This window comes from Capra hircus (genome assembly GCF_001704415.2).
Source record: "Capra hircus breed San Clemente chromosome X unlocalized genomic scaffold, ASM170441v1, whole genome shotgun sequence".
In the NCBI taxonomy this organism is placed as follows: domain Eukaryota; kingdom Metazoa; phylum Chordata; class Mammalia; order Artiodactyla; family Bovidae; genus Capra; species Capra hircus.
This window is the reverse complement of record NW_017189517.1, coordinates 19,209,081-19,353,259: the sequence shown is the minus strand read 5'-3', so window position 1 is coordinate 19,353,259 and position 144,179 is coordinate 19,209,081.

Below are 144,179 nucleotides of genomic sequence, written 5' to 3'. Positions count from 1 at the left end.
TAACTTTCCTTCCAAGGAGTAAGTGTCTTTTAATTTCATGGCTGCACTCACCATCTGCAGTGATTTTGGAGCTCCCCAAAATAAAGCCTGTCACTGTTTCCACTGTTTCCCCAACTATTTGCCATGAAGTGATGGGGCCAGATGCAATGATCTTAGTTTTCTGAATGCTGAGTTTTACGCTGTCTTAGTTTAAGAGAACTGCCCAGGGCTGAAAAAAATTAAATAGGGATATATGGATTGTTCATATCAGGAAGCTGAGGCTTCGTGGATAAGTGGCCAATCCCATCAAAAATGAGAAATTAGACCTTAGGCTGTGCAAGGTGAGACAATGCTGAACTAGGAATCTCAGCAAAAGTCCAGATGTTTGAAGAGGACACAGCCTTAGTAAAATTGTTTGTGCTGTGTGACTTTTGTTTTATTTCCTTAAACAAGAGGATAAGATAATTATTGAACAGCAAGGTAAAATAGAAGGGTAATACTTATTTCAAACTGGAGGAAGTAAAATACTAACTCTTGATGTCAAATACGTGAGACTTGAAAGAATCTACCACTTGACAAAAATTCCAGAGAAGTAGCATCTTCTGGAGATAGTCAAGTTTATATCAAAGCAAGCAGAGAAAATGTGCAAGACACAAGTACTGACTGATAGAGTGAGAGACAAGTGGATTTCATCTCAACAGTCTCATTCATGGAGAAATATCTATGATTTAAAACTAACTAATATTAAATATAAATTGAACAATAAAATGCTACTGTGGAAACAATTTTTTGCCTTTATATACATATTTTACAAATATTCTAATGAAAGTTAAATGGCATAGTATTATAGAGTAATGGTTAATTCCAAATAAATTATATTTGACTTTAGGATGTTGTTTGAATATCTTATTTAGACATTATTTCCAGAGTTTTCTTCCCTAGTGTTAGTGATTCAAGAGAAGAATGAGAGATATAGAGAAGAAATATAGGGAAAGTAAGGCTATACATGGATTACCCACACAGAAATAATTAAAAGTCGATTGTTTGCCTTAATTTTAGTTACCTTGTATTGAATAACTTATTTATTTATTTACTTTCTAAGAGAAGAAAATACATTTGGAAAACCTATTTATTATTCTCTGTAGAATTGTGAGTTTTAATACAGAAGTTACAGTTATGTTAAAAATATGAATAATTCTAACGTCTTTTTCTATGCTGTTGACATGAGGTATTTATTTTTTTTAATATTTCTTGTCATAATCACTCTATGATTTTGCTCAGCTAGCAATCTTAGTAATTCTTTTATCCAGTGATGGAATTCTTTTTGAGGGAATGAGGAAGATTGGATTTTTTTATTCAAAAGAAAAACTACTGTGAGGATTTCTTTGATATATTTAATAAGAACAATAGCTAAAATGTCACTCAACTGCTAACACATACAATCAAGAAACTTTCAGAAGTTTTAAATAAAACATAGTTTTAAAGATTGATCTTGACATATATACATAATGAGGGTCTGAATAGTGAGCAAGGTCACTGCTGAAGTAGACTAAAGGGATCTTTATTCTCCAAGCCATTTTCCACTAAAGGCACTTAGTCCTTGAAAATCTTTGACCATGTTATTTGGCACTATATTACTTCAGTACACATGTAATAATAAAAATAAAAGCAGTAATTGGGATCTATTGCAATTAATCTTCTTCTTAAAGTCACTCAGTTGTGTCCAAATTTCTCCAGACCAGAATACTTGTGGGTAGCTGTTCCCTTCTCCAGGGGATCTTCCTAACCCAGGGATCGAATCTAGGTCTCCCACATTGCAGGCAGATTCTTTACCAGCTGAGCCACAAGGGAAGCCCAAGAATACTGGAGTGGGTAGCTTATCCCTTCTGCAAGGGATCTTCCTGACCCAGGAATCAAACTGGGGTCTCCTGCATTGCAGGTGGATTCTTTACCAGTTGAGCTACCAAGGAACCCAAATTATGCTAATTGTAATTAATATAAAAGTCTCATTTGGAATTCCCTAGGAGTCCAGTGGTTAGGACTCTGTGCTTCCACTACAGGGGGTCTAGGTTCAATCCCTGGCTGGGCAACTAACATGCTGCAAAACACCACATGGCACAGCCAAAAAGAAAGAAATCTTATGAAATGTAAATATGGAATGAAAACCAGCATTTTAATTTGCCCTATTCCAATCTCCACCTCCAGATTTTCAATAGTTTTGAGAAACAAAAGCCCACATTTACCATGAAATCACCATCACAACTCAGGCCTTGCGATCACCAGAAGGAGCTGAATGGAGTTGAAATTCCTTCAAAATGTCATTTTCAAAAAATTCACATTATTTGACCTGTCTGGTATTTCCCTGGAAGACCATGCTTTCAAGGCTGTGTTATTTGATCTGACTTGAAGGTCACCAGGAGTAGAAAGACTTTTCTCAGTTGGTATTTGTCAAAAATAGTTACAGGCAATTGATTAAATTCATGGCTGCCTAAAGCAGTAGGTAATGGAGCAAAGAATAGGCTAACCATACTGAGAATCTGTATAAGCAGAAAGTGAGTGTATTGTCAATTTCATGGCTGAATTTTAAAAGGGTCCACCAACATACATGGGCTTCCCTAGTGGCTCAGATGGTAAAGCATCTGTCTGCAATGCAGGAGAGCCGGGTTCGATCCCTGGATTGGGAAGATCCCCTGGAGAAAGAAATGGCAGCTTACTCCAATATTCTTGCCTGGAAAATCCCATGGACTGTGGAGGCTGGTAGGCTACTGTCCATGGGATCTCAGGGTTGGACACGACTGAGCAACTTCACTTTCACTTTCACCAACATACACACAGTGTCCCTAGGCAAAAAATTGAAAACTTGTAATATTAAGAAATATCTTAATAAATAATTATATGACCACTAAGCTAAATCAGAAGATATTTCCCTTGCTACACATGACTGTAGCCATGAAATTAAAAGACACTTACTCCTTGGAAAAAAAGTTATGACCAACCTAGATAATATATTAAAAAGCAGAGACATTACATTGTCAACAAAGGTCCATCTAGTCAAGGCTATGGTTTTTCCTGTGGTCATGTATGGATGTGAGAGTTGGACTGTGAAGAACCTGAGACCTGAAGAATTGATGCTTTTGAATTGTGGTGTTGGAGAAGACTCTTGAGAGTCCCTTGGACTGCAAGGAGATCCAACCAGTCCATTCTGAAGGAGATCAGCCCTGGGATTTCCTTGGAAGGAATGATGCTAAAGCTGAAACTCCAGTACTTTGGCCACCTCACGCGAAGAATTGACTCATTGGAAAAGACTGATGCTGGGAGGGATTGGGTGCAGGAGAAGAAGGGGACGGCAGAGGATGAGATGGCTGGATGGCATCACTGACTCGATGGACGTGAGTCTAAGTGAATTCCGGGAGTTGGTGATGGACAGGAAGGCCTGGCATGCTGTGATCCAAGGGGTCGCAAAGAGTCGGACACGACTGAGTGACTGAATTGAACTGAACACATGACGAAGAATAATAACCCAGTTTATGATGCAGATCTACCAAATCCATGATTCTCCTTGCATTCTTTATTTCTGCTAATAAAATTATCAATCAAATGCTTGTGTAAGAAATCTAATACTCATCTTTATCTTCTCTTTGTTATTTATTCCCTCTGAAATCCACTATATCTAAAAGTTCTATCTTCTAAATAACAAGATATATCACCTTGCTATAGACTTTTTTCAGTCTCCCATCATTTCTTTTTTTTTCTTTTTTTTTTCTTTTTTTTTTATATTTTATTTTTTTTATTTTTTTTAATTTTTTATTTTTTTTAAATTTTAAAATCTTTAATTCTTACATGTGTTCCCAAACATGAACCCCCCTCCCACCTCCCTCCCCACAACATCTCTCTGGGTCATCCCCATGCACCAGCCCCAAGCAAGTCCATTGACAATAAATATCTTACTTAATTCTTATCCTATTCTCAGCCTTTACTTTTTCATTCTATTCCCCACTTTTTTATTAATGATTAAACATACATTATTGACTAATACAGACATATAACATATAATGTTATATTTTAGTTTCCAAGGGCTGCTGTAACAAATTATCACAAGCTAGGTGGTTTTAAACAACAGAAATTTGTTTTTTTATATTTCTAGAGGGCAGACCAAAATCAATGTGTTTGCAGGGCCGGGCTTCCTCTGAATGTTTCAGGAGTGAATAATCCCTTACTTTGTCCAGCCTATGTTGCCTCCAGACATTCCTTGGTTAGTGGCAGGTTAACTCCAATTTCTCCCTCCATCTTTATATAGCCTTCTCCCTTGTGTGTCTGGGCCTCAAATTTCCTTCTCCTTTTCTCATAAGGGAAACTGTTCTTGAAGTTAGGGCCCATCCTACATCTTATATGATCTCACCTTGACATCCTTAATTTAAGTACATCTGCAAATACCATATTTCCAAATAAGGTCACATTCACTGGTACTGGAGGTTTAGAGATATCTTTTTGGAGGCAACCCACTGTAATATATAAATATATAATAATTTATAATTGATTTTATATACAGTTATTTATTTTCGTTAAAAATCCTTGCTTTAATAAATTCTTGATGCCTACGTTGTGAAGTTTGTTCATCTGTTTATGTATTCAGCAAGTACTGTGCTAGGAACTAGAGATACAAAGATGAGTCTGACAGATACATTCCCTGCCATCATGGATGTCAGAGTCTAAAGACATTGCAACTAATAAGTAAATATATGTGGTGTGCTGTGAGAATAGATGTTCATGATTCTATGGAAATATGTAATAGAAACACTTTCCCTAGTTAAAATGTTATGCTGAAGGTCAGAGATTGATCCTTAAGAGATTGATCCTTCACTGCTGCTGCTGCTAAGTCACTTCAGTCATGTCTGACTCTGTGCGACCACATAGATGGCAGCCCACCAGGCTCCGCCATCCTTGGGATTCTCCAGGCAAGAACACTGGAGTGGGTTGCCATTTCCTTCTCCAATGCATGAAAGTGAAAAGGGAAAGTGAAGTCGCTCAGTCGTGTCTGACTCTTCGCGACCCCATGGACTGAAGCCTACCAGGGTCCTCTGTCCATGGGATTTTCAAGGCAAGAGTGCTGGAGTGGGGTGCCACTGCTTTCTCTATTGATCCTTCACTCAGTTCAGTTCAGTTCAGTCCAGTTGCTCAGTCGTGTCTGACTCTTTGTGACCCCATGAATCGCAGCACGCCAGGCCTCCCTATCCATCACCAACTCCCCGAGTTCACTCAAACTCATGTCCATTGAGTCAGTGATGCCATCCAGCCATCTCATCCTCTGCCGTCCCCTTCTCCTGCTGCCCCTAATCCCTCCCAGCATCAGAGTCTTTTCCAATGAGTCAGCTCTTCGCATGAGGTGACCAAAGTACTGGAGTTTCAGCTTTGGCATCATTCCTTCCAAAGAACACTCAGGACTGATCTTTAGAATGGGCTATCTGATTACAATTCCCTTTTCTTACATTATCTCTCACTCACCAAAATGAACTCCATACTCCAATCATATAGATCTCTTTGTAGTTTTGTGAACACACCATTTCATTCATACTTCCTGAATTTATGCATTCTTTTCTTTATTCTGAAACACCTTTCCCCTCCTGTACTTGTACATCAAGCAATCTCAGTCACCAAAATTAAACTCAAGTGTTACTATTTCTGTGAAGCCTAGTCTCTCTATCATCTACCTCCAGTTATTTTTTCTTCCTAAAGAGCTTTCTACATATTTTTGACAGTTATCTCAATATGCTATAATTACTCATTTACATATCTACTTCTGCACATACACTATGATTTTATTAAAGGCTCTATTGTAGTATGATGCATGTATACTGATCAAGTTTAAAAAAAGTGATATAGAAGTTAAATGCATACATGATAACTCAATGATGACTATACAGAGCTAAAACAAAATATTCATACTTGTCCTACATTTTATGCTATTCTTTTCTATATCCTTTTGTTACCTCCTCAATCATCAAATAGATACAAACAGAATTTTTGGCTACCAAATCAACAATAGTGAAAAAGTGTAATATACTATATTTTACAAGAAGAATAGAGCTGGAAGAATCATGCTTCCTGACTTCAGACTATACTACAAAGCTACAGTAATAAAAACAGTATTGCACTGGTACAAAAACAGACATATAGATCAATGGAAAAGGAAATACACCCATACACTTATGGTCAATTAGTCTATGATAAAGGAAACAAGAATATACAATAGAGAAAATACAGTATCTTCAGTATCTGGTACTGAGAAACTGGACAGCTATATGTTGAAGAATGAAACTAGAACTTTAAATTAAAAAAGATAATCTATGGACTGGGAGAAAGTATTTGCAAATGATGCTATTGAAAAAGAACTAATTCCCCAATTATCCAAATAGCTGACGAAGCAGATTATGTTTATTAAAAACATCCAATCAAAAATGGGCAGGAGATCTAAATAGATATTTCTCCAAAGAAGATGTACAGATGGACAACAGGCATATGAAAAAATGTTCAATGTCATGAATTATTAGAGAAATGCAAATCAAAAGTACAATGAAATACCACCTCACACCAATCAGAATGGCCATCATTAAAAAGTCTACAAATAATCAATGATGGAGAGCTTGTGGAGGAGAAAGAACTCTCCTACATGTTTGGTGGGAATATAAACTGGTGCAGCCACTATGGAGAACAATTTGAAGGTCCCCTTGAAAACTGAAAATAGAGCTACTATATGATCCAGCAATGCCACTCCTGGGCATATATATGGAGAAAACAATAATTTGAAAAACTATATGCACCTTAAAATTCATAGCAGTACAATTTGCAATAACTAAGACACAGAATTAACCTAAATGTCTATCAACAGATGGAAAAAGAAAATGTGGTAACATACAATGGAATGTTACTCAAAAAAGAAGGAAATAATGCCATTTGGAGCAACATGGATGGACCTAAAGATTATCATATTAAGTGAAGTTGGTCAGATAGAGAAAGACAAGTATAATATCATTTATATGTGGAATCTAAAAACAATGATAGAAATGAATTTATTTTAAAACAGAAACAGATCCACAGATGTAGGAAACAAACTTGTGGTTACCAAAGAGGGTGTGGTAGCTGCTGCTGCTGCTGCTAAGTCGCTTCAGTCATGTCCGACTCTGTGTGACCCCATAGACGGCAGCCCACCAGGATCCCCCGTCCCTGGGATTCTCTAGGCAAGAATACTGGAGAGGGTTGCTATTTTCTTCTCCAATGCATGAAAGTGAAAAGTCAAAGTGAAGTCGCTCAGTAAGTGGCCGACTCTTCGCGACCCCATGGACTGCAGCCTTCCAGGCTCCTCCATCCATGGGATTTTCCAGGCAAGAGTACTGGAGTGGGGTCCCATTGCCTGCTCCAGGGGGTGGTCGAGAGAGAGATAAATTAGAAGTCGGGATTAAGATATACACACTATGATATATAAAATAGATAAACAAAAGGATGTACTATATAGCACAGGAAATTATATTCAATATCTTGTAATAATATATATAACTGAATCACTTTGCTGTACACCTGAAATTAACACAACATTGTAAATGAGCTATACTTCAATTTAGAAAATAAATAATTTTTAAAATTAAAAAAAATAAAAAGTAAAAAATAAAATGGGTTAAAAATGGAGACAATCCCATCTCCTGAGGGGGTGATTTATTACTTGCAAGTTATGTGTACCTTTATTATTTATCATAACAGCCATCAGAAATGTCTTTGCTAATAACTTAAATTATACTTTATTTTTTAATAAAGCCTGAAATTTAACTTGATAAAAATAGACAACTTCTTGTCTATCAAATTAACAATACAGTATTTTATTCAAAGTGATGACACTTTCCTGCTATGTTGGTGAAAATGTAAATTTGCAAACACTGCAAGAATTTTAGAACATTCCTAGCCTTCATCTAGCATCTAAAGTTTTAGAAATCAAACTTAAGTAAATGATCAATATGTGGGCAAAGATCAATGAACAAAACTGTTTATTATGGTGATGTGAAAAAGCACAAATGTCCAACAGTAGTGAAATGGTTAAGTAAATTGATATATTCCTTCTGTAGATATTAAACAGTATTTAAATATCATATTTTTGAAGAATATTAATGAAATTTGTTGAATAGTACAGTGAGAGAAGAGTTGATTATGAGTCACTAACTCTAATATTCAGCTTTTTCTAAGGACAACAGATGTGATAGAGTAGTCCTTTTCATGGGACCATGTGCATTTCCCAAATCCTCTTGGATTTCTTCTCCAAACAAAGATGATTTTGCTTTCCTTTTGCTTCTGTTTCTCTTTTTGTAAAGGCAACATACTCCCAAGTTTCCATTTAATGATTTCCATTTAAATGAAATAAAAAATTGTTGGCATTTTAAATTCACTTCACAGCTCTCTCATCACCTACACCTGAAATTAAGGAAGTTTTAAGGATTGTAAGTTTAAAGAGTCATTTACTTCAACAGCTCCACAGATATTCTTTTCTATCAGCACCAACTTACTAGGAGGAGAAAACTTTCCCCTACTTTATCTGAAACTTAACTTAGACTTACTATTGTGGCTTTTCTATTAGCATTTGGCAGCTACTTCCGAAACCTGGTGGCTCAGAGGTTAAAGCATCTGCCTGCAATGCAGGAGACCTGGGTTCAATCCCTGGGTTGGGAAGACTCCCCTGGAGAAGGAAATGGCAACCCACTCCAGTATTCTTGCCTGGAGAATCCCATGGATGGAGGAGCCTGGTGGGCTATAGTCCACGGGGTTGCAAAGAGTCGGACACTACTGAGCGACTTCACTTTCACTTTCCAAAACCTGGCACTCCAGTCTCTTGACTATCTGCTTGAGACAGTGACATAGATGGGATTCAACAATTTCACTATGAAAAGAACACTATGGTCAACCTATTCAGTACCACCATTCCTGTAGATTTTTCTCTTTAGGAGATTTTCAGTCTAAACCTTTGGGCCTCTGACTTCTTCCGTTGGTAGTAAAACATTTATTAATAGTAATGAAGACTCATCTTACCAAAACATTTTTAATAAGTGAAGGGTGAAACAAAACTTTAAGTGAATAAAAAAGATTATAACCAGTTCACTTTAAAATTTTTCTAATACTTGACTTGTTATGTATTTCTAGCATAACTGATTCAGATAAAACTGTTAGTATCTCTTTTTTAAGTATAGAAGATTTTGAAAACTGGAAAGATTTAATTAAAAAGATGTGTTCTTTCACATGTAATACCCCCTAATGCTCTTAATTAATTTGAATATCCTTAATTACTTCTGTAATTTTTCCATGTTTAAATAGCTAATTAAAGTATTAAACTATCCTTAAATGTTGCAAAGAATTAAATATGTAATTATTCCCAGGTTGATTGAAGGATTACATGAAAAGGTATCAAGGCTTCAGATAGTTTTTTGTTGTTTCATTTTAAAATTCTGAATACTTTTAAATACATTTTCCCCAACATAATTGCTCTCAGAGTACAATTTGTCAGAGATAAGCGACAAAAGAGGCTTCTTTAGAACACTCCCTTTAGATTTTTGAAACCATTAGAGAACCTAAATGCAATTCAAGTACATATGGGTCATAACATGCCTACTGAAGAAGTGAAGAGTCAAGATGGCGGAAATGGTTTCCCAGCCTCAGGATATCATCAGCCTAAGAACATTTGTATTGATGCCACACTTTTTTTTTAAATTTGTCTTCTAGTGGTTTAGAGTTGCCTATCAAATTACATCCTTCTGGCAAACCACTTGGATGAGATTTTGCTGGAAGATAAAATTTTCCTCAATTTACTGACACAAATCAATTAAACCTCATAATGAGTTCAGTTAATTTTTGAACTTGGCTCCAGTGTCATCTGAAACATTACACCAAACCTAATACAATAAACAGTAACCTAAAAGTTACAAGGTTCATTCATGTAATTAGCATTTCTTTTTTTCAATAATTCTGTGAACAGTAATTAAACTAATGTGCCAATGTGTAATATTAGCTTCAGTTTAGAAATGACAATAACAGCTATAATACTTTTAACAAAATCACCAAGAGATCCAGAGAAGAATATTTTACTTACTGAGTTTCTTTTTATTTAGTAGTAAACTTCCATGTATAAGATCACCCTTCAGTGCAATGGGGCAACTAGAGCAATACTTAGTAAACAAAACATGTTTGACTCTGTTGTACATGTTCCCCTCAAAGTGCTCACTTCTCTTAAGTCTAGTGTCCTCCCTCACTAACACTATCTGATTTATTATACAAAGTATATTCTGGGTTTCACAAAATTCAAGTCAGTTAACATTGGCTTGAAAAGCTGGTAAAAGGCAGCCTCACAGGTGCTGATTGGAATTTGAATTTACATTCAATCAATTATATTCACAGTACAATTAACTATGTCTTCAAAATTGTTCTTAATACAAAATTTTTGATGACCAAAATCAGGCTCTTCCACATGAGGTACTTCACTTAAATATTTCAGGAAATGAGAAATTTATGTTGTTTAGATTTTGTAGTATCTCAATGGCCACTTTGATTACCTTTGTTATCTCACTATCACCATGTGAATATTTGATTACCCAAATATCATAGAAATCAGTGATGTTCTGATTTCTGCCTCCTAAGGTTTCACATCTGAGAGCTTGCTAATTAAACTAACAAAATATAGATTAATAATTTAAAAAAAAAATCCTTTCCTATGTGCATGTTAGCTAGCAAAAGAAGCTAATGTTAAGTAGTAATATTAAGGGTTTATGTGGGCTTCCTCAATGGCTCAAGAAGTAAAGAATCCGCCTGCAGATCCCTGGGTCATGAAGAACCCCTGGAGGAAAAGATGACAACCCATTCCAGTATTCTTGTCTGGAAAATCCCATAGACAAAGGAGCTTCCTGGGCTACAGTCCATAGGGTCGCAAAGAGCCAAACATGACTAAGCACTTGATGGATGGATGGAAGGGCTTATATGTCTTACTTAGTAGGGAAAAGGGAGGGGGAAAAAGGCTTCTTTTCTGTAGGAAGAACAAATAAGGTTTCTTTAGGAAAGACAAATTAAATTTTAGGAGAGCAAATGGGAGATAAGAAAGCTGGTTATTTTTGTAATGTTTATTTATGTAAAGTTTTTAAAATTTGCAATGTTTATTTATGCAGGTACAACTGGTCTTTCTGACTTCTTGGCCTTGAAACTCTCCGAAGAGAGTATAATAGGTTTACTTTTGTTCTCTCTCTTGAGAGTAGACGCACTCCAAAAAACAAATTTTATGGCAGCTTCATTTCCCATAAGTTTCTGTTTTTAGTCAGATAGAAGAAGTTTTGAGAAAGTTTTTTTTTTTTTTTGCATCTGTTTATTCTCAAATATGTCCACTTTACTATAATTTTCATACCAACCCTGGGGTTCCAGCTGGATCTGCCCAGTGGTTACTGAGAGTCTGAGTCTTACGGTTGAAAATGTATTACAGGTAGATTTGTTATTTAATGAATCAATCATCTTTGATATAAATTGAGCGGAAAGACAAAAACTGAAAGGGTATGATATTTTAGGGGACCTGAGTTTTAAAGAACCCTAAAGTAAAAATTGTGTTCTTCAATGGAATTTTAAATTCTTTACATTCATTTTATTTTATAATTTGCTTATTATTTTACCCTATGTTTTACGCCCCAATTCACTCCATGATACAGTTTTAAGTCACACTCTTTAAAAATTATGCTGTCATTCATCTGGGTTCTGGAACTAATGCTTTGTCCTAGATGATGATATAATAGTACCAGTATCATTAAGGCAAGCTCTTTATCCTCCAAAAACTCATCAAATTGATATGGAAGACAAATACAGGTAAACAGATAGTGATGTGATATAATAGGATGTGGATAATGGCTAGGAGGAAAGATGCCATGATAGATTTTAGAGAACAGATAGTGTTTGACTTTTGGTCAAATTTACTGCCATTGCTTTGTCCTAGATTTTTTTTTTTTTTTTTTTGGATCCGAATATAATTCTACATGTTTAGCTTGTCATTGCACTAGCTTTCAAAATGACTGTAATTGCTTTCCAGGTATAAATGTCACCATTCATATGGATTAAATATGTTATACACTGGCTTCCTGTATTATATTCTTGAGACTGTACTTGAAAGTCAGCCCAAGAATTTTATTATCAGTGACTTATTTATGAAAAGGTGTCACTACCAATCAGCATAGCATGAATTACCATAGTAATGACCACATTTACCAATGACAGTTCCTATCTAAAGAAATGACATCACCAAATAAATTAATTTCAGAATAGTGGACTATTTTCAATTAGAATTAATATCTTTCATTTTATTTCCAATTTTCCTTCCATAAAACTTAAATTTAATCAATTTATTATTTAATAAAATTATATCTGTAAAGAATTCAATTGACTAGGCCCAAAATGCAAAATTCAATAGTAGAAAATAAAATAGATTATAAAATATTATTGTCTTACCAAGCCAGGTTTCATTCAGAAGCTCATTCACATGGTAACTTGTAAGCATTGCCTACAAAGAAACATGTCATAGAACCTATAACATCCAAATATAACTATATCTGTTAACATACTGATTAATATAAAAGACTAAATAAAATGTATTTACATTATTACAAGTAAAGATAACATTTCAGTTCACACCACCACTACAAAAAAAAAAAAAGCAAATTCTATTATGTATAACTGGACACAAAGTGATTAATTACAATTCAAATATATTTTACTTGCCCTGGGCTTTTATCTTGGTGTGTTTTAGGCTCATACATTTTGCAAACTAGCACATTTCCTCCAGATCAAAGTTGGAAGGATTTCAGATTAATTTATTTTTAGTCTATAATCATACTGTTCAGGAAACAGGTAAATTTCTCACATCAGACTAACCTTAATGTACTAGTATAGACAAAAATTCAAATATCATATTCATATATATTGTTTACATTCATACTTTCACAATCACATCTCTATATACAGATGCATACATTAACATACAACAGACAAACTCATTAAAGGATTATTTAATTTAAATTTTTTTTAAATGGTAAATCCAAATTCAATGTTTCTTATTTTCCTAGAGCAGGGTCAAAGACAAAGTCTTTCAGAAGAATATAGCCAAGTAATTGCTCCTTTGGCTGCCAAGAATGGTGAATTTATTTAGCTTTCCCAGATTAAAGGGCTTCCCTATTGTCTTAGTGGTAAAGAATCCACCCTGCCCCTAACAACAACAATAACCCAGATTAGACCTCCATATTCGGTTTTATGAATTGTTACACAAAATATAATGCCAGGAAAGCCAAATTTATAAATCCAAAATTTAGAAAGGTCCATTTCCATAATATTTGCTTAAACTTGGATAATGTTGTTTCTAGTATTTTTCCCCCACCCTAAAAACAAACTTTATTTTAGAGTACAATTTGTTTTCAGTTTAAAGCCAATTTCCCAAATGATGCTACTTATCTTGTCTCATTTATAAAATACAAACTTCTTACAACAATCCAATGTCCTGGCATTTATTCTCAGCCATGTACTAATATTTGAAAGTTTCTGTCTTCAGTTTGAACATTTCTTGGTGAAAACCAATTTTAATTCATGCATTTATAACTCTCAGAAATATATAAATTAATAAAATATGAACTTTTCCTAGCAGTCTTATGGAATGTGGAAAAGGGTAAATAATTTTAAATAAATAATATGAAGAAATATGGGAAATAACTTTTAAACTATATATGAATACCACATTTTAGAAATATATAAATTATTTAGCTGAGATTGAAACTAGATGAAATGGAAAATTTGAAAAGAATAATAGACATTAAAGAAATCTATGAAATAGTCCAAACATGACTTCCTTCAAGAGATTATGGATCCAAAAGTTTTATCTACTAATATTTCAAAATCTTTAGAATATATCTTATTGAAATGTGAATAAATTATTTACAAATTTGGAAAGATCCTTAATTCTTTTATGAAATTAGAATAATCTGGATAAGAAAACCTGAGAGGTACATGGAAAAAAGGAAGAAATATGAAAACTTTTGCCTAATCTTGCCTAATATACCTACACCAACAGCGTATTGGGTTGGCCCAAAATTTTGCTTGGGTTTTTCCATAAGATTATATGGAAAAATCTGAATGAATTTTGGGGCCAACCCAAAACAAGGATTCTAATTTCTCCACATCTTTAACAACACCTATCTTTTTCTTCTTTTAACTATTTTTTGTTGTTGTTTTTTGATAATAGGCATCCTAACAGATGTGTGATTTTGATTTGCATTTCCCTGATGATTAATGATGTTGAGCACCTTTTCACATAACTGTTAGCCAACTGTATGACTTTTTTGATGGGGGATGAATGGTGTAGCATGCAGGATCTTAGTTCCCAGACCAGAGATCAAATCCTGTGTCCTCTGCATTGGAGCATGAATCTTAACCACTGAACTGCCAGGGAAAGCCCCTGACTTCTTTAGAGAAATGTCTATGCAGGTCCTTTGCCTATTTTTAAAATGCAGTACTTGGGTGCAATCTCAAAAACAACAGAATGACCTATGTTTGTTTCCAAGGCAAACCGTTCAATATCACAGTAATCCAAGTCTATGTCCCTACCAGTAATGCTGAAGAAGCTGATGTTGGACGGTACTATGACGACCAACAAGACCTTCTAGAACTAACACCAAAAAGAGATGTCTTTTTCATGGTAGAGGACTAGAATGCAAAAGTAGGAAGTCAAGAGATAACTGGAGTACAAATACTTGGAGTACAAAATGAAGCAGGGCAAAGGCTAACAGAGTTTGGCCAAGAGAACATACTGGTCATAGCAAACACCCTCTTCCAACAACACAAGAGGCAGCTCTACACATTGATACCACCAGATGGTCAATATTGAAATTAGATTGATTATATTTTTGGCAGGCAAAGATGGAAAAGCTCTATACAGTCAGCAAAAACAAGACTGGGAGCTGATTGTGGCTAGGATCATGAACTCCTTATTGCCAAATTCAGACTTAAATTGAAGAAAGTGGGGAAAACCACTAGACCATTCAGGCAAATCCCTTATGATTATACAGTGGAAGTGACAAATAGATTCAAGGGATTAGATCTGATAGACAGAGTGCCTGAAGAAATATGGATGGAGGTTCATGACATTGTACAGGAGACAGAATGATCAAGACCATCCCCAGGAAAAAGAAATGCAAAAAGGCAAAATGGTTGCCTAAGGAGGCCTTACAAATAGCTGAGAAAAGAAGAGAAGCTAAAGGCAAAGGACAAAAGGGAAAATATCCCCATCTGAATGCAGAATTCCAAGAAGAATAGCAAGGAGAGATAAGAAAGCCTTCTCAGTGATCAATGCAAAGAAATGAAGGAAAACAATAGAATGGGAAAAACTAGAGATCTCTTCAAGAAAATTAGAGATACCAAGGAAACATTTCATGCAAAGATGGGCACATTAAAGGACGGAAATGGTATGGACCTAACGGAAGCAGAAGATATTAAGAAGAGGGGGCAAGAATACACAGGAGAACTATACAAAAAATATCTTTATGTCCCAGATGACTGCAATGGTGTGACCACTCACCTAGAGCCAGACATCCTGGAATGTGAAGTCAAGTGGGCCTTAGGAAGCATCATTACAAACAAAGCTAGTGGAGGTGATGGAATTCCAGTTGAGCTATTTCAAATCCTAAAACATGATGCTGTGAAAGTGCTGCACAATATATGTCAGCAAATTTGGAAAACTCATCAGTGGCCACAGGACTGGAAAAGGTCAGTTTTTATTCCAATCCCAAAGAAAGGCATTGCCAAAGAATGTTCAAACTACCACACAATTGCATTCATCTCACACAGTAGCAAAGTAATGCCCAAAGTTTTCCAAGCCAGACTTCAGCAATACATGAACGGTGAACTTCCAGATGTTGAAGCTGGTTTTAGAAAAGGTGGAGGAACTGGAGATCAAATTGCCAACATCCATTGTATCATAGAAAAGGAAGAGAATTCCAAAAATATATATATCTATTCTGCAGAGTACATCATGTGAAATGCCAGGCTGGATGAAACACAAGCTGGAACCAAGATTTCCAGGAGAAATATCAACAACCTCAGATATGCAGATGACAACACCCTTATGGTAGAAAGTGAAGAGGAACTAAAGAGCCTCTTGATGAAAGTGAAAGGGGAGTGTGAAAAAGTTGGCTTAAAACTCAACATTCAGAAAACTAAGATCATGGCATCTGGCCCCATCACTTCATAGCAAATAGATGGGGAAACAATGGAAACAGTGACAGACTTAATTTTCTAGGGGTCCAAAATCACTGAAGATGGTGACTGCAACCATGAAATCAAAAGACGCTTGCTCCTTAAAAGAAAAGCTATGACAAACCTAGATGGTATATTAAAAAGTGGAGGCAACATTTGGCCAATAATGGTCCATCTAGTCAAAGCTAGTAGTCATCTATGGATGTGAGTTGGACTATAAAGAAAGCTGAGCACTGAAGAATTGATGCTTTTGAACTGTGGTGTTGGAGAAGACTCTTGAGAGTCCCTTGGACAGCAGGGAGATCCAACCAGTCAATCTTAAAGGAAATCAGTCCTGAATATTCATTGGAAAGACTGATGCTGAAGCTGAATCTCCAATACTTTGGCCATCTGATGCAAAGAACTATCTCATTGGAAAAGACCGTGATGCTGGGAAAGATTGAAAGCACGAGGAGAAGGGGAAGACAGAGGATGAGATGGTTGGATAGCGTCACCAGCTCGATGGACATGAGTTTAAACAAATTCCAGGAACTCACAATGAACAGGGAAGCCTAGCATGCTGCAGTCCATGGGGTTGCAAAGCAGTGGACACAACTGAGCTATTGAAGTACATTGAACATACATGAATATATTCCAACGAAGTCTAAATGAAGATTTGTGGGATTATGAATGGAATTTTTTCTTTATGCCTGAATCTAATTTATTTTTCTACAATGATCAGTTTGTCTTGATATAACTAAAAATTGTTATTGAAAGCAATAATTTTGAAAGAGGCCATAATATACTTAATAATTTATAATATGGTAAAGAAAGTATCATAAATTACTGGGGAAAGAAAGGCCTACCTAACAAATAGTTATGAAATAATTGTCCAGTTACCAAAAGAAAATAAATTATATCTTTATATCTAAATTAACTATAAGTGTTTGAGGAATTAACTATAAAAATATAAGAAAATATAGAAATAGCTAGCAGAGAAAAGGAGGTAAAATATTTATCATATCTTAGATAACAGGTTCAGTGAAAATTTGAGGAGGGAGGGGGGTTCAGGATGGGAAACACATGTATACCTGTGGTGGATTCATGTTGATGTGTGGCAAAACCAATACAATATTGTGAAGTAATTAACCTCCAATTAAAATAAATAAATTTATATTTTAAAAATGTCACAAAGGACAATAAAAGTAAATGTTTTATATATAAACATGCAAAATGTTAAGCTTTGCTGATCAGAGACATGAAATTAAAAGAAAAATAACTATTTGAGAAAAATATTCGCACAAAGTAAAATTATCTTATGATATAAAGGTCAATGAAAGCTCTAAATTATTCACAGACTAAGAGACACAGAAAGGCTAGCAAATTGAAAATGTTTGGCCTCACTAATAAACTAAGGACTTCCAATTTAAATAGCAGTGAGACATGTTGCCATTAGTAAAATTTAAAAACCTTATTTTTAATTATCATAAGTAATGTTTAGAAGTGTAATGAGATAAACACTGTCTTTATCTGCTAATGAAAGTACAAACCGGTAATACTTTTAGGATACTTTCACAGTTTGCATAAAATATTTTAAAAAATCACTCTTTTTGACCAAATTCTCCTCTCTAGTTTTGAGTAGAGGAAGGAATCTATTCTGAGGAGGAAGAGATGCCATCAACTTTATTGGTCCAAAAATCTAATTGAATATTTATATGTTTAAGAGTGAAGAACTGAAAATCACCCAAATTACCAACAATAACTGTATACTATACCACATTCATCAAGTAAGCTATTATATATATTTTAAAAGTAACAGTGTGATGAAAGTTTGCAAATTCATTTAAAGTATAGAAAGCAGAATACAAAATTATAACCTAATTGTATAAAACACAATAGTAGTTCCTAATAAAAATTTTTATAAAAAATAATAATGGAAAAATATAACAGTAGTTATTTTAGCATCATAGGACTATGTTCCTTTAATTTTTATCTTCATAATTGTTCAATATTTTCCAAATTTCTAAAAAGAGCTTTTATAATTATAATCAGAAAAATAAAATACAAGTTTCTTATCTTAGACTTCCTTAAATTATCTATTACTTTTGAGTTTTCAGAGAAATCCCATTCTACTTATCTTTCTTATTAACCTAATAGTTGATTTGTATCTTACAGAAAGTGAATTTCCATTTTCTGAAAATTGTGTGTAAAGCTATTATCACCCTGTATCAGATTCCATAGTTGGAATTTAGATATTGTAAAGTTTGTCTTTTAAGGGATTAAAAAATAAAACTGCGATTTTTGCCCTAATGGCTTAAACGGGGGGAGGGAAAAATAAATGTGAATATTGAAACATTTATCCATCTCCCTCCATTTGATATTTTGATAAAAGTGTTAATTTGTATATCCAGGACTCTGTTTATTAAATTCTGTCATGAATTTAAGATTATGGAGGCACTTTTGTCTTTTATTTATTTATTTATTTATTTTTTGATGTGATGTTGACTTGTCATTCCCTGAACACACCATGCACATTCATCCCTTCGTGCTTTTTACACAACTATTACTTATGCAGGAAACTTCCTTCCCACTGTTTGCTATCACATGAAACAAATATACCCTTTAGTATGCCATTTAAATGTAAATGGCACTTTCTTAGGGACTACTTTTCAGTCATTCATTTCTTTTTGACCCTTTCTCATTTTGCACTCTGATTCAATATATATTACTTCTGCAGCAAATGACAGAAAATCTAACCTTGGTTTTCAAGGAAAATCAAAAGGATTAGGGATTATTACCCCCACAAACAGGTAGAATCAGGGACTAAAACAATTTCATTGGGATCCCATTTCTGGTGCTGTTTTACTCCAGTGTAAGCCATTTCCTTGCAATGGCCAACTGCAACTTTTATCTTCTTGGCAAGTATCTAAAGAAGGCACAGGATTTACTTTCAGAGTAACTTGGCCCTAATGCCCTGAGCCAATCACTATCATTAGGTCTAGATTGGCACTATCTTGATCACTGACCTACTCCTGACCCAGTCTCTGTGTTTAGGAGTAAGTGTTCTGATCAGCAATCTTGGAGAAACTGGATGAAAGCATTAATGTAAAGAGTGGAAGTTAGAAAAAGGGAGATTTTGTCCCCTTTTAATGGGGCAAAAGAAATTTTCCTTTAGTGTTAGAGCAGAACTAGGCTTGTAGGAATCTACATGATTTTCCTACCTAGGTTAGAAGTAAATATTTCAATTTAAAAATTCTTTATAAATAAAACTCTTAAGTAACTTTTAAATATACTTTTTTACTCAAACAATAGACTAATCCAAAATGTTTCTGTAGATTGATTTGTCAGCTAAAGGCATTTAAGACAAAAGGAAAGATATACCACATGGAAAATAAAATGATATACTTGGTGAAAAACAGAAAGTTTCATACTGTTTTTCAGATATTATAAAAGAATTGCTCCATCTTTGCAATGATGGTACTATCCTATGAACCATAAAATTAAATGTATTTATACTTTTCTTCTTCTACAAATACTTCATGACATCCAGTCATAAAAAAGCAGGATATATACGGTAACAAATGCTAGAGACTTTTTTTTCTCATCAAACTGGAATTCTGTGGATCAATAATTTTGCAAGGCAAGATTTACAATATCTTCCAAAGAAAGCCAGAAATCGACCAGTGGTGTAGTGCTACAAAGTAGACACTGCTATAAGGATGTATGTGAAAGACTGCACTCCCTAGAAACTTTCCATAAATAAATACTCCAGCCTACTTAGGTTACAATTAAAAGGTCACTCAACCAATCAACATCAGTGGACCACTAAATCTTCAGTTCTGACACCACTCTCTGCCACATTTTCCATCACATAACTATAGTCAATAATCTGCAAAGATGTCTAATGCAGTAGTCTCAGGTCTTGTTACTTTTGATTGGCCATACAGTCAGCCACAGTACCATTTGTTGCGCCATTTGCAAAGCATAATGGTGCTTCTGAGATGTTCATCCCCATGGTTATTTCCCCCAAATAGAAACTACGCCCAACAAACTAAGCAAATACCTCACAGTAGATCATAGAACAAAATTTTCTGGGATTCACAATAGTGTTGCTTCTTCATCAAAAGTGAAGCCCTTTGACTTTTCATTAATAATAAACTTAATTTTAGTTTTATTGTCCAATTAAAATGCTTATTGTAGAATATTTATAAAATAAACAAAACTGAATGAAATATTGACCATCCATAATCCTACCATCTATACATAATTTTTTTAACCAATGATATGCATTTCCAGCTAGCAATTTATCTATGTAGAAGCATGGAATAATAATAAAGATGATTATAACAAAAGCAAAGATAACTGCCATTTCCATGAACTCTAAGTACTCCAGGCTCTGTTTTAAATGCTTTAAATGGGTTGTATCACGAACTCTTGAAACAACCTAGATATAGATTATAGTAATTTATTTATTTATTTATTACATAGGAAAAGGTAGCTGAGACATGGAAAACAAATTATTCAAATCAAAGACCCTTTAAATTTTGGAGGCCAGGCTCAAACTAAAGTCTGTTTGATTCCAAAGCCTGTAAACTTAAGCCCTATGTTATGCTACCTGATAACACAACATAGTCAAAATCATTCACAAAAGAGTGTGTTAAGATGCACATTTTGATAGCTTTGGTACATTCACAGATTTGTGCATCCATCACCACTCTCTATTTACAGAATATATTTATTACCCCTAAAAGAAACTTCATACTCATTAGTAATCATTTCTCATTTCTACCAGGGTCTAGCCACTAGTGATCTACAGCATATCTTTATGGAATTGTCTATAATGGACATTTCATATAAATGAATTATACAATAAATGGCATTCTGTGTCTGACTTTCACTTTACATAATGTTATCAAGGTTCACCCATGTTGTACTATGCATCAATATTATACTGCCTTTTTTCAATTTTTTATTGTGGTAAAATGCACTCATAAAATTTCAGGTCAGTTCAGTTCAGTTCAGTCGCTCAGTCGTGTCCGACTCTTTGAGCCCCTGTGAATCGCAGCACGCCAGGCCTCCCTGTCCAACACCAACTCCCAGAGTTCACTCAAACTCACATCCATCGAGTTGGTGATGCCATCCAGCATCCCATTCTCCTCCTGCCCCCAATCCCTCCCAGCATCAGAGTCTTTTCCAATGAGTCAACTCTTCACGTGAGTTGGCCAAAGTATTGGAGTTTCAGCTTTAGCATCATTCCTGCCAAAGAACATTCAGGACTGATCTCCTTTAGAATGGACTGGTTGGATCTCCTTGCAGTCCAAGGGACTCTCAAGAGTCTTCTCCAACACCACAGTTCAAAAGCATCAATTCTTCAGTGCTCAGCTTTCTTCACAGTCCAACTCTCACATCCATACATGACCACTGGAAAAACCATAGCCTTGACTAGATGGACCTTTGTTGGCAAAGTAATGTCTCTGCTTTTGAATATGCTATCTAGGTTGGTCATAACTTTTCTTCCAAGGAGTAAGCCTCTTTTAATTTCATGGCTGCAGTCATCATCTGCAGTGATTTTGGAGCCCCAAAATATAAAGTCTGACACTGTTTCCACTGTTTCCCCATCTATTTCCCATAAAGTGATGGGACCAGATGCCATGATCTTCGTTTTCTCAATGTTGAGCTTTAAGTTTACCATTTAATTATTTTAGAGCGTAAAATTCAGTGGCTTTTTACGTAGTCATGATATTGTATTATCATCAGAACTACCTAGTTCTAGAATATTTTCATCACCAAACAAAAGGAAACTCCATTCTTCCCACCCCAGCTGCTTGCAGCAAATAATATGTTCTCTTTATCTATGAATTTGCCTGGTCTGTATATTTCAAATAAAGAGTAGTGCAATATGTGGCTATTTGTGTCTGACTTCATTCTCTTAGCATAATGTTCAAGGTTCATCCATGTATGTGTGTAGCATGTAACAGTACTTCATTACCTTCTATAGCTGAATATAGCCTCCCTGGTTAATTTATCCCTAAATATTTATTATTTTTGATGCTACTATAAAGTAAAGGCTTCCCTGATGGCTCACACGGTAATGCCTGCATGCAGGAGACCCAACTTTGATCCCTGGGTTGGGAAGATCCAGTGGAGAAGGAAATGGCTACCCACTCCAGTATTTTTGCCTGGAGAATTCCATAGACTGAAGAGCCTGGTAAACTACAGTTCACGGGGTCACAGAGTCAGACATGACTGAGAACTAAGCACACACAGTAAGTTAATTGTTTTCTTTTCTTTCTTGCATGTCTTTGATGGATATAAGCTTTTATTATTGTGGTAAAAATATTTAACATGAGATATAACTTCAACAAGCTTTGTTAAGGTACAGTGTAGTATTGCTAACTATATAAACAATGTTGTGCAGCAGATAGCTAGAATTCCTTTATTTTGCATGACTGAAATTCTATACTCATTGAAAACATCCTTCATTGCCTCTTCTTTCCAGTTCTTGATGATCACCATTCTCTTTCCTGTTTCAGTGATTTTGGTTAATTTAAATACCTCATGTAAATATAATCATGTTGGCTTCCCAGGTGGCACTAGTGGTAAATAATTTGCCTGCCAATACAGGAGACAGGAGATGCGGGTCTGATCCATGCGTTGGGAAGATCCCCAGGAATAAGGAATGGCAATCCACTCCAGTATTATTGTCTGGAAAATTCCAAGGGTAGAGGAGCCTGGTGGAGCTGCAGAGAGTCAGACACAACTGAGTGGCTGAGCACACACACAAATATAATCACACAGTATTTGTCTTTCTGTTACTGATTTGTTTAACTTAGCATGATGTCCTCAATACTGTAGCATGTGACAGTATTTCTGTCTTCTTAATGGCTAAATAAGTTCATCTTATATCTACACCAGATTTCCTTTTTTTCATTCTTTCCTCAGTGGATGTTTAGGTAGTTTTTCTATGTTGTTATGGACTGAAGTTTGGCTTCCTCACAAATTTATATGTTGAAAGTCTATCCCCCAAAGTGATGGTATTAGGAGGAAGGACCTTTGAGAAGTAATTAGGATTAGATTAGGTCATGAGTTTATATATAGTCTTACTTGCTTCTTTTTTCTGTTTTCTGCCACGTGAGAATACAAGGAAGAGTCTGCAATCTACAACCTGGAAGAGGCTTTCATCATTAATCAACCATGCTGGCCCTCTGATGATCTTAGAATTCTAACCTCCAGAACTGTGAGAATTTGGAATCCAGAACTCCAGAACTTTCTTACTGTGGCTTATAAGAAACCCAGTTTATGATATTTTACTATAGTAGCCTGAGCTAAGACACACTTCTTGGCTATTTTGACTAATATATGCAATGAATGTGGAAATGCAAATATCTCTTTGAAATCCTGATTTCAATTATTTTGGAAAAATATTCAGAAGTGAAATTAGTGGGTCATATGGTAGTTCTATTTTTTGCAAGATTTTTCAATTTTGTTTGTATTTTCAGAAAGCCAACTCTTTTTTATGTTGGTACCTTTTCTATTTTTAAAAATTCTCTGGTTTATTTTTGTTAAAATTATTATTTTGTTTCTTCTGTTAAATTTGGTCACTGTTTGTTCTTTTCCTATTTGGTGTAAATTTAGGTTGCTTATTTGCTGTCTTTATTTTATAATGTAGCCATTTACTTCTATATGCTTTCCTCTTATACGATTTTTTTGGTGGAACCCATTAACTTTACTATCTGTGTTTTTTTTTTTTACTTGTCTCAAGATAGTTTATAAATTCCCTGTTGATTTCCTCTTTCATCCAATTGTTGTTGAAAGGTGTTTTGTTAAGCTTTGATGTTTTTATGAATTTCCCCATTTTCTTGTTTATAATCTCTAGTTCCATCCCATTGTTACTGGAAAAATATTTGGAATTATTTTTATCATCTTAAGTTTGTTAATACTGTTTGGCAAAACCAATGCAATATTGTAAAGTAATTAACCTCCAATTAAAATAAATAAATTTATATAAAAAATTGTTAATACTATTTTGTGACCTAATACGTAGTTTATCCTGGAAAATATTCTGTATGCATTTGAGAAAAATGTGTATTCTCTTGTAGAGTGGGAACTTCGGAATATATCTGTAAGGTTTATTTGTTTTGTAGTATTGTTCAAGTCTGTTGTTTCTTTATTAATTTTCTGTTTGGAAGTTCTACACATTGCTTAAAATGGGGCATTGACTCTAATATTAAATTTGTGTCAATTTTTTCTTTGGATTCATTAATATTTGCTTTATATACTTAGGTGTTCTGATGTTGGATGCACATATATTTATAATTGTTATATCTTTCTCTCAATTTGATTCTTTTATCATTACATAATTACCATCTTTGTCTCTAGAAACAGTTTTTGACTTGTAGTCTATTTTGTCCATTATAACTATAGGCAGCCTCTCTGGGCATGACACCCTCTGAGCATGTGTTCACCAACAAGTAATTACTCTGATCCCCTTCAATTAGGGTTTTTTTAAGGCTTCATGATGACAGCATGATTTATTCAATTATTGACCATTGGTGACTCATTGTGTCTTCCCACTCTGGAGGTTAACAAGTGGGCTTGAAAATTTCAACTCTCCAATCAGATGGCTGATTGCCCTGGAGACCAGTCCTCATCTTTAGGGGCTTTCCAAAAGTCACCTCACTACCATAAATTCAGCTGTGGTTGAAAATTGTTGGTTATGAATACCTAAGGATTATCTTTTCACCTTTATCAATCTGGAACTCTGAAGTGATTTTAGGAACTGGGTACAAAAACTAAATACTAGACCTCAACATAATAAAGGCCATATATGACAAACCCACAGCTAACATCATACTCTATGGTAAAAAACTGAAAGCATTTTCTCTAAGATCAGGAACAAGAAAACAATGTTCACTCTCCCCACTTTATTCAACATAATATTGGAAGTCATAGTCGTAGCAAGTAGAGAAGAAAAGAAGTAAAAGAAATCCAAATTGGAAAGGAAGAAGTAAAACTGTCATTTTTGCAGATGACATGAAACTATACATACAAAACCCTAAAGATGCCACCAGTAAACTACTAGAGCTCATTAGTGAATTTGTCAAGGTTGTAGGATACAAAATTAATATGCAGAAATCTATTGCATTTCTACACACTAAAAATGAAACCTCAGAAAGAGAAATTAAGGAAACAATCTTATTTATCATCACATCAAAAAGAATAAAGTATCTAGGACATAAACCTTCCTAGGGAAGCAAAAGGCCTGTAGTCTGAGAACTGTGATACTGATGAAAGAAATTGAAGAAGACACAGATAGAAAGATAGATGATATTCTTGGACTGGAAGAATCAGTACTGTTAAAACAATCATACTACCCAAGTATTCTAGAGATTCATTGCAATCCCTATCAAAATACCAATGGCACTTTTCACAGAACTAGCACAAATAATTTTAAAATTTGTATGGAAACAAAAAAGAACACTGAATAGCCAAAACAGTCCCTAACTTCAGACTATACTAAAAATCTATAGTAATCAAAATAGTATGGTACTGGCACTAAACAGACACATAGATCAATGGAAAACTAATCTATGACAAAAGAGGGAAGAAAATGTTGTACAATGGATAAAAGACAGTCTCTTCAGTAAGTAGTGCTGGGAAAACTGGACATCCATATGTAAAAGAATGGATCCATCCCCTAAATTAAAGGCAATACAAACAAACAAACAACAACAACAAAAAAGAAAACAAATGGGACATAACTAAACTTAAAAGTTTTTTTAAGAAACAAAAGAAACCATTAACAAAATGAAAAAACAACCTACAGAATGAGAGAAAATATTTGCAAATAATATGAAGGATAAGGATTAATATCCAACATATACAAACATATACAAATAGCTCATACAACTCTCTCTCTGTCTCTGTCTATCTGTCTGTCTGTCTGTCTGTCTCTCTCTCTCTCTCTCTCTCTCTCTCTCTATATATATATATATATATATATATATATACACATACATACATACATACATATACATATATATATAAAACAACCAGATTAGAAAATGGGCCGAAGAACTGAATAGACATGTTTCCAAAGAAGAAATGCAGATGGCCAACACGTACATGAAAAGATGCTCAACATCACTAATCGTCAGGGAAATGCAAATCAAAACCACAATGAGATATCGTTTCACATCTGTCAGAATGGTTAGCATCAAAAAGAACACAAATAACAAATGTTAGTGAGGATGTGGAGAAAAGGAAACCTTAGGATGCTGTTTGTGGGAATCTAAATTGGTGCAGCCACTATGGAAAACAGTATGGAGGTTTCTCAAAAAGCCAAAAATAGAAATATCATATGACCCAGCAGTTCCACTCCTGAGCATATATCAGAAATACACAAAACATGAATTTGAAAGGATACATGCACCCCAGTGTTTATAGTGGCATTGTTTACAATAGTAAATATATGAAAACAACCTGTGTCCATCAACAGATGAATGGATAAAAGAAGCCAATGAAAGAACAGAATTTTGCCATTTTCAGCTACATGGATAGACTCAGAGGGCATTTGTGCTTGTGCTTAGTTGCTAAGCTGTGTCTGACTCTTTGCATCCCCATGGACTGTGGCCTGCCAGGCTTAAAGGGCATTATGATAAGTGAAATAAGTCAGAGAAGTACAAATACTGTATGATATCACTTATGTATGGAGTCTTAAAAATACAACAAACTAGTGAATATAGCAACAACAAAAAAAGCAGACTCACAGATACAGAGAACAAGCTATTGGTTACCAGTTGAGTGGGGGACAATATAGCAGTAGGGAAGTGTGAGGTACAAATTATTGGGTATAAAAGAGACTCAAGGATGTACTGTACTACTCAGGAAATACAGTCAATATTTTGTAATATCTATAAATAAAAAATAAGCTTTAGAAATTATATAAAATTTTTAAAATTAAATTAAAAATATTTTAAAAGCTCTCTAAATATTAGAATGAACTATGCTCTTATTCCTCTTATCACCTAGGAAATTACAAGGAGCCTACAAACATTATGATATCCTACCTATAAGTTAATCTGATGCATCACACAAGTGGATATTGTACTACATAACCAAAATACCACTATCATACCGATAAAAATCCATATTGATGAATTGTGGATTATTTTAAATATAAAGCAATGGACTTTGAATTTCTTTTACCATTTGAAATGTAGAAAACTGGAATGAGTGTTGTTTCCATACTACCAATAAGAACAGCCAGATAAACAAGAAAATGTTAACTTTTCTTGACCTTTCAGAGATGTGAAGTTTGGGGCCAATAAAACAGTCAAAATTTCAACAAAAGATAAACCTCTCCAAACAGAAATGAGATGTGTACATCAGTTTACCTGTGACAGAGCTCAAGAGGAGGAAGGGGCTGCCACACAAGCTGGTAAGAAAGTATAAGCTAAAATCTTAACAAGTTGTTATGAAAACATTGGATGCCGGTAAGTCAGTCTACAATAGCCAGCAGGCCAAGATATAGAGGGAGTTTGTGCTCAAAGGCATTTTTTCATGGGTCTCCACCCAAGTGCTCATAAAGGAGGCTGAGCACCAAAGAATTGATGCTTTTGAACTGTGGTGTTGGAGAAGACTCTTGAGAGTCCCTTGGACTGCAAGGAGATCAAATAAGTCAATCCTAAAGGAAATCAAGCCTGAATATTCATTGGAGGGACTGATGCTGAGGCTGAAGCTTAATACTTTGGCCACTTGATGTGAACAACTGACTCACTGGAAAAAACCCTGATGCTGGGAAAGATTGAAGGCAGGAGGAAAAAGGGATGACAGAAGATGAGATGGTTGGATGGCATCACCGTCTCAATGGGCATGAATTTAAGCAAACTCTGGGAGTTAGTGAAGGACAGGAAAGCCTGGCATGCTGCAGTCCATGGGGTCACAGAGTCAGACACAACTGAGTGAGTGATCAACAACAACAAGGGATTCTCTTGTGGATCAGATGGAAAAGAATCTGCCAGCAGTGCAGAAGACCCAGGTTCAATCCCTGGGTCAGGAAGAATGTTCAGTCCCTGGAGAAGGGAATGGCTACCCACTCCAGTATTCTTGCCTGGGGAATCCCATGGACAGAGGAGTCTGGCCAGCTATAGTCAATAGGGTTGCAAAGAGTAGGACACAAGGGAGTGACTAACACTTTCATTTTCAGGAGAATATACAAAGTCCTGCTCTGTGGTACAGGTGCACAGGACATGGTCCTCTGCCACTTAGTGTCAGTCCTAAACCCTAACATGCCCAGATCCTTCTCTTAAAAGAATGCAAAGACTTAAACAATAGGGTAGAGAAACAGCAAACCCTGTTGCCCCTAAAACATAGACATAAATACATTGTGTCTCATGGGGTTGGTTTTACTAAATTTTCTTTTATTCTGTTTGAATTTTCTTCTGTAACAAAAGATTAAATTATATTAGTTTGCCATGATTCTGTTTTTTTTAATTTATTTTTAATTGAAGGATAATTACTTTACAGAATTTTGTTGTATCCTGTCAAACCTCAACATGAATCAGCTATAGGTATACATATATCCACTCCCTTTTGAACCTCCCTCCCATCTCCCAGCCCCTCTCACCCCTCTAGATTCATACAAAGCCCCTGTATGAGTTTCCTGAGCCATACAGCAAATTCCCGTTGGCTATCTATTTTACATATGGTAATATAAGGAGATCCAACTAATCCATTCTGGAGGAGATCAGCCCTGGGATTTCTTTGGAAGGAATGATGCTAAAGCTGAAACTCCAGTACTTTGGCCACCTCATGTGAAGAGTTGACTCATTGGAAAAGACTCCGATGCTGGGAGGGATTGGGGGCAGGAGGAGAAGGGGACGACAGAGGATGAGATGGCTGGATGGCATCACTGACTCGATGGACGTGAGTCTGAATGAACTCCAGGAGTTGGTGTTGGACAGGGAGGCCTGGCGTGCTGCGATTCATGGGGTCGCAAAGAGTCGGACATGACTGAGCGACTGAACTGAACTGAACTGAACTGAACTGAATGTAAGTTTCCATGTTACCATACATCTCACCCTCTCCTCCCCTCTTCCCATGTCCATAAGTCTATTCTTTATATGTGTTTCTCCATTGCTGCCCTGTAAATAAATTCTTCAGTAACATTTTTCTAGATTCTGTATATATGCGTTAGAATATGATATTTATCTTTCTCTTTCTGACTCACTTCACTCTGTATAATAGGTTTTAGATTCATCTACCTCATCAGAACTGACTCAAATGTGTTCCTTTTTATGACTGAGTAATATTCTATTCTGTATATGTACCACACTTCTTTATCCATTCGTCTGTCCATGGGCATCTAGGTAACTTCCATGTTCTAGCTATTGTAAATAGTGCTGCAATGAATAGTGGGATACATGTGTCATTTTCAACCCTGGTTTCCTCAGGGTATATGCCTAGGAGTGGGATTGCTGGGTCATATGGTGCTTTTATTCCTCATCTGTTACAGAATCTCCATACCATCTTCTGTAGTGACTGTATCAATTTACATTCCCACCAACAGTGCAAGAGCATACCCTTTACTCCGCACTCTCTCCAGCATTTATAGTTTGTACACATTTTCATGATGCCTATTCTGACCGATGTGAGGTGATATGTCATTGTAGTTTTGATTTGCATTTCTCTAATAATGAACAATGTTGAGCATCTTTTCATGTGTCTGTTAGCCATCTGTATGTCTTCTTTGGAGAAAAGTCTGTTTAAGTCTTTTCCCCACTTTTTGATTGGGTTGTTTGTTTTCTTGGCATTGAGTTGTATGAGCTGCTTGTACATTTTAGAAATTAATCCTTTGTCAATTGTTTCATTTGCTATTATTTTCTCCCATTCTGAGGGTTCTTCTTACATTGCTTATAGTTTGATTTGCTGTGCAAAAGCCTTTAAGTTTAATGAGGTCCCGCTTGTTTACTTTTGTTTTTATTTCTGTTACTGTAGGAGGTGGGTCATAGAGGATCTTGCTTTGATTTATGTCATTGAGTGTTATGCCTATGTTTTCCTCTAAGAGTTTTATAGTTTCTGGTCTTACATTTAGGTCTTTAATCCATTTTGAGTTTATTTTTGTGTATGATGTTAGGAAGTGTTCTAGTTTCATTCTTTTACATGTAGCTGTCCAGTTTTCCCAGCACCATTTATTGAAGAGGCTGTCTTTGCCCCATTAAATACTCTTGCCTCCTTTGTCAAAAATAAGGTACCTATAGGTTCATGGGTTTATTTCTGGGCTTTCTATCTTGTTCCGTTGGTCTGTATTCCTGTTTTTGTCCAAGTACCATACTGTCTTCATGACCATAGCTTTGTAAAATAATTTGAAGTCAGGAAGGTTGATCCCTCCAGCTCCATTCTTCCTTCTTAAGACTGCTTTAGTTATTCAGGACCTCTTGTGTTTCCATATGAACAGTGAATTTTTTTGCTCTAGTTCTGTGAAAAATGCCATTGGTAATTTGACAGGGATCACATTGAACCTGTAGATTGCATTTGGTAGTATAGTTATTTTCACAATACCGATTCTTCCCATCCAAGAACATGGAATATCTCTCCATCTATTTATGTTGTCTTTGATTTCTATCATTCAGTTCAGTTCAGTTCAGTTGCTCAGTCGTGTCCGACACTTTGTGACCCCATGAATCGCAGTATGCCAGGCCTCCCTGTCCATCACCAACTCCGGAGTTTACTCAAACTCATGTCCATCAAGTCAGTGAGGCCATCCAGCCATCTCATCCTCTGTCATCCCCTTCTTCTCCTGCCCCCAATCCCTCCCAGCATCAGAGTCTTTTCCAATGAGTCAAGTCATCACATGAGGTGGCCAAACTATTGGAGTTTCAGCTTCAACATCTATCCTTCCAATGAACACCCAGGACTGATTTCATTTAGAATGGATGGGTTGGATCTCCTTGCAGTCCAAGGGACTCTCAAGAGTCTTCTCTAACATCACAGTTCAAAAGCATCAATTCTTGGGCACTCAGCTTTCTTCACAGTCCAACTCTCACACCCATACATGACCACTGGAAAAACCATAGCCTTGACTAGACAGACCTTTCTTGGCAAAGTAATGTCTCTGCTTTTCAATATGTTATCCAGGTTGGTCATAACTTTCCTTCCAAGGAAAAAGCGTCTTTTAATTTCATGGCTGCAGTCACCATCGGCAGTGATTTTGGAGCCCCCCAAAATAAAGTCTGACACTGCTTCCACTGTTTCCCCATCTACTTCCCATGAAATGATGGGACCAATGCCATGATCTTCATTTTCTGAATGTTGAACTTTAAGCCAACTTTTTCATTCTTCTCTTTCACTTTCATCAAGAGGCTCTTTAGTTCTTCTTCACTTTCTGCCATAAGGGTGGTGTCATCTGCATATCTGAGGTTATTGATATTTCTCCAGATTCCAGCTTGTGCTTCTTCCAGTCCAGCGTTTCTCATGATGTAATCTGCATAGAAGTTAAATAAGCAGGGTGACAATATACTGCCTTGACGTACTCTTTTTTCTATTTGGAACCAGTCTATTGTTCCATGTCCATTTCTAACTGTTGCTTCCTGACCTGCATATAGATTTCTCAAGAGGCAGGTCAGATGGTCTGGTATTCCCATCTCTTTCAGAATTTTCCACAGTTTATTGTGATCCACACAGTCAAAGGCTTTGGCACAGTCAATAAAACAGAAATAAATGTTTTTTTCTGGAACTCTCTTGCTTTTTAGATGATCCAGTGAATTTTGGCAATTTGATCTCTGGTTGCTCTACCTTTTCTAAAACCAGCTTGAACATTTGGAAGTTCACAGTTCACGTATTGCTGAAGCCTGGCTTGGATAATTTTGAGCATTACTTTACTATCGAGTTAGATGAGGGCAATTGTGCTGTAGTTTGAGCATTTTGGGCATTACCTTTCTTTGGGATTGGAATGAAAACTCACTTTTTCCCGTCCTGTGGCCACTGCTGAGTTTTCCAAATTTGCTGGCATATTGAGTGCAACACTTTCACAGCATCATCTTTCAGGATTTGGAATAGCTCAACTGGAATTCCATCGCCTCTGCTAGCTTTGTTCACAGTGATGCTTTCTAAGGCCCACTTGACTTCACATTCCAGGATGTCTGATTCTAGGCGAGTGATCACACCATCAGGATTATCTGAATCGTGAAGATCTTTTTTGTACAGTTCTTCTGTGTATTTTTGCCACCTCTTCTTAATATCTTCTGCTTCTGTTAGGTCCATACCATTTCTGTCCTTAATCGAGCCCATCTTTGCATGAAGTGTTCCCTTGATATCTCTAATTTTCTTGAAGAGATCTCCAGTCTTTCCTGTTCTGTTGATTTCCTCTATTTCTTTGCATTGATTCCTGAGGAAGGCCTTCTTATCTCTCCTTGCTATTATTTGGAATTCTGCATTCATATGGGTATATCTTTCCTTTTCTCCTTTGCTTTTCACCTCTCTTTTCACAGCTATTTGTAAGCCTTCCTCAGACAGCCATTTTGCTTTTTGGCATTTATTTTCCTGGGGGAAGGTCTTGATCCCTGTCTCCTGTACAATGTCATGAACCTCTGTCCATAGTTCATCAGGCACTGTGTCTATCAGATCTAGTCCCTTAAATCTATTTCTCACTTCCACTGTATAATCATAAGGGATTTGATTTAGGTCATATCTGAATGGTCTAGTGGTTTTCCCTAATTTCTTCAATTTAAGTCTGAATTTAGCAATAAGGAGTTCCTGATCTGAGCTACAGTCAGCTCCGGTCTTGTTTTTGTTGACTGTATAGAGCTTCTCCATTTTTGGCTGCAAATAATATAATCAATCTGATTTCGATGTTGACCATCTGGTGATGTCCATGGTAGAGTAGTCCGTGTAGAGTCTTCTCTTGTGTTGTTGGAAGAGGGTGTTTGCTATGACCAGTGCATTTTCTTGGCAAAACTCTATTAGTCTTTGCCCTGCTTCATTCTGCACTCCAAGGCCAAATTTGCCTGTTACTCCAGGTGTTTCTTGACTTCCTACTTTTGCATTCCAGTCCCCCATAATGAAAAGGACATCTTTTTTGGGTGTTAGTTCTAAAAGGTCTTGTAAGTCTTCATAGAACCATTCATCTTCAGCTTCTTCAGTGTTACCGGTTGGGGCATAGACTTGGATTACTGTGATATTGAATGGTTTGCCTTGGAAACGAACAGAGATCAGTCTGTCGTTTTTGAGATTGCATCCAAGTACTGCATTTCAGACTCTTTTGTTGACCATGATGGCTACTCCATTTCTCCTAAGCAATTCCTGCCCACAGTAGTAGATATAATGGTCATCTGAGTTAAATTCACCCATTCCAGTCCATTTTAGTTCACTGATTCCTAGAATGTCGACATTCACTCTTGCCATCTCCTGTTTGACCACTTCCAATTTGCCTTGATTCATGGACTTAACATTCCAGGTTCCTATGCAATATTGCTCTTTACATCATCGGACCTTGCTTCTATCACCAGTCATATACACAATTGGGTGTTGTTTTTGCTTTGGCTCCATCCCTTCATTTTTCTGGAGTTATTTCTCCACTGATCTCCAATAGCATATCGGGCACCTCCCGACCTGGGGAGTTGCTCTTTCAGTATCTTATCATTTTGCTTTTTCATACTGTTTCTTTTATTAGTGCCTTATAATTTTTTGTGTACAGTTCTTCTGTCTCCTTAAGTAAGTTTATTCCTAGATACTTCTTTTTGTTGCAGTGGTGAATGAGATTGATTCCTTAATTACTCTTTCTGATTTTTTTATTGTTATAGAAATGCAAGTGATATCTGTGTATTGATTTTGTATCCTTCAACTTTGCTAAATTCACTGATTAGCTCTAGTATTTTTCTGATGTTATCGCTAGGGTTTTCCATGTACAGCATCACGTCATCTGCCAACAGTGAGTACTTTACTTCTTGTTTCCTGATCTGGATTCTTTTATTTCTTTTTCTTCTCTGATTGCTGTATCTAGGACTTCCAGAACTACGTTGAATAATAGTGGTGAAACTGGACACCCTGTCTTGTTCCTGATCTTAGGGGGAATGCTTTCAGTTTTTCACCATTAAGAACAATTTTTGCTGTAGGCTTATCATATATGGCCTTTACTATGTTGACGTAGGTTCCTTCTATGCCTATTTATTGAAGAGTTTTAATCCTAAATCAGTGCTGAATTTTGTCAAAGGCTTTTCTGCTCTGTTGAGATTATCATATGGTTTTTATCTTTCAATTTGTTAATTTAGTATATCACATTAATTGATTTGCATATATTGAAGAATCCTTGCATTCCTGGAATAAACCCAATTTGATTATGGTGTGTGAATTTTTTGATGTGTTGCTGAATTCTGTTTGCTAAGATTTTGTTGAGGATTTTTGCATCTATGTTCATCAGTGTATTGATCTGTAGTTTTCTTTTTTTGTGTGTTGTCTTTGTCTGGTTTTGGTATCAGGGTGATGGTGGCCTCGTAGAATGAGTTTAGAAGTGTTCCTTCCTCTGCAATTTTTTGAAAGAGTATTAGAAGGATAGGCATTAGCTCTTCCCTAAATGTTTTATCGAATACTCCTTTGAAGTCATCTGGTCCTGGGCTTTTGTTTTTTTGGAGATTTTTTTATCACAGCTTCAATTTCAGTGCTTGTAATTGGGTTGTTCATAATTTCTATCTCTTCCTGGTTCAGTCTTGAAAGTTTAAACTTTTCTAGGAATCTATCCATTTCTTCCAGGTTATCCATTTTATTGCCACAATTATTGTTCATAATAGTCTCCTATAATCTTTTGTATTTCTACATTGTCTGTTGTTACCTCCCCTTTTTTATTTGTAATTTGGTTAATTTGATTCTTCTCTCTTTTTTTTCTTGATGAGTCTGGCTAAGGGCTTGTCAATTTTGTTTATCTACTCAAAGAACCAGCTTTTAGTTTTATTAACCTTTACTATTCTTTCTTTCATTTCTTTTTCATTTATTTCTGCTTATATCTTTATGATTCCTTTCCTTCTACTAATTTTGTGGTTCTTTTGTTCTTCTTTTTTCCAGTTGTTTTAGGTGTAAAGTTAGGCTTTCTATTTGATGTTTTTCTTGTTTCTTGAGGTAGGATTGTATTGCTATAAACTTCCCTCTTGGAACCTCTTTCAATGCACTTCATAGGTTTTGAGTTGTGTTTTCATTGTCATTTATTTCCAGAAATTTTTTTATTTCCCTTTTGATTTCTTCAGTAACCTGTTGGTTATTTAGAAACATGTGGTTTGTTCCCCATGTGTTTGTGTTTCTTACAGTTTTTGTTTTTTTCTTGTACTTGATATCTAGTCTCATAGCGTTGTGGTTGGAAAAGATGCTTGATATAATTTCAATTTTCTTAAATTTACTGGGGTTTGGTTTGTGACCCAAGATGTGGTCTATCCTGGAGAATATTCCATGTGCCCTTGAGAAGAAGGTATATTCTTCTACACTTGGATGGAATGTCTGGAAGATATCAATGAGATCCATCTCATCTAATGTATCATTTAAGACTTGTATTTCCTTATTAATTTTCTGTTTTTATGATCTGTCCATTGGTGTGAGTGGGGTATTAAAGTCTCCTACTCTTATTCTGTTACTGTCAATTTCTCCTTTTATGTCTATTAGTGTTTGTCTTATGTATTGAGGTACTCCTAGGATGGATGCATAGATATTTACAATTGTTATGTTTTCTTCTTGGATTGATCCCGTGATCATTATGTAGTGTCTTTCCTTATCTCTTATAAACTTCTTTATTTTCAGGTCTATTTTGTCTGATATGAGGATTGCTACTCCAGCTTTCTTTTGCTTCCCATTTGCATGGAATATATTTTTTCCATCCTCTCACTTTCAATCTATATGTGTCTTGAGGTCTGAAGCAGGTTTCTTGCAGACAGCGTATATATGGGTCTTGTTTGTGTATCCATTCAACCAGTCTTTGTCTTTTGGTTGGAGAATTTAATCCATTTACACTTAATTATTGATATATATGTTCTTATTGCCATTTTCTTAATTGTTTGTGGTTGATTTTGTAGATCTTTTTTTCTTCTCATGTATTTCTTGACTATATAAGCCCCTTTAACATTCGTTGTTGGAGGAGGAAATGGCAACCCACTCCAGTATTCTTGCCTAGAGAATCCTGTGGATGGAGGAGCCTGGTGGGCTGCTATCTATGAGGTCACATGGAGTCGGACATGACTGAAGCAACTTAGCAGCAGCAGCAACAACATTCATTGTAAAGCTGGTTTGGTGGTACTGAATTCCCTTAACTTTTTCTTTTCTGAAAAGATTTTATTTCTCCATCAATTTTGAATGAGATCCTTGCCAGGTACTGTAATCTTGGTTATAGATTTTTTTCCCTTTGAATACTTTAAATATATCCTGCCATTCCCTTCTGGCCTGCAGAGTTTCTGCTGAAAGATCAGCTGTTAAGCATATGGAGTTTCCCTTGTATGTTACTTGTTGCTTCTCCCTTGCTGCTTTTAATATTCTTTCTTTGTGTTATTTTTTGTTAGTTTGATTAGTATGTGTCTTAGCGTGTTTCTCCTTGGGTTTATCCTGTATGGGACTCTTTGTGCCTCTTGGACTTGATTGACTATTTCCTTTTCCATGTTGGGGAAATTTTCAACTATAATCTCTTCAAAAGTTTTCTCATACCCTTTCTTTTTCTCTTCTTCTTCTGGGGCCCCTATAATTCGAATGTTGGTGCATTTGATATTGTCCCAGAGGTCTCTGAGTCTATCCTCAATTCTTTTCATTCTTTTTACTTTATTCTGCTCTTCAGAAGTTATTTCCATCATTTTATCTTTCAGCTCACTGATTTGTTCTTCTGCTTCAGATATTCTGCTATTGATTCCTTTTAGAGTATTTTTAATTTCAGTAATTGTATTGTTTGTCACTGTATGTTTACTCTTTAATTCCTCAAGGTCTTTGTTAATTGACCCTTGCATTTTCTCCATTTTGTTTTCAAGGTTTTTGATTATCTCTACTATTATTATTCTGAATTCTTTTTCAGGTAGTTTGTCTATTTCCTCTTGATTCTTTTGCACTTTTGTGTTTCGAGTTTGTTCCTTAATTTGTGTAGTATTTCTCTGCCTTTTCATTATTTTTTTTTTAACTTATTGTGTTTGAGGGCTCCTTTTCTCAGGCTTCAAGGTTGAATTACTTTTTTTAAATTTAAATTTATTTATTTTAATTGGAGGCTAATTACTCCTTTTTGATTTCTGCCCTCCTAAGGTTGATCCAGTCGTTTGTGTAAACTTTGTATAGGGTGAGATTTATGCTGAATTTTTGTTTGTTTCTTTGAGCCACTTTTTAGGGGTCCGGTGGGGGTGAGGTGGTGGCAAGAGTACTGAAGTGGGTTGCCATTCCCTTCTCCAGGAGACCTTCCCCACCCAGGGATTGAACCCGAGTCTCCCACATTGTAGGCAGACGCTTTAGCATCTGAACCACCAGGGTGGCTCACGGTAAAGCGTCTGCCTGCAATGTGAGAGACCTGGCTTCGATCCCTGGTTTGGGAAGATTCCCTGGAGAAGGAAATGGCAACCCACTCCAGTACTCTTGCCTTGAAAATCCCATGGAAGGAGGAGCTTGGTGCAGGCTACTATCCATGGGGTCGCAAAGAGTCGGGCATGACTGAGCGACTTTCTTTCTTTCTTTCTTTCTTTCTTTCTTTGTTTTCCTCTGATGGGCAAGGCTGAGTGAGGTGATAATCTTGTCTGCTGCTGATTGGGTTTGTATTTTTGTTTGTTGTTTAGATGCATAGGGTACTACTGGTGGTTGCGTGATGCCAGGTTTTGTATTCAAGTGGTTTCCTTTGTGTGAGTTCTCACTATTTGATATTCCCCAGGGTTAGTTCTCTGTTTGTCTAGGGTCTTGGAGTCAGTGCTCTCACTCCAAATGCTCAGGGCTTGATATCTCTCCAAAGACCAGCCTAGGTCCAATCTACCAAGAGGAATTTCACCCAAAATGAAAGGGCCTTTACTTGAGGTCCAAAAGCCAGTGCACAAGAACACAACGGAGATCTCTGACTCAGTGGAAACTCAGTATTGCTTTCTACCTGGACAGGCCTCCTTGGATTGCAACAGATGCCTAGAGGGTTTGACCTTCACAGTGGTCAGCAGTACTCTGCCATGACTTCTTAGTGAACCTTTAACGGTTAAGGTGATCATCACATTTTTAAAAAACTTTTAACATCTATAAACCATAGTTAAGCTATTTTACCACTTTATTTTTGCCAGAAATATGTTTTAAACAAGTAAGTCTTTAGATATCAGTATCTATCTTTTCCCATTTTAGGGAATTGGGTTTGAGCTGTCTCTGACATCTGTTTTCCAGGATTTCTCCATTATTGGTCCTGACCTTATAATTATATCCAAGCATGATAGAAATAGTTTCTTCCTCAAAGCAGCTTACTCAGGTTAAGTTTAAACAAGATGAATGTTGTCCAGAGTTGAAAATCCCCAGTAGAGTTTCTGGGACATTTTCAAAGCCTCTGGCAAAAATATTAAAGCTTTTACTATTTCTTTTTTTTTTTTTTTTTTTTTTTTTTTTTGGCTATGCCATGTGATCTTAGTCCCCTGACTAGGAATTGAACTTGTGTCCCCTGCAATGGGAGCTCAGAGTCTTGACCATTGGATCACCAGGGAAATTTCTTAAGTTTGTACTATTTTAACAAGCATCTTTTATTTATGTTTAAGCAACTTTAGTGAAGGGAAATGTGTGGGTCATTAAATTATAACTGCATTATAGGTATGTTTTCAAAAGATTCTTGGCTTTTTATTCAGTAATCAAATTAAAGAGCAGATTTATGATTGGATCCAAAATCATTAAAATCATGTGGTTTCTTCCAGACTAATAAATTATATAGACTATTGTACATAAAAATGGTTTATTATGCACACATATATTCCTTAATGTGACTTTTGGTGAGAGAAAACTGGTATTTTTTTCATAGGTGGTTTTTCCTCAAAGATGATTCTTACCTACTTTCAGGTGAAAATTGCTAGATGAACTTGCATAATCTGTTTTAAATCAGACTGGCTACACTTCATTTTTGAAACATTCTCTGCAGGGGTCCCCCAAATCTCCTGAATAAGTTCCATTTTCTTTTTCTTGGCATTTTACTTCATTAGTTAAAATGATAATATCTCCCTAAAGTATGAGTGATTACAATTGGTGTCATTTTGGTGAAGATTTGTGTCCTACTTTGTATCTGGGAGCATTATTCTGAATACATTTATTACACACCAGTGTTGTCCCTTCTAGGATCTCCAGGCATTTTTCCCTTTACACATTTGCTATCTAAAAAGTTTAATTATGAGAATAAAAAATTATGTTATTACCTTTTGGAATAACAGTGCAATTTTTTCCTTTGATGGAGTAAGAATAGTCGACCAACTCTTCCACCTTATCACATTTTAAGAATCATTCCTCTGTATTATTTTTGCTTCACTCAAGTTGTAATAGATGTTAGATATAAATACATATGCAAAATCTGTGTCTATTTTTGACAGATTACCTTTTACAAAACGTACATGCTCACAAATCATGTGGTACATTGGAACTTTAATGATATACTGATATACTATATGCTTCTTTATATATTTATATTCAGTTTCAGTAGATTTGAGGAATGTGTCACATTGCGGCAATTACGATCCTTGATAAAAAAAAAAATCTACAGCAAATAACATTAAGATGTCAAGATGTCTGTTAATGAGTAAGTCACATGCAAGCAGCTGTTACATTGGTTACAGAATCCTGTTAGGTTTGATGCATATTTGCTATCCTAAAATACACTTTCCACCATTCATGAGAGACATCCAGGCCAGTATTTCACAGGTATTCATTAATTATTCCGTGTATGTCAGTATTATTTTAATGTGAGAGAAACATTTTTTTGAAGTAATACATTGGAGTCCATGAATCCTAAAGTCATTGTTTTCTGTAGTATGCTTTACAAGATTATTTACAGTTTTGATTCTTTGTTTCATATGTTTAGGGAAACTGTCCCCTACATTAGTTGGAAAAATAAAGATTGAAACTTGCTCTGTCACTTACTGTTCTCTATGGGGAGATTTTTCTTTTTCTTTCAATTTCATCCACTGATAGGATAGTGTCAGAACGTTGGGTCTATGCACTATGTGAGGGTTTCTCATCAGACCTCCCCCCCATCTTCTCTTAAATCTACCCCATTAAAACCCAGTCTCTAGGCAAATGACAGTCTTTATGCACCTCAGGGTAAACACTTGTTCTAGAGTTTGACTGTCTCTATGTATTAGAACTATTTTGCCATTTCTAGCTTTCTTAAACTTAGCTATGCTGTTTAATAAAAAGAAACCATCTACAAACACACATAGAGAACATTTTAAGTATTCTATACTAGAAAGGATATCTCTGAACATCCATCCTATATTGATAGAAATCAAAATTATTTTTAAATTTAAAAAATCCTTTATCCATGACACATATGATCAACATTTTGAGTTAGCAGGGACAATCAATAATCTTGGGGCATGTGTTATCCTCTCATACTGAGCAATATCACTACAATATTATTAACATTTGTGTTTAAGTATACTCTCAGATTATTAAATAAGCAGCTGAAAATATAAGTACCAAATATTATATATATCTAGATTTCCTGTGAAAATCTCCCATATCAACTGAAAATGGCCCATGCAATTATATCATAAGGAAGACTGTGCAAAATGAACTAAAAGAAATAAACAGTTGTGTGTTTTTAAAGTAAATAAACAGTATTCATAAATCTAACTTCCTAGTCATTGAAACATTAGGAAACAAGCTCATGCATATGTCTTTGCATAAAACCTTGTATAATACTATTTTGTAACTATCCAAGTCACTAGTCTTCTGTTTATCAAAGATGATACTTGCTTAAAGGTTGACTTTCAGAGGCACGATACTGTGTTACACAGAATGTATGCAGTGGTTAATGGCGGATTAGCATTCATTAAATGTAAAAACTGGTGAATGAAAAAGACAAAAGACCTATGCTTGAGAAAATTCTTTAGTCACTATTATATGGCTATAGTTTCCATGAGGAAAAACACAATGATTAGCAAAGCATTGACTATTTACAAAACAGCTGCAGTCTGTTATGGTGAGGAAATGTATTTTTAAAGATATGTTCTTCATAAAAGCATTTGAAGTTTTGTAATTTGTTATAAACTCTGGTGAAAGTGCAAAAATATAGAAGGAAAATGAATGACATTATTCTTACCCATTTTATTGTAGTATAATATATACTTCATGCATAAATATATATGTACACAAAAGTACATACAATATAAGCATGCATCTTGCTTAATTTTCACAAACTGGACACAGTTATGTAAGTAGCATGGAGATTAAGAAACAGAAAATTACTAGCTCCCCCCAAAATGACCAATTCTCTTCTAGCTACCAACCTCCTAGAGAAACTTCTAATTTGACTTTCAATAGAATAGGCTAGTAGAGAAGAGATCTTCTTGAATTAGAGATACCAAGGAAGCATTACATGCAAAGACAGGCACAATATAGGACAGAAATGGTATGAACCTAATAGAAGCAGAAGGTATTAAGAAGAGGTGGCAAGAATACACATAAGAACTGTACAAAACAGATCTTAATAACCCAGATAACACAATGGTTTGATCACTCACGTAGAGCTAGACAGCCTGGAGTGTGAAGTCAAGTGGGCCTTAGGAAGCATCACTATGAAAAAAAGTTAGTGGAGGTGATAGAATACCAGCTGAGCTATTTCAAATTCTAAAAGATGATGCTGTTAAAGTTCTGCACTCATTATTTCAGCAAATTTGGAAAACTCCTTGGCAGTGGCCACAGGATCAGAAAAGGTCAGTTTTCACTTCAATCCCAAAGAAGGGCAGTGCCAACTACCAGACACTGCACTCATCTCACGTGTACACAAAGTAATGCTCAAAATCCTTGAAGCTAGGCTTCGATAGTATGTGAACAGAGAAATTCCAGAAGTAGAAGCTGGATTTAAAAAAGGCAGAGGAACCAGAGATCAAATTGCCAACTTCCACTGGATCATGGAAAAGGCTAGAGAATTCCAGAAAAACATCTACTCCTGCTTCATTGACTGCACAAAAGCCTTTGACTGTGTAGTTCACAACAAACTGTGGAAAATTCTTAACAAGATAGGAATATGAGATGACATTTTCTGCCTCCCAAGAAAACTGTATGTAGGTCAAGAAGCAACAGTTAGAAATGAACATGGAACAGACTGGTTCCAAATTGGGAAAGGAGTATGTCAAGGCTGTATATTGTAACCCTACTTATTTATATCATATGCAGAGTACATCATGCAAAATACCGGACTGGATGCAGCACAAGCTGGAGTAAAGCTTGTGGGGAGAAATATCAATAACCTCAGATATGCAGATGGCACCACCCTTAAGGCATAAAGTGAAGAGGAATTAAAGAGTCTCTTGATGAAGGTGAAAGAAGAGAGTGAGTTTTAAGTGAGTTTTAAACTCAACGGTCAAAAAATGAAGATCATGACATCCAGTCCCATCACTTCCTGACAAATAGATGGGGAAATACTGGAAACAGTGACAGACTTTATTTTCTTGGACTCCAAAATCATTGTGGATGGTGACTCAAGCCATGAAATTAAAAGATGTTCCTTGGAAGAAAACCAATGACAAACCTAGACAGCATATTAAAAAGCAGAGATATTACTTTGCCGACAAAGGTCCGTCTAGTCAAATCTAGGGTTTTTTCAGTAGTCATGTACGAATGTGAGAGCTGGACAATAAAAAAAGGCTGAGCACAGAAAAATTGATGCCTTGGAACTGTGGTGTTGGAGAAGACTCTTGAGAGTCCCTTGGACAGCCAGGAGATCAAACCAGTCAATCCTAAAGGAAATCAACCATGAATATTCATTGGAAGGACTGAAACTGAAGCTCCAATAATTTGGCCACCTAATATGAAGAACCAATTGATTGGAAGAGACCATGATTGCTGGGAAAAATTGAAGGCAGAATGAGAAGGGATTGACAGAGGATGAGATGGTTGGATGGCATCACCATCTCAAAGGACATGAGTTTGAGCAAACTCTGGCAGATGATAAAGGACAGGGAAGTCTGGTGTACTGACATCCATGGGGTTGCAAAGAGTCAGACATGACTGAGTGACTGAGCAAAAAGAATAGACTAGTATTGCCTATTTTGGTGTGTGTGCTAAGTTGATTAAGTCCTCTCTGACTCTGCAACCCTCAGACTGTAGCTCACAAGGCTCTTCTGTCCATGGGATTCTCCAGGAAAGAATACTGGAGTGGGTTGCCATTTCCTCTTCCAAAGTATCTTCTTGATTCAGAGATCAAACCCATGTCTCTTAAGTCTCTTGCATTGGCAAGCAGGTTCTTTACCACTAGCACCACCTGGGAAGCTGCCTAGTTTTGTACTTTATATTAATCATAAAGTATGAACTCTTTTTTTGCTATAAATTATTTTCTTCAACAATATTATTGAGACATTTCCCCATATTATTCAGTTTTGTTGTACATTGTTCATTTTCATTGCTATATAGTATTCCACCATGTAAAAATACCACACTTTACCGATCCTACTCTTTAAGAACATTTGAGTGGTTTCCAGACTGGGGGATTTTGTGAATAATGTTGCTATAAGCATCCCAGTACATGACTTTTGGTAAGCAAATACCCACTTCTCTTTTGGGTATATACTTGGAGTGAAATTTTTGGGAAATGGAACTTATATATATTCTACAAGTAGATCATGTCAAACAGATTTCCAAATTGATCATACCAATTTCCGCTTCACCACCAGCAATTTACAGGGTTTCAATTGTTCAACATCAATATCATAACTTGGTATTTTTAATCTTTTCTGTTTTAATGCCTATTAACATTCACATTTAGATTTGCAATCGACCTGGACTTGATATTTGGATATAGTATGAGGTAGGATTGAGATACATTGAACTTTTTATGGATTTTTAATAGAACAAACCATTTATTGAAAAGACCATTTCCCCCCTCCCCATTTCACAAAATTGTCACCTTTGTCATAATACATATGTGTGCCTATAAAGTATGTGGCTACATAACTGAACACAGTTATGTAAGTAGGACCCAGATTAAGAAACAGAAAATTCTCTGCTGGCTCAGCAGCAGATAATCTGCCTGTAATGCAGGAGATGAGACTTCAATACTTGGGTCAGGAAGATCCCCTGGAGAAGGAAATGGCAACCCACTCCAGTATTCTTGCCTGGAAAATCCCATGGACAGAGGAGCCTGGCAGGCTACAGTCCATGGGGTTGCAAAAGAGTCAGACACAATTAAAAAACAACAGAAAAAACAGTATAGTATGTAAATACGTAACACAGCACATATGTGTGTCCCTTACTGAACTCTCTATCCTATTTCGTCATTCATTTTTTCTATCATCAGACTAATACTAATTACTCTTTTCTTAATTTCTGCCCTCTCTCCACTTTTGTCCCTTGCTATCTGATGATCTTTTGAAAATTTCAGAAATAAGTTCTTGAATAAATGAAAATGGAGATTGTCCAAAATTATAATTTTTAAAGAGGTCTTAATTAAGGATTACTCATAAGTACTGTGCTTAAAACTAACCTACTGCCTTCATTCCCACATTCACCCTACTAGATTTAGTTTTATGATGTAAGAGCTATGATTCTGCAATTTATATTCACCATTTGTCAGCTGATTCACTGTTAAATTCAAAGAATGGAGTTGAAAGCTGACAGGCTATTAGAGAGAGACTGGAAAACAAGAGACGGGTAAAGGGGGCTTGAACATTCTTGTTTTCTTTGCTGTTTCATGCTATGGGAATAGAGCCTCACCATGACAGCCGTTATTCCTTCTAGTATCCAACTACTTTTTGGCACTTCCAGATCTCAGTATTTTTTTTCCACAGACATCAGTTAGCTGTAACTAAACAGCAGCCACTCACCAGAACTCCAAATCAGTTCTGAGAGCCCTTTCTCTAAGCTTCTAAATTCTAATAAACTAGCCTCTTCCCTTCTTTCTTAGAAATGGCAGCTACTTCCTGCATTTATTATATCTGTGTTAGCTCAGTGTTACCTTTTTGCCCACTAAGTCCTCCAATACCTGTGTATCAACCTCCCATATTAAATTATAAATGTTGAAATCCTTACTGTGATTCTGTTTTTCTGACAGGACTTGAATACAAATATAGGTATCCCATGATATAAAACATACTTGGTAGCTGGGCTATAGTTTTTTAAGTTTAACTGTCTTATGTTAAACCTTTATTGTCCATCTCCACAATATTATAAATGCATTCTAATACTGAAAATAAAATAGCATACTATGGAATATAAAATTAATTATGAATATAATTTAAATAAACCTAGCACACAGAAAGTATTAATAATAAAAAATGTTGCTTAAGATAATCCTGTTGGAAAGGACAGCTTGCATAGTAAATGTCACTTAATTGGCTTGGTTGTCAAATGTCTGATCCTGATATTACATATCAGCATAGTTATTATGTTTGATTTGTTTGGATTAAGGTTGTAAGAAGCAAAAGTAAAGCAGTATGTCAGGATTGACCTACACTGTTGAATAGTAACTTAAAAGAAACTGACTATATTCATAGGTAGACTTGAAGATCAACTTTTAAGTATGAATAGAAAAGCAGGAATATGTCAGTCTTAAAATCTTCAATTGTATCCACTCTTAAAGCTTCATCATTAGAAATGAATGCCTCTGTTTTAAAGTGTTACCCCTGTTCAATGACAGATGACCTTGTGATGAGAAAATAGTTTAGTGAGCAGAAATAGTTATTTAATCTCACTGGACTCAGTTTCTCATCCGTAAGACAAGGATAATTGGTACTTATAGAGCTATTTTAAGGATTAAATTGGAAAATTGGAAAAGTGCTCTGTATAGTAGTTTATAGACATGAAACACTCATTAAATCTCAGATACTATGATAGCTATGATTTTCAGCCATTAACTCCTTAAGTATAAGATCTGACTTCAACTTCGGGATTACCAGTGCAAATATTCTGATCACTAGAGCACAAGTGAGAGGATAGCTCATCTGGTAAAGAATCTGCCTGCAATGCAGGAGACCTCAGTTCGATTCCGGGGTCAGGAAGATCCCCTGGAGAAGGGATATGCTACCCACTCCCGTATTCTTGGGCTTCCCTTGTGGCTCAGCTAGTAAAGATTCTGCCTGCAATGTGAGATACCTGGGTTTAATCCCTGGGTTGGGAAGATCCCCTGGGGAAGGGAAAGGCTCCCCATCCAGTATTCTGGCATGGAGAATTCCATGGACTACAGTCCATGGGGTCACAAAGAGTCAGACACGACTGAACAAATTTCACAAGTGATGGGACGTTACAGATGGGATTGCACTGTTTAAACTTCTTCAAATCACTGCTGTGGGTAAGTGAGGAGGTTCTCAGAGAGGATCAGATGAGTGTTTGGATGAGGCTGTATAGGTTAACAGTAACCTATTCATTAAGGTTCCTGTTGGTAAGTCTGTAGTTTTCCTGTAGGTAATGAGGAACTTTTGACAAATTTATATCAGTGTGTATGATCAAATTGACACTTTAGAAATATCACTTTGATAGTTATATGAACGATACTATAACAAGGTTTGAGAATAAGGCCTGACTATTACATAACTCATTTTACATATTAATAGATTCCTAATAGATCCTATTAATAAATTTAAGTAATAGGTTACTGTTAACCTATACAGCCTCATCCAAACACTCATCTGATCCTCTCTGAGAACCTCCTCACTCATTTTACATGTTAATAGATTCCTACATAACTTATAGGAATCTATTAATATGTAAAATTGAAATTACATGATAGATTGAACCAAGAAGTTATGCTTAGGGCTTATTCATAACAAACCTGGAACGTAGAAAGTGCTGAATAAATTCCTGTAATGAATTTTATATTTTTTATTATTTTCAGAGCTTTATGCCATTTGCAAATCCAGTTAACATGCTATTACATAGTCTAGGAGTTATGTAATAATGTTTTTGGATGCTCTAAACTCATTTCCATTTCCCTAAACCTTACCATTTTGTATTCTAGGCTCCTTATCAATTATAGTACAGTAAATTCTCAAAGATATCATTTTCACATCATTATAGTTCAAGTAATAATTCTTAAAAATAAATTGAGGCACTAAAACATCATATAAATTTCAAATAAAAATACTACATTACATAAAATAGTTTTCAAACTAAATGCTTGTTTTATATTACAATTTTTAAAACTTGAAAAATACACTATGTTTTATTTATTCACTAGAGTACTATCTAACTTGGTTACCTTGGAAAGTTATTTAACTTTTCTGATTTTCATTTTCCTGAAATATAAAAAGAAGGAAATGAACACTCTATTACCTAATCATAGCAAATAGCTATAATCAAGCTATATGACTTGGGGTCATATTTTAATCATCTCTGTATCCTAAGTAACAAACTATGTGGAATATAATCATACACAGATGAAAAAGCAGCTTACTGAATGGGAACAGTTATCTGCAAACGATATTCTGATATGTGGTTAATGTCTAAAATACATAGATAACTCAAATAACTTAATATAAAAATAATCCAATTAAAAAATGAGCAAAGGATCTGCATAGGCATGTTTCCAAAGAAGACATACAGATGGCCAGCAGACATATGAAAAGTGCTCAACATTAGTAATAGTCAGGGAAATGCAACTCAAAACCACAGTGAGATATCACCTCTCACCTGACAGAATGGCTATCATCAAAAATACAAGAGATAACAAGTGTCATTGAGGATGTAGAGAAAAGGGAACAGCAGCGGCACACTATTGATGGAAAAGCAAATTGGTGTAGCCACGATCGAAAACAGTATGGAAGTTGCTCAAAAAGTGAAAAAAAAAAAAAGAGAGAGAGAGAGAGAGAGAGAGGAGAGAAGGCAATGGCACCCCACTCCAGTACTCTTGCCTGGAAAATCCCTTGGATGGAGGAGCCTGGTAGGCTGCAGTCCATGGGGTCGCGAAGAGTCAGACACGACTGAGCAACTTCACTTTCATTTTTCATTTTCATGCATTGGAGAAGGAAATGGCAACCCACTCCAGTGTTCTTGCCTAGAGAATCCCAGGGACAGAGGACCCTGGTGGGCTGCCGTCTATGGGGTCGCACAGAGTCAGACACGACTGAAGCGACTTAGTAGCACCATACAATCCACCAACTCTACTCCTAGATATTTATCTAAAGAAAATGAAAACTCCAGTTGGAAAACAGACATGCATGCCACTGTTCATAGCAGCATTATTTACATTGGTCAGATATAGATGTTCTAATGTGTTCATCAATGTATGAATGGATAATTAAGATATGAGATATGTATATATATATATTTACACACACACATATGTATATACACATACACACACAAATATACTTACACATACACACATACATACACACAGTGGAATATTATCCAATCATTCTTGCTATTTGCTTCAACATGGATGGGCCTGGAGGGTATTATGCTTAATTAAATGTCAGACAAAGACAAATATTGCATGTTTTCATTTGTATGTGGAATCTAAAACAGAACAAAAGAGCCAACGTGACAAAACAGAAAGAGAATCACAAAGAAAAATCTAGTAATTGCCAGAGAGTAGATAGGTGGAGGAAGAAGCAAAATAGGTGAAGGGGATTATGAGGTACAAATTATCAGTTATAAAATAAATAAGTCAGAGGATGTAATATAGAGCATAAGAAATACAGACAATAATAACAATGTATTATCTCTCCAATAAATGAGAGATTATTGGAGAAGGAAATGGGAACCCACTCCAGTATTTTTACCTGGGAAATCCCATGGACAGAGGAGCCTGGTGGGCTACAGTCCATGGGATCGCAAGAGTCAGACACGACTTAGCAACTCAACAACAACATTGAGAGATTATAGACTATAGGTAACTGAAATAAATGATAGTAAACTCAAAAGAAATGAGAAAGAGGAATTGGGAAAATTCTTTTGTGAGGTAGTTGTAATACCCATAGTGTAGCATAGTGTTATTTGAAAGTGGATGTAGATTAGTAATAAAAGTGCATTGTAAATTTTACAGAAACCACTAATAATTTTAATGATAAGTGTAATTCATATGCTAAGAGAAGAAAACCCTAAAAATCATAAAGTCAAACTATAAAATTGTTCAAGTAAAGCCAGATAAGGCAGAAAAAACAGAGGTGAAAAAATGAAAAATAAATGGAAAGGATAGAAAATAAATACAAGTATGCTAGATATTGATCCAACTATATTAATAATTTTAACTGTGAACGTTTTAAATACAATAAAAATACAAAGATTTTGGGAATTCATTAAAAAACCATGTCTAACTACAGGCTTTCTGTAAGAAATATACTTTAAATATAAAAACACATATAGGTTAAAAGTGAAAAGATGAATGAAATCATACTTTTTTAATACTAACCAAAAGAAACTGGAGCAATTACTAATAATTTTGGACCAAGCTGACTTCATAAGAAGAATTATTATTAAGGATAAAAAAGGAACACACAAAATGTTAAAGGGATGTAAATCTCCAAGACTATGCAACAATCCGAAGTGTATAAGCACTTAGCAATAGAGTCCCAAACTAGATGAGGCAAAAGACAACAGAACTGAAAGAAAAGATGGAAAAATCCACTATTATAATTGAAGACTTCAACACGCCTCCATAATTAATTGATACATCAAATTGGCACAAAATCAGTAAAGACATAGATGACCAAATAGCAGTATCTATCAAGTCGATCTTAATAACATTTATTGAATACTCCATTCAACAACAGTAGAATTCACATTTTTCTTAATCTCGCATGGGACATTCAAGATAAACCACATATTGGGCCATGAAACACACTTTAACAAATTTAACATTTTAACAAATGTTATGAGATCACAATAGAATTAAGTTAGAAATCAATAACAGAAAGTTAGCTGGATAATATACAATTATTTGGTAACAGACACACACACGTACAAGTAATCCATGGGTCAAAGAGGAAATCTCAAGAGAAATTTTTTAAAAATATTTTGAACTAAATCAAAATGAAAACATAACTATTCAAAATTTGTTAGTTTCCATAAAAGCAGAGCTTACAAGAAGTTATAAAATTAATGCATATATGTGAAAAGAAGAAATATCTAAACTTAGTAACCTAAATATACCATTCTAAGAAATGAGACAAGAAAGAGAAATTTAAGTATAAAGTAAGCAGAAGCAAATATATATTAATAGCAGAAACCCACAAAATTGAAAATAGAAACAACAGAGAAAATCATTGTAAATAAAAGCTGGGTTTTGGAAAAGATCAATAGAATTGATAAGCCTTTAGCCAGGCTAAGATTATAACAGGGAAAGATACAAATTATTAATATGAGAAATGAAGATAGGTCATCACTACAGATCTCATAAGCATGAAAAACATATTCATGAAGAATATATCATTTTATTATGCTTTCCTTTATTGAGCTTCACAGACACTGTTTTCACAAATTGAAGGCTTTATGGCAACCTGCATCAAAAATATTTATCAGTGCCAGCTTTTCACCTGCATTTGTTACTTGCTGTCTCTGTGTCACATTTTTGGTAATTCTTGCAATATTTCAAACCATCCCCCAGGAAAAAGATTACTACATGTTGAAGGCTCAGTGATGGTTAGCATATTTGAGTAACAAAGTATTTTTTTAATTAAGATATGTACATTTAAAAAAATAATGCTATTGCACATCTAATAGACTATAGTATGGCATAAACATTAACTTTCACATACACAGGGAAATCAAAAAATTCACGTGATGTGCTTTATTGAGAAATTTGCTTTATTGCAGTGGTCTGGAACCAAACCTGGAATCTCTGAGGCATGTCTATTAAGGAATACTATGAACAATTCTATACCCACAAATTTGATAACTCAGATGAAATAGACCAAATCCTTGAAAGACACAAATCATCAAAATTCATACAAGGAGAAATTGATAATCTGAAGAGTCCTATATCACATAAAGAAATTGAATAATTAATTAATAACCTTCTAAAAATAAAGCAACAGTTTCAAATAATTTCACTGGTTAATTCCACCAAACATTTAAGGAAGAAATGATGGCAACACTCCAAATCTCTTCCAGAGAGTAGCCTTCTCAGCCCTTTTTTTGTTTGTTTGTTTTTTGGCCCCACAGGATGTGGGATCTTAGTTCCCCAACCAGAGGGGGGAGGGGGGTTCATGTTTGGGAACACATGTACACCCGTGGTGGATTCATGTCAATGTATGGCAAAACCAATACAGTATTGTAAAGTAAAATAAAGTAAAAATAAAAATTAAAAAAAAAAAGAACCTGCATTGGAAGCCTAGAGTCTTAATCAATGGACTGTCAGGAAATACTACAACTCATTTTTTAAGACCAGTATTACCTTATTATCCAAACCAGAAAAAGATAGTACAAGAAATATAATCTTCAGACCTCATGAATCTCTCATGAATTTAGATGTGAAAATCCTCAAAAAAATTGAATCCAATAATATCTGAAAATAAGCATATCCCCAAATCAAGTGGGGTTTATTCAAGGGATCAAAGCTGGTTCACCATTTGAAAATCAACCAATATCCACCATATCAAGAGGTTAAAGAAGAAAAATCATTTGGTCATATAAATTGGTGTAGAAAAAGCTTTTGATAGAATCCAAGACCTATTCATGATGAAAACTTCCAGTAAACTGGGAATAGAGAAAACAAGGCTCCAAAGAAGCTCCTGGCTGAGTAGCCTGAGGCCCATACGTCTAAAACCAAGGAAGACTGGCTCCAGGCCAAGGAGCAGGAAATCAAGACCCTGTCCAAGGTAGAAGAGACCAAGAAATAAAGCTCCCCTTTTCCTGTGTGAGCAAGATAGCCTCAGCATTTACACAGATAAATCAACAAAATGAACCCTATCTCCCTGCAACAAACAAATGAATTTAAGTAAATCTGAATAACATGTGGACTTTGGTAAATAATGTATTCATTGTACCAAATGTATCATACTAATGTTACATGTTATTAAAGGGAGAAAATGGCAAATGGCTGTGAGATATATGGAGACTCTCTGTACCATAATCACAAATACAAAGTTTAGAGGTAGTTTACTGTGTGCATGCTCAGCCACTAAGTTGTGTCCAACAGTTTGTGACCCCATGGACTGTAGCCTGCCAAGCTGCTCTCTTTCATGGGATTTCCCAGGCATGAATACTGGAGTGGGTTGCCATTTCCTTCTCCAAGGGGTAAAAACTATTATTGGTTGAGTTTGTGAACTGGAGTTTTGATATTTAAAAGCCTGCAATATTCTACAAATCATTTCAATTAATCTTGTTCCTTTTGTTGTATTTTCCTTACCTATTGGGAGTAATAATGAATGATTGCTTCAAAAATAGAATTATCATTTCTATTTCCTTATACTAAATAAAATTACTTTATTTGATTATGCACTGAATAAAATATTGCAGTCATTCAAATAACTTGCTATCGGTATAATACACAAACACGCACACATGTTTATGCCTATTTTTCTCTAGTTTATTGTGGTCAATATCAGTCCATCTTTTTGAGGTATATTTTTCTAAGTCTATTCTAGCACAGTGATATAGTAAAAAGAAAATTAAACTGGGTGTCAGAAGAATGGGGTCTGAGACTTAGATTTGCCACACTAACTCTATGACATTTGCAATTTGCTTAATCCTATGAGCCTCATATTATTCAAATATAAAATGAGGAGATTAAAGTAGAAGATTTCCAAGGTCCCCTTCTAGATCTAATATTCTATCAGTTGATAATTCTAATATATTTAATAACTATAGATTTATTTGTTACATTTAACTCCTTTATCATATATTTAGAAAGATGGGATAAGAAAGAAAGAGAGCATGAAAATAGGTGCCCTTTTTGATGCACCTTGTCCTGAACAATATGTCATTTAATTGTTACTCCTTTCTACTGTTCACAAAAATGTGATAAAGATATTAATTTCCTGAAGGACCCAGTGTTTGTTGACAGACACCAGAACAATAGGCAGAATGTATACATAAGAAGTTGGTAAAGGAAAGAAACTTAAAAGGAGATTTGAATTGATACTGATCTATTCAAGTGAAGGACAGGGTCAGCAGTTGAAGCAAGGCGTTCAGATACTGCAGGAGGGACTTCTTTCAGCAAGCCAAGACAATACATAAGAAGAAATAGATGATGGAACCTATCTTAGGCATTAGTGGATTCAGGGAAAGACTTATAAAAATAGAATCCAGAGCAGAAGCTACTTCAGAGTTCTAATAAATGAGGAAATTAGAACAAACCAGTCTGAAAGTGTTATTCATTAGTCCTGTACATTACGTAAAACTAGATTCCAAGTGCAGCTAAGGACCTAGAATTTATCTGTTTATCCTATAATTTATTTATATATCTTCTAGAATCCTGAAATTTATCATATTCTATGTATCTTATTAAGCCAGGATGATGTCCTACTATGGAAGACCTCACACACACACATTTCCACACATGTCTGCGGTGCCAAGGTCACAGTTTAATTATATTTATTCACCTGGGTGGAGGTGGCAGAAATGATGAAAGCCAAACAGAACTTTTCCCTGAAGCAGTGATTATTTTGCAGTTAGGAAGTGGAATAGAAACCTGTTCTAATATTCTTACTTAGGGACCCATAATTTGAGCACACACCATTACCAGGATCCATTTCCTTGACTTTATAGGAATATATAGTCCACATTATTAAATTATTATCTCCTTTATAGATTTCTAAAATGAGATGACTCAGATGTTACAGGCATAATAACCTACATAACAACATGGGCCATCATTTGTGTTGTTCTTTTCTTCACAATAGGGACATATTAGCAGTTGTGTAACATTTAACCTCCAACTTCTAAAGTATTATTGAATAACACTTCCCATTTCACAGAAAATGTAATTTCAAGCATCCAACAGTGGAAGCTTCCTTGATTCTTTATTTTCACAGAACCTGCACTAAGCCGATCTCCAAATATGTTTACATGGTATTCACTACATCAACAAATTTGCTTTAACACCAATGCTTCCATATTTGTGAACATTGTACATAGCAGACAGAAGTACTTCATACTTTCAACTATGTAATGATTTCTGATGTTACTGGAAAATACTGTATGAAGCATATAGGAACTTATACTAACAGCAATGTGAACACTTATTACACATACATCTAACTAGTGTGTGATTCATAAGAATGTATCCATTAGTCCTCTGGCCTCTGGATTCACACTTTCTTTAATATTCAAATTCAGCGGCTTCGTCATAATACTGCTCCCTATGTCTCTAAATTTGCTTGGGTGATCTGGGAAGTGGAAGGCTGATGCTTTTCCTGGGTACATCATATCCTCCTATCCCTGTTTCTTCATTCCCTACATTCAGTCTCAACCAAACAATGCTTATCTAGTGTTTTACATATATCAGGTTTATATTGAAGGTTTGTAATAATACAGTGGGATTATCAGTTCAGTTCAGTCGCTCAGTCGTGTCCGACTCTTTGCGACCCCATGAATCGCAGCACGCCAGGCTTCCCTGTCCACCACCAACTCCCAGAGTTCACTCAGACTCACAGTGGGATTACAGCACAGCAGAAAACAAGAAAGAAATCCAAAATAGAAAGATTATGTGTAAACATATAGCTAATTCACTCTGCTGTACAGCAGAAACAAATACAACAATATTGTAAAGCAACTATACTCCAGTAAAAATAACTCAAGAAAAAGGAATGAGAGATGAAAATACAACACCTTTTCCTTAAAAATAAAATAGCTATACAAAATTTCAAAAGAAAAAAGAAAACTTAAAATTCAGCATCAAATATCACTGCCTTAAACTTTTACTGGGCCTTCCTTACCACCAAGAGCTTCTTGGTGGCTCTATCCCTTCCTTAGGCTATCACCTTTTCAGGTTTCTTTTTCTCTTTTAAGACTTGTTTTCCTCACTTTCATCACCCTGGTGTCCTTTTGCCCTTTCTTTCAAGCTACATGCATGAACTCACAATCTTTTTTACACTCTTAGGTAGCACTATAAAGTTGGCTCTCAGTGCTCTGGATTCTAACTTTTTCATCCAATAAGCCTCCTCAAAGTACATTGCAGTTATTTGGTCCTGAAAAAAAAGAAAAGACAAAGGTGATATTCACCATTAAGGAAATTGTTGACTTTCCTCTAGAATGCAGGAGAAAAGTAGACATTTTGCTTTTTAAATAGCACTTTTCCCATTTGACTACATATAAAGGAAGCCTTTATGGCCCAGAAATTCACAGGTGTACCACAATGCCCCCATCTCCATGGATATGGTATGTCAGACTATTTATCTAGCTTACAAAATTGTAGGGAGTTTCATCCTTAGTGTTCAGTCTCTCCAATTCTTATGAACATCAATAATCCCATGTCTTGTTGCTCACAAAAGGCCCTTCTTTTTCTCCCTGCTGCCCTAGTCATCTACCTTTTCACACCGTTTTTAAAGGATTGCTTTCCACCTTATTCCCTCAGGAACTTCTTGGCTGAGTGGTGATTTTAAATAGGATGCTGTTATCAAGAAAAATCACATTTATAAAAAATAGTCAAAAGATTGTATGTATAACTTTGAATGCTTCAAACTACATAATGAAAAGACATATACATGAATGTCCCCAAGAAGGAAAAAGAAAGTTTAAACAAAGTACAATTATACCTTACTTCACGTAGTGATTATATTTTGGGACAACTACATGTGAACCATGGCGGATTCATGTTGATGTATGGCAAAACCAATACAATATTGTAAAGTAATTAGCCACCAATTAAAATAAGTAAATTTATAATGAAAAAAATAAAAGTAAATCATATGTGGCAACTCAAGAATAAAGCATTACTTAAATGGGACTCTGTAATAAATTCCTTTAAAAAGTGAACTTTTATTGAAGTACTGACTTGTTTCTATCTGAATATTATAAACTTGGTTATACTTGATTAATATAATAGTCCTGTTGGGAAATTTAACAGACAAGCTTCCTTTGTGAAAGAGGACTCAGTTCAGTTCAGTCACTCAGCCATGTCTGACTCTTTGCAACCCTGTGGGCTGCAGCACACCAGGCTTCCCTGTCCATCACCATCTCCTGGAGCTTGCTCAAACTCATGTCCATCGAGTTGGTGATGCCATCCAACCATCTCACCCTCTGTTGTTCCCTTCTCCTCCTGCTTTCCGTCTTTCCTGGCATCAGGGTCTTTTCTAATGAATCAGCTCTTTGCATCAGGTTCAAGTATTGGAGCTTCAGCTTCAGCATCAGTCCTTCCAATGAATATTCAGGACTGGTTTCCTTTAGGATTGACTGGTTTGAGCTCCTTGATATCCAAGGGACTCTCAAGAGTCTTCTCCAACACTACAGTTCAAAAGCATCAATTTTTTGGTGCTCAGCTTTCTTTATGTCCAACTCTCACATCTGTATATGATTACTGGGATAACTACAGTTTTGACTATATGGACCTTTGTCGGCAAAGTAATGTCTCTTCTTTTTAATATGCTGTCTAGGCTTAGAAATGGAGAAGGCAATGGCACCCCACTCCAGTACTCTTGACTGGAAAATCCCATGGATGGAGCAGCCTGGTGGGCTGCATTCCATGGGGTCCCTGGGAATCGGACACGACTGAGCGACTTCACTTTCACTTTTCACTATCATGCATTGGAGAAGGAAATGGCAACCCACTCCAGTATTCTTGCCTGGAGAATCCCAAGGATGGAGGAGCCTAGTGGGCTGCCGCCTATGGGGTCACATAGAATCGGACACGACTGAAGCGACTTAGCAGCAGCAGCAGGCTTAGAAAGAAGACTATGCTTTGTCAAAAGTCCTTCTCTACCTTGTAATGTAGATGAAGATTACTTGAATTCATTCTGTTCCACAAATGAAACGGAGAGGAGGGTGAAAATTCTCTGAGAAAGATTTCTTTATTGATTCCCCAGTCTTACTTGATTAGTTTACAGATGGAACTAAATTCAAGAAGAAATTTGATTTATACTTTATTAGTATGATACATCAAAAACATACTGTATAGACTTTAAGTGTTCAGGTTTATATTTTCCCAATTAGAGTCACAGTCCAACTCTCACATCCATACATGACTACTGGAAAAACCATAGCCTTGACTAGATGGACCTTAGTCAGCAAAGTAATGTCTCTGCTTTTGAATATGCTATCTAGGTTGGTCATAACTTTTCTTTCAAGGAGTAAGCATCTTTTAATTTCATGGCTGCAGTCAGTGAAGAAGGCTGAGCACTGAAGAATTGATGCTTTTGAACTGTGGTGTTGGAGAAGACTCTTGAGAGTCCCTTGGACTGCAAGGAGATCCAACCAGTCCATTCTGAAGGAGATCAACACTGGGATTTCTTTGGAAGGAATGATGCTAAGGCTGAAACTCCAGTACTTTGGCCACCTCATGCGAAGAGTTGACTCACTGGAAAAGACTCTGATGCTGGGAGGGATTGGGGGCAGGAGGAGAAGGGGACGACCGAGGATGAGATGGCTGGATGGCATCACTGACTCGATGGACGTGAGTCTGAGTGAAGTCCGGGAGTTGGTGATGGACAGGGAGGCCTGGCATGCTGTGATTCATGGGGTCGCAACGAGTCGGACACGACTGAGCGACTGGACTGAACTGAACTGAACTGATTTATAGTCACCCATGTCATGAGTATATCTTACTTTGAAACCTGCAGAACAATAGATCTCCCTTAAAAAGTACTATTTCACACTTTTCATTATCATTGAGGGCAGTAGTAATTGTGGTTAAGATAAGAGTTTGAATCCTAATTCTAACATTTACAAGTTATATGATCTTGGAAAAGTTGTTAATGATTTTCTGTATTTCTGTATATGTCATAAAGTACTAATGATAAAGCAAAAATTAAATTAGATAATATACCTAAAGGGTTCCACTCAATGTCCTAGACATAAATATTTGATAGCTATTTGCTATGAGTGCTCTTACTGCTTGTAAAAACCATAATATAAATGCTAAGTTAGAAATGTTCAATATTGTAGACAGACATGCTTTGTGTTAACAAACAGTAAAATATTCATTCATTGAGTATATTTCAAATCCACTACATTTCATGTGTACTTTATGCTACTATATATCATGATTTATGGTAAAATTCAGCCACCTTGGCAGTTGACACTGAGATAAAGGCAGACTTTCAGAAATTTAGCTCTTCTGAAAAGATAATGGACAGAAGAGATTAAAATGAATAAAGTATACTGTGTCCAATGTATATAGAAAGAAATATCTTGTGTCATGATGAAGTACAGTTTGAAGCAGTTAAGATTCACAGTAAAATCTGAATGCCAAGACTTGGGTTACTTGAGAAATTTTGCCTTGGCAGACTTGACTTGTGTAATGTTACTTCCCCCAACTAAATACCTAGACTTCTTGAATGTAGAATTCTGGATCACCAGAATAAATTTAACTGATTCTTTATTTAAAAATCAATGTTATATTATTATTTTTATAAAATGATTCAACAACAGGGAATGGAGGAGAGATTAAAGGAAAAGATAAGTTTAATTCTACTATCAAATCCTTTCCATTTAATCTTTAGAAAATTTAATAATAAAGTTTGTGGTTAAAATTTTAAAATTTAGAATCATTTTCTTTCAGCTTAAAGTATTATATCTGAGATTCTAGTACAGCAAATGCTATTTTTACTACTTTCACAGTATGAATTTTAGTGAACTTTATTACAGCCATTCAAATAAAAAGCTGTCAGGAGAGATAAAAGGATGTAGATCTGGGGTTTAAGGGCCTTTAATTAGATTTAAAGGTCAGCATTGCAGAAAAAAGCAATGTATATAAATAAAGCATAAAATTCTATGAGAGAATACACTAATATTTCATGTAAAGTACTTGTCAGACTGATCATGGCACCTATTCCCAAGAGTTAACTACTTTCTGTGATGTAACTTTAACATGGTAGTCCCTGGTTAATTTGCTTTCCAAGTACATGGTGTTTGCTTGTTTTTACAAATGGTTGAGTTTAACTTGTAGATCATCCAATTACACTACATGATGCTTTCCCTCAAAATAAGCACTTTGGCTAGGAATCTTCAGTTCACTATTGTCTTTGTTTTCTTTCCTATACACAGTTAAATATTGATGGGATTTTTAAAAGACAAATGTTTCGGGTATTATAAATTACTCTTTACTACACTTTAATTAGTATACTCCTAGAGATGCTCAATTATAATAGCTGTTAATATTTCTGAAACTTAAATTAAGATTCTACACTGTTAGTGAGCAAACTCATTAAAGACATGAAAGGATGACAAGATGAAAAAGGATTTACATTTGTAGAATCTCCTGTAAAATTATTAGAAGTGACAGGTTCCATTTTTTGATGCTGAAATCAAGGTTGCATGTCTAAACCATAGTGACACCATGGTTACATTTTGCATAGCTGAGAACTAATAGGAAATTAATAGAGTGTAATACAGGCCTATTGAATTTGGTATAACGATGCTGCTTTGATGCGCAGGAACAGAAGGCATAATTTCAATCTTTGTTTAGTGTCTTGGACAGCCAACCTCAGTAGCATCTAAGTATGGTCAGGATTAAAAATGTGATGGATAGTACCACAGCACCTTCTTGACAGCTTTTCTGTTCAAATACAAATTTCTGTCACAGCTCCAGAAAGTTTGAAGGAGAATTCGGAGATGAAATATCGTAGCTGCAACAAGCCCACTGTGAAGCTATTATGTTTTGAAAGGAAAAATAATTACAAATTGTACATCTCCTAGGCACATATCTGTATTAATAATTCAGAGTAATAAATACACTGGAGTATACTAATGAAATGTTATTGAACATTAAAGTTTTGGAAACTATAGGGTTATGAATCTGTCAAGAAAATGTCAATGCATATGTTGTGTTTGGATTTCTGTACCTGTTTTAGGCAAATAAATATTTGGGAGAGTTGTGAAAAACCATGATTTATTCCACCTTTCATACTGCCTCTTCAGTACATTTTTTAAAAGAAATTGAGGTACCTCTAAGCTGTTTAAAATCTAAATGATCAATACATCCATCCCCCATGAAAATTTTATGTTCATCTACCAAAATCATTTTTAACTGCATGAAAGATTATCTTTCTAAGAACTGTGGTTTTCATGAGGTATTATAGCATTGTTCTATCAAATATTTTTCCTTAAAAAAATTGAAGGGATCTTCCTGAAAATAAACATTAAATAACCTACAACCTCAAATTCCACATTTATTTCATAATAGAAATACATTCTGCAACAACTTCGAATTTTTCTATTGTGATGTATGTCTTCCTCTATTGTTTCCCCAAGTAAATTTGTTTTCATAGCAATAAATCAAAAGTGTTAGTGTTAGGAGTTTTCAGCACCCTAGAATATTAAGTTCTACTCTGTCTTGAAGAAGGAAATGAGTAGAGTTGAACTGAAATGAGCATAAAATCATTTACAGAATTCTTCTTTTGTGAACCAAGAATAATCTGCCATCCTTCCTGACAAATTGTCTTTCAGTCTGGGAACCAAGCATTGCACAAGGACATTGCATACTACAGGTCATTGGTTTATCAAGCACTGTAATCTATTTTTGATAATTTTTGCAATGAACATTTTCACTGTAATGAAATAGTGGTCCCCTATGTCAGAGTTAACACATAATTAAGATTAATCATTCAATTAATGTGTAATGCTTACTGCGATTAATATAGAAATATGGGTCAAGGTATCTTACACTGGCCTAAAATTTTCTCATAGAAATATTCCTCATAAAGATAATAATATGTGCTTGAAAGAGAGTCAGACAGAAAATTTGAAGGCTAAATAATGGGAAACTATTTTGCTTGTTGCTCAATCTATTCTCAATATTTTTGTGTTGGTTTCTAGGGGTACTTCTGCATTTATTTACTCAGTATTCAGATTATATTTATTAAATATCTATGTATGCATGGTACTAGGCTGAGGTTTTGAATATGAATATGACACAGACTCTTCCATGAAAAAGCATAGAAGGGAAAAGTATATAGAGTACACCAAAAACCATAATCTAATATGTAATATGGTAAGTGTCAAGGAAGCTATTTACACCCATGGTGGATTCATGTCAATGTATGGCAAAACCAATACAGTATTGTAAAGTAAAATAAAGTAAAAATAAACATTTAATAAAAGAAAAAAAAATAAAAGGAGGAAAGATTACCAAGAAAGCTTTCATGGAAAAGATGGGCCTAGAAGTATGGCTAGACTATGGACAGGCATGCTTCATCCAGGAGGAGCTCATGCTCTTTAGAGATACAATGTGAATTACGTTACAGAGGCAGGCAAGTTCTCATCATGGTCATGGTGCAATGAGTATTCCAAGTCCTTAAAGAGTAGAAGTGAAGGAGCCAAAGAAATGTTTGTGGGAAAAGTAGGCTGGACAGTTTACAGAATTTTTCTGAGTGCAGTACTGGTAAGTTTATGCATACTAATAGGGATTGGATAACCATTAATGCTTTCTTAATATTTTTATTTTATCTCTGTTACTTTGAAAATGATGAAAGTTCCTCTTGAAACTGTTTCCTCACCATTACATGCTGTTTTCTTCTTACCTCTCTGTCTGTTCTTTCTTAGAATTCACAGTCTTTTCCCCATTCACCCCTTAAATGTTGTTGTTGCTTCATATTCTTCCTTGAGCATCTCACTTATTCCTTTATGTAAATTACCACCACTATCCTTAGAATTTCACAGTATCCATTTCCAACCCAATTTTCTCTTAAGTTTTATATCTGAAAATCCCATAGTTACTTCACTTGTCCATCTTTCTTACTAGACTATGAGCACTTTGAGTCTTATACATTTTTTATCCTCATTGTCTAGGTAGCCTAATACTTGACAGATATTCAAGACACATTTTGGAAGGCAGGAATGAATGAATGAAGGAATGAATAGTAACACTGTGATCATAATTATATTTTGAGAAAATGAATCTTGTAGTAGTTTCAGAGTGTATCAAAGTTGGCTTGAGAAATAGCTTGAACTTTTCTACTATTGTGTTTCATTGTCCATATTACTTGTTCTTAGACCTACACAGAGATAGAACCCTATTAATTTACATACTCTTACAGAGGCACAGATGACATTTACTTACACAAATATGCATTTATGATGCTCATCCATTACAATTATTCTTATGGGTACCTTGATGAAACTATGCAATTTACAGGCCCTTGCGTCATTTCTACTTTTTGCTGTCTTCCACACCCAAGAAAAACTTATTTGCCATGTCTCTGTGTTACTTCATATTCACATGACAACTATCACAATTATAAGTCTACTGTCTAAGAAGGTATTTTCTTAAAAGTTAAGTTTTATGTTAGACTCAAGTTGAATGATGACAAACATAGAGGTATATTTTCTGATTCACAGTATCAGAAAAGTTCTATGATAAGTTTTACATTGGATTGTTTTATCTTTTCCTTTCCTTGGTGCTTTTTGGTTCCAAACTTATTTTATTGAAAAATAAATTTCTGTTGTTTACTACTAAACAACAATCAAGAATGTTACTGTGCAATACATATCTAAAATTGAAGCTCATTGATTCATTTGATAAACATTTATTACACATTTGCTAAGTATAAGATACTGTGCCGTGCTGTTGTGAGGTATAAAGAACTTCCTTAATACAATATACATAGGTCAGATTCCTGGTTCAAGCCTCTGCCCTAAAGTATAAAGATGAAAAATCTTGGCATATTTAGCACTGCTCTCATCAATATTATTGTAATTCAACAAGTATTTGAACATCTAGAATGTGCAACACATTGCACTTAATAAAGTAGAGAAAGAACAAAGGTAACAAAACCATTTCCCATCCTTTAAGAGCTTAAAACCAAATATATTTATGCTCAGTCACTTCCAATTGTTTGCGACCCTATGGACTGTAGCCCTCCAGACTCCTTTGTTCATGGGATTTCCCAGGCAAGAATACTGGAGTGGGTTGTCATTTCCTTCTCCAGGGGACCTTCCTGACCCAGGGATTGAACCCGCGTCTCTTACGTTTCCTGCATTGACAGGTGGGTTCTTTACCACTAGTTCCACCTGGGAAGCCAAGCACATTTTACATTTATTGAGACTTTACTATGCTTCACATACTTTCTGGCACTTAACTTACATTTATTAGCACAACCTACATGAAATAGCAACTTTTTTTATCTGTATCAAGATATTTTAGGTGAAGAAACCCAGGCAGAGGTTTCTCATCTGAAGTCGTACACCTAGAGGATCTAGGATGTTCATTCAGGTTTTCTGACATCAGAGACAGAGTTTTTAATGACTATTACTGCACTATATTTCCTGGTTTAAGAAAGAACGATGCATATACAAGTAACCATAGTTCAGGAATGATTGTGAGATATCAGTCATAAAGATGTCAACAAAGTACTGTGGAAACACAGCACAAAGATATGGGAAGATTTCATGGAAAAAGGCTTCATTTAAATCAAGTCTGTAATAGCAGTAACAGCTATGACTTTTGAGTAAATACAGTTTGCCAGATATTTGTGATGCTCTTGATATACACAACTTATATTCTAACAATAATGCTGTCAAGTTATTTTACACTTGAAACAAGTGCTCACAGTGACCAAAACCCTAGCCAATGGTCATACACCTACAAGTAGTAGATCTACCATTAAGAAACTGGCCTGCACAGATTGCCCTTCCCCCTCCCCAATCCCTTCATTTTCATTTCCCTACACTGCTACTCATAAATATAGTTTCAACTTACTTAAGCAGTGGTCATAGGGAAAGGCATGAAATTTGGAAATTTAAGGGAATTTTTGGGAACGAAGAGTCACTATTATTTGCAGTATGAAGGAATATTGTGCAGAAGGGTAGAAGAGTATTAAGGGATATAGCTAAAAGTTCATTTAGATTACATTGTGGCAGGAAGAAAACATCCAAGTTAGAATTTTGCCAGTCAAGATACATTTATAGCCAAGTATTAGATAAGTTGATATATGGACAGAGAGTGATATCTGTAAATATTTTACCATGATAATTCAGGCAAGGGATAAGGAATGCCAGAATTAGGTGATGAAGGTGGGAATTGCAATAAAGAGAACAAAGACATACTGTCAAGAGAGCATTAACAGGATTTGTCTCCAGTAGCTCACCTGGTAAAGAATCTACCTGCAATGTAGGAGATACCAGTTCGATTCCTGGGTCGGGAAGATCCCCTGGAGAAGGGACAGGCTACCCATACCAGTATTCATGGGCTTCCCTGGTAGCTCATTCAGTAAAGCATATGCCTGAAATGTGGGGGACATGGGTTCGACCCCTGGGCTGGGAAGATCCCCTGGAGGAGGGCATGGCAACCCACTCTAGTATTCTTGCCTGGAGAATCCCTATGGACAAAGAGTCAGACATGACTGATCAACTCAGCACAGCACAACATCCCCTGAAGCCCCATGTGTTCAAGTCTTTGCGACTTCATGGACTATACAGTCCATGGAACTCTCCAGGCCAGAATACTGGAGTGGGTAGCCTTTCCCTTCTCTAGGGGATCTTCCCAACCCAGGGACTGAATCCAGGTCTCCTGCATTACAGGTAGATTCTTTACCAGATAAGCCACAAAGGAAGCCCTTTTGTAAGATTGAAAAGTGAAAGTGAAAGTGAAGTCACTCAGTCGTGTCCTACTCTTTGCGACCGGTGGACTGTAGCCCGCCAGGCTCCTCCATCCATGGGATTCTCCAGGCAAGAATACTGGAGTGGGTTGCCATTTCCTTCTCCAGGGGATCTTCCCAACCCAGGGATCGAACCCAGGTCTTCCACATTGCAGGCAGACGCTTTAACCTCTGCACCACCAAGGAAGCCCATTGTAAGACTGTGTACTTCCAATTAGTAAGTTTTCTGATAAAAACATTTTCCAGTGGATTGTACCTTCCTCACTATATATTCATGTTTTTTTCTAATCATATGTTAATTTTTGTTGAACTTTGGAATATTTAAGGTAAGGTAACAGATTCTTGTAGTTTTGACTACTTCTAACTTTACCTTTATAATATGTATGAAAGTGCCAATCACTCAGTTGTGTCCAACTCTTTGAGACCCCATGGATTATCACCTGCCAGGATGTTCTGTCCATGGAATTCTCCAGGCAAGAACACTGTAGTTAGTAGCCATTCCCTTCTCCAGGGGATCTTCCTGGCTCAGGAATTGAACCCACATCTCCTGCATTGCAGGCAGATTCTTTACCATCTGAGCCACAAGGAAAGCCCCTAAAATATGTATATAAATTCAAATATACATTTAAAATATTAGCTACAATGTTAAAATCACTTTATAATGATTACATAGATTGATTTAGCACAAATTAATTCTTTCTTACCTTTACCATAAAGAAGTACTATATTTCAAAATTATTTACCTACCTCCACATATCCTCAGCTGTCTCCATTTTTTGATTCTATTCATAAAAAAAATTCTCCAGGAGAATCCAATTCAAAAATCTGAAGACAGATTTTTATCCCCATCAGTTAAATAAAGCCATTCTTTTCAAAGTCAACAACTTCCAAATTCCCCAAAATGTGTCAATTCAAATCTTTGTTTTACTAGGTCTATTAATGATATTTGACACAGTTGATCACTGACTGCTTTCTTGACTTAAACTCCAGAACATAAAATTTTTCTTGAATTTTTCCTGTCCTCTTTATCTCATTGGCTGCCCCTTCTCAGTATCATACTATTTGTTCAATTCCCTTCCTTTTCTCAACCTCTAAACATTGAAGTTCTCCAGGAGTCTCATCATGTGTTCTCTTGCTTTCTCTATTTAGACTGCATTCCTTGATGATCTCATACAGTCCTAATGATTTCAAATATCATCTGAATTTTGAAAATTTATGTATTACAGCCATGAGCAATCCATTTAACTCCAGGCTTCTAGATCCAGTTGCCACTTTGATATCTAATAGGTATCTCAGCCCTTACATGATGAATAACTAAAGTGTTGATTTCTACTCCCCCATTCTGGAACTTGTTATTCCTGCAATATTTCACATAAGGTTAAAGGCACTCAGTTTCTTAGGCTTAACCTTGGACATAATCCTTGATTTCTCTTTTTTCCTTACATCGTTCCCATTGGATTCCCATCAGTCCTATCTTCAAACTGTACCTAAAGGTCAAAGACACCATCTTTCACCTGAATCACTAGTAATAGCCTTCTGATTACCCTCCCTATCTCTGCCCTCTCTCTGTTGTAGTCTTTTTTTCTATACAGCATTCAGAGTTATCCTTTTAAACCTAAGTCATATTGGGCTGATCCCCTGATCAAAACACCCCAATAAATTTGTGTTAGCTTCAAAGCATACTGCAAAATCTTTAACACTTCTCCCATCAAGTAGTAAGATATATGTCTTCTCACTTTGAGTTGGGTTTTGTCTCTTTGATCAGTAGAGTACTGCAGAATGCTGCTGTGTGACTTCTAAAGGTAGGTCATGAAAGACTATGCAGCTTTCACCTTGTTCACTAGAATAGTTTCTCATAGCTCTGAGCTGCCATGTAAGAAACTCAGCTGCCCTGAGTTTGCTGTGCTATAGTTGAAGGTTTCAGCTCAGACTAGCCTTCCACTCCTCCCCACTAAGGTGCCAAACACGTGAGGGAAGCTTTCATGGAACCTTCAAACCATTGCATCTGCCAGCTGAATGCCAACAAGTGACGTTCATCAATGCCACATGAACCAGAAAAATCATTCAGCCAAGCCTCATTTGTGGTCCTGACCCAGAAAATCATAAAATACAGTTAAATGGTTGCTATTGTAAGTTGCTGTTTGAATATTGATTGTTATGCAGATAGATGGAATATGCTTATCTTATTCAAATTAAAACTGATCTCTTTTCCAACTTAACATGATGAAAACTAAGCTCCATATCAACATCCTTAAGCCTGCTTCTCCATTAGGATTTCCTAACTTAGTTGGTGCTAACTCCATTTTTTAAATCTCTTAACCCCAAAACTTGAAGTTATCCTTGATTCATTTTTCTTCCATATTCCACCTAAGATCTAATAGCAAATATTTTGATTCTACCTTCATATTATGTTCAGAATGTGACCGCTTCTTACCATTTCCAGTGCTACCACTCTGATCCAAGCCAATCATTTACCATCCATATTACTGCTATAGTCTCAACTCAAAGCCATTCCCAATTCTTTTTAATAAAAATCTAAAACATTAGTATTTATTTTGAAAACAATTAAGTTCCAGTTATAATCTACTTCTTTATCTCCAAATTTTACTGGAATTGTATTTTTCTTCAATCATCCTTCACTTCTCTTTCTGAAACTTTTGCAGAGCTGGTAGTATGTATGGCATGCTCAGCTCTGAGACTGGTTCATGCCTAGATATCTCTAGATCACACAAATACATCTGTTGTTTTCCTCAAGATGAGCAGTACATTCAATGGCACTGCTTTAGACTTGACCATGAACAAACTATTGAATGAGGGTGGTGACATAGGAACTCTATTAGAATCTCCTGATGAGCCTTTTCAAAGTACACACACACACACACAGTCACTCACTTAGGGAATGATAACTCTGAAGTGTACTCCTTTCCCCAACTTGGCCTCTTTCTAGATGAGAATTGACGTTGTAGTATATATAGAGAGTTGAAATCTATATAGAGCGCTTCTTCTGAGTAACACAGCATATTTCCCTAGCTAAAATAAAATATTTTGAAGGGAAGTGACCAGGCAAATGATACAGATTGAGTACCCAGAAAAACTAGTAGAAAAAGATGAAATGCAGAGAGTCCCTTGGACTGCAAGGAGATCCAACCAGTCCATTCTGAAGGAGATCAGCCCTGGGATTTCTTTGGAAGGAATGATGCTAAAGCTGAAACTCTGGTACTTTGGCCACCTCATGCAAAGAGTTGACTCATTGGAAAAGATTGTGATGCTGGGAGGGATTGGGGGCAGGAGGAGAAGGGGACGACCCAGGATGAGATGGCTGGATGGCATCACTGACTCGATGGACGTGAGTCTGAGTGAACTCCAGGAGTTGGTGATGGACAGGGAGGCCTGGCGTGCTGCGATTCATGGGGTCGCAAAGAGTCGGACACGACTGAGCTACTGAACTGAACTGAACTGAACTGAACTAGAGAGAATGGCACCCTTGTTCTCTCATGGTCATACTGGACACTGCCGTAATTTAGTCCTTACATTTTCATTTTACTTGAACTGTTTTAGAACACATACAAAAAGAACAAATATTACACAGAATACACACTGAATGTGTTATTTATCTCATATAACTTAGATGCAGTTGCAAATATTACACTTGAGCATTTCATATAGCATTTCATAAAGAAACAAAACCAAAATCTAACTTCAGGTAGAGCTGACATGATAATTTTATGCCCCAAACAAGATTTTTTTATGTGTCTTAATTTGTTTTGCTGCTTTTGGAACATATATTTGGATAGGGGAAAATCAAGTTGAGGAAAAAGATCCAGGAAAGGGCAATGAATGATTCAGAAAATAATTTTAGAAAATAATTGTTGGCATCTACTGGTCCTCTTACAATGGGTTAAAGTTAACATTAGTGTTTTTGTTCCCTGAGCTAATTGAGACTGCACTTTAAAAGTCACACTTGATGTAATAAAGAATGAGGTCAAGTTGTGCTATGTCTGGGTGACATACAGCACAATACAATGTCTAGACTGTGGGGTCCTTAGGTCCTTGCAGAACTTTGGAAACTTTATTGAACATGAATAATTTCTATGTACTTTTTGCATTAGGAACAGTTGTACTTCTGCATTTCCAAGTGATCTCTGTCCTCGAATAGCAAATTTTTCATACTTCAGAATATGCTGTTGCCCTCTCTCCTTATGTGTTTCCTGCACTATGAACTTTTTATGTCAACATGATGTATTTTACAAGTAAATAATTTAGGGGGAGTTGGGGAGGAGAAAGAATGGAGGGTTAACTGCTTACAAAAAACTGTGCTCTTGAGGTTTATTATCTATGGACCTTTTAGAAAGAATTATAGTCTTATATTCACTGAGTGACCTAAAAAGAATCAGGTGAATACTAAAGGGCTTTTTCTTCATATTTATAACTATAAAAGTAAATTAAATTATATAAAAAATAAAAGAGAAAGACAAGTTTAATCAGATGCCTTCATTGAACATCAAAACATATTCTAATGAAGCCAGTTCATATTATCCTTTTGAGAAAATTGATATTTGTCATCACGTTGTGACTTTTTAGTTTCCAAGGCCAGCATACTCCTGAAGCAGTTATTTTATCCCATTAAGCTACTAAGACTACACCTCAGGGAACCTTGTATTCTGAATCTCTAGACTTTCCATAAACTTAACCTGAATCAAAGATTATAGCATGATTCTTCTTTTAATTATGCTTTTCCCAATAAAAATAGTTGCTAGTGAACAGAACTACTTATAAACATTAAAGAGCTCTATGGATCAAATTACATACAACTTGGAGTAACATTTAATAAATGCACAGTTAAATAAAATAAATACAATTAAAATCAAGTCACTTTTTTGATGAATATTTATTTATTTATTTATTTATTTATTTTTGGATTTATTTTATCTAGTCTCTTTTGAAAATCTACTATGTGTTAGTATAATTGCCATTTGGTCTGATTATTGTCGTGTTGTCTGGTCTTAGTACAGTGCATAATTTATCATTGATTTAATCATGACCTACTAACTTCCTACCATGTGCCATACACTGTTCTAGGAATTGGGATGCAAAGATTATGAAGTTATGTATCAAAACTTCAAAGTGCTAATAGTGCTAACTCAATAAAAAAAGATGAATGTTTAAATATTGGGAGTACGGGCTTCCCTCATGGCTCAATAGTAAAGAATTTGCTTGCCAAAGCAAGAGAGATAGGTTTGATCCCTGGTTGTGGAACATCCCACATACTGTGGAGCAGGTAAGCCCATGTGCCACAATGACTGAGCCTGTGTTCTAGAGCCTGGGAGCTGTAATTGCTGAGCCCACAATTACTGAAGCCAGCATGCCCTAGAGCCTGTGGTCAGCATCAAGGGGAGCCATTGCAATGAGAAGCCTGCAAAGCACAACTAGAGAATAGTCTCTGCTCCCTGCAACTAGAGAAAGCCCACACAGCAATGAAGACCCAGTACAGTCAGAAATAAATATATCAATACATAAAATTATTTTAAAAAAATAAAATAAATATTGGGGAAAGTACAATAAGTCCTTCAATGGAACAGACTTGCATATGGACAAAATATCTCTGTAAAGGTTCATAAGAAGCTAATTAAGTGGTTGTCCTTAAGGAGCTGGGGAAAGGGCAGGCAGTGAGAGAGATTCACTTTTCACTGTATATATTTTCCATTTTGGAACTTTGTATGAACTACACTTATTATATTGAGAAAGAAGAATGGAACTGGAGGAATCAACCTGACTGACTTCAGGCTCTACTACAAAGCCACTGTCATCAAGACAGTATGGTACTGGCACAAAGACAGAAATATAGATCAATGGAACAAAATAGAAAGCCCAGAGATAAATCCCCACACCTATGGACACCTTATCTTCAACAAAGGAGGCAAGAATATACAATGGATTAAAGACAATCTCTTTAACAAGTGGTGCTGGGAAAACTGGTTAACCACTTGTAAAAGAATGAAACTAGATCACTTTCTAACACCACACACAAAAATAAACTCAGAATGGATTAAAGATCTAAACGTAAGACCAGAAACTATAAAACTCCTAGAGGAGAACATAGGCAAAACACTCTCCGACATAAATCACAGCAGGATCCTCTATGATCCACCTCCCAGAATACTGGAAATAAAAGCAAAAATAAACAAATGGGACCGAATTCAAATTAAAAGCTTCTGGACGAAAAAGGAAAATATAAGCAAGGTGAAAAGACAGCCTTCTGAATGGGAGAAAATAATAGCAAATGAAGCGACTGACAAACAACTAATCTCAAAAATATACAAGCAACTTCTGCAGCTCAATTCCAGAAAAATAAACGACCTAATCAAAAAATGGGCCAAAGAACTAAATAGACATTTCTCCAAAGAAGACATACGGATGGCTAACAAACACATGAAAAGATGCTCAACAGCACTCATTATCAGAGAAATGCAAATCAAAACCACAATGAGGTACCATTTCACACCAGTCAGAATGGCAGCGATCCAAAAGTCTACAAGCAATAAATGCTGGAGAGGGTGTGGAGAAAAGGGAACCCTCTTACCCTGTTGGTGAGAATGCAAACTAGTACAGCCACTATGGAGAACAGTGTGGAGATTCCTTTAAAAATTGCAAATAAAACTGCCTCATGACCCAGCAATCCCATTGCTGGACATACACACCGAGGGAACCAGAATTGAAAGAGACATGTGTACCCCAATGTTCATCGCAGCACTGTTCATAATAGCCAGGACATGGAAACAACCTAGATGTCCATCAGCAGATGAATGGATAAGAAAGCTGTGGTACATATACACAATGGAGTATTACTCAGCCATTAAAAAGAATGCATTTGAATCAGTTCTAATGAGATGGATGAAACTGGAGCCGATTATACAGAGTGAAGTAAGCCAGAAAGAAAAACACCAATATAGTATACTAACACATATATATGGAATTTAGAAAGATGGTAACGATAACCTTGTATGTGAGACAGCAAAAGAGACACAGATGTATAGAACAGACTTTTGGACTCTGGGGGAGAGGGAGAGGGTGGGATGATTTGGGCGAATGGCATTGAAACATGTATACTATCATGTAAGAAACGAATTGCTAGTCTATGTTTGATACAGGATACAGGATGCTTGGGGCTGGTGCACGGGGATGATCCAGAGAGATGATATGGGGTGGGAGGTAGGAGGGAGGTTCAGGATTGGGAACTCATGTACACCCATTGCTGATTCATGTCAATGTATGGCAAAACCAATACAGTATTGTAAAGCAAAATAAAGTAAAAATAAAAACTTTAAAAAAGAAAAAATATATAAAATAATTGATTTAAAAGCATTTTTCAAATACTTGTACTTGCCATTCATAATCCAATCTTATCAAAATGGGCTTGCTAAAGTGTCAGGTAACTTGAGATTTCAGTGACTGATTAAAATGCAGGTGAACAGGGTAAATATTAAGTAGATAAAGATATTGGTCAGGAATTCAGGAGAACCATTTCTGGGGAAGAGATATAGAAACCATTCAAGTGGATAAGATTAACCAAACGGAGATAAGGTATAGACCCACCAAAGAATGCTATATGGAGAGAAGCAGGAACCAGCAAAGCAATTTGAGAAACAGTATGGTGAATATGAAATTTACAGAAATAGGATGGAGTGTGATAAGAGAGCAATGCAGAACAACAAAGGACAACACTCAAATGTTGTTAAGGGATGAAAAAAAGAGCTAGAAAGTGTTTATTACTTGTAATAACAAGAAAGTTTTTGTTGTTGGGTTGTTAAAGTCATGTCTAACTCAGCAACTCCAAGGACTGCAGGACACCAGACTTCCCTGTCCTTCACTATCTCCCGAAGTCTGCTCAAATTTATTGAGTCGGTGATGCTATCTCACCATCTCATTCTTAGCCGCCCTCTTCTCCTTTTGACTTCAACCTTTCCCAGCATCAGGATCTCTTTTCCAATAAGTGGGCTCTTTGCATCAGGTGGCCAAAGTATTGGAACTTCAGTTTCAGCATCAGTCCTTCCAATGAATATCCAGGGTTGATTTCCTTTAGGATTGACTGATTTGATCTCCTTGCTGTCAAAAGCACTCTCAAGCGTCTTCTCTATCACCACAATTTGAAAGCATTAATTCTTCAGCGCTCAGCTTTCTTTATGGGCCAACTCTCACATCCATACATGACTATTGGAAAAACCATAGCTTTGGCTATATGGGCCTTTGTCAGCAAAGTGATGTCTTTACTTTTGAATAAGGTGTCTAGGTTTGTTATAGCTTTCCTTCCAAGGATCAAGCATCTTTTAATTTCATGGCTGCAGTCACTGTCCACAGTGATTTTGGAGCCCCCAAAATAAAATCTGTTATTATTTCCACTTTTCTCCCTTCTATTTGCCACGAAGTGATGGGACTGGATGCCATGGTCTTAATTTTTTGAATGTCGAGTTTTAAGCCAGCTTTTTCACTCTGTTGGTTCAGCTTCATCAAGAGGCTCTTTAGTTCCTCTTAACTTTCTGCCACTGAACTGGTATCATCTGCATATCTGAGGTTGTTTGTATTTCTCCCAGTAACCTTAATTCCAGTTTGTATTTCATCCAACCTGGCATTTTGCCTGATGTACTCTGCATATAAGTTAAATAAACGGGGTGACAATATACAGCCTTGACATATTCCTTTCCCAATTTTCAACCAGTTCATTGTTCCTTGTACAGTTATAACTCTTCCTTCTTGACCTGCATACATGTTTCTGAGAAGATAGATAATGTGATCTGGTATACCCATATCTTTAAGAATTTTCCACAGTTTGTTGTGATCCACACAAAGGCTTTAGCATAGTCAATGAAGCAGAAGTAGATGTTTTTCTGGAATTCTCTTTCTTTCTCTGTGATCCAGTGAATGTTGGCAATTTGATCTCTGGTTCCTCTGCCTTTTCTAAACCCAGCTTGTACATCTGGAAGTTCCCGTTCATGTACTGTTATAACCTAGCTTGAAGGATTTTGAGCATAACCTTACTAGAGTGTGAAATGAGCACAATTATACAGTAGTATGAACATTCTTTGGCACTGCTCTTCTTTGGGATTAGAATGAAACCTATCTTTTCCAGTCCTGTGGCCATTGTTGACTTTTCCAAATTTGCTGACATATTGAGTACAGAACTTTAACAGCATCATCTTTTGGATTTGAAATAGCTCAGCTGGAATTCCATCACTTCCAGTAACTTTGTTTGCAGTAATGCTTCCCAAGGTTAGACTATTTACTAGAGTACTTTCAGTGGTATCCTTAAAGAGACAGGGAGATTGGAATGGCTGGAGGAATGTGGCTATAACACATAGAGAAATCTCTTTTGAAAGATTAGCTATATAAAGAAAAATATTACTAGCTTGAGAAGTTATTTTTTATATTTTTAATTGAAGTGTAGGTGATATACAATGCTATATTAGTTCCAACATAATGATTTTATATTTTTATAAATTATACTGGCATACACACCGAGGAAACCAGAATTGAAAGAGACACATGTACCCCAATGTTCATCGCAGCACTGTTTATAATAGCCAGGACATGGAAACAACCTAGATGTCCATCAGCAGATGAATGGATAAGAAAGCTGTGGTACATATACACAATGGAGTATTACTCAGCCGTTAAAAAGAATTCATTTGAATCAGTTCTGATGAGATGGATGAAACTGGAGCCGATTATACAGAGTGAAGTAAGCCAGAAAGAAAAACACCAATACAGTATACTAACACATATATATGGAATTTAGGAAGATGGCAATGACGACCCTGTATGCAAGACAGGAAAAAAGACACAGATGTGTATAACGGACTTTTGGACTCAGAGGGAGAGGGAGAGGGTGGGATGATTTGGGAGAATGGCATTCTAACATGTATACTGTCATGTAAGAATTGAATCGCCAGTCTATGTCTGACGCAGGATACAGCATGCTTGGGGCTGGTGTATGGGGATGACCCAGAGAGATGTTATGGGGAGGGAGGTGGGAGGGGGGTTCATGTTTGGGGACGCATGTAAGAATTAAAGATTTTAAAATATAAAAAACTATTAAAAATAAAAAATAAAAAAATAAAGTTATTATAAAATATTGACTATATCCACTGTGCTGTTCATTACATCCTTGAATCTTTATTTTATACCTGAAATGAAGTTGCTCAGTCGTGTCCAACTCTTTGCGACCCTGTGGACTGTAGCCCACCAGGCTCCTCTGTCCATGGGATTCTCCAGGCAAGAACACTGGAGTGGGTTGCCATTTCCTTCTCTAGAGGATCTTCCCGAACCAGGGATCGAACCCAGGTCTCCTGCATTGCAGGCAGACACTTTAAACCTCTGAGCCACCAGGGAAGCTATTTTATACCTAGTAGTCCATACTTCTTAATATCCTTTTATATCTTGCTTCTCCCCCCATTCTTGTCTCCGCTGATAATCACAAGGTTGTTCTCTGTATCCGTGAGTCTGTTTCTGTTTTGTTATGTTCATTCATTTGTTTCATTTTCCACATATAAGTGAAAAAGAGTATTTATCTTTGTCTGACTTACTTCATTCAGCATGATATCCTGCACACCCATCCATGTTGTTGGAAATGGCCAGTTTCATTCTTTTTTGTGGCTAATATTCCATTGTGCATATATATACCACATCTCCTTTATCCATTCTTTAGTTGACAGACATTTAAGTTGCTTACATATCTTGGTTATTTTAAATAATGCTTCTGTGAACAATGGGGTGTATATATCTTTTCAAATTAGTATTTTCATTTTCTTTGAAATGTACAAATTTACATTCCCACCAACAGTGTCTTAAGGTTCCTTTTTTTCCGTAGTATCATCAATATTTATCATTTGTAGTCTTCTTAACAACAGTCATTCTGACAAGTGTGAGGCGATATCTCATTCTGGTTTTTATTTGCATTTATCCCTTCCTATAATTTCCTATTTCTGGAGTGGGTTGCCATTTCCTTCTCCAGGGGATCTCCTCAACCCAGGGATTGAATCTGGGTCTCCTGCACTGCAGGCAGATTCTTTATGGACTGAGCCACCAGGGAAGTCCAAGGTAGCTTTAGTGTTGATGAAATCTTAGCTTTTGCTTGTCTGAGAAGCTCTTTATCACTCCTTCACTTCTGAATGGTAACCTTGCTGGATAGACGATTTTATGTCATAGATATTTTTCCTGTCAGCACATGATGAATATACCATGCCACTTCCTTTGGGCCTGCAGAATTTCTGCTGAAAAATAAGCTGATAATCTCGTTCATGGTTTCCTTGTATGTAATAAACATTTTATTTTTTTCTTGCTCCCTTAGAATTTTCTCTTTACCTTTTGTCATTTTAATTATGATATATATTGGTGTGGGTCTCTTTGGAGTCATCTTGTGCTTCCTGTATCTGATATATATTTTCTTCTTCAGGTTCTGAAAGTTTTCAGCCATAATTTCATCAAATTTTACACCCCTTTGTCTCTCTTTTCAACCTTCTGGGACTCCCTATAATACACATTTATTATTCTTGATGTTGTCCCAGAGGCCAAATAAACTTTTTTTTAAATTTGTTTAACTTTTTGATGTCCTGATTATTTGATTTCCTTTACTTTATTTTCCAGATCATTTATGTGTTCTTACGTATCACCTAAACTATTAATTCCCTCTAGTGTATTTTTCATTTCAGTTATTGTATTCTTAAGCTCTGACTTTTTAATATTTTATATTTTCCAGTTCTTTGTTAAAATTCTCCATGTGTTCCTCTGTTCTTTCCCCCAGTTCAGTTAGAATTCTTATCACTATTGTTTTGAACTCTTTATTGGGTATATTATTTATCTCTGTTTCAATAGCATTTCAATAGGGCTTTTTTTTCTTTTTCTTTCATTTTAAACATCTTCCTCTGTCTTCTTATTTTGTTTAAATCACTATTCTTCCTTCCTCTGTGAAATTAAGGAAAACAGTTACTTAACCCAGACTTGAAGGGAAAAGACTTCTAAAATTCAACTTGTTATAAGTCGTACTATCTCCCTCACTTTCCAAGATTACAGGGACCCCTTGACAACAGAGTTATCTGCTTCTATGCTTCACTATGTATACCATCACCTTTAGGTGCTGCTATGGAATATGGTTTTGGTCTATGCAGATTATGGGATTTACCAAACTTTGTCCCATTCCCAATTTCCAGGCATCTCTCATTCAGCTTGTCCAGCCTATATCAGTTAGATTTTGCAGTATATCAAATCAGCCCAAAATCTAGTGGTTTAACACAACAGCCATTTTATTTAGCTCCAGGTTTTGTGGGACAGCTGGATAATATTTCACATCGATTTCACATTCATTAGTTTTTATCTTTGCTGAGCTCTATCACATATCTGTGATCACCTAGTTGGTCAGCTAATTAGTGTTTGATCTAAAATGACCTCATTCACATGTATGGTAGTTGACAAGCTACTGCTTAAAGCATACCGTATTTTTCTTCAATGCATTTTCTTCATTTCCAGAAGTCTAGTTCACGATTTTTCACAGTAATGTTAAAACATATCTCTATCACATGTAATTTTCTATTTGGCAGCAAGAAAGCTAGCCCTAATGCAACAGTACTTTTCAAGTTTCTGCTCATGTCATTTTTGCTAGCTTACTACTGGTTCATAGGAGGCATATGGTCATCACACATTCAAGGGGTTGGGAAATAGCTTCACTGTTTAACTTAGGAGTTGCAACTTTTGTACATGTTATTACAATTGGCCACAGAGTCATTAATGGTGATCCTTCTTTCTTCATCAGTGAAACTGTATTAGAAAAATTTATTTTAAACATTTGAACAGATAAGGCCAAGAAGGTGGGTCTCACTCTCCCCTTGGTTCCCAATAAAGAGCAACTCGCATAACTCCCTGGGAGAGCAATCAGTCAGCATTTCCAATCCCCTAAAACTCCAACTTGAAGATGCTAAATTCCTGGAGGGTACAGCTGAGAGGTCACGGGCTCCCTTCATTCAAACAGCCTTTAACATAGGATGAAGTATTCCATGTGTGGCAGGTTGAAAATATTGGAGCCCTAATCTCCCTTGATCCATCTCATATGTTAGGCAGAGATTTCATGCCAGGAGAGGCAAGCCAAAAAGACAGCAAACTACCACCCAGCCCAGTGCACAGGGTAGTGGCTCAGAGATTTTCCTAAAGGGGAGAGTTGTTCCATAAGAAAAGAGGGCTCTGAAGCTTTATCCAAAGGAGAAATTCAAACCTCAAGGGCATTCTCAAAAACAATAGCTTCTCTTGATTAGGAGCAGCAAGCCAAAAGTAGGCCAACTATTTTGCCAAAAAGACTAGGGGAAGAAACAATCAAGAAGAGCCCACCTGGATAAGAAAAAAAAAGTTCAAAGATTGGCCTTAAAATTTGGATCTGTACAAAGTTAGTTGTATCAGATCACTGAGGAAATTTAGTTCTGGGGCATTGTCAAATACAACAGAGAAGAAATCAGACAGTAATCAGTGCAGTCTAATAAGTTTAATATAATACCAAATGAAGTAGCTTGCTTAAAAGAGAAATCAGAGATCAGAGAGATCTGTTTCAAAGAGAAAGAAAGTTCAGATAAAATCACTATCATACCAGTATGCCTGTGCACTCCTGCCAAGGAGCAATACCAAAGACACTGCACTCTGAGTAAACAGACTTTACTAAAGTAACAGCTGAGTCAAGAAACATAAACAGAGAACAACAAAATAAGCCCTGGAAATGAGGGAGAGAAACCTCTACCCAGTTTTGCTGCAACACATTCAATATTACCAAAAAAGCCTAGTGTTCAAACAAAACTACAGGAGACATCCATAGAAACAGTAAAATGTAACACATACATTGGGGAAAAAAAAAAAGCAAGCAACAAAAACTGCCTGTAAAGGGGGCTGGATATCAAATATAACAAACAAAAATGTCATAGTAACCTTTATAAATATGTTCAAACACCTAAAGGGGATTGTGGGGAAAGAGGGAAAGAAAAGTATGAAGAAACTGTCTCATTAAATACAGAATATCAATAAAGAGAAATTAGTGTTGTTGTTTACTCACTGAGTCATATCCAACCCTTTTGTGATGCCATGGACTGTAGCCTGTCAGCTCCTCTGTCCACGGGATTTCCCAGGCAAGAATACTGGAGTGGGTTGCCATTTCCTTATCTAGGGATCTTCCTAATATATGCTTTCTGATATATGACACCAAAAACACAAATAACAAAGAAAAAAATAAATGAATTTGACTTAAAAACTTTTGCACACTGAGGACACTATCAAGAAAATGAAAGGGCAACCCATAGAGTGAAATAAAATCTTTCCAAAGCATATATCTGAATAAGATTTAGTATTTAGAATATATAAAGTACTCTTACATCTCAACAATAAAGACAAATAATCCAATAATAAAACACAGGCAAAAGATCAGAATAAACTTTTCTCCAAAAAAGACAAACAAATGGAGAATGTGTACATCAAAAGATGCTCAACATCAACAGTCATTAGGGAAATGCCAATGAAAACCAAAGTGAGATACACTGCTTATCAACTGACATGGTTATCATTAAAACATGGACAATAATAATTGTGGTGAGGATGCAAAGAAATTGGAACCTTTTTAATATATTGCTGAAAAGAATGTAAAATGGTACAGCCACCGTAGAATTTATTTTGGAAAATCCTCAAATAAAACATAGAATTATGAAATGACCCAGAAATTCTACTGCTAGGTATATTCCCCAAAGTAATGAAAATACATGTCTTCACAAAAATATGTACAGGAATGTGCACAGCAGCATTACTTGTAGTCACCAAAAAAATGGCAATAATTCAAAAGTCCATCAACTGATGAATGGATAAACAAAATGTTATATTTCAATACAATGGGACATTTTTCAGCCACATAGAAGAATGAGCTACTCTTTCATGTTATGGTTGAACCTACAAAACATTCTCAATTAAATAAGCCAGACACAAAAGGACACACACTGTACAGTTTCACTTCTATGAAATGTCCAAAATAAGCAAATCCATAGCAATAGAAATAAGATTAGTAGTTGTAAGGAGTTGGGTGAAAGTAGCAACTAGGAGTGATGGCTAATAGGTAAGGGGTTTCTTTTTGCGGAGATAAAAATGTTCTAGAATGAAATAGTGGTGATGTTTGCACAACCTTGTAAATATACTGAAAACCACTGAATTGAACACTTTAAAATGGTAACTTGCATATGATGGGAATGATAATTAATCTCAATAAAAATCGCAAAAATCCAGACTCCTTCAGGTAATGATTTTTTTTAATATCAAAGTAGAAAAAATTATGTGATTTTAGTTTAGTTTGCTTAATAGACATAGAGCAAAGGGAAAAATAAATCAAAGGGGAAAGTTGTTTGAAGATCCTGTTCCAATAGACTGTTTTCTCTTAAAGTAGACTTCCTCTAACCATAACTTTGTTTTTAAGTTCTATGACTCTTATTTATTTTTTTTTATAATGGGTAATCACTTCCATCTCAACAACAATATGATTACAGAGCTTTCATGAAATCTTTCTATACTTCATCATTGTTATTATGTTTTTAAAATGTCAGTCTTTTTAAAGGGATAGTGTTTTTTAATAACTTTACCATTTACTCGGGAATAATGAATCTAATAAGATGGGTCATTCTCTGAATATGCAAACATGGTTATCTTCATATTCATTTTCACACGCCTTTTCAAATGAAAGAATTATTCCCTGATCAGTTTAATTACTATATTTCAAACTTGAGAGAATATTATCCATTTTATATTCAAATCAGGACTGAGTTGTTCAATTTATATGCAGAAAATAACTACGTTTCTGAATATTCTGGAGAAGGCACAAGAGCAAATATTAGGAAGTACACCATTAGCACATCATATTTCCAATCTCTTCCCATTTGTTTCTACTTTGAGGGAAGAATCTCCAGATATAAATAGCTGGTAGACTTATGATGTCAGTCATTTAACTTTGGAACTCTCGATATACTTAGCAGGCATTTCTTTGCCTAAAGGGGTATGAGGGGAACTGGTTTCCATCATTTCATTTTATAACTTACAAGAGAAAAAAATAATCTATGTAAAAATACCTGACTAATGTTCTTCAAAATTGTCAAGGTACTGTAAGACATGGAACAAATGATGAACTGTGAAAGAGTGGAGATAAAGCTCAAGAGGGAATCCTGAAAGACAAAAAGGTAAAACTTCACACTTTAGTTGAAACTTTAGTAAAACTGAAGTAAGTTCTGCAGCTCATTAACCACATTGTACCAATATTAACTGTTTGGTTTTGATAATTTTACTATTGTTATGTAAAATCTTCATATTAGGGGAAATTTGCTGTGGGAAATGCAGGACTTCTATATGATTTTATCACTTTTCCATAAACCTAAAATTCTTCCACTATAAAAAGGAAAACAGCAGCAATAACAATAGCAAACAGGAACAACAAAAACCTCTCAAAGTTTAGAATCACAGATTGAATAACCCAAAATTACTTTAAGGATTAACTTACTATATTTTTAAGCTAATTCCACGCTAATAATGCAAGACAGAAGTTTTTTTAATTTAATTGTTATTGTTTTACATTATGAAAGTATGATAACACATTTACAGGAGACTTGGAAAATACCAAAAAAAGGTTACATATAGTTCCATTATATATTACAATTATTTTTAAGTAGATAAATAAAGATTTTTAGAGTTTCAATATCAAACTCTCAAAAAAGAATAGAATGAATATACAGAGAAATAAGAAGGAAAAGCACTTGAAACTTGAAAAGCACTGTGAACCAATTCAATAGAATTAAGATTTATACAATTTTCACACAGTAGTAGGACATAAATTCTATTGAAGTTCCCATAGACTGTAAACTAGGAGACACTGGAGCATATCCAGGGACATAAGAAAAAAGTGCAAAAATTTCATGGCCTAAAGGTATTGAAATCATTCAGAGTCTGTTCTCTCATTACTGTTGAATTATGTTAGAAATCAATATCAAAAGATGTTTGAAAATAAAACACACATTTTCAAGTACCATGTGACATTTACTGAGAGATCTTTGATTTAGCCATAGAAAACCTCCATAAAGTTAGACTGAATAAAATACAGAAGGTGATTGCAGAGAAGAAAACATTTAAATGAGAAATTAGTTGAATGATATTTTTTAAAGTATATTTATATCATATTGTTTACCTTAACCATACCTACCAAAAATGCATAATACTTGTGTCTACAATTAATAATACTAATCACAGAACTGATCAAAACAGACTATATAGTCCAATAATGTAATTCACTGTTACAGGCATACATTTGTCTAAAAAAAAAAAATCCCCTCTTTCCTTTTCCTAACTGTTATGTTCTTTAATAAGCTTTATGTTTCCTCCTTTGTCCCTCTGTATCTATCTCTCCCTTATTAATATCATTCATAATTATTTATTCTGGAACATTTTTCAGTAATAATAGAGAACAATCACCATTTGTTTCTTTATATTTCTTAACATCAGCTATTGTATCTTCTCTTCCTTTTCCTTGTACTCATCCTCATAATCATTATAGCTCTTGTTTTCATTCTTATAAGAATTGTTGAAACAAAGTATATGTACTAATGTAATAGCTAATGATACTTGGAACTAAGAATACGAAGTATATTAAGCAAAATCAAGCAACTAAGTGGAAGAATGTAGGTAGTAATAGCAATCTAAAAGACAACTCAGTGTTAGGGATAAGGAAATGATAATTGAATTGGGCTTTTAGTGATTCATTTTGATGTAAAAATAATTTGTTATGTCACTGAAATTTTTTTAATGAAATATTAACAATCAAAATCATAAGTGCATATAATATTAATAATACACAAGAATCAAGTTTGGTTAATTACAAAATTATAAGAATGGTTCATCATTTTAATCATTAAGAAATAGATGAACAAAGGTCATTAAACAAACAAGTTAAGTAAAGAAAACCATATGGCTATATTTTAAGGACTGAAATGACATGTAATAGAATTCTAAAATTAATTTCATATGATTCAATAAAATAAAACTTGCAACTATGAAAATACTATTTATGAAAAGTAAATATCAAATATTATCTTAATTAAAGAATACTGGGACCAATTTCAATAAATTAGAAATAAGTCAAGAGATAATCTCGTGTCAGTAAGATTTGTTTTAGCAATTTTATCCAATATAAGAGACTAAAATAATTAGCACAAATATTAGAAACCAATTAACATATTTTTCTTATTTTGGTTGATTTAATTATCAATCTAGACAACTTAGTTGGAGAAGGCAATGGCACTCCACTCCAGTACTCTTGCCTGGAAAATTCCATGGATGGAGGAACCTGGTGGGCTGCCGTCTATGGGGTCGCACAGAGTCGGACACAACTGAAGCGACTTAGCAGCAGATACAGCAGCAGCAGACAACCTAGGAAAGTCTATTTTTAAAAAAATTTCCAAAGCAGATAACATAATTTAGGAAGATTTCAGGGACAGGATAAATAAAAAGCATAATGGGTGGAAATACTTGCAAATCAAATATATTAAAAGGGTTTAATGTCCAGAATATATAAAAAATTTATTAATTCAACAATAAAAAGTCTATACTCCAGTTTAAAAAGGGCAAAAGATTTTGAATACATATTTCTCCAAAGAAGGTATATATAAATGATAATTAAGAAAATGAGCAGACTTCAACATCATTAGCCTCAGGGCTGTCCAAATGAAAATCACCATGTGATACAACTTCATACCCACTAGGTGAGCAGATAAATAAGACAGATTATAATAAGTGCTGATGAAGATATGGGGAAATTGTAACACTGATACATTGCTGGTACAGGCTGTGTGAAAAAGTTTAGCATTTCCTCAAATGTTTACACACAGAGTTACCCTGCAGCTCAGCAATTCTACTCCTACCCTAGACAAACGAGAACAAATGTCCACACAAGGACTCATACATGAATGTTCATAGCAAAATTATTGTTGTTGTTCAGTCACTAAGTCATGTCCGACTCTTTGTGATCCCATGAACTGCAGCACACTAGGCTTCCCTGTCCTTCAGCACCTCCTGAGCTTGTTCAAACTCATGTTCATTGAGTTGGTGATGCCATTCAACCATTTCATCCTCTGTTGCCCCCTTCTTCTCTTGCGCTCAATCTTTCCTAGCGTCAGTCTTTTCCATTGAGTCAGCTCTTCGCATCAGGTGGCCAAAGTATTGGAGATCCAGCTTCAGCACCAGTCCTTCCAGTGAATATTCAGGGTTTATTTCCTTTAGGATTGACTGGTTTGATCTTCTTATTGTCCAAGGCATTCTCAAGTCTTCTCCAGCACCATAGTTTGAAAGCATCAATTTGACACTCAGCCTTCTTTATAGTTCAACTCTCACATCCATACATGACTATTGGGAAAACCATAGCTTTGACTAATAATAATAGCCAAAAAAAGGAAACAACTCAAACGCCCATCTACTGAACAATGGATAAGTAAGGTATGGTAAAAGGGCTTCCCAGGTGGCACAGTGGTAAAGAATCTGCCTGCCAATGCAGTAGACTCAAGATGCTGGTTCAATCCCTGGGTTGGGAAGATCCTTTGAAGTAGGAAATGGCAACCTGCTCCAGTATTCTTGCCTGGAGAATTCAACAGACAGGGGAGACTGGTGGGCTACAGTCCATGCATGGGGTTTCAAGAGTCAGATGTGACTGAGCAGCCGAGCACACACATATCCACAAAATGCAATACTATTTATCAATAAAATATATGTGTTGCAATATGGATGGACTTTGAAAACATTACACTAAATGAAAGAAGCCAGTCTCAAAGTACAACATATTGTTGTTGTTTTTGTTGTTGTTGTTCAGTTGCCCAGTCATGTCCAAATCTTTGTGACCCCATGGACTGCAGCATGCCAGGCGTCCCTGACCCTCACCACCTCCGAGGGTTTTCCCAAGTTCACGTTGGGCAAACAACATTGCACTGGTGAGGCTGTCAAGCCATCTTATCCTCTGATGCCCTCCTCTCCTTCTGCCCTCAATCTTTCCCAGCATCAGGGACTTTTCCAATGAGTCAGCTTTTCACATCAGATGACCAAAATACTGGAGCTTCAGCTTCAGCATCAGTCCTTCCAGAGTTGATCTCCCTTAAGATTGACTGGTTTGATCTCCTTGCTGTGCAAGGGACTTTCAGGAGTCTTCTCCAGCACAACAGTTCAAAAGCATCAGTTCTTTCGCGTTCTGCCTTCTTTATGGTCTAGGTCTCACAACATACGTGACCATAACCTATTATGTGTTTGAATGAGATGTCCCAAATAGGCAAATCCATAAAGACAGAAATTAGATTAGTGGTTTTCAAGGAGTGAGGATGGAGAAGAATTGGAAATGATTGCTAATGGATAGGTGCTTTCTTTTGGAGGTAATGACTTATTTGTAATTAGTGGTTATGCCTGCACATCTTTGTTAATATAGTAAAAGTGCCAGAATTAATAGTTCAAAGAGATAAATCTTATCAAAGTGAATATTATCTTAATAAGTATTATTTAATTGAATTAAAAACATATTTTGTAGAAAGACATAAAAATATCAGAACTAGTGGGAATGAGTAGCATTCCCTGCAGAGTGATGGCTAACAGCATGAACAGCTCAATTTATGCCAAGCAAATATATAAATTTACTCATTCCAGATTTTTAGAATTGGATTAATGATATAAAATTTTATATAGAATAGTAAAGATCAGCAAATACCTAGAATATTATACCAAAACTGATAATGATTGTACTGATATAAGACCTTCTATACCAAATAGTAAACTTACTCTAAAGTCAGTTGGATAAGAATGGATGAATAGATTAGTTACAGAACATAACTGTCTGAATAGATCTAATATATATATAATAAATTAAAATGTGTCAAAATGGGCATTAAATTCAGTTTACAAAGCATAGTTTATTTAATAAAAGGTGTTGGAAAAAATGAATATTCATTTGAGAAAAAAGTTTACACCTTGACATAAAATAATGAATTCTTTATAAAGATCCAAATGTAAAGATCTATATGTAAAAAGTAAAAAAAAAGAGAAACACCACTTAGGAAATCACTTGCAATCACTTGGAAATGCCAAGAAATAGTAAATATCTTCTTAATACAGATGGGAAAATGGAGGACATCAGAAATGATTACTAAATTCAATTACCTAATTGGCAGGGAATATCATAAACAAAATCAAGTATCTAACAGAAGATGGGTAGCCTTTCAATAAAAGAACCCTATTCAGTTAAATATGAATTTTAGATAAATAATCACTGAAAACTATAATCATGTCCCAAATATTTTCTAAATTGTCTATGGGTTAATGTGATTAATTAGCAAAAAATACTGTGCTTAATGAGGAAAGGACTAGTTATTAAATATAAATATGTATAAAGGTTTCAAATAACCAATTCAGAGTAAAGGAAATTTGAAATGCAAGTATTCATATGAAAAGAGACTCAATCTCATCAGTGGTCAGGGAAATCCAAATTCAAATAAAAATGTAATTACATTTTTTAATGCTGATCTGATGGTAAAATTAACAAGGATAATAATATCCAATATAGGCAGAGATATGAGAAAATGCACTCTCATTATTGATGTTGAGATTGTGAAATGCTGAAACTTTTTAAGAAAGTAATATTGCAGAGGGATTGTATCTGATAGAGAGAGTGCCCAAAGAACTATGGACGGAGGTTCATAACATTGTACAGGAGGTGGTGGTCAAAACCATCCCCAAGAGAAAAAAGAAATGCAAAAAGGCAAAATGGTTTTCTGAGGAGGCCTTACAAATACCTGAGAAAAGAAGAGAAGCAAAACGCAAAGGAGAAAGGAAAGACATACCCATCTGAATGCAGTGTTCCAAAGAATAGCAAGGAGAGGTAACAAAGCCTTCTTAAGTGAACAGTGCAAAGAAATAGAGGAAAACAATGAAATGGGAAAGACTAGAGATCTCTTCAAGAAAATTAGAGATACCAAGGGACCATTTCATGGAAAGAGGGGCACAACAAAGGACAGAAATGGTATGGACCTAACTGAAGCAGAAGATATTAAGAAGACAGGGCAAGAATACACAAGAACTGTACAAAAAAGATCTTCACAACCCAGATAATCACGATGGTCTGATCACTCACCTAGAGCCAGACATCCTGGAATGTGAAGTCAAGTGGGCCTTAGAAAGCATCACTACAAACAAAGCTAGTGCAGATGATGGAATTCTAGCTGAGCTACTTCTAATTCTAAAAGATGATGCTGTTAAAGTGCTGCACTCAATATGCCAGCAATTATGGAAAACTCAGCAGTGGCCACAGGACTGGAAAAAGTCAGTTTTCATTCCAATCCCAAAGAAGGGCAATGCCAAAGAATGTTCAAACTACCACACAATTGCACTCATTTCACATGCTAGCAAGGTCATGCTCAAAATCCTCCAAGTTAGGCTTCAACAGTATATGAACCAATAACTTCCAGATGTTCAAGGTGGATATAGAAAAGGCAGAAAACCATAAATCAAAGTGCCAAAATTGGTTGGATCATAAAAAAAGGCAAGAGTATTGCAGAAAAAAAAAAAAACATCTACTGGCTACACTAAAGCCTTTGTGTGGTTCACAACATACTGTGGAAAATCCTTAAAGAGATGGGACTATCAGACCACCTTACCTGCCTCCTGAGAAACTTGTATGCAGGTCAAGAAAGAACAGTTAGAACAGAACATGGAACAACATACTGGTTCAAAATTGGGAAAGGAGTATGTCAAGGCTATATATTGTCACCCTATTTATTTAACTTATATACAGAGTACATCATGAGAAATGCTGGAATGGATGAAGCACAAGTTGGCATCAAGATTGCTGGGAGAAATATCAATAACCTCAGATATTCAGATGACACCACCCTTCTGGCAGAAAGTGAAGAGGAACTAAAGAGCCTCTTGATGAAGGTGAAAGAGGAGAGTGAACAATCTGGCTTAAAACTCAACATTCAAAAAACTAAGATCAAGGCATCCTGTCCCATCACTTCATGGCATACAGATGGGGAAACAATGAAAGAGTGAAAAACTTTATTTTCCTGGGCTCCAAAATTACTGTGGATGGTGACTGTGGCCATCAAATTAAAACATGTTTGCTCCTTGGGAGAAAAGTGATGACAAACATGGGCAATGTATTAAAAAGCAGAGACATTACTTTACTAACAAAGTCTGTCTAGTAAAAGCTATGGTTTTTCCAGTAGTCATGAATGGATGTGAGAGTTGGACCATAAAGAAAGCTGAGCACCAAATTATTGATGCTTTTGAACTGTGGTGTTGGAGAAGACTCTTGAGAGTCCCTTGGACTGCAAGGAGATCAAACCAGTCAATCCTAAAGAAAATCAACCATGAATATTCTTTGGAAGGACTGATGCTGAAGATGAATCTCCAAAACTTTGGCCACCTGATGTGAAGAACTGACTCACTGGAAAAGATCCTGATTCTGGGAAAGATTGAATGCAGGAGAAGGGGAAGACAGAGGATGAGATGGTTGGATGGCATTACCTACTCAATGGGCATGAGTTTGAGTAAACTCCAGGAATTGGTGATGGACAGGGAGGCCTGGGGTGCTGCAGTCCACGGGGTCACAAAAAGTCAGATACAACTGATCGATTGAACAACAACAAAAATAGTGCAAAATCTATCAAAATAAATTCAGGCATATTACTTGGCCTAACAATCACTCTTTTGAAAATTTCTCCTACAGGAAGACAAAAGGCACTAATATGTATGTAGGTACGCATGCATGTGTATGTATGTGTGTATGTGAAAGAGAAAGAGCGAATAGAGAAAATTAGCAGATGTAAGGGTTACCATTGGAGAAGGCAATGGCAACCCACTCCAGTACTTTTGCCTGGAAAATCCCATGGATGGAGGAGCCTAGTAGGCTGCAGTCCATGGGGTCGCTAAGAGTTGGACATGACTGAGCAACTTCCATTTCACTTTTCATTTTCATGCATTGGAGAAGGAAATGGCAACCCACTCCAGTGTTCTTGCCTGGAGAATCCCAGGGACCGGGGAGCCTGGTGGTCTGTTGCCTATGGGCTTGCACAGAGTCAGACATGACTGAAGCGACTTAGCAGCAGCAGCAGCAGCAAAAGTTACCATTGGTTACTTTAGGAGGAAGGAAATAGAGGGAGTGGAAGAGAGTAATTTATATGCACATGGAAATAAAATTTCAAAACTACAGAAGACCATTAAATAAATTTTTTTTAAAAATCCACTCCATTCCGACATAACCCGTCCCACTACCTAGGAGTAATTTGTTTCGTTTTTCTGGGGATTAAGTCAAGAACTCTAAATAATATACTTATATTCTTATTGTTTAAATTAAAATTTTAAAGTGTGTATTTAAATACAGTGAATTGAGCTTAATTAGTAGAAACGTTTTCTCTAAGGTTCCCAATAACTGTTAGATAGATTTTTTTTATAATCTTCTGTTGATTATTTTTACAAAATCCAATTTCTTAATTTATTGATTTTTAAATTACAGCCATTGATGGTTCCACTAATTCAGAGAGAAAGTACAATCTTTTCTCTCCTCTTACATCCTAACTTGAATTACCATGACCTTTTCTTTTCACATTGACATGATTTATGACATAAACTTGCACTTGAAATACAACTAAACTTTCCAAATTTATAGGTTTTTTTTGTTTAAATTATGTAAATATGTATGCTGTACTTTTCAATATTGTAATTATGTGAATATTTTTCACTGTAAAGCCAAGGAGCATGACTGGATCTACAGAAAAATCATATACCTTCTTAAAGGAAGATGCTTCAAGCATCAAAGTCAAATACATTCTTCTATTTTATGCTCCATTTAATGTTCACAATTATGCCATATTTTAGTTTGCTTCGTATTTGGATCATTACACCCTTATAGAGCTTATTTTTCCTAACATAACAGGTCAGGATTTTTTTTTTCTTTTTCCTTTTTGGTTGTTGACATAAGAAATGTATGCCTTATTTTCCTTATGACTAAGATCATACAGCTTCTTAAATTATGCTATTCTAAGACCTCCTTATCCATGTTTTTAAAAAAATCCTACTTCAAGTGAAAATGCTGAAAACCAGAACTAAAATTTCATACTTATGAAAATAGTGGAAAATAAAAGTTTTATTGAGAACTTGCCTGGATACAAATAAAATTAACATTTGTTTAATCTTATATTTAATAACATTTATATTTTAATTAAAACTTTGCACTAATTTTTTAAAATAAACAATGAATGAAAGAAGTATCAATATTTAGGGGGTTCTGGGGAAGAATTTTCCCAATGAAAATTTAAGATAATATTCTACTGTATTCTTCTTTTTGCATTTAAATTTCACAGCACGAAAATAAAGGTCATTTTTGTAAAAATATTGGAAAACTTCATTAATTTTCCAAAAGAATTTCCCTAATATTTTGATATTTAAATTATTTTAATGTGAAACACCTTCCATATAACTATATTTATAAATTTTTCTCTTCCTTAAATTTTGAACTAATCTAATTTTACTAGGTATTCATTTACCAATGGCTCTGTCATGTGAGTCTGTTTGCCAGTAAAACTTACATCACCCTTGTTATATCCCATAGTTTTGCAATTTATTTATATTTGATTTGAATTTATTCTGCTGACTCCAATTTTAACCAAATTTAAATTTTACTTTGTTTTCTGATTACTCTTCTTATAGTCATCTGCTCTTATTTTCTAAGTGTGGGAACTTTCTGATTCTCTCAAGGATATTAATTACTACAATTTTTAAAATTTATTTTCTTCCAAATCCCTGGTTCTTCCAGAGTTAGCTGTGCTTCTTTTTATGATCCTCAAATAAAGTTTTTTCTCAAATATCTGCTGATGCTTGGTTTTCTATTCATACTTACAAATGAAGGACTAGGTGTATTATTATAGGTCACTACCAAGCAATTCTGCCATTCTTCAGGTCTTCTTCCACTAGCCTATTTCCCAAAAGTCAGCTCTAACCTCAAATAAGTGGATATTTTAGTGCTTGGCAGAGAACAGGCACACGGTCACTCTTCTGTATACCAGAATAAGGATGGCTCTTCTTTGAGCTGTCAACTGCCATAACAAGAGCATTAAACCCTTCCTGGTAGATCAGTCATTTCTTTAGAAGATAGCACCTTGTCCTCTACCTGCACATAAAGGCCAGCATAGGGGTTTTGCAGGCTCCCACAGCTATCCTGATGACTTTATCAGTTACAAAAAAGATATCCATTAATAATTATATATATGTCAAAATTATTTAATATATAAATAAGTATAAATTCATACTTTAATTTATATAGATAACTTAAATAATATATATTTAATGTATCAAAATATACATTACATATACTTCTTAATCACATGCACAGACCACTGTGTTTATAAATCTGTTTATTGATTTATATTGATAAGCATCATATATTTCTTATTTTTTGATAGACAATAAGTAGAAATGGAAATCATTTTTTATGTGTGCCACATGGAATAACCTCGTGCACACACAACCTTGGAAACCACTGCAACAGATCATCAATCCTGTTGCTGTATAGTTCTCTTCCTATTTCACCCCTCTGGTCAAAGCATCTCTAACATCTGCTGTAGCATTCTGTACATGCCCTGAGCTCTGGCTCTCACCATAATGTGTGTTACTCACTCAACCATGTCTGACTCTTTGCAGCCCTATAAACCGTAGCTCCCCAGGCTCCTCTGTCCATGGGATTTCCTAGGCAAGAATTCTGGAGGGGGTTGCAATTCCCTTCTCCATGGAATCTTTCCAACCCAGAGATCAAACTCAGGTCCCCTGCACTGCAGGCAGATTCTTTACCATCTGATCCACCTGGGAGTAGATTGTCTATTAATACTGTCTGACCTTTCTTCCATCTACTAGAATATCTATCAAAGCTCTGATCTTCTATTGTCTTTCCTATTTTCAGTGAATTTACAGATTTACTATTTTTAATACTTCACTACTATTATCCAGAAGATTTTCCTATAAAGAGGATATAATGTGTGCTATCATCTTGAACCAGATACCCTATCAAGGATTTTCATTCTTATTTCTCAGAATATAAGACTCTCTGTTATATTATAGATATCCAGTAATTTATCCAAAGGGAAAATTATTTTATATCAATTAATATTGGTAATACTCTCAAGTGCACTAGTATTACAACTCTGAATATAACTAACAGGCCAAGTCCCTAAGTTGTGATTTGCCTGATGTTCAACAGATTATAAATTCTCAATTCAAGTAGCATTAAGATGAATGTAAGATGGTAGGGAATTTTGTTGGACATAAATAGCTTTAAAATGCAGCATTTCCAGTTTAAGATATAATATTAATGATTTAGACCCATGTTAGTCTCCTCTCTCAGTTACAGCCCCATAATGACAAGCTTCCTTTTTAATGTTCAGGGCCTGCTGTGCCAGCAGTACTTTTAACAAAATACAGTTGCTTTAGGCTTTCTGACATGGCATCACACTGAGATAAACACAATTAACAAGATCTATTTAAATTCTGGCTCTTTTGTAATTGTTTATTAATGAGATTTTAAAGACTTTTTTGATATTTCAAAATTTTTCAATCAAGGTTTTTATTTGCTATGTGTTTTCATTTTTAACACTTGGGTATTGTCTGTTGGTTCCATTTCTCAATTGCAAACAGAGAATCTCAACCCCCATAAAATGATCAAAGGATCATCGGCAGGATGATGGAGAAGCAATCTTAGTTATCATAGGCTTACAAGAGCAATGGATTAATAAATAAATTTAAAAATCAAGCAAATAATTTATTTTTGTTCTTGCTTAGAAAAAAGGAGCAGTGTATACCTTTTTGCTCTGATTTTAAACTGTGCCATCAGTTATCATCATGAACTCATAGTAAGTAGTAGCACACCATATTATCGACAATAGAAGCAACATGGGAAGACAAACGAATGATCTTTGGTTTTAAACATAGCTAAATCTCAGCTTCACCACTTTTAAGATATGTAACTTTGGGCAAAGCTTAACCTCTATGAGTCTAAGCTTTACATATGTAAAATTGGGGGTTATAACTATCCCAGAATTGCTCTGTTGGTTACATGGGATAACATGTACAAAGTGATATAAAGTGATATAATTACCAGCACAGGGTACACAATGTATTTAAATTAACTCTCTTTTTTATACTTTAATTGGTGTACTTGATGAAAAAAATTTTAAGCCATGCCACCATGTAGAGTTTCCAGGAACTCATGCTAATGCTACATCTATCATGTAAAATTTTACAGTTCTGAAAGTTTGGATTCCTAGATGTCACCTGGAAAAAATGTCTATAATATATCTTCTTGGGAGCCAAAGGAAAAAGAAACAAATGATAATAAAATACCACCAGGAAAACATAATACTTACAGGAGACATAAACATATTGGTTGCATTCTGAGGAAACCCAGAGAATAAGGATGCCAAAGAGCCAACCAGAGAAAGATATTTAAAAATACTTAGCTCCATCTCAACCATATTGAAATGGCATACTAGAGAATCAGAACCAAAAATGTATATTATTAAAGGTCTCCAGATTATTTTAACGAGTAGCAGAGATAAAAGCCACTGAAATAAAGAAGGTACTAATTAGAACTTTATGCTGTAGCTTTCTATCAAATCAGAATGTCAGACTACTCATATTTAAATAATGCTATTATAGTTCCATAGAAATGCCTCAGCGAATACACAGTTTCATGTTTTCTCTTTAGTCTTACTCTTAGTCACTGCTGAAAAGCATGTAAAGACTGTCCTTGTGCTTTTATTTTGTAAGATTATCCAAGACAATATTTCTTTGCCTAATACTTCTTACATGGTTGGGATGTCAAAGATCACAGCAATACTTTATCACAAAGATGAGGGCTTTGACACAATTTGTTTTATCTGAAAATGTGTATTGTTTCTTTCTATTAGAGAATGAGAGTTAGTCCATTAATTTTCCTTTCTTTACCTTGATTGCCTGGAAGCCAAGTATTTCTTCCACCTCCGTACCAACCTCTATCTATTATTGGTTGTTGCCAATTTTCATTGGCTGTAATGATTATAAAGCATCTGTAGCTCTCATTAAAAACCAGTAGAAATCTTTTTTGGGGGGACAAGATATGGCAGAAATAAGAAAGTACATGTAATTGTTGGTACTCCTAAGCATCATAGACCTCATGAACTGAATTTTATTGCATAAAATCAGGACGTGGTATTGATTTTTTTATGGTTCACTGATTTTCCTCATAGGCTGCTTATAAGCAGATGCCCTAATAGAATTTTTGTTAATTTAGTATTTCTGATACCTGAATCTTGTAGAACAGCACTAACATGTTTACCTGAGCCCATGTTCCTTTGCTCTAAAAGCTTCCTTATTAGCAATGTCATTTTAAAAAGAGAGAACTTTAAGACTTAGAGGAATTGCCCTCAGCGTATTACGGTGCTAGCAAGTATGCAACCAAGAAAGCTTGGGGAAATGGTGTTAAATTCAAGAAGAAAAACGGGCATATTGAGTACTTTTGCATATGGAATCACTAGAAATCTTTTAACCTTGCTCTGTATCCAAGACTCCTTGACTACTTTGAAAAGGGTAAACCAGGTGGGTTTCATTTGACAGCTGAGGTCATGCTTGTTTATAATACCACACTTGAAGAATGCCAATGCTACTTTACTATTCTGCTGATTCCTCTCCCTCTCTTCTCCTCTCCTGTCTTCTCCTTCCCTCCCTTTTCTTCTCTCCCCTCGCTCCTTCTATTCTAACTACCCCTCACCCCACCACCATTTCTCTCACTCTCTCACTTCTTTTTCTTTTCCTTTGTACTTCACAAGATGCATCCCTCCTTGAATTAGGCTTAACAGAAACTTAAGGATAAAGAGATTCCTAAATAATTGTAAAAGAAAACTTGTAAATTGAAAATCCTCAAATTTCCCAGAAATAGTTCTGGCTCTATCTTAGATGTTGGGCCATTGCTGTTTCTCTTCATTGTTACATTTAAATATTTATACCAGAGACAGTTTGCCAAGTTCATAATAAGCACAAAAGAAAATAAATCCATTATGCTCAGGGTGATCAGTTTTACCACAAAGTCTATTATAGGGCAGCTGTTTGTTTTCAGTGTTCATTTTCTTGGATAAGTCAGGTAGACAGCTGGTTTTTAGGGCATTTCTGTTCATTTATGTTCCCTTGAATTGTAAATCTATCATCACATTTTAAAAAATTCAGTCTGCAGCTCACAATTCTATCATTAGAAAATTCTTCAGATTACTAATTCAAAGAAGTATACGTATATATGTATACATATATATATACATATATATAACTACATATTTATATATTCTAAGCATTTTAACACATGTGAAAATTTTGCACAATAAATTACCTTAATTCATCAGAACTTAGGTAAAACAAGATTCTGTTTTATGTCACTGCAGTGTGTCCTCATAATTCCTATGCAAGATAAAATATGTCTGCTGATATAACATCATAAAATTATACAGTGTGCTTCACTTTAGGCAAAGTGTGTATTACTGCTGTATGGGTGTGGCTAGGCATGTGACTTCCCACCCTCTGATACAATCATCTGATAGTAAGTGGTTGAATACTGAGGCAGTTGTCTACACAATGCTTAAAACATCTGGTCAATTCAATGGGGAAAATTCAAACTGCTAATTTGGCATCACGCAGTCTAAACAGTTAGGTTGACTGAACTTTTCATTTTGCTATGGGTTGTTTAGATTTTGTATAGACAGACTTAGAAGTAATACAAGACATATTTAAGTTTGCTTTTTAACTGGGTATTTGAAGCAGATCATTTTAACTAAGCCAACTAGTAATTTTAATAGAATGTTAAGGGAGAATTATATAGCATAAGTATCAATGAATACTTGGTGAATAATGTGCTAATTTTGTTTGCTATTCTATTTTATTTTTTTAATGTGGATGATGAAGAAAGGTGTGCGGAAGGATGGCAACCATGCCATTTACATTTTCTGAGGAAGGTTAAAAAGCAGAAAATCATTTTTTTAGGTATCTGGATATCTCTCTTTCTGACAAATCAATAGCTGGACAGAATCTATCCCTTGGCCCTTCTTATCATCATATATAACACTCACAGTTTAGGGAACACAATCTCCAGAAGTCTCAGTCTTAAAAAAACAAAATAAAATCCTTCTCTGTGTCAAACTTCAGATATTTCTTACCTCATGACAATATGTGATCTTTTTATTTGATATGTAGTCATATTTTGCTATAATTTTGTAAACATTGGGCATTTTCTCATTGCTTTCTCACAGACTTCAGGGTTTATTGTATTATTTTAGGAAGATTAGTCTATCAGTCATTAAAAGGAGGGATAATGGGAAGAATATATAATACAAGAATCTTTTTTCACAGAATATATGTATATTATAAATGTTTATATGTACTAATTATTCAGAACTTCAGATAATGTGACCTATTAACCAAATAACTTAGGAAAATATTGTAAACTATATTTCACCAATATACTGCCATCTCAAACCAAGTGATAAATTTTATAGTCAAGAAAAATTCAAGGGAAAACAACTATTTGTGCATAATAACATTGCTTTATTTGTTTTTGTATTTTTAAGAGTTTGCTCCCTAGGAGAAAAAAAAATGTCAGAACATTTAATTCCATCAAAAAGCTAAACTTATCTAATCTGTTAAAAGAATGATGTTTTCTATAATAAAAATATAATTTGAACCAATCAGCAAAGTCTCAGTTGATTCCAAACTTGAAAGACAAAGAAATTATCTCTAATCACTAGATTCTGTTACTAATAGAGTCATCATTAGAATGGAAGCATCAATAATGGTTAATTTCAGAAATGAGATATAGTGTGTCACATAAGTTTTATATTTTCTTATTTATTCATTAATACGCATTTTAGCTTTATCATTGATATTGAGTGACACACTCAATAGTTTGCTGTCTTTTCTTATCATCCGTTTTAGGTATGTAAATCAGGTTCCCTAGGTGGTTCATAAACTCCCTGAGGGCCATGACCATATCAATGCATCTTTAGTTTTTTCTAGTTCTGTGGTAGACATTCTACATCTACAGAAAAATTTTAAAGTTTAATAAATATTGCTGAATTGAATGACAGTGAAATATTTATGGGCTATTCTGTTATTTGTACTATTTAAAGAGAAGTGTAGCAAATATATAAAATCAAAAACAATAGATTTAGTTTTGTCAGTAATAAAGTTGATTATTTTTGTGATTCATAGGCATCAGCTACGACTGAGATAATCCAAAATATCCACTCAAAAATTAATTTCCAATCTCTTCCTACAGCTGCTTTTTGAGAACTGGTGATGAATAATAAAACAATCTGATTTGTTTCGAATTATTTTCCTTGCTTTTCTTGTTCACTATCTGATAGATATGCTAATGAACAGTGAAATTGCCAAAGAATGAACAGTAGTAGGAAAAGAAAATAGAAGGCATGAATAAATTACCTCCCCCCAAAATGGGGATGATAGATACCTAAGAATTATTACCATTTGAATGGGTATTATGCAGTGATGAATTTTATATTCTATGAGTCTCACCCTGTCCATCAGTTCTCTGAAATAAAAATGCTTAGGGAAAGAATTGATCAAACTTCCATTACATAAAGAATCCATGTAGGGCTTTACATGGAAATAACAGCTACTTTATAATAAACAATAGTAACGCTATGATTAAGATTTCTCTTTCATTAAAATAATTGCAAACATACAAAAGGATGAACATCCTAGAATCAAAGAACTGTAAGTGATTTACAGAAGTCATGTAATTTATTGCCCTTCAAGTTAGTGCCACACCAAAACAAATATGAACAAATTCTCTTTCTTAAGCGTTACAGGTGTTACAACTAGAGATAAACTAGAGCTTTACTATACAGATTCCTATATAAGAGCCCTTGACTCTTTTTTTTTTTTTTTTCACTTCTAGGTAATTGTTTTTTTTTTTTTTTTAAGATTTAAAATGTTTTATTTTTTTTTAATTTTAAAATCTTTAATTCTTACATGCATTCCCAAACATGAACCCCCCTCCCACCTCCCTCCCCATAACATCTCTCTGGGTCATCCCCATGCACCAGCTCCAAGCATGCTGTATCCTGCATCAGGCATAGACTGGCGATTCAATTCTTACATGATAGTATACATGTTAGAATGTCATTCTCCCAAATCATCCCACCCTCTCCCTCTCCCTCTGAGTCCAAAAGTCCATTATACACATCTGTGTCTCTTTCCCTGTCTTGCATACAGGGTCGTCATTGCCATCTTCCTAAATTCCATATATATGTGTTAGTATACTGTATTGGTGTTTTTCTTTCTGGCTTACTTCACTCTGTATAATCGGCTCCAGTTTCATCCATCTCATCAGAACTGATTCAAATGAATTCTTTTTAACGGCTGAGTAATACTCCATTGTGTATATGTACCACAGCTTTCTTATCCATTCATCTGCTGATGGACATCTAGGTTGTTTCCATGTCCTAGCTATTATAAACAGTGCTGCGATGAACATTGGGGTACATGTGTCTCTTTCAATTCTGGTTTCCTCGGTGTGTATGCCCAGCAGTGGGATTGCTGGGTCATAAGGTAGTTCTATTTGCAATTTTTTAAGGAATCTCCACACTGTTCTCCATAGTGGCTGTACTAGTTTGCATTCCCACCAACAGTGTAGGAGGGTTCCCTTTTCTCCACACCCTCTCCAGCATTTATTGCTTGCAGATTTTTGGATCGCAGACATTCTGACTGGTGTGAAGTGGTACCTCATTGTGGTTTTGATTTGCATTTCTCTAATAATGAGTGATGTTGAGCATCTTTTCATGTGTTTGTTAGCCATCCGTATGTCTTCTTTGGAGAAATGTCTATTACCAGCAACATTTTTCACAGAACTAGAACAAATCATTTCAAGATTTGTATGGAAATACAAAAAACCTCGAATAGCCAAAGCAATCTTGAGAAAGAAGAATGGAACTGGAGGAATCAACTTGCCTGACTTCAGGCTCTACTACAAAGCCACAGTCATCAAGACAGTATGGTACTGGCACAAAGACAGACATATAGATCAATGGAACAAAATAGAAAGCCCAGAGATAAATCCACACACATATGGACACCTTATCTTTGACAAAGGAGGCAAGAATATACAATGGAGTAAAGACAATCTCTTTAACAAGTGGTGCTGGGAAAACTGGTCAACCACTTGTAAAAGAATGAAACTAGATCACTTTCTAACACCCCACACAAAAATAAACTCAAAATGGATTAAAGATCTAAATGTAAGACCAGAAACTATAAAACTCCTAGAGGAGAACATAGGCAAAACACTCTCAGACATAAATCACAGCAGGATCCTCTATGATCCACCTCCCAGAATTCTGGTAATAAAAGCAAAAATAAACAAATGGGATCTAATTAAAATTAAAAGCTTCTGCACAACAAAGGAAAATATAAGCAAGGTGAAAAGACAGCCTTCTGAATGGGAGAAAATAATAGCAAATGAAGCAACTGACAAACAACTAATCTCAAAAATATACAAACAACTTCTGCAGCTCAATTCCAGAAAAATAAATGACCCAATCAAAAAATGGGAGCCCTTGACTCTTAAAGATCACTTATTGCCTCTATATTAGACAAATGAACTACACTCCATTTTCTTAATCTTCATGTTAGTAACACCTCTTAGCAACTTTTAATATGATTGGATACCATCCTTGAAATAAAGTATGCTGTGCTGTGCTAAGTCACTTCAGTCGTGTCCAACTCTTTGCAACCTCATGGAGCCCTGCCAGGCTCCCCTGTCCATGGGATTCCCCAGGCAAGAATACTGGAGTGGGTTGCCATGCCCTCCTCCAGGGGATCTTCCCGACGCAAGGATCAAACTCTCCTCTCATGTCTCCTTGGTAGGTTCTTTACATTAGTGCTACCAGGGAGGCCTGAAAGAGAGTATACTTCAGGCTTAATACCATTCAAAGGTGTTATATGATGCTTCACATAAAATATGGACTTCTCTTGTGACTCAACTGATAAAGAATCTGCCTGCAAAGGGGAAGACCTGGGTTCAGTCCCTGGGTTGGGAAGATCCCCTGGAGAAGGGAAAAGCTACTCACTCCAGTATTGTGACCTGGAGAATTCCATGAACTGTATAGTCTTTGGGGTCGGATAGAGTCCATACGACTGAGTGACTTTCATTTTCACATAAAATATAGCTTACAAAGAGAATGATCTGACTCTTCCCTATCTCAAATATGTAATTTTGTACCACTTTTCCCCTTGTTCACTAATAGCAGTAACATTGGCCACCCGTTTTCTCAAATACACCAGTCAGGGCCTTTGCATATGCTTTGGATATGTTAACACATATAAATCACTCAGCACGGAATATAGCTCATAGTAAGTTTTTAGTAAAAATATTTACATTTGTATTACTTATTAATGTATAATCCTCAAAAGCCCCATAAAATGAGTCATATCATTATTATTCTACTTTACAGTCAGGAAAAACTGGTGCCCAGAAAGGGTAAGTAACTTGCAAGATCACATAGCTGATAAGTGGTGAAATGGTGGGGCTGGAATAAAAACCTTGCAAGCTCAGCTTCAGAGCTTAGGCTTTTAATCAACAGCCTATAAAATAGGTATTATATTGATCTCTTTTTGTAGATGGAGACTACAAGGCTACAAAGCTAATAAGTAACTGATTTATAATCAGGTCTGTTTGATTCAGAAACTTAGGCTTCTTAATTGGAATGAGAACGATGAACAATATTAACTAGAAAATTCTGTGTGGCCTACCCCGGTTGCATAAATGGAGTTTAGCCAGGAGGAAAGTTATTATTTAATAGCTATATAATAGCTCTGAAGCTAAATAAAGGGAAAATTGGTGGAATGAACCTAAAGTAAGCTAAGCCTTGGTGAGAAAGGAAAAGGAATTGTTTTTAAGAGCTTTCATACTACATCTCACCCTATTCCCACTCCCACTTCTGTGATTGCTTGGGAATTTTGAAAGTAGGAATGAACTTTTTATTTGGAGGAGGGATTAAGGAGATGATAGGTCTGTTGCTTATTAGCCTGTCTCTGCTTTTATAATCTGCTTCTATAATCCTTAATGAAGGCTACTTAGTTCTAACAATTGGCTGGCCATTCAGAAGTCAAAAATAACATAGCTGTATCATGTCCTTCTGGAGATTCATGGGATTGCTGCTTCCACATTTTTACTACCTTCCCCCAAATTTTGCTGAACTGACTGAATCTTATCAAAAATTTTGGGATTTACATAGCTCATATGCATCATTAGTATGTAAACACACACATACACACACATATGCAGAAATACCAGCAAGCAAAAATAATATTTAATGTCATCCCAATCTTTCTGATGTGAAGAGCCTCCTCATTAGAAAAGATCCTAATGATGGGAAAGATTGACGGCAGGAGAAGAAGGGGATGACAGAGGAAGACATGGTTGGATGGCATCACTGACTCAATGGACATGAGTTTGAGCAAGCTCCGGGAGATAGCGAAGGACAAGGAAGCCTGGTGTGCTGCAGTCCATGGAGTCACAAAGAGTCGGACGTGACTGAGTGACTGAATTGAACAGAAACTGATTCATTTATATTCAGCAGCTTTGATATTTGGATATGCATTTTGCTATTTTTCTTTTTCTTACACATAAACACTTCTTCTTTTGTTAAACCACCCCAAAATAGGCTGCAGACACCATGTTACCTCACCACTCAACAAAGTAGTACCTCACCTAAAAAAGTCAACATTAATTCCAAAACATTGTAGAGTCCCTATCTAAGTTCCCCAGTTGTCCATAAATGTACTTTATAGGTTTTCATTTACATTTTTCCATCGACGTTCTGTACAAGTTTCACATATGGCATTTGACTATAATGTCTCTTTGTTTCCCCCCAATCTAAAGTCCTTTGACTTCCTTCTGTTTCCCTCTCTCTCTCTTTTTTTTTTTTTTTTTTTTTTTTTTTTTGCTTAAACAATGGAAATTTATTTTCTCGAGGCTAGAAATCCAAGATCAAGGTGTCAACAAGGCTGATTTCTACTGAGACCTTTCTCCTTGTCTTGCAGATGGTTACCTTCTGGCTGTGTCCTCACATGGCCTTTTCCTCTGTGCTCCCATGGAGAGACAGATCTGGTTTATTATCTACTTTCTTTTTTCCTACATCTTTTTTGAGCATATACTAAAAACTCAAAAAAATTTAGTTCTATCTCTGGACTCTATTTAGTGTACCACACTGTTACAATTATTTAGTTTTACATTAGCTTTTAATATCAGGTATAGTCCCACCTCATTGCCTTTTCCTTCAAAGTTTCGTGGCTATCCTAGATTGTGCATTTTTCATGTGAACTTTATTATTTTTTTTATTTTGTTTACTTTACAATATTGTATTGGTTTTGCCATACATTGACATGAATGTTCCATGAGTGTACATGTGTTCCCCATCCAGAACCCCCCTCCCACCTGCCTCCCCATCAGATCCCTCTGGGTCATCAGTGCACCAGGACTGAGCACCCTGTATCATGCATCGAACCTACACTGGCGATCCATTTCACATATGATAATTTATATGTTTCAATGCCATTCTCCCATATCATTGTGTCTTCGCCCTCTCCCAGAGTCCAAAAGACTATTCTAGACATCCGTGTCTCTTTAGCTATCTCGTATGCAGGGTTATCGTTAGGTCTTTCGAAATTCCATATATATGTGTTCAGTTCAGTTCAGTCCAGTCGCTCAGTTGTGTTCGACTCTTTGAGACCCCATGAATCGCAGCACGCCAGGCCTCCCTGTCCATCACCAACTCCTGGAGTTCACTCAGATTCACGTCCATTGAGTCAGTGATGCCATCCAGCCATCTCATCCTCTGTCGTCCCCTTCTCCTCCTGCCCCCAATCCCTCCCAGCATCACAGTCTTTTCCAGTGAGTCAACTGTTCGCATGAGGTGGCCAAAGTACTAGAGTTTCAGCTTTAGCATCATTCCTTCCAAAGAAATCCCAGGGTTGATCCCCTTCAGAATGGACTGGTTGGATCTCCTTGCAGTCCAAGGGACTCTCAAGAGTCTTCTCCAACACCACAGTTCAAAAGCATCAACTCTTTGGCGCTCAGCCTTCCTCACAGTCCAACTCTCACATCCATACATGACCACAGGAAAAACCATAGCCTTGACTAGACGGACCTTAGTCGGCAAAGTAATGTCTCTGCTTTTGAATATGCTATCTAGGTTGGTCATAACTTTTCTTCCAAGGAGTAAGCGTCTTTTAATTTCATGGCTGCAGTCACCATATGCAGTGATTTTGGAGCCCCCCAAAATAAAGTCTGACACTGCTTCTGCTGTTTCCCCATCTATTTCCCATGAAGTGACGGGACCAGATGCCATGATCTTCGGTTTCTGAATGTTGAGCTTTAAGCCAACTTTTTCACTCTCCTCTTTCACTTTCATCAAGAGGCTTTTTAGTTCCTCTTCACTTTCTGCCATAAGGGTGGTGACATCTGCATATCTGAGGTTATTGATATTTCTCCTGATTCCAGCTTGTGTTTCTTCCAGACCAGCATTTCTCATGATGTACTCTGCATAGAAGTTAAACAAGCAGGGTGACAATATACAGCCTTGACGTACTCCTTTTCCTATTTGGAACCAGTCTGTTGCTCCATGTCCAGTTCTAACTGTTGCTTCCTGTCCTGCATGCAGATTTCTCAAGAGGCAGGTTAGGTGGTCTGGTATTCCCATCTCTTTCAGAATTTTCCACAGTTTATTGTGATCCACATAGTCAAAGGCTTTGGCATAGTCAGTAAAGCAGAAATAGATGTTTTTCTGGAACTCTCTTGCTTTTTCCATGATCCAGTGGATGTTGGCAATTTGATCTCTGGGTCCTCTGCCTTTTCTATAACCAGTTTGAACATCAGGAAGTTCACGGTTCACATATTGCTGAAGCCTGGCTTGGAGAATTTTGAGCATTACTTTACTAGCGTATGAAATGAGCACAATTGTGCAGTAGTTTGAGCCTTCTTTGGCATTACCTTTCTTTGGGATTGGAATGAAAACTGACCTTTTGCAGTCCTGTGGCCACTGCTGAGTTTTCCAAATTTGGTGGCATATTGAGTGCAGCACTTTCACAGCATCATCTTATAGGATTTGAAATAGCTCTACTGGAATTCCATCACCTCCACTAGCTTTGTTCATAGTGATGCTTTCTAAGGCCCACTTGAGTTCACATTCAAGAATGTCTGGCTCTAGGTGCGTGATCACACCATCGTGATTATCCGGGTTGTGAAGATCTTTTTTGTACAGTTCTGTGTATTCTTGCCACCTCTTCTTAATATTTTCTGCTTCTGTTAAGTCCATACCACCATTTCTGTCCTTTATCGAGCCCATCTTTGCATGAAATGTTCCCTTGGTATCTCTATTTTTCTTGAAGCAATCTCTAGTCTTTCCCATTCTGTTCATTTCCTCTATTTCTTTGCATTGATCGCTGAAGAAGGCTTTCTTATCTCTTCTTGCTATTCTTTGGAACTCTGCATTCAGTATTAGTGTTTTTCTTTCTGGCTTACTTCACTCTGTATAACAGGCTCCAGTTTCATCTACCTAATTAGAACTGATTCAAATGTATTCTTTTCAATGGCTGAGTAATATTCCATTGTGCATATGTACCACTACTTTCTTATCCATTAGTCTGCCAGTGGACATCTAGGTTGCTTCCATGTCCTGGATATTATAAACAGTGCTGCAATGAACATTGGAGTACATGTGTCTCTTTCAATTCTGGCTTCCTCGGTGTATATGCCCAGAAGTGGGATTGCTGGGTCATGTGGCAGTTCTATTTCCAGTGTTTTAAGGAATCTCCACACTGTTCTCCATAGTGGCTGTACTAGTTTGCATTCCCACCAACAGTGTAAGAGGGTTCCCTTTTCTCCACAGCCTCTCCAGCATTTATTGCTTGTAGACTTTTGGATCGCGGCCATTCTGACTGGCGTGAAATGGTACCTCATTGTGGTTTTGATTTGCATTTGTCTGATAATGAGTGATGTTGAGCATCTTTTCATGTGTTTGCTAGCCATCTGTATGTTTTCTTTGGAGAAATGTCTGTTTAGTTCTTGGGCCCATTTTTTGATTGTGTCGTGACATGAGCGCAATTGTGTGGTATTTTGAGCATTCTTTGGCATTGACTTTCTTTGGGATTGGAATGAAAACTGACCTTTTCCAGTCCTGTAGCCACTGCTGAGTTTTCCAAATTTGCTGACATATTGAGTGTCGCACTTTCACAGCATCATCTTTCAGGATTTGAAATAGCTCCACTGGAATTCCATCACCTCCACTAGCTTTGTTTGAAGTGATGCTTCCTAAGACCCACTTGACTTCACATTCCAGGATGTCTGGCTCTAGGTGAGTGATCAGACCATCGTGATTATCTGGGTTGTGAAGATCTTTTTTGTACAGTTCTTGTGTATTCTTGCCCTGTCTTCTTAATATCTTCTGCTTCTGTTAGGTCCATACCATTTCTGTCCTTTATCAAGCCCATCTTTGCATGAAATGTTCCCTTGGTATCTCTAATTTTCTTGAAGAGATCTCTAGTCTTTCCCATTCTATTGTCCTCCTCTATTTCTTTGCATTGATTGCTGAGGAAGGCTTTCTAACCTCTCTTTGCTATTCTTTGGAACTCTGCATTCAAATGAGTTTATCTTTCCTTTTCTCCTTTGCTTTTCACTTCTCTTCTTTTTGCAGGTATTTGTAAGGCTTCTGCAGGCATCCATTTTGCTTTTTTGCATTTCTTTTCTTGGGGATGGTCTGAATCCCTGTCTCCCATACAATGTCACGAACCTCCATCCATAGTTCATCAGGCACTCTGTCTATCAGATCTAGTCCTTTAAATCTATTTTTCACTTCCACTGTATAGTCATAAGGGGTTTAATTTAGGTCATACTGGAATAGTCTAGTGGTTTTCCCTACTTTCTTCAATTTAAGTCTGAATTTGGCAATAAGGAGTTCATGATCTGAGCCACAGTTAGCTCCCAGTCTTGTTTTTGCTGACTGTATAGAGCATCTCCATCTTTGGCTGCAAAGAATATAATCAATCTAATTTTGCATTTGACCATCCGGTGATGTCCATATGTAGTCTTCTCTTGTGTTGTTGGAAGAGGGTGTTTACTATGACTAGTGCAGTCTCTTGGCAGAACTCTGTTAACCTTTGCCTTGCTTCATTCTGTACTCCAAGGCCAATTTTTCCTGTTACTCCAGGTGTTTCTTGACTTCCTACTTTTGCATTCCAGTCCCCTATAATGAAAAGGACATCTTTTTTGGATGTTAGTTCTAGAAGGTCTTGTAAGTCTTCATAGAACCATTCATCTTCAGCTTCCTCACCATTACTGGTGGGGCATAGACTTGGATTACTGTGATACTGAATATTTTGCCTTGGAAACGAACAGAGATCAGTCTGTCGTTTTTGAGATTGCATCCAAGTACTGCATTTTGGACTCTTTTGTTGACTATGAGGGCTACTCCATTTCTTCTAAGGGATTCCTGCCTGCAGTAGTAGATATAATGGTCATCTGAGTTAAATTCACCCATTCCAGCCCATCTTAGTTCACTGATTCCTGGAATGTCGATGTTCACTCTTGCCGTCTCCTGTTTGACTACTTCCAATTTGCCTTGATTCATGGACCTAACATTCCAGGTTCCTATGCAATATTGTTCTTTACAGCATCAGACCTTGCTTCTATCACCAGTGACATCCACAACTCGGTGTTCTTTTTGCTTTGGCTCCTTCTCTTCTTTCTTTCTGGAGTTATTTCTCCATTGATCTCCAGTAGCATATTGGGCACCTCCCGACCTGGGGAATTTATCTTTCAGTGACCTATCTTTTTGCCTTTTCATACTTTTCATGGGGTTCTCAAAATAAGAATACTGAAATGGTTTACCATTCCCTTCTCCAGTGGACCACATTTTCTCAGACCTCTCCACCATGACTCGTCTGTCTTGGGTGGCCCCACACAGCATGGCTTAGTTTCACTGAGTTAGACAAGGCTGTGATCTGTGTGATCAGATTGGCTCATTGTGTGTGATTGTGGTTTCAGTCTGTCTGCCCTCTGAGAGGGCATCAGAGGACCAGCATGGAATTCCCCATAAGTTTTTTTTTTTTTCTTTAAGATTTAGATTAAATATAAATTCTAGTATTTTCTTCCTACATTCCAGCTGATCATCTTCACTGGGCCCTGAAATGCCTTCAAACCAAATAGAAACCCAAGGGGATGTGTGTGTGTGTGTGTGTGTGTGTGTGTGTGTGTGTGTGTGTGTGTTCCCATCTTCCCCTTATCCCCTCATCCTCAGCAGCTTGCAGCTAACTCCCTCTTGTACACCCAGCCTGGTCAAAGCATTTCCTCCAAACTCTGCCCTTCCTCCCCTCCAATCCTTCATTTTGCAGTCTATTTTCTCCTACTCTGATGATAATATACACCCCTACTCCAGTGCTACTAACTCAGCCCCTACACTCTTTCAAGCCAAGTGTGCAGGCTTACACCCTCAGAGCCCACTGGTAGGCTTCACATCCCCCAGCTTCAGAGGTGAGCATACCTCCCCATTTCCTGAGTCTGTCAAGGCTAGGGTCCAGGCCAGACCTCCTTCAGGCTGCATCCCTTCCAGGGAATGAGGGAAGTTGCCTCCGCATTCACTTGAGTCCTGACTGGGCCTTTGTTGGCGTTATCCAGCACTGGAGACTTGAGGAAGCAGCTATACAGCATGCTCTGTTGGGGCATAGTGACAGTGTGGGCCAAGCACTCTGCCCCAGTGAGTGACTAGAGAGAGCCCTGGCATCTTGACTCTCTTTCTGTAAGTCTCTCAGTCTGTTCCCAGGTAGTGGACCTAGAAAAGAAAAATAACTGGTAACTGTGACTCTCAGGCCTTTCAGACTAAGTCGTATACTGGAACGGCTCTTCACAGGACTTGTTCCTATTGATATACCTTGACAATCTCCAAAAACAAGTGCATTTTTAAAAATCTGTTGTATCCAGGTTAGCCTTCCAAGATAACAGTTTTGAATGGGCTAACATTGCGTATCACTTGTATGTTTGAATTCTGGAGTGTTCTTTAAGAAAACCACACTCGTTACTTTATCTCTATTCACTCTATCTCCAGGTCCATAGGCCTTATATATTCTCAGAGGAAACAATGGTTGGTTGGGTATATTAATTAGTCAAGAACTAATGGCTTAGAGGCTACCAATAGCATTTCATTTGTTGGTTACATCAAAAGAATACCTGTCAGACACCGACTCTCAGAAGATAAGAACAGTACCAGAATGACTGCCAAGGTGAACAAATATTTCATGGATGTCACTAGCTTACTGACTGGCTGCCTGCCTGCTTTTCCCTGGATTCCTTTTTCACCTAGGAAATTTTCAAAAATGCTCCAGCCAGAGCTAAACAGACTCAAATTGTAACTACTCAAATGTGTGGAACTACTGAATATGTGAATATGTTTAATGCTGCCACAGGGTCACGGCTATGTACAGAGCATCCTTTGTTTGCACCCTTGTCCCCTAAAACCAGAACTGCATACATATAATTTTTATTTTTATTCTAGAAGTAGAAAATAAATATATATATATATATATATATATCTAATTCTTGGGAAAATAATGAATATTTTTAAGATTTTATATATATATATATATATATATATATACATACATACATACATACATACATACATACCAAGATGAATATACCAGTGGCATAAACACAGGGTATATAATCAAGGAAACAGTATACAGAAAAGAGAGTGAAGATTGAAAACCAAACCAAACCAAACCAATTGATAATTCTCTGCAGTAACTGGCAATTAGTTCTTAAATTCTACTCTTCTTGCATCCTTGAGCCAAAAATAACTCCCAGTGAAGGAAACTAAAGATTTTACTTTTTCCCCTTTATTTTCTGATGTTGTATTTTTCTGTTTCTGGGCCAGAACTGCTACTAAGAATCATCGACTGAAAACACTGAAGGGCAGCCATTACAATCCTTCCATCCACTAAGCTGCTCTTTCCTTGGATCCCCAATGGTTCTTCATTAGTTTATTAGTTTCCTAGGGCTGCCATAACAAAGTACCACGAACTGGGTGACTTATAAGAAAAATGTATTGCCTCGCAGTCTTGGAAGCTAGATGCCTGAAATTAAGTTGTTGGCTCCTTCTGAAACCTGTAGATAAAGGATCCTCCCTTTCTTCTTATAACTTCTGTAAACCCTAGAAGCCTCTTAGCTTCAGAAGCTTAATCTCAATCTCTGCCTCCATTTCCATCTCAGTCTCTGCCTTCATCTCCTTCAAAGATTACTTTTTCACATGGTTTTTCCTCTATGTGTGTCTGATTTTTTTCTTTTTATAAGGACATCAGTCACACTGGGCCCACCCTAATGAACTTGTTTTAACTTGATTACCTCTGCAGAGACCCTACCTCTAAATAAGGTTACATTCTGTGTATGGGTGGGTTAGGACTTCAGTATGGCAAATTTCATTTTATTGAGCTTTGCAGATACTATGTTTTTTATTGTGTTTCTGGCAACCCTGCGTCAAGTAAGTCTATCAACACTAGTTTGCTAACAGCATTTGTTCGCTTTTATTTCAAACTTTTTCATTTATCATTATAATTGTCATGGTGCTCTGTGATCAGTGATCTTTGGTGTTCCTACTATAACTTGCTGAAAGCTCAAGATGATGGTTAGCATTTTCAGCTGTAATTTTTTAATTAAGGTATGTACATTATTTTTAAAGACATAATGTTGTTACCCAGTTAATAGACTACAGTATAGTGTAAACATAACTTTTACATGCACCGGGAAACCAAAAAATTCATGTAACTCACCTTATTATGAAATTCACTTTATTGCAGTGGTCTATAAATAATATCTCCAAGGTATGTCTGTATGTCTTTTTTTTTTTTTTGAAGGGAGACACAGTTCAACACATAACAAGTGGTACCACCAGGTTCCCTTCACCATTCACACCACCCTTGTCAAATGTCCCTTCTACAGCATGATGTCCATGACTGAGTACTCTACTACACAGAAGTTTAACCCATACGGTGGACTGATGCTCAACCCCCTTTAGTCTGAACATTACATATTTATTTTAGTCTGGACACTACATATTTATCAATACAGGCAAGGATGGTACTAACTTATCTTTATCAGTTTGTGTTTTTGAATCTGAGGTCTTTTGCACAGACTACTGTCAAGCTAGGCCCCTTCCACCAAAATACACGATGTTCATTTTTTATTATTTTTTTTTTTTACATTTTTCCTTGTGAAATTGTCTGATTGTTATTTTGGTCTTTAATTTTTAGTCCATCACTCTAACCCCTGAAAAAAAGTGATGAAAGTGCTAGTCATTCAGTAGTGGCTGACTCTTTGAAACCCCATGAACTATAGCTCACCAGGCTCCTCTGTCCATGAAATTCCAAGCAAGAATACTGGAGTGGGTTGCCATGCCCTCCTCCAGGGGATCTTCCTGATCCAGGGATTGAACCCAGGTCTCCTGCATTGCAGGTGGATTCTTTACCATCTGAGCCACCAAGGAAGCCCTGTGGGCTAACCCCTGAAGTTACACAGAAATATTGTATGTATAAAAGTATTTCTTTCATCACCTAATCAGAGGATTTTGAGAGCTTTGTGAATATTCAGTCTATCATTTAACATCTAGTTACCACTCTAGGTTTGTGTGGAGATTAGACAAACTGGATTCTGTTAGCTCACTGAAATTATGATACAGTGTTGACCAAGATAAGACCAAATTCAGAATCTGGCAACATGGGAGGAGACCTCCCCATAAACTGACACTGATCTATTGATCAGCACATATGAAAAGGAATACAAATTTATCTTATTCTACTACCAAGCATTCATCATGGTACCCATTCCACAAACACCTATAAAGGAGCCACATGTTCCTGTCACTGTGTTAGCTATTCAGAAGCACCTTATTGTGAAAGAATACAAAAATAGCACAGTAAGTGTGAACAAACCAGACAAATGCAGTAAGATACAAGCAAGACAACAGATTTTAAGAGGTGGGATATGAGAGTGAAGGGAAAAAAAAAGTGAAGATTTGAGAAAAGATCAAAGTCATCTTTTAGTATTTTGGACAGTAATCTTTTCTAAAAATAATGTACATCTCTTGCCTCATTCTCTTCACCTAATGATCACTTCTTACATTGCTTACAACCAGTCTCCTGGTCTTGACAACTCCGGTGGATATGTTTTAAAGGAGGTCATGAAGTATCTCTTCTCTATCTTTGAGATATTTATAGCTAAACTTATCCTTCATTATCAAATCCCCTCTTTCATTTACCTCTTAGAATCTTGGTTCTCTTCCAACTCCTGTGACCACATCTTACATGTTTGCTTTGTTGCCTGATATTTCTCCTTAACACGGGCATTGACATGTTCTACCCTCAATTTACTCTAAAGCTGATAATGTTATAAAATAAAAGATGGCATCTTCAATCTCCTCATGAAGAAGAAATAACTTCCCCAGCCAATCCTTCCATTAGGAAAAATCTGTTTCCTCTTTTGCAAATCAAACTATTATATGCTGCACAACTCTACTCTCCCTTCTTCAAATGAATGTGGATCATTCACAGGCTTCAATTTATATATATATAAAACTCCAGTACTTTGGCCACCTCATGTGAAGAGTTGACTCATTGGAAAAGACTCTCATGCTGGGAGGGATTGGGGCAGGAGGAGAAGGGGACAACAGAGGATGAGATGGCTGGATGGCATCACTGACTCGATGGACGTGAGTCTGAGTGAACTCTGGGAGTTGTTGATGGACAGGGAGGCCTGGCGTGCTGCGGTTCATGGGGTCTCAAAGAGTCAGACACGACTGAGCGACTGAACTGAACCCTACTGAACTGATATATATATATATACTTTCCAAAATTTGTCTCTAGTCTATGTCTTTCGAGCATCCAGTCTCACATTTCTGTCCCATGGGAAGTTCTTATGTATCATCTCTTAATCCCCAAGTGTCTTAGTCTTTAAAGACTTCTCAGGCTGCTATAACAACATAGTTCACACTTGTTAGCTCATAAAGAACAGAAATGTGTTTCTTAAAGTTCTGGAGTCTGCAAATCTAAGATCAGGGTGCCAGCACGGTCAGGTTCTGGTGAAGGTCCTCTTCTGGGTTCCAGGCTGCCAACTTATCTCTGTGTCCTCACATGGTGGAAGAGGCAAGGGATCTCTCTAAAACAGGAGCCGCCAACCCTCAGACCATGGATCAGTACCAGTCCATGGCCTTAGGAACGAAGCAGCACAGCAGGAGGTGAGTGGCAGTCTAGCAGCAAAGCTTTGTCTGTATTTACACCCACTCCCCATCACTTGCATTACTGCCTGAGCTCTACTTCCTGTCAGACCATAGGTGGCCTAAGAAATGTAATGCGTTTGAATCATCTGGAAGCCACTCCCCACTCCTGGCCCTCCATGGAAAAATTGTCTTCCATGAACCTGGCCCCTGGTGCCAACAAGGTTGGGGACCACTGCCCTAAGGTTTTATTTATAAGGGAACTAATTCCATTCATGAGGCTCCTGCCCTCATGACTAATCAGCTCCCAAAGGCCCACCTCCTAATACCATCATGTGGGGGATTAGGACATTAACAAATGGGTTTTAAGGGACACAAATATTCAGACCATAGCATTAAGTTTAGTAGTCCTTTTGAAGAACCTATCTTTGTCTACAGAGAGCTGACTAAAGCTGCCAATTAATCAGGAACAAAGCTTGAAATTAGTTTGAATTATTTAATCTCTCTTGGGCTTCCCTGGTGGCTCAGAGGTTAAAGCATCTGCCTGGAATGCTGGAGACCTGGGTTCGATCCCTGGGTCAGGAAGATCCCCTGGAGAAGGAAATGGCAACCCACTCCAGTACTCTTGACTGGAGAATCCCATGGAGGGAGGAGCCTGGTAGGCTACAGTCCATGGGGTCGCAAAGAGTCGGACACGACTGGGCAACTTCTCTCCACTTATTTTCTATATCTAGTCATCATTGTTCCTTATCTTTATCTGGATGGTTCTTAACCTGAATTTTAAAAGCCTATGGATAAAAGAAATGGAAATAATAAGTATACATTTTCACTAACTTCTAATTGACCATTTTCTTCAATAATGAATGTAAGTGGCTTCTCTCTAGTATTTCAAATATCTAGTTAGTCCACAAAATCTGCCAATACTTTCCTCAGGACATTATTGCTATAATATGGGATTAAAAATATCTGTTTAAGCCTCTGCATTCACTTCTTTTGGGTATAGATGCAATATTGGAATTTCAGGATTATAATTCTATATTTAATTTTTTGAGGAAATGCCATAATGCTTTCCACAGTGGCTGCACTATTTTACATTCTCACCAGCAGTGTACAAGAGTTCCAACTTTTCCACATTCTCACACACATTTGTTATTTTTGTTTTTTTGTTTGTTCTCTTGAAATAATAGCCATGCTAATGGGTGTGAATTGGTACCACACTGTGGTTTTCATTTGCATTTCTCTAATGATTAGTACTACTGAGCATATTTTCATGTGTTTTTGACCAGGTGTATATCTTCTTTGGAGAATGTTTATTCAAGTCATTTGTTTACTTCTAATAGAGGCTGTTTTTTTTTTTTTGAATACTGAGTGATAGGTACTAAATATCAATCTCATTTAGAAATGGGATATAAATCCCATTTCAGATACAAAATTTGCAAATATCTTTGCTCATTTCATGGGTTACTTTTTAACTCTGTTGATAGTGTATTTTGATGCATGGAAGCTTTTGATGAATTTCAACTAATTTTTTCTTTTAGTGATTGTATTTTAGTGTCATATCTGTGAAATTACTGTCAAATCTAATGGCATCTTTGATCCATTTTCAGTTAATTTTTGTATATGGTATGTGTCCTATTTCATTCTTTTATACATGGATATCAATTTCCCCAATACAATTTGTTGAAGAGACTATCTTTCCCCAGTGAATGGTCTTAACACTCTTGTTGAAAATCCTTTGACCATATTCCTGGGCTGTGTATTTTATTCCATTGGTCTAAATATCTGTCTTTAATATAGTACCACTGTTTTAATTATGTTAACTCTGTAGCAAGTTCTGAAATCAGGATGTAAGAGACCTCCAACTCTGTTCTTCCTTTTCAAGATCGGTTTGGCTATTTGGGGTCCCTTGAGATTCCATCTGAGATTTAGAATGAAATTTTCTATTTCTGTAAAAGCAGTCATTGGGATTTTGAGAGGGATTGCATTAAATCTGTAAATCACTTTGGGTAGTGTTGACATCTTAACAATATTGTCTTCCAATCCATGTACACAGATGTTTTTCCATTTATTTGTATCTTTGAAATTTCTTTTGGCAAAATTTTGCAGCTTTGTAGTTTTTAGTTTATAAGATTTTACCTCATTAGTTAAGTTTATTCCTATTTTTTATTCTTGTTTGATGTTATTATAAATAGAATTATTTCTTAATTTCATTTTGATTATTCATTATTAGTGTATAGAAATGGAACAGGATTTTTAGTAGAGATTTTTATATTCTGCTACTTTGCAGAATTCATTTATTAGTTCTGGCAGGTTTTTGCAGACTCTTTATAGAGTTTTCTACATAGAAGATCATATCATCTGCAAATAGAGATAATACTTCTTCTGTTCCAATTTAGTTGCTTCTTCAGGTAACTTTTAGGGAAAGTCTTCATCATTAATTCTAGATTCTACTCTCAAATACCTTGAATACCTCTTTGTGGTAATGTGTCTATATTTGCTTCCACGCTGCTTTCCCACATTTATTTTCATTATCAATGTCTCGTTCATTGAAGAAATATTTGAACTTAAAAGCCTACTATGTGCCAGACATTGAGACTCTGGGATAAATTAGGGTCCTCTCTCCTCTTCTGGAATCTACTGCACACATTCACTCCCTAGAGAACAGCATCACAAAATTTGAACAATATGATCTTGCAGAACCTCAAGACACTAAGTTTTTCATAATTATTATGTGATTGACAGTCAGCTTTTATTGACACTTAAATAATAGAAATACAGTTTTATTTATTGTAAGAATGGTTTCCTGGTTATATCTAATTTTGGTGCTACAACATTACCAGTAATTTCATTTGTCAAACACAAACTGTATACTTGAAATGGATGCCTTATTATACCTCAATAAAGTTGAAGAAAAAATTTATTCCCAGTAAAGAGGACTCCTTTAAGTGAAGGATGGTGCATACTAGAATCCTACTTAGACTGAATAATTCAAGCTAAAGCTTATTTGCATTAGTAAGAAAGACTGAATTATAGTAATTTGAAATGAAATACATATATATATCAGAGAAGGCAATGGCAACCCACTCCAGTACTCTTGCCTGGAAAATCCCATGGACGGAGGAGCCTGGTAGGCTGTAGTCCATGGGGTCACGAAGAGTCGGACACTTACTGAGCGACTTCACTTTTACTTTTCACTTTCATGCATTGGAGAAGGAAATGGCAACCCACTCCAGTGTTCTTGCCTGAAGAATCCCAGGGATGGTGGAGCCTGGTGGGCTGCATCTGTGGGGTTGCACAGAGTTGGACACAACTGAAGTGACTTAGCAGCATATATAGGGGACATATATATATATACACACACACACACATATATATAGATAGATATAGCTATATACATAGAGCTTTAGGTACATATACCAAACTGTTTATATTAAAAAGATTTACCTATAAGCCCTATCAAATCTTAGTTCAAAAAGCAGACAAGATTCAGCTATAATTGACCTGTTGACTTGCAAATTAATGATCCACTTAAGACAACTGACTTTTATTTCAAGTAGAGTAAATAATTTTCTTTCTGTTTTATTTATAATTTTAGTTTGCTCAAACAGGGTCTTCATTATTGAAACACAATAGTAATTGATCTGTTGAGATCAATTGAGATCTGTGATTAGATTAGTAACTGAGTTTATGATCTCAATTTGACTTAATAAAGTTGAAAAGCTCAAGTGCTGAATTCACCACTTGCCAGCTATTTGATCTTGAGTAATTTATTTACCTTGCTGTGTCTCCATTGCTTTCCTTCTAGAATCAGGAAAATGATAGCATCTACTTCACTAGGTCTTTGAGATAATTAAGGGAAGGGATGAATGTGAAGCACTTAAAAAAGTGACCAATTCATGGTAAGTACTCAATAAATACTAACTGCTATTTCTGATGATTTCCCAGCTTTTTGAGATTTTCCAGCTTTTTGAGAGTAATTATTTGAGACTAATTTTTGGTTCTGTCCAGAGAAAAGAAACTGAATATAGTTTAATAATTTATTGTGCAAATAGCTTCAGAGTTACTTTAGATATTTTTTCAGTTCATGGAATGATGGAAAATGCAAAGATTATCAACTTTGTACTCATTTTCTCCTCAGTTATTATTTTAATATGTGGTATATTAGTTTTGAAAATTAAGATTGTCTTGTCTCTTAATCACTTGAATAATGTGGTTAAGACATTCAACCATATATCTTCACTTTGTTGGCTATCACGTTATTTTTTTTTTTTTTTTACTGATGATCAAACTGGATTTGCTCTACTAAAAGACCTAAATAATTAGAATCAAACAGTCTAGTTACTACCTTTGGCCTTTGGAAAGAACCAAGGTGATAGACAAGTTGGACTTCCCTGGTGGCTTGGACTTCCCTGGTGGCTCAGACAGTAAAGAATCTGCCTGCAATCTCTGGGTCGGGAAGAGCCCCTGGAGGAGGGCATGGCTACCCACTCCAGTATTCTTGCCTGGAGAATCCCATGGACAGAAAAGCCTGGTGGGCTACAGTCCATGGGGTTGCAAAGAGTAGGATATAACTGAGCAACTAACAGTTTCACTTTCACTTTCAATGTGTTAGACAAATTTCTTTGATAGGCATTGAAAGATCATATTTCCTCTTAAGTTTTAGTTATTTAGCTTAAAATTAGCAAAATTCAAATCAAAACATCACTTTTATAATTCAAAATGTGTTTCTGGCTCAGAGACTGGACATTTCTATGAATCTTCAGTTACATTTCCCAGAATGTTAGAGCTGGAAGCAACCTTAGAGTTCACCTAATGGCACCCCACTCCAGTACTCTTGCCTGCAAAATCCCATGGATGGAGGAGCCGGGTAAGCTGCAGTCTGTGGGGTCGCTAAGAGTCAGATATGACTGAGGGACTTCACTTTCACTTTTCACTTTCATGCGTTGGAGAAGGAAATGGCAACCCACTCCAGTGTTCTTGCCTGGAGAATCCCAAGGACGGGGGAGCCTGGTGGGCTACCATCTATGGGTTCACACAGAGTTGGACACGACTAAAGTGAATTAGCAGAAACTCTCATTTACGTTTGAAACACTGAGATCTACAGAGGCCAAGAGCGAGTTCTAGAGAAAATTTATGTCTCCCAAGAGTCAATTTTTAAAACATCTCTACCTTTATAGGTCTTTGATTAGGAAGCTGGAAAACATATGTGTGTATATGCATGTATGTCTGTTTTGTCTTCATAATCATTTTATAGGTTTCTCAAATTCTCATGACTCTAGTATCTAGATTAGTTGGTTCCTAAATTGTATTGAATTCCGTATTAAGTCCCTCATTCCCAGGCTTCACTTTTAATCATTATATAACTATTTGGGTTCCTCAGTCAACAGTAGATTACAAGCACCAAATTTGAAGGGAATGAAGAGGCTGCCAGACCTGCTGTACCAATTCAATGATAAAGTGAAAATTGACAACTTGATAGGAAAGAAGACCACAAAAACAAAATCAAGCCCCCCCTCAAAAAAACAAACCTAAAACTAAATCAAATGAATTACTTAAAAACTCTAGTTTATTAAGTGAAGAACAACTCAAACAAACATCTGTCCATTTTTCAATAGTCTCCTTAGTTCTCATAAATACTGTCAACAATTGATGCTAAAGCAGATGACTTAGGACCATACGGGAAGTGTTAAATTTATGTGCATTGTTTTCTCTGTAAAGCAAACTCAAGAGTATGAAATAGAGTTTGGAAAGACCCCTGTCCCAAACGGTTAAAATAAAGTAAGTAAAAACTGTAAGTGTGCTTCAGCTATGATGAAATTTACCAGAGTAAAATATTTTAATTTATAGATCTATTTATCTGTCTCTGTCCCTATCTATTTATCTATTGAGGGAGAGATTGTGTATACTATTTTACCACTTTGGGCTTCTCTAGTAGCTAAGATGGTAAAGCATCTGCTTGCAATGAAGGAGACCCAAGTTCAATCCCTGGGTCGGGAAGATCCCATGGAGAAGGAAATGGCAACTGACTCCAGTATTCTTGCCTGGAGAATTCCATGGACAGCTGAGCCTGGCAGGCTACAGTCCATGGGGTCACAAAGAGTTAGACATGAACAACTATCACACACACACATTTTATCACTTTTTTTAATTTCTAAATGGTCTTTCAAAAGAAGCACACATAAACACAAGAAACATACAGATTATGTGTCCTAGCCAGCTTTTTTTATTCATAGGTCAAATAACTATTAATCTCAGTTAAAACAAGCAGAATTGGAATTGAATTCCACTGTCTATGGAGCTATTCAGTTCAGTTCAGTCACTCAGTCGTGTCCGACTCTGCGACCCCATGAATCGCAGCACGCCAGGCCTCCCTGTCCATCACCAACTCCCGGAGTTCACTCAGACTCGCGTCCATCGAGTCCGTGATGCCATCCCGCCATCTCGGGTCGTTCCCTTCTCCTCCTGCCCCCAATCCCCCCCAGCATCAAAGTCTTTTCCAATGAGTCAACTCTTCGCATGAGGTGGCCAAAGTACTGGAGTTTCAGCTTTAGCATCATTCCTTCTAAAGAAATCCCAGGGCTGATCTCCTTGCTATAGCATAATTAAACATGTGTCTGCTTAAAGCCAACACGCCTAGTTTTGTGACAGTAAACCAAAAGGAAAAATAAGAAAAGAGACTTTATACTTATGAATATCTCTTCTTGAATTCTAATGAGTTATAATTTTATCACACCTATGCACATGTGAACAAGAAGTATGATGAGGAACAATAGAGCATTTGTTTAGTAAGAGGTTGATTCATGTCAATTGGTTATTTAGTATGTTGTACAACAACACTGAAGATACACAGAGATAAGTAATTTCAATATAGTTTAAGAATGGGGCTTCCTTGATAGCTCAGTTAGTAAAGAATCCACCTGTAATGCAGAAGACCCCTGTTCAATTCCTGGGTTGGGAAGATCCACTGGAAAAGGGATAGGCTACCCACTCCAGTATTCTTGGGCTTCCTTTGTGGCTCAGCTGGTAAAGAATCCACCTGCAATGAGGAAATCCTGAGTTCAGTCTCTGGGTTGGGAAGATCCCCTGCAGAAGGGAACAACTACCCACTCCAGTATTCTGGCCTGGAGAATTCCATGGACTGTGTAGTCCATGGGGTCTCGAAGAGTTGGACATGACTGTGCAATTTTCACTTTTTCTTCACTTCTTATAAACCGTATAGTTGTGGTTTCCAACCACATCAAAGCAATCAACTCTAGTCAATTCTTAATGTATCTTGAATTTGTCCCTATTTCCATTACTCGTACCAGTACTTTTATGTAAGGCCTTCATCAGTTTCATTTGGAATTTTGGAGTTATCTAACAACTGTCCTCTTCATCTACAGGCTTTCTCCAATTACAATTAATCCTGTACTCTTCTACTAAATTAATTTTCTTAAAGAATAGATGCAATCAAACCATCCTTGTACCCCAAAACCCTCATTAGCTCTTCACTGACTACTAAATAAGCCCAAGTACCTTATTTTGTCCAAGAATTTGGACAATCTAGCCCTAAACTACGTCTGCACTCTTACGACTTACATTTTCCCTGTTACTACAGCAAACATTGTTAATACTTTCACAAACAGTACACTCTTTATGCCTTCATGTCTTTTCTCTTATTCCTGTTAATTCAAATACTGCCCCTTAATTTGGTGAATATTTCCTTATCTTTTAAAACTCAAGTCAGGTGTCGCTTCTTCTGTTATTCTCTGGTCCTTTTAAGATGTATCTGGTCTCCCACATGTATGATCATATTAATTCAAACCTCAATGACTGAACTTTCCATATTTAATCATAATTTTCTATTACTGAGACTTTCCCCCTTATTAGACAATTAGCTCCCCGGAGCAAGGGACTGTATAGTATTTACCTTTATACCTTTAATGTTTGGTATATCTTAGATGCTCATTAAATGTTAACTGAATGAATGCAGATGCTTCCCACATCTATTGATCCAGCCTCAAATTCTCTGGACACCAGTTCCACCTTTCCATATGTCTGCAGTACAAATTTAAAATAAATCAAATTTACTTCCTATCCTCTTTTTTAACATCTACTAGTTAATTTTCTTATATTTCTTATATTGTTAATGGCAATACTACCCTCCTGGTTCCCCAGGATCAGCATTTCAGAGGCATATAGTTATTTGTGATGTACCTAGAAAAGCATTTTTCACATCTGTTTCATCTTTTTAATTTCTCTTGCTCCTATCCTAGTTCAGGTCTTATAATATCTCTCAAACGGACCATCACAATAGCCTCCTAACTGCCTCCACACCTATCATCTATTTTCAACTTTTAAATTCATTATTCATGCTTCTGCCAGATTAATCTTTGTAAAACAAAATCTTATCACCTCATTCCCTTGCTCAGGAAAAACTTCAGCAAGTCTTACCAGTTAGGGAAACAAATTCCATTTCCTTAGGCTTATACTTAAGTCTCTGCATCATCTGACAATCATCTACCTTTCAGGCCTTACCTCTACCACCTCAATACAAGTTCCTTGTAATTCAGCTAAATAAAGCTGCTGACTAATTTCCAAATCTTCCCCTCACTTTCCCCTTAGACTCCTTTTCACATACAGCTTTCTCACTACCAAATGCTTTGTATGACCTTTAATTGCTCAAATCTTTTAAAGACCTGCAGAAATGCCACACACTCTATAGAATCTTCATTGATCCTCACAGTTGGAAGCAAACTTTCCTCCTCTGAACTTGTGTAGTTTTTTGCTCACTGTTTTTTTTCATGATATTCATCATCTTTTTTTAGTAATGAGTTTTCATCTCCCTTACTAGACTATAAAGCACCCTGAAGCAGTGATCATGTCTCTTTCACCTTTTTATTTTACTTCACTGTATTTTGTATGACATTTAGTAGAGTATTTTGAGAGGTCAATAAATATTTGTTGCAAGAATGGATCTGAATGTGTTTATCAAAATGCAAAGTATTGTTGGGTTATTAAAATAGTATATTAGAGACAGAAGATAGAAGCAGAGGAGAATTTCAATCCTGTTGATAATCTTTGGGCTACATATTCTCATCGTAATATGGTAGAATAAAGGCGGTAGAGTAGCAAGTTATAATTAATAGAATACACTTGAAAAATGTGTGACCTTTGAAATGCCAATAGCATAGGCTTTGGATTTATCTGCACTAAGGTTTACCAAGCAAATAAACCATTTGAAATCAAAGCGACAGGGGAAATTAAGATGATTTTAGGTGTTTATACTATGTATAATTTTTCATTGTTTATATTTACTAACAAATAGTAAAAGGTGGTGCATAAAAGTGACATGTGCATCTCTTTATAGAACATAGCATAGGAATATAGTATGTATTTTACATATATACACTCATCTTAATACTTATAAAAGAGAGAAATGTGTTCTTAATAAAAATAAACTCCTATCCACTAAAACAGATCACTGAAGACAATTATATCGTGTGATAATATGCCATTTAAATGGTAAATCATTACCATAGAATCATTACCCCCAGTATATATATGGGTTAATCTGTACTTGTAATATTTGCACTTGGTTCCCTCAGCTAGATTTAAACTCTTTAATATTAACTATTTTTGCATTACTCTTAAGCAAAAGTTGGTCTACAGTTTCTCAAGAGTTAGTTGACCAAATGCATAATGAAGCGTCTTTTAGATAGAAGCCTGAATCTTGTTCCTGCAATTTACCATCTGCATTTTTATTTATATAATGCGCCTCAGTCACATACCTGGTATAACCTATGACTCACTGGAAGATTGTTTTTAAGGTTTTCTTTAATGGGGACATTTGTAATTAGAGTCTTTGAAAGTCTCTAGAGAAAAGACGCAGAAGGCAATGGCAACCCACTCCAGTACTCTTGCCTGGAGAATCCCAGGGATGGGGGAGCCTAGTGAGCTGCCATCTATGGGGTCACACAGAGTCAGACACGACTGAAGTGACTTAGCAGCAGCAGAGAAAAGACATTTCATTCTAAACTTTCATCTATGTTGCAGATTGAATTGTTTAACACTGTGCTGTGGTTTTGCCTGGGTCATATTGAAATACTTCTGTAGTACTTCCAGAATTTCTTTAAGTAATGAATGTACTATAATACTGTAAGGAAACATGAGGATTAAGGTTGACATAAAAAAGTGCTAACGTTTGTAAAAGGAAAATTGCTATGGATTTCTTATTTATTTCTTGATATTTGGAACTTTGAAAGGGCTGGGATTTCATTACATAATCTTAATGTGGCATGGATAGTGAATTTTAGCTTTCACAAGTATGTCTATAGAATCTTATGGGAAAAAATAATGAAGGTTTCCTATCATAACACATATCAACATAGTGTCTTCTGGGAAATACATTTTATTAATGATTTAACTTCTTATTTTTCTACAGGATTTGAGGTTCCAATTAAAACCCTGTTTGGGCCATTGCATTACTGTCTGCAAGTGCTTAATCTTCACCAAAAGCCTCATCACTTATTTTAAAACAAAAGAACGTGGTAAGGAGAAAAGTAATGAAATGCAGCATAACACATCTTTCAAAGTAAGGGGAAGTAGCTTTTTAAAAATGATCTAGGATCAGTGACATTCAGAAATTATTTGCTGTACACTAAATGTGCTCAAGTGTGGCATCTGAATTCCAAGCACTCTATGTCTTCTATTATGAAATGAACTACAGTGTTATTTTTTTCTCTTTGCTGTTGCAGTAGCCTAAGGTAATAATTAATGTCACTGATATACCACATATGGTAATATGGATTGAACAATGAATATTCTTCTTTAATAGAGATTCTATGATGCTCTGATGCTAAAATGATGAGTATAACTGACAACCTTAAATGTTATTTTTTTAAAATTCACAATTCTAGTATTATTCTCAAAAACAGATGTCTATACTTACTCATATCTTCAGTCATATTTAACAGCTTTCTGTCCAATACATCATGATGTCTTTTAATTCTTATGTTGTTAATACATCATTTTTGAAGCACTTAGTCTGATGGTTCTTTGGAGTGTTATGTTGTACTCAGTAACATTGGCTATATCAGAGGAAAGATATAATCAGAGATGTCATTGAAATATTCAATGAAAGTGAAAGTGTCAGTCACTCAGTTGTGTCCAACTCTTTGCGACCCCATGGACTGTAGCCACCAGGCTCCTCTGTCCATGGGGATTCTCCAGGCAAGAATATTGGAGTGAGTTGCCATTCCCTTCTCTGGTGGCTCAGACGGTAAAGCATCTGCCTACAATATGGGAGATCCGGGTTCAATCCCTGGGTGGGGAAGATCCCCTGGAGAAGGAAATGGCAACCCATTCCAGTATTCTTGCCTGGGAAATCCCATGGATGGAGGAGCCTGGTAGGCTACAGTCAGTCCGTGGGGTTGCAAAGAATTGGACACGACTGAGCAACTTCACTTTCTCTAGAGGATCTTCCCAATCCAGGGATTGAACCCACACTTGCAGGCAGATTCTTTATCATCTGAGCCACCAGGAGAGGCAATATCAATTTCCAAATTTAAATCTAATGAAATATGTGGATATTAAAAGATAATTGGAAAGTATTCACACTTTCCCCCAGTAGTCTCTAATAATGGGATGTTTTTCCTTACATTAAAAACTTGAATAAACAATTATTTGCCACCAAAGACAGATCACTCCCAAATGAACTGACATGAAACATTTATATTCACAGCAATTGGAGCTGACTTATTGAAGATGACAATTATTAATTCTGGATTTTCAAAGTATAAACATGTTAGGTAGCTAGAATAGGAAAAAGGAGTCCAGAATGATGGTGGCTAAAAGACAAGGAAGGGAAAAGCCTGTGAAAATAGAACAAAGGAAGGTCCAAGGACCAGAGTGAGGGCCTCAGGTAAAACAAACAGCACTCCTGGCTAGGCCAATTTACAGAGGGCAGGCCCAGGGGTAGGAGAAAAAATATATAAAAAGAGGAGTCAAAATTGGGCAGGCGGGCCTCTCTTCCCTTTGCATCTTTTGGGTCGGAATGCCCTCACAATTCCAGGATATACTTTCCTTTACTTTCTAAATAAAACTGAACTGTAGCATGTAACTGTAATACTGATCCGTTTGGGGGCTGAACCGCTGCTCCATCTGTCACTTCAAATTTTTGTTGCGACGAGACAGAACCCAGGAAATTACAAACTCCCCCTACAAACAGGTAAAGTTATGGCTATGGTAGTGTCAGAGATGCTAGTTTTGTTGGACCTGTTAGCCTTAGAATGAACAATACTTTCAAGTGTATCTAGAACTTTCATTATGGTTGATAAGATTCAGGAACTATGTGTTAATCTCTGAATCTCAACCCTTCTTTTAGGGTTTATCAAGGTGCCTATATTTGTTGAATGTTAGAAGGTAGACAGCAAGGGAGCAAGGAAGAAAAGAATTATGTTTCACAGCAGCCAAGAAATTGGTCTACTGCCCTGTTTAAACATACTTTGCTATTTGGCACTAAGGATTTTGATAAAATACTTCGTTTGGATTCTTTCTTATAGTGGTCTCCACTTAAGAGTTTATTAATGAGCTATGCCCATGGTCCTCATTAATTCATCAGCAACTTCTTTAGTGTATTTAACTTTCTTTTAAGCCCCAGATCGTAGCTGCTGCGAACACCAATGGGAAAAGTTTAACAGCCAGCATAATATGATAATCTCTTTTCAATAAGATTTTATTTTATTTTACTCTATTTTAATAGTTGACTTATATATTAGATTCACCCTGTAAGTTCACTATAACCCTTTTTAGTGTATCCTAAAATTAAAATGCATCTCTGTGAAATATAAATTACTGTTATTGGAAATATCAGTGCTCATATGTTTATTAGGTAAATGGTAGCTGGCTTATGTGCTGCATTTTTGTATATTACTTAGTCTTAAGACCTCAAATAGTTTGACTTACTAATTCTCATAGTTTTTTATAGGTATAAATAAGTAAGAGGAGACTGCCCTCCTTTTAGGATGTGGTAAAGACTACCCCAAGGCTACCTCTGCATTGAATCACCATTTTAAGTTCAGTTTGTCAGATAAATATTGGTCACATTCTATTCCAGGCAATGTCTCTAGGTTTATAAAAATAAATAAAACATGACGCTTTTTTTCTCAGATCATATAATGATGGATGAAGCCAAGTATATGCATCATTTAATATAAACTTTCTAGCATTCTGAGATATGTGTAGGATGATAGTAAAATCCTGAAGAGGGACATTCAAATCAGCTTGAAGAGGAGGTTAAGCCAGTGAAGAAATACTTAAAGAGATATTATTAATCTATCAAAATAAGAATAGAAGGCAGTTAGGCTAAAAAAAAAAAAAAGATGGGGAGTTTCATGGGGCAGCAGGGAGAGGAGGTGTAAAGTCACAGATCTGATTAAAATAAATGTCACCTCTCAGTGGATGATGTTAGTTAGTTCAGTCACTCAGTCGTGTCCGACGCTTTGCGACCCCATGAATCACAGCACGCCAGGCCTCCCTGTCCATCACCAACTCCCGGAGTTCACTCAGACTGGCCTCCATCGAGTCAGTGATGCCATCCAGCCATCTCATCCTCTGTCGTCCCCTTCTCCTCCTGCCCCCAATCCTTCCCAGCATCAGAGTCTTTCCCAATGAGTCAACTCTTCACATGAGGTGGCCAAAGTACTGGAGTTTCAGCTTTAGCATCATTCCTTCCAAAGAAATCCCCAGGTAGATCTCCTTTAGAATGGACTGGTTGGATCTCCTTGCAGTCCAAGGGACTCTCAAGAGTCTTCTCCAACATCACAGTTCAAAACCATCAATTCTTCGGTGCTCAGCCTTCTTCACAGTCCAACCCTCACATCCATACATGACTACTGGAAAAACCATAGCCTTGACTAGACAAACCTTAGTTGGCAAAGTAATGTCTCTGCTTTTGAATATGCTATCTAGGTTGCTCATAACTTTTCTTCCAAGGAGTAAACGTCTTTTAATTTCATGGCTGCAGTCACCATCTGCAGTGATTTTGGAGCCCCAAAAAATAAAGTCTGACACTGTTTCCACTGTTTCCCCATCTATTTCCCATGAAGTGATGGGGCTGGATGCCATGATCTTCGTTTTCTGAATGTTGAGCTTTAAGCCAACTTTTTCACTCTCCTCTTTCACTTTCATCAAGAGGCTTTTTAGTTCCTCTTCATTTTCTGCCATAAGGGTGGTGTCATCTGCATATCTGAGGTTATTGCTATTTCTCCCAGCAATCTTGATTCCAGCTTGTGTTTCTTCCAGCCCAGTGTTTCTCATGATGTACTCTGCATAGAAGTTAAATAAGCAGGGTGACAATATAGAGCCTTGATGTGCTCCTTTTCCTATTTGGAACCAGTCTGTTGTTCCTTGTCCAGTTTTAATTGTTGCTTCCTGTCCTGCCTACAGATTTTTCAAGAGGCAAGTCAGGTGGTCTGGTATTCCCATCTCTTTCAGAATTTTCCACAGTTTATTGTGATCCACACAGTCAAAGGCTTTGGCATAGTCAATAAAGCAGAAATAGATGTTTTTCTGGAACTCTCTTGCTTTTTGCATGATCCAGCGGATGTTGGCAATTTGATCTCTGGTTCCTCTGCCTTTTCTAAAACCAGCTTGAACATCAGGAAGTTCATGGTTCACGTATTGCTGAAGCCTGGCTTGGAGAATTTTAAGCATTACTTTACTAGCGTGTGAGATGAGTGCAATTGTGTGGTAGTTTGAGCATTCTTTGGCATTGCCTTTCTTTGGGATTGGAATGAAAACTGACTTTTCCAGTCCTGTGGCCACTGCTGAGTTTTCCAAACTTGCTGGCATATTGAGTGCAGCACTTTCACAGCATCATCTTTCAGGATTTGAAATAGCTCTGCTGGAATTTCATCACCTCCACTAGCTTTGTTCATAGTGATGCTTTTAAAGCCCACTTGACTTCACATTCCAAGATGTCTTGCTCTAGATGAGTGATCACACCATCATGAATATCTGGGTCATGAAGATCCTTTTTGTATAGTTCTTTTGTGTATTCTTGCCTTCTCTTCTTAACTCGGCAGAGAAAAAAGAATGCTTCCTGAAGAAAAGAGTCTTCCTGAATGAGGTAAAAGTTGATAGAAGTCTGGAATCATAAGTATGAGTAAGCCCAATAAAGAATTGAGAAAGAATGTTTTCTAAGCAGAAAGAATAACATCCAAAGATCGTGTTCATAAGCTTGCTTGATGTCCATTTGCATGCCATCAGTGAAAATAAATTTAAGAATCAATGGTCCTTTTTTTCTCATTCTCTACATTGTTAAGTAGTCAGTGCATTGATTTCTACCTCTTTGAACTCTGAGAAAATCATATAAATACAAACATGAAATTATAAAACTGAAGGAAATGTAGTTTCTACTTCATTCAGACGCTCATTTCCTAGATGAAGAAATTGAGGAAGCTCCGAGGAGTCTTATGACTCGTTCAAGGGTGAGCTGTTTTGTTATTTTCAGAGCCTCAGAAAAATCCAATACACCCATATAAGCAGAAACTTAAAAACCGAAGTAATTTAGTATTGTTTCCCTCAATTCCAGCAGATTACCATTAGGGGCAGTAAAGTGTAGAGCTTAAAACTGTCAGCTCTAGAGTTAAAATATTTGCTTTCACAATGTACACAATAAGTGACTTTAAGCAAGTGATATAATCTCTTTTTGCTTCAGATCTATCATCTATAAAATATGAGATAATAATGCAAAATGCTTAGATCAGTGCCTAGCTCATAATAAGCACTCCACAAATGTGCTATTATTATCTGTCATTAGGATACATGCACAGATTGTGCTATGGGCACTCTTGAAATTGATTTGATTATCCAAATCATTTTTAAAATTTTGTTGTAATAACTATCACATCACCAGTTTTACCAAAACCTTTCCAATTTATGTTTTAGAACTGCCATGTACATAGAATCCAAATTATATGATTTTAAATTATTATCATTAATGGAAAATATTAAATTTTTACAAATTTAGCAATATGAAATACCTGTTAAGGGATAGTCAAGTAAGAATTGGAAATCTATTAATTTGAAATGTGAAAAGCATTCTTACTCTAAGCATAATTGTCCATGAATCCATTTCTCGTACGAGAATATAAGAATGGCTATATGACCTTACATTCGATCACAATCTTATGTTCCAGTAATCCTACTATATAAAAAATACAACAGATTAAACATGAAAGCAAAGAGTATAAATTCCACACTTCATGGAATAAAAAGCTTAGTACTGTCCTGCATGTCAGAAGGATGATGGCCTTTGTTCCTTTGGCAAAACCACTTTAAGGACATTTTTATTCTTAAAATGTTTTGGTCTAATATAAATTTCCTACCCAGTGGATATTAGACTTTTGCTGCAAGGCTTTTGAACATTAGATAGCTACTTATGACATGAGACACCTCAATGCTTCTAAAGGCATTATATTCAGTGCTAATGAATTGAAACTTTTAGATCTATAGTGTGGTTCATAAATCAAGACAACATTTTATACACATTTGTGTTATCTATCTTTATGCACAAAGAAATTAACTAAACAGAACTATTACCATCTTAGGAAAAACATGAGTTTGTTTTGCAATTACAAAGATTTTTTAAAATAATTTTCTGTGTTTGGAGAAATAAGTAATTTATAAAATGCAGAAGATATGATTTTAAAAATAGAGGTTTACAGTACATGACCTACAAATACAACTGTTACATAAAATACCCAATGAGGAGGCAGTCACATTTCACAAATCACAGAATGCTGGGTTTTCTTAACACAATGATAGTAGCATCAGTGTTGCTGTATAATGGTATAAGTTTCTATATACTATTATGAGAAACATTTATTTTCTGCTATTTAAAAACTATAGTAGTAATAAATGTTCAAAGCTTACAAGTTTATATTACATTCTTTAGGGAGCAGAATTTGACAACTCCTTTCTCTCCTTTTGGAGAAAGAACCATAAAGGAAACCAGATATTAAGAATCTGTTTTAAAAACATACTTTCAGATAAAAGCTGGAGTATTTCTTTCTCCACACTGTTCTACTATGAGAACTACTATGTAAAACATATTTTCATGTACTCCATGGTTTACATTTATGACCTGATTTATTTTATGCCCACAATAACTTAGCAAGGAAGGCAAAGAGGCTATACAATTTAGAAAGGTATTCATTAAAGGTGGGATAGAATCCACCAGGGAAACAAAATGGTTCTGAGCTTTTATTTGTTGAAAGTTTTATTCAATGTCCTTTTGTGCTCATTCAATGTCCTTACTCATCCGCTCAGATTTTCTATCTCTCCATGATTCAGTTTTGGTAGGATATATGTTTCTGGGAATTTACCATTTTATTTTTTAGGTTACCCAATTTGTGTGTAACTGTTTATAGTAGTTTCTTATGATCCTTAGTATTTATGAGGTGTCAGTGTCATATCTCCTCTTTCATTTCTGATTTTATTTAAGTCTTCCCTTTTTTTCTTAGTCTAGCTAAAGATTTGTCAATTTTGTTTATGTTTTTAAAAACAAACTTTAATTTCATTGATTTTTTCCGTTGTTTCTCTAGTCTCTAGTTCATTTGTTTTCATTCTAAACATTATTTGCTTCAGTGCTAATAACTTTGGGCTTAGTTTTTCTTTTTCTAGTTCCTGAGGTGTAAAGTTGGGCTTCCGAGGTGGTGTTAGTGGTAAAGAACCGGCCTGCCAATGCAGGAGCCACAGATGTAGGTTCATCCCTGGGTCAGGAAGATCCCATGGAGGAGGGCATGGCAACCCACTGAGTATTCTTGCCTGGAGAATCCCATGGACAGAGGAGCCTGGTTGCCTACAGTTCACAGAGTCACAAAGAGTCAGACACAACTGACAAAGCACACGTGAATGAGGTGTAAACTAGATATATTGTTTATTTGAAATCTTTTTTCTTAATGTAGAGGTTTGTCCCTCTCAGAACTGCTTTTGCTGTAGTTCATAAGTTTAGGTATGTCTTGTTTCCATTTCCTCAAGATATAGTTCTTCTTTGATCCATTGGCTGTTCAGGAGCATATTGTTTAATCTCCACATATTTGTCATTTTTTTCAATTTTCCTCATTACACTGTGTATAATTACACACATACACTGCATGTATGTATTAACATATATATGTGCATATATATATATAGTTGTATACTTTAAATCTACTATATTTTTATTTGTCAACTGTACTTCATTAAAGCTGGAAAAAATACACTTCACCTTCTCGCATTAAAAATATAAATAAAAATGGAATTTTTAAAAAGTTATTCAACATCTGAGATTGAAACAAGAGATTTTCTTCTTAAGACTTGGTCAATCAAAACAAAAATGAAAACCAGCAGCAAACAAAAACTAAAACCTGCATTCCTCAACCATTCTTATTAATTGAGGTTTTACTAAGTTCATTATATTTTAAAGATGTTTTAAGTGTGCATTTTCATATCAGAACTCAGCCTTCAATTTCAAACATCTATTGACAGCTAATTTTCTATGCCTATTATTCATGATGTTTTTACTTTCTTTTGTTATCACTATATAATATCCTCCTAAAGCTATTCTGTCTCAAATTTTTAAGTTTAGACATGAAACTCTTCTTTATTTTGACTAAAAGTGACTAAGTATTACATAGATGGTAAACATTGTCCTCACAGCAACTTGTTTCCTTGAAAGAATGGTATGCGTGAGTATGTACGTGTGTGTTTCTGTCTCTGCCTGTATCCCTGTGCATGTGTGTGTCTGTAAACATGATAGAGGGAAGAAGAGAAAGAGGGAGCGATGAGAGGGAGAGAAATCACTTTTATTGAGGAGGAAATTCAAGTAAGTTAAATAAGTGAGGTATACTAAAATTCAAGGAAGGGAAGTAAACAGTAATTCTTCATTGCTAGCCTAACCACCTATATATATATATATATATATATATATATGCATATATATTTATGAGACTTCATTAAATTTTAATTTGAGGCTGGGTTTGGAAAAAATTTCTATAGTAAACAATAAATTTACTGACCTATTAAAAGTATAGTTTATTTCAAGTATAACTGAATTCCTCATAAATGGAACAACTTTTGGAAAACAGTCTTTATTATGCTTGATATAATCCAAAAAAGTTAATCAATTTTTAAGGAGTGAAATGTTTTTTTTTTTTTTCCTGACCTTTTATTCCATTTCAAAACCCTTATTTGGGGTTCTATTATTGTTATTGTTGTTACTTTGAGTTGACTAAAGATGCTTTTGGAATTCCCAGGTGGCTCAGTGGTAAACATAACCCTGCTGATGCAAGAGACATACATTCAGTTCCTGGAGACTGCCAAACAGGAGATGCACGTTTGATCCCAGGGTCAGGAAGATACCCTGGAGAAGGAAATGGCAACCCACTCCAGTATTCTTACCTGGGAAATCCCATGGACAGAGGAGCCTGGCAGGCTAGAGTCCATGGAGTCGCTAAAGAGTTTGACGCAACTTAATGACTAAACAACAACAACAAAGATTCTTTTGCAGCATTGTATTAAAGACAAAAGAACATTAACTTCCTTTCATTGGAAAATTAAAGTTATGCCTGCGTTCAGAATGGTTTTATGGGGGCATTCTCTTACTTTAGCAGACGTGTTTTTGTTTGAACCATTAACTGTGAGTCATTTGGATCTATAGAAAATGAATTGAATGCCTGTAACTTACATATTTATTTTCACTAAGGCCTCATCAGTAAGATGGAAAAATAATGCAGAAAAATTCTAGCTCCTGGATTTCTTCTCCCTCTCAGTAAATACAGCCATCTCTCAGTAATATTTTCCATTTTGGATGTACATCACCAAGAAGGTAATTTGTGGAAGGTAATTTGTCAGACTTTGTGATTACCTATTTCTTGGACACATTTGATTTCCACCAAAGTCTTTCTCCCTGATATTCTGGCTTTAAGATTTATTTTCAAATTCCTTTTGTATTTATAAATAATGTGCTTGACAGATATGTTACAAGGGTTGTTATACATGTAGTAGAGTGTTTAGAAAAATTACTCTCTTTGCTTATAAACCAATTTATTGTCCTTTGTGCAAAGTAACAAGCCATTCTGTCATGGATGAAAGATCTTGATTTGAGTGTTTGCAGTGCACAACTCCTTCATGGCTGAAAGCTTCTAGTGATTTCAATCTTTCTGTCACCCATGCAAATCCCCTATCTACATACAGTTTGATTACAATAGATAAAGATTTATTTTTCAGTTATTAATTGCAATGGTTTCTTGATTAAATGTTTCTATTACTAACTGTTCCATCCTTTCATGACCTCTACCAACCCCTCCACCACCACTCTTCACCCAGCTGCCATCATAAAATTCATTGACAATAAAACACTATTTCAGGTTTTTGTGTGGATCAGGGCTCTCTGTCAGCTTATTTTAAACTAATTCTTTGATTTTTAGCATATCACTCAAGCTTAAAGACATTATCATGACAATTCTTAATGTCAATTCTACATGTAAATGATTGTACATTTAGAGAATTTTAAGGTTCATATTTGGGTGTTATTATCATGAATGAATAAGTCAGATTCTTACAATGGAAAAGCTACTGCCTGGGAGTGAACTACTTTTATTGACAGTTTGGAACTACGACAGTTCCATTTAGTAAAATGTTAACATAGTATTATAGTTTAACAGCAGGGGAAACTCTGACTCAATGCCTTTCTTAGCCAAAGAAACAGATTGGATAATGAAAACTCCTTATTGACAATAAGAAACACCCTGTTACATTTGCAATTACAGTATTTCTTTTAATCTAGTATCTCAGTATGTGTTATCACCCTTGAAATCCTTATATTAATCTGCACTAATTGGAGTAATTCTTGCTCCCATTTTGAGAACTAAGAAACGAAAAAGTAATTTTTTTTCAAGATCACGTATCACATCTGTGATAGAGACTGAAATAAAAATTTATCATTGCAGATCATGTGTGATGTGTTTCTTAAGCAATTTCTGTCATTATTCTCAGTCAATTCTCTTAACCATGAAATAACTGCTTCTGACAAATCAATGAAGACTGGTCAAATCTAACACATGGAAAGTAAATCATGGATCTTGGCACTTTACAAAGTATTTTCACACCCATTATCTCATTTTTTTTTCTTATAACAAACTTAGAAGCAGGTAAGGTGGGTATTTTATTCTCATTTTAGCGATGTGGAATGTAAAATTCAGAGAGGTGAAATTACAGAGTTAGGAAGTGGAAGAGCCAGGATTCTGATGTATATCTTTTGTTTCCAAACACAGTAATATCAATACTAAAATATAGTGTCAGTCTTAACACCAAAATATAGTGCCATCCAAAAACTTATAATTTGTATCTAGATAAATATCTAAGCATTTTTGTCAAAACTCAAACACCACTTATCAGATAATTGCATTTTAGTTAAGTATACCTTATTCACAAAACTATGCATGTTAAGAAACAAAATATTCAGAAAACATAGATTTAAGAAACTGTTGTGCCTAAGTCAGATAAGGCAATGGCACCCCACTCCAGTACTCTTGCCTGGAAAATCTCATGGAAAGAGGAGCCTGGTAGGCTGCAGTCCATAGGGTGGCTAAGAGTCTGACATGACTGAGCGACTTCACTTTCACTCTTCACTTTCATGCATTGGAGAAGTAAATGGCAACCCACTCCAGTGTTCTTGCCTGGAGAATCCCAGGGATGGTGGAGCTTGGTGGGCTGCCATCAGTGGGGTTGCACAGTCGGACATGACTGAAGCAACTTAGCAGCAGCAGTGTATCTAAGTATCCGTTCTATTGAACTATTTATACTCCAATAAACTTTCATATCTGTTATTTACTTATATGAGTATGATTAACCACATTTCATATGTGAAGAAACAGACTCAGAAAAATTTAATAACTTACCTCATATTGCAGTTTGTAACTTGGTAGAGCCAGTATTCAAACCAGTAGCTGTCTTTTTCTCTAAGGCTTTGCTTTTCCCTAAGTCATGTAAACAATCAAGAAAGAAAAGAGCTATTTTATTGATGGCAGGAATCCTTTCTCAACATTCTCATATATCAAATCATGTCCAGTTCAGTCACTCAGTCGAGTCTGACTCTTTGTGACCCCATGGACTGCAGCATGTCAGGCTTCCCTGTCCATCACAAACTCCCCAAGTGTGCTCAAACTCATGTCCCTTGAGTTTGTGATGCCATCCAACCATCTCATCCTCTGTCATCCCCTTCTCCTACCTTCAGTCTTTCGCAGTATCAGGATCTTTTCCAATGAGTCAGTTCTTTGCATCAGGTGGCCAAAGTATTGGAGCTTCAACTTTAGCATCAGTCCTTCCAATGAATATTCAAGACTGATTTCCTTTGATCTCTCTGCAGTCCAAGGGACTCTCAAGAATCTTCTCCAAAACAACAGTTCAAAAGCATCAATTCTTAGGTGCTCAGCTTTTTTATGGTCCAATTCTCATACCCATACATGACTACGGGTAAAACCATAGCTTTGATAAGATGAAGATTTGTCCGCAAAGTAATGTCTCTGTTTATTAATATGCTGTCTAGCTTTGTCATAGCTTTTCTTCCAAGGAGCAAGCCTCTTTTAATTTCACAGCTACAGTCACCATCTGCATTGATTTTGGAGCCCCCCAAAATAAAATCTGTCACTGTTTCCATTTTTTCCCCATCTATTTGCTGTGAAGTGATGGGACCAGATGCCATGATGTTAGTTTTCTGAATGTTGAGCTTTAAGCCAACTTTTTCACTCTCCTCTTTCACTTTCATCAAGAGGTAGGCTCTTTAGTTCTTCTTCGCTTTCTGCCATAAAGGTGGTATCATCTGCATATCTGAGGTTATTGATATTTCTCCCAGCACTCTTGGTTCCAGCTATCAAATCATGTAGTACACTTTAAATATAGTACAATTGTATTTGTCAACTATACTTCAATAAAACTGAAAAAAGTTACTTTGATACTGCAGGCTTCCTTGTATAGGAATTATTTGTATATTTCACATGTAAAAGTTTTTGTTAAATATATAGCCAACTATACCTGTGATGGACATCACCAGATGGTCAAAACAGAAATAAGACTGATTATATTCTTTGCAGCCAAAGATGAAGAAGCTCTATACAGTCAGCAAAAAGACCGGGAGGTGACTGTGGCTCAGATCATGAACTCCTTATTGCCAAATTCAGACTTAAATTGAAGAAAGTACGGAAAACCAATAGACTGTTCAGGTATGACCTAAATCAAATCCCTTATGATTATACAGTCAAAGTGACAAATAGATTCAAGGGATTAGATCTGATAGAAACAGTGCTTGAAGAACTATGGACAGAGGTTCATGACATTGTACAGGAAGCAGTAATCATGACCATTGCCAAGAAAAAGAAATGCAAAAAGGCAAATGGTTATCTGCAGAGGCTTTAAAGTAGCTGTGAAAAGAAGAGAAGTGAAAGGTAAAGGAAAAAAAGAAAGATATACCTATTTGAATGCAGAGTTCCAAAGAATAGCAAGGAGAGATAAGAAAGCCTTCCTCAGTGATTAATGCAAAGAAATAGAGGAAAACAATAGAATGGGAAAGACTAGAGATCTCTTCAAGAAAATTGGAGATACCAAGGGAAAGTTTCATGCAAAGATGGGCACAATAAAGGACAGAAATTGTACGGACCTAACAGAAGCAGAAGATATTAAGAAGAGGTGGCAAGAATACACAGAAGAACTACACATAAAAGATCTTCACAACCCAGATAATCTCGATGGTGTGATCACTTACCTAGAGCCAGACATCTTGGAATGTGAAGTCAAGTGGGCCTTAGGAAGCATCACTATGAACAAAGCTAGAGGAGGTAATGGAATTGCAGCTGAGATACTTCAGATCTTAAAAGATGATTCTGTGAAAGTGCTGTACACAAAACGCCAGCAAATTTGGAAAACTCAGCAGTGGCCACTGGACTAGAAAAGGTCAGTTTTCATTCCAATCACAAAGAAAGGCTATGCCAAAGAATGCTCAAACTACCACACAGTTGCACTCATATCACAGGCTAGCAAAGTAATGCTCAAAATTCTCCAAGCCAGGCTTCAACAGTACGTGAACTGTGAACTTCCAGATGTTCAAGCTGGATTCAGAAAACACAGAGGAACCAGAGATCAAATTGCCAACATCTGTTGGGTCATTGGAAAAGAAAGAGAGTTCCAGAAAAACATCTATTTCTGCTTTATTGACTATGGCAAAGCCATTGACTCTGGATTACAACAAACTGTGAAACATTCTTAAAGACATAGGAATACCAGACCACCTGATCTGCCTATTGAGAATTCTGTATGCAGGTCAAGAAGCAACAGTTAGAACTGGACATGGAACAACATGTCCAAATCAGTTACAAATTGGAAAGGAATACATCAAGCTGTATATTGTCACCCTGCTTATTTAACTTATATACAGAGTACATCACGAGAAATTCTGGACTGGATGAAGCACAAGCTGGAACCAAGATTGCTGGGAGAAATATCAATAACCTCAGATATGCAGATGACACCACACTTATGGCAGAAAGTGAAGAACTAAAGAGCCTCTTGAAGAAAGTGAAAGTGGAGAGTGAAAAAGTTGACTTAAAGCTCAACAATCAGAAAACTAACATCATGGCATCCAGTCTCATCACTTCATGGCACATAGACAGGAAGACAATGGAAACAGTGACAGACTTTATTTTCTTGGGCTCCAAAATCACTGTAGATTGTGACTGTAACCATGAAATTGAAAGAGGTTTGCTCCTTGGAAGAAAAGCTATGACCAATGTAGACAGCATATTAAAATCAGAGACATTACTTTGCCAACAAAGGTCTGTCTAGTCAAAGCTATGGTTTTTCAGCAGTCATGTATGATATGAAAGTGGGGCCATAAAAAAGCTGAGCACCAAAGAACTGATGCTTTTGAACCGTGGTTTTGGAAAAGACTCTTGAGAATTCCTTGGATAGCCAGGAGATCCAACCAGTCCATCCTAAAGGAAATCAGTCCTTAATATTCATTGGAAAACCTGATGCTGAAGGTGAAGTTCTAATACTTTGGCCACCTGATGTGAAGAACTGACTCATTTGAAAAGACCCTGATACTGGGAAAGATTGAAGGTGAGAGGAGAAGGGGACGATAGAGGATGACATGGTTGGATGGTATCACAACTCAATGGACATGAGTTTGAATAACCCCGAGAGTTGGTGATGGACAGGGAAGCCTGGTGTGCTGCAGCCCATGGGGTTGCAAAGAGTCGGACATGACTGAGCAACTGAACTGGACTGAACTGGGATTCCTCAAATACTTAAGAATTCAAGATCAGAGATATCTTGAAGAGGTTAAGGGTTGTAGGGAAGGACTTAAAGATAAGTTTGAGATGTAGTCATACTTCTGTATTTTAGAGTAAAGGTAGAATAAACTCTTGGTGAAGATTTTTGTCAAATAATCTCCTGAACTGTGGGGATAGAGAGATGTTTAAATCATGGCTGCTTTCCTTTAGAAGCTAATAGGAAATTCATTCATTTATTTATTTAAGAAGTATTTATTGAGCATCTAATAGAAAGATAGGAACAAAGAAAAAACGGTGTATACCTACTTAAACAGTTCAATCACTCATAAAATAGGAGGTATTAACTTTCTGAAATTCTCCAATCATTCTAGTTTTTTCATCTTTAAACTTCCACGGCAACTTAAAAATATTAGTTAAAAGAATCACTTTCAAATGTTCCCAAATAACATTATTTATACTCATTCATGCTGCATAACAAATGTATATTGAAAGTTAGCATTTGCCGCAGTTTTGGTTAGTGACAAAGTGTTGTTAAGACTGTTAATTACCAAATCAAAAAGGTTTTTGGATAGTTGAACTTCAATGTGATACCTTGGGCCAATTTACATATTATAGAAAATATAAGTGAGTTTTAATAATATATGTATATGGTCATTCGGACTTATCACAATAATCTGTATTTATCTGGTCAAGCAAACAAAATAACTCTACGAAATTGTCTACCTTCATGCCTGAAGGTTTGTAAATCAATTAGTCAATAGCTCAAAGGGGATGAAATTAATCCATGATAAAAGCACAAGGCTAAAAAAAAGCAAATAAATGCCTCTTATATCCCTCTCTCTGTATAATATTTTAACCTTAGTTCTCTTTCTCTATTTTGCTGGCAGAGGTTGTAAAATTAGATAATTCTTATCTTTATATGCGTCCAATAATAATACTTTTTTTAGTATGAGAATTTCAAGACACAATGAGTAAACCTTATGACATTCTATCATCTTTTCTTTACCTTTGCTGGTGTCAATGTGTCAATAAAAGTTAGAATGTCTGATTCCTCTTAATCCTCAAAAGCTTATAAAGTGACACATTTTATTTACACTTTTAAAATGCATATTTAATTCTTTTCTTCTGTGAACATCAATATTTTTCTGCTCAGTGGATGAATATTGAGTAGGGCAACTTGCCAGCTCTCCATTGGAGAACTGGGATCTGGCACTCCCTCCACTTTCAAAACACGCTCAAGCAAGGCTCCTTGTTCACATAGGGCTCACATTAAAAAGCAAACTCAAAATATCTTCAAACAACACGAAACACCCTGCTTTATGTACTTAGAGAAGGTCAGTAGTCTTTCTCATGCCAAGGAAAGCATATGATTTAAATTTCAGAACATGATTTCATCTAAAACTTGCAAAAATGTTTTTATTTGACTGGAAAGTTAAAGAAGAAAGGAAAGTTGTTGCTGTTTGCATATGTTAACTCAATACCTTCAGTGACATTTCTCTAACAACCACAAATTGTTGCATTCTCTATGGCGGGCAAATGTAATTTTTTAGTTATTAGGCTTTCGAAATGACTTTTTGTACTTTTGTGATAAATTAGCTTATCTACCAACCAAATGAAGAGTTTTTGAAACTCCATGGCAAATCGCAGTAGGTGGGGTGGGGGGGAACAACTTAACGAACATATACAAGAACAGCATGTTTAAGCTCTTAATTTTATTACTGTAAATTTATTTTGATTTGTCTCTGGAACACAGCAGGAACAGAAGGGGGAGATTGCGTGCAAGAGAACAAAAATAGCTCATTTAAGTGCATAAGTTCTGTAGATGTAAATTAAGCTCTCTTTAGTTTCAAAGCTTAGAAAGTTTTAAAATAAATCATTAGATCTCTCGTTACCAGTGACATGTTTCTATTACTTTATTTTCATTCTTTGTACTCTTGAACATGCCAATTTGTACAAAGATAAAAGAGACTGAATCAAATTTTTAAAACCTGAAAGTTCTTGTACAAGTCCCTTTGTGTAACCCAGGACTCAATAGCTAGTCCAAAGAGGAGGCAGGGTGTCCCAGGTTTTTATTTTTTTTAATTTCTTTAAAATTTTCTTTTCCGTTATTTTTATTTTATTTTTTTATACTTTAAAGTTTTATTTTTACTTTATTTTACTTTACAATACTGTATTGGTTTTGCAATGTGATGATTGATAAACATATACACAGTGACAGGATTACTATTATATTCACTGCAGCATTTTTCACAATAGCCATGCATGAAAACAAACTATTAGTTGATGAATAGATAGAGAAATTGTGGCATATATGTGCAATGAAATATTATTCAGCCTTAAGAAAGAATGTGATATTGTTGTTTCTGACAATATAGATGAACTTAGAGGATATTACACTAAGTGCAATAAACCAAACACAGAAAAACTGTATGATCTCATTTATATCTGAAATCTAAAGAAGTCAAATGCATACATCAAAGAGTAGAATGGTGAACACCATGGTAGGGAAGTGAATCAGATGTTGGTTAAAGGATACAAAAAAAGAATTTTGGAGGTGACCAGTATAAACAATTAGAGTTGTCAATATTTTGCCCAATGGGTTACAAAGTTTAACATTTTATTAAATCACTAGCATCATTATTCATATTTATTGAATAGCTACTGTGTGCAGTGCGTTAGAATCCACTCCAGCCAAATATAGCATCAAACTGGTCTGAATGCACTTTTCTTGGAATTTTCAGCGAGTGGTGTTGACATAATATAGATATGAACCAAGTTCCAAAAGTTCACATTTCTTGAGTTTTTTCTTTTTTTTTTTTTTTCCTTCATGTTTTCTTGTCCCATTAACAATTGTATAGAATATTTGGACATGAAAGGACACAGTATTTACCTTTAAGTTTCCTACACACACATATAGGATGCTTTTGCAAACCGCGTCAACTTGTATTCCCACTATCATTTGGGCGCAAGTGAGACTGTACACACCTGCCTTCAAAAAGCACTGATGCCGGGACTTACCTGGCTGTCCAGTGGTTAAGACTCCAGTTTCCAGTGCAGGGGATGGATGTGCGTTCGATCCATGACTAGGGTATTGAGATCCCACATGCCACATGGCAAAAGAAAGAGAGAGAAATGATGCTGAAGGCAGTAGGTTTTAAAAGCAGAACACAGTTTTCCTTTCCAAGATAAGAGAACATCTGGATGAGATGAAATGACAACCAGCACTCAGTCCTCTACTTTTCACAATGCTCTCTCCACCCTCCCTCAGTATTATCTTTTACTAAGTTTCTAAAGAATGGGGGTTATGATTGTGCTACAGCATTTTCTGTTTTCCCTAATACCTACCACCATATTTTGTTTAGGAATTCATAACATGAGTTTTAGCATTTCAAAATAACAAATCCTAAAATTTACTTTATCCTTTATACCTTCCAGCATAAGAAACCAAAGAACACTAAGGTTTTGTATTTGTGACTGCTATTATGAGGAAATCAGAAGAGAGAGATGTCTCAAAGGAACTTTTCAAGTTAAGAGGAAGATGTATTTTTTCATTACTTTTTTTTTAATTGAGCCAAATTAAATTCACTTGTTCAATACTGAATCAATTTAGAAACCCACATTCTCACTTTCTTTGTGTTCTCCTTTTAAATTTTGTTTTCTCTGTCAACTCTCAAGCTCAGAATTTTGTGGCCACTTGACTACTTCTCCATCTCATCTGCCCAGGCAATACACAAGTCTTGTTAGCATTATTTAGGCATGTTTATATCTTAAATTTCATTTCCAGAGAAAATATATCATTCTAAAACAGTATTCCCCTGTGAATGGATTATTACAGCCTACTTGTCTCTATAGTCTTTTTTATCCCTGATTAAGCCCACTCATAAACCATGGCTAATCTAATTTCCTTTGAATGATACACCCAATCATCTCATTCATCTTCTCAAAAACCTATGGTATTTCCCTATTTACCAGTTCTACTCTGCATGACTTCCAAAGCCGCCTTCTGCATGACTCCCAAAGCCTTTAAACCTAGGGATGACCCTTAGTTTAATGTTCAAGTCAATTTCCCACTTTTTTATAACACAATTACTCTGCTTTCATCAGGCTATTTTATACACTGTGCTGCTCATGTTATCCAGATAAACTTCAAGGTTCAAGAAGGTCACAGCTCCTCCATGAATTTTCTCTGTGCCACAGCCTATACTGAGTAATTTTCTTCACAACTGTCCTATCAGTATAAGACATTTTATGACTCCTTTATGACTACTTGTGTTGGTACTTAATTTTATACTTGTGAATTTTAAAAATTATTATAAATGTCATGATATTTTCATCTTACCTTTCTAACCAAAGTAGGATGGCATGGGACATTATTTGTTATTTCTTGCAGATGTTCTACACAACCAAGGATATCATTACATATGTAATATATCCTCAATGAGTATCTGTTGATAAGAAGACTGTCAATATTTGTTGATAAAGAGAATCAAATGAGTTAAATCTCATTCCTGAATTTTTTTACTTACTGCCATCACACAGTCCACCCAGTAAATGAGAATACTTGCCATATATACCTTCTTCCATCATTTAACAGGAGAACAAAAGTGGTTCCTTATTTAACATAGCCTGTCAATTTATAAAACTTTACCAAAATCGAGCTAATAATTTATGCTTTAAAAAGATATTTTGGCAATTTTGTAATTCTGTATATTGTGTAGATAGACAGTCATCATGTATTTTGCACTGTGGTAGTAAACATTTCTGTAGCATACAGATCAGCCATTATTTTTCCTTTCTCTGTCACATGTATAGCCTCCACATTCTGAAATTCATAGTTTACAAAGATATATATATATAACATACTTATATTTTTCAGTTAGTCTTAATCCCAAACTTTCAGAGCATGACAGAACCTTAGAGTTTATCTAGTTCAAATGACCAATCTAAAGCTTGAATCTCTTATATGAAATTTATTCAACATGTAGTCATTGAACACCTCATATGTACTAGTCGCTCAAGCAGATACTTCTTGACTACATGTAGTAATTTGCAACTCTCAACAGCATGAAGTCACCAATTCTATCAGATAATGTTTGACTGGAGACATCTCTCTTGCATTTTACTAAAATCTGCTGTTTGGAATTTTCTTTCTTTATCTCATTTTAGTTATTGGGACATCATAAAACAACTATAGTATCTGTTCTGTAGGACAAGCCATCAGTATTTAAAATAACTCTCATGCTACCCTAGAGTAACATTTCTCTTCTCTCTGTCACAGTACTTCCCTTCTTTCCAGTTTCCCAAACGATTTGTTTCCAAGCCTCCTTCCCACCCTTGCTTGTTCTGCCCTAAATATGTTCCAGTGCTGTTCTTATCAAGCTTATCAGATTTAATGACCATATTTTGTAACATCCCCTTACTGAAATTAAACTCATAGATAATAGAGCCTCTTACACACATCTATTACAAAAATCTATATAATTCTTGAAATTTAATATAAATGAGAAATTCAATGAAATAAATTTATAGTAAATAAAATAATTTGCAATGTGTAAGTTACAACTAAGAACTTTTTTTTCATACAAAAAACACACCCACAAGTTTTCAGTTTTTCTGGGGGGCAGTAGCCACCCCCACAATACTGTGATAACATATTTTACCAGTGGGTCGAAAGTTCTTTAAAATAGGTGACTAATTTGAATATAGCCCTTCAGAGGTAATCTATCCTACTCATAAAGAGTAAAACTTGCTTTTTATATGTTCTGCACTTCTCTTATTACAGTCTAAAATCAGAGGACCTTTTTTATTCACTCTTTGGGTTTATTGTTAAATAAAATCCCAAGTCCTTTAACGTGGATTTCCAAGTGTGAAGCCATGTCACTTTCCTTTTATCCCTAAAAGTTTAAAATATAGAAAGACAGCACATGTTCCAGTTAAATGTAACCATGCTAGAATGTAGCCCCAATCTATTGATATCTTTGAATCATGTTTCTTATGCATCATATTTGTTCTGCTTCCCATTTTAATTTCATCTATAAATTTGATCAATATTCCTTTTATGTCCTTTTCAAAAAAAAAACAAAAGACTGGGAGAAAGAATCACTTAGGTAGCCTCTAGGAAATATACTGATAATATGTAGCATAGTTGAGACAACATGGCTATCTAAGAATGCTTACTCTAGAGTCACAGTGCCTGGGTGCCTAGTCACTTCAATCATGTCAGAATCTTTTTGATCCTGTGAATTCTAGTCTCCTAGACTCCTCTGTTCATGGGATTCTCCAGGCAAGAATACTAGAGTGGGTTGCCATTCCCTCCACCAAGGGATCTTCCTGACCCAGGAATGGAACTTGTGTCTCTTATGTCTCCTGCATTGGCAGGCAGGTTCTTTACCAATAGTGCCACCTGGGAAGCCCACAGTCACACTATT